General features: G+C 45.9%; 5 protein-coding genes and 1 pseudogene across 23 annotated transcripts in view; 5 read left to right on the top strand and 1 right to left on the bottom strand.

Moving 5' to 3' along the window:
* Window positions 1-15,993, top strand: part of LOC106605342 (SWI/SNF complex subunit SMARCC1) — a 19,960-nt gene extending 3,967 nt beyond the window's left edge. Inside the window, exons 6-26 of one of the 3 annotated variants that reach the window (XM_014200858.2) lie at window positions 464-533; window positions 646-721; window positions 1,530-1,655; window positions 1,937-2,031; window positions 2,180-2,310; window positions 2,826-2,885; window positions 3,018-3,055; window positions 4,153-4,274; window positions 4,380-4,451; window positions 4,635-4,748; window positions 5,033-5,186; window positions 5,479-5,649; window positions 5,750-6,008; window positions 6,233-6,394; window positions 7,858-7,940; window positions 11,357-11,498; window positions 11,602-11,768; window positions 12,164-12,298; window positions 13,706-13,973; window positions 14,170-14,286; window positions 14,387-15,993. In XM_014200858.2, the coding sequence (XP_014056333.1) occupies window positions 464-533; window positions 646-721; window positions 1,530-1,655; window positions 1,937-2,031; window positions 2,180-2,310; window positions 2,826-2,885; window positions 3,018-3,055; window positions 4,153-4,274; window positions 4,380-4,451; window positions 4,635-4,748; window positions 5,033-5,186; window positions 5,479-5,649; window positions 5,750-6,008; window positions 6,233-6,394; window positions 7,858-7,940; window positions 11,357-11,498; window positions 11,602-11,768; window positions 12,164-12,298; window positions 13,706-13,973; window positions 14,170-14,286; window positions 14,387-14,478 (2,654 nt within the window). In that variant the 3' untranslated portion in view covers window positions 14,479-15,993. Of the gene's footprint in view, window positions 1-463; window positions 534-645; window positions 722-1,529; window positions 1,656-1,912; window positions 2,032-2,179; window positions 2,311-2,825; window positions 2,886-3,017; window positions 3,056-4,152; window positions 4,275-4,379; window positions 4,452-4,634; window positions 4,749-5,032; window positions 5,187-5,478; window positions 5,650-5,749; window positions 6,009-6,232; window positions 6,395-7,857; window positions 7,941-11,356; window positions 11,499-11,601; window positions 11,769-12,163; window positions 12,299-13,705; window positions 13,974-14,169; window positions 14,287-14,386 lie in introns of all 3 variants that reach the window. The other 2 variants (XM_014200859.2, XM_014200857.2) reach the window with 2 other exon arrangements.
* Window positions 15,994-25,385: 9,392 nt separating this feature from the next.
* On the top strand, window positions 25,386-56,280 carry LOC106605341 (chondroitin sulfate proteoglycan 5). 10 transcript variants are annotated; one of them, XM_045718457.1, is made up of 7 exons: window positions 25,386-26,011; window positions 34,894-35,875; window positions 46,650-46,838; window positions 50,520-50,676; window positions 52,681-52,737; window positions 54,121-54,222; window positions 55,423-56,280. In XM_045718457.1, the coding sequence occupies exons 1-6, from the start codon at window positions 25,915-25,917 to the stop codon at window positions 54,205-54,207; spliced, it is 1,569 nt and encodes a 522-aa protein (XP_045574413.1). In that variant the 5' UTR covers window positions 25,386-25,914; the 3' UTR covers window positions 54,208-54,222; window positions 55,423-56,280. The 10 variants fall into 10 exon arrangements, with proteins under 10 accessions (XP_045574413.1, XP_045574409.1, XP_045574414.1 ...); XM_045718458.1 differs by having other exon boundaries at window positions 25,391-26,011; window positions 50,520-50,598; XM_045718453.1 differs by lacking the exon at window positions 54,121-54,222 and having other exon boundaries at window positions 25,390-26,011; window positions 50,523-50,676.
* Window positions 56,281-65,116: 8,836 nt separating this feature from the next.
* On the top strand, window positions 65,117-68,622 carry LOC106605252 (elongator complex protein 6-like; annotated as a pseudogene).
* Window positions 68,623-68,795: 173 nt separating this feature from the next.
* Window positions 68,796-103,437, top strand: LOC106605338 (sterol regulatory element-binding protein cleavage-activating protein). 5 transcript variants are annotated; one of them, XM_014200843.2, is made up of 21 exons: window positions 68,796-68,934; window positions 79,149-79,343; window positions 82,650-82,770; window positions 82,999-83,156; window positions 83,267-83,487; window positions 86,288-86,566; window positions 87,665-87,791; window positions 88,623-88,735; window positions 89,598-89,692; window positions 89,834-89,932; window positions 90,231-90,443; window positions 90,916-91,316; window positions 91,538-91,684; window positions 96,622-96,823; window positions 97,016-97,131; window positions 97,424-97,931; window positions 98,185-98,353; window positions 99,142-99,308; window positions 99,470-99,550; window positions 100,133-100,339; window positions 100,559-103,437. In XM_014200843.2, the coding sequence occupies exons 2-21, from the start codon at window positions 79,222-79,224 to the stop codon at window positions 100,802-100,804; spliced, it is 3,792 nt and encodes a 1,263-aa protein (XP_014056318.1). In that variant the 5' UTR covers window positions 68,796-68,934; window positions 79,149-79,221; the 3' UTR covers window positions 100,805-103,437. The 5 variants fall into 5 exon arrangements, with proteins under 5 accessions (XP_014056318.1, XP_014056317.1, XP_014056314.1 ...); XM_014200842.2 differs by lacking the exon at window positions 68,796-68,934 and adding an exon at window positions 68,965-69,320; XM_014200839.2 differs by lacking the exon at window positions 68,796-68,934 and adding an exon at window positions 75,651-76,480.
* A 116-nt stretch (window positions 103,438-103,553) lies between these two features.
* LOC106605337 (tyrosine-protein phosphatase non-receptor type 23) lies at window positions 103,554-133,937 on the bottom strand. The gene is given in 25 exon segments (XM_014200837.2): window positions 103,554-104,804; window positions 105,463-105,579; window positions 105,767-105,905; window positions 106,024-106,128; window positions 106,221-106,405; window positions 106,713-107,366; window positions 107,368-108,139; window positions 108,142-109,143; window positions 109,386-109,537; window positions 109,683-109,837; window positions 109,916-110,236; window positions 110,319-110,464; window positions 110,576-110,756; window positions 110,856-110,935; window positions 111,129-111,187; window positions 111,340-111,396; window positions 111,532-111,579; window positions 111,686-111,817; window positions 112,054-112,134; window positions 112,299-112,430; window positions 112,568-112,617; window positions 112,732-112,808; window positions 118,465-118,592; window positions 118,712-118,786; window positions 133,535-133,937. Coding segments are annotated over 25 exon segments (5,544 nt in total). The 5' UTR covers window positions 133,619-133,937; the 3' UTR covers window positions 103,554-104,192.
* Window positions 133,938-134,046: 109 nt separating this feature from the next.
* LOC106605340 (GA-binding protein subunit beta-1) lies at window positions 134,047-141,110 on the top strand. Of its 4 annotated transcripts, none has more exons than XM_014200844.2 (9): window positions 134,047-134,195; window positions 135,052-135,162; window positions 135,349-135,516; window positions 135,718-135,915; window positions 136,193-136,325; window positions 138,049-138,129; window positions 138,317-138,481; window positions 139,293-139,411; window positions 139,498-141,110. In XM_014200844.2, exons 2-9 carry the CDS (start codon window positions 135,055-135,057, stop codon window positions 139,963-139,965), a joined length of 1,440 nt encoding a protein of 479 aa, XP_014056319.1. In that variant the 5' UTR covers window positions 134,047-134,195; window positions 135,052-135,054; the 3' UTR covers window positions 139,966-141,110. The 4 variants fall into 4 exon arrangements, with proteins under 4 accessions (XP_014056319.1, XP_014056321.1, XP_014056323.1 ...); XM_014200846.2 differs by having other exon boundaries at window positions 134,049-134,195; window positions 135,721-135,915; XM_014200848.2 differs by having other exon boundaries at window positions 134,049-134,195; window positions 136,193-136,298.
* The last annotated feature ends 1,829 nt before the right edge of the window (window positions 141,111-142,939 follow it).

The raw sequence follows: 142,939 nt of genomic DNA, 5'->3' as shown, positions 1-142,939 counted from the left end.
AGGAAGCATAGGAACTGAGAAGTGGTCTGTGGTCTCCACCTGCAGAACCACTCCTTTATTGGTGGTGTCTTGCTTATTGCGTATAATTTCCACCTGTTGTCTATTCCATTTGCACAACAGCATGTGAAATCTATTGTCAATCAGTGTTGCTTTCTAAGTGGACAGTTTGATTTCACAGAAGTGTGATTGACTTGGAGTTACATTGTGTTGTTTAAGTGTTCCCTTTATTTTTTTGAGCAGTATATATATATACACATATACTGGTATGGGTTGGATTGTGCTGTCGTCTTTGAATCTAATTCCTTATGGTCACGTTACTGGGGCTTACTCTACTCTCATATCACGTTTCGAAGAAAGTGAAATGTGTGTATACAGTAATATACTATTATTAATACAGTAGTCGGTATGCATTACTTGAGGATGTGTGTATTCGCTGATAGCAAGGTGTGTGTTTGTCTTGCAGAGGAGTGGCTGCGTCCGGTCATGCGTAAGGACAAGCAGGTGCTGGTGCACTGGGGCATGTACCCAGACAGGTGAGAGACTGGCGCCGTTAGACTTCAGCTTTGCTGGTTCACTCTGCCCTCTTACACGTCCACCCACTGTGACCTGTTACTGACCTTTAACCCCTCTTCTCTGTGCGGTCAGTTATGACACCTGGGTGTCCACCAGCGACGTGGAAGGGGATGTGGAGGACCCACCCATCTCTGAGAAGCCCTGGAAGGTGAGAATCGAGCATCCAGTCATGTTTTATTTTTATATATATACTGCTCAAAAAAATAAAGGGAACACTTAAACAACACAATGTAACTCCAAGTCAATCACACTTCTGTGAAATCAAACTGTCCACTTAGGAAGCAACACTGATTGACAATAAATTTCACATGCTGTTGTGCAAATGGAATAGACAACAGATGGAAATTATAGGCAATTAGCAATTGATGCTATGGACTGGCCCGCCTGTTCCCCAGACCTGAATCCAATTGAGCACATCTGGGACATCATGTCTCGCTCCATCCACCAACGCCACACCACAGACTGTCCAGGAGTTGGCGGATGCTTTAGTCCAGGTCTGGGAGGAGATCCCTCAGGAGACCATCCGCCACCTCATCAGGAGCATGTCCAGGCATTGTAGGGAGGTCATACAGGCACGTGGAGGCCACACACACTACTGAGACTCATTTTGACTTGTTTTAAGGACATTACATCAAAGTTGGATCAGCCTGTAGTGTGGTTTTCCACTTTAATTTTGAGTGTGACTCCAAATCCAGACCTCCATGGGCTGATAAATTGGATTTCCATTTATTATTTTTCTGTGATTGTTGTCAGGACATTCAACTATGTAAAGAAAAAAGTATTTAATAAGATTATTTCTATCATTCAGATCTAGGATGTGTTGTTTAAGTGTTCCCTTTATTTTTTTGAGAGATATATATATATATATATATGCGCCAAATCAACTCCAGCCTGAAAAGTACTAGCAGACAATACCACCCTTGAGTAGTGGATCGACCCCTCTCCTCCTCTCCCAGGTGCATGCCAAGTGGGTCCTGGACACCGACGCCTTCAACGAGTGGATGAATGAGGAAGACTATGAGGTGGACGAGAACAAGAAGACTGTGAGCTTCCGCCAGAGGATCTTCCCGAAGGAGGAGGAGGTAGGCCAAACTCTGGGGTGTGTCTTATGGATTCTTAGGAAGTGTGTGTCTCAGTGAGTTGCTGCACCACAGGGCTCTGCACGGTGGATTGTTGTCTTGTTCTTGTCTGTGTCGTCTCACCCATCCTTTCAAGCTCTCCTCTCCTCACCACCACATCCTCCCTCTTCTCCTCCTCCCCCGCTCCCCTCTGTGTGAGACTGTTCCATCTTCTCATTCTCTCTCTCTCTCATCTGGCCATCCCTCGTGGTTCTGATCAGTCTTCCCGTACACCCGATCGTAAGGAGCGCAAGGCCAACGCCGCCGGGAAGAAGAGGAGGCGCTCGCCATCTCCCCCGACCACCCCAGCCGAGTCCCGCAAGAAAGGCGGCAAGAAGGGGTGAGTCCCCTAATAACTACAGATCTAGGACCAGCTTAACCTTCCCAAATCATAACCTTAGCCATTAGGGAGAAAAACACAAAACTGACCCTGGATCAGTGTCTTTGGCAAACTTCACTGACCTTTTGACCTCTTCTCCTGTCCCCAGGAACCCTGGGTCTCACTGGAAGCGTCGTGGACACCGTGGCGAGGAGGAGGAGGAGGAAGAGGACCTGACCAAGGACATGGAGGACCCCTCGCCTGTTCCCAGCATGGAGGAGGTTACTTTGCCCAAGAACGGTCAGTTGATTGTCCAACTCATCCCTCTCGTTGTCTCCCTCTCCCACATCTGCTCTCCTCCCTCTCGATCCTTCACTCTGTCCTCTTTCTCACCCCTACCTCCCCGTGCCCCCCCCCCTTGACTTGCAGTTTAATCATCTCTGTAGTAACTGCAGTTTGTTCCTCTCTGAATTAGTTATTTTCTAACTGTTACACACGTACACTCTGTCCTTGCCAAGATGGCATGGAATTGCCCGGGGGGGACTTTCTTCCGTGGTGCATTGAATGGAGTGCTATTCGAGCTGAGAGTGCTCTGAGACAAACACACTCAACTAAAAATGGTCTTTTTGGACCTAGTCGCACCTGCAATGTGCCACTTCTGCAACCTCGCCTCCCTGCTCTGTATCTATTTCCGTGGCTGCTTTTGAAAAGAGAGCTTACAAGAGGAGAGAGTCTATAGCTACTGTCAGTGTGTTTCACCCCTACCATACTCTCTGGCTATTCTTCAGCCTTTTTTCCTTCTTCCCTGTCCTCAGTGAACCCTAAGAAAGATAGCGAGAACACCCCAGTGAAGGGAGGGGCAGTGGCTGATTTGGGTAAGTGTGTGTGCAGAACTATTTCAGTGTTTAAGTATCTACTTGTCTCGGTACTAAACTGTCAATCACCGAGATGTATTGAGTCAAGCAATGGATAAAGTGATGTCATAACGTCCCCTCTCGGTCTTCCAGATGATCTGGAGGATGACTCTGTGGTCTCCGGAGGCAAGGTAACACCCGTTTTTCCTTAAAAACCTTTAATGATTGCATCCAAATGCGGTCTCTTCTCCATCTTCATTGTAAACTGTTCCCCATTCATCCACAACCATAGCCGTCATCGATAGATCTAGGATCAGATTATCCTAACCCCCGCTTCTTAGCATATCCAGAAGAGGGCTGGGAAAATATCTGACCTGGTGTCAGTGTTCAGAAGAAATGTCTACCCATTTGTAGATTTGGTCCCGGTTTCCCGATAGCGATGGAACTTAGGCCTGATAAGATTGAAAGGAAGGTAGTGCTTGTCTCGGGTCAGCTTTCTCCATTCAAATCTTTCCTTAAAATGATAATTATTTCACAATACTGATGACGGATCAGCTCCTATTACCACCTACGGCTGCAAATATTGAGTCCGCTTATTATAATGCTTACCCAATGACAATGCACTAAGTCACCAATTTGGCACATCGTTAGGCTACACATCATGAAATATATTGAGGCAAATTAGACAGTAGCCTACGAGTAGCAAAATAGAACTCAGTTGAGTTTTTATATGTCGCTTGTTTGTATCCATTGCGAAGATATTGGCAAGTTTTGTATTTGTGGTCAACGTTGTTCTGAAGTTATCGGCGGTCACATAGACTGATAAACCATGTGGGTCTATGTTTAGCGGAGGTCTAGAAGTGACACGGGAGTGCAAATAAAGCATCTGACGACGCACTTCCCTGTTCTACGATCGGCATGCATTAGATTAGGAGCGTTTTCAAGTGCAACGTTATTAATGATGGTTTTGGGGAAACACCTCTGAGATTTAACGATGCTCCCTATGAAGGTTCTAACGATGATCTTAGCCGTAAGATGTTTTTGGGAAACCAGGTCCTGCTCTGTAAGCAGTAAAGTAGCACCAGACCCAGTCTCATTCTGATTCAGTTCTCCTACATTTGGGTTGGGATTATCCCTGATTAATCTGGAAATCCTTCATTTCTGACATTTATCCTCCATTCATATATATATATATAATAGAAACTGACCTACCCCCTAGCCAAAATTCTGCTCCTTGCTTGCCTATGTTGCCGTGATCTCATCTGTGTGACTCTGTCTCCCCCTGCAGGAGGAGGAGGAGCAGGGCAAGGCCGAGGTCAACCGCCTCATCGACTCCAGCGAGGACAACGTGACCGAGCAGACCCACCACATCATCATCCCCAGCTACGCCGCCTGGTTCGACTACAACTGGTGAGGATGGGCCCACTGTTCTTAGTGTGTGGGTAGTGTCTTGGGTGGGGGTGTTGGGCTGTGTTTTATGTTTGTGTCTGAGTTTCCCCCCTTCCCCCCCTTCAGTATCCATGAGATTGAGAGGCGTGCACTGCCGGAGTTCTTCAACGGCAAGAACAAGTCCAAGTCCCCAGAAATGTGAGTCAGCAAAGAACACTGCCCCACACACAACTCACTCAACCCATCAAAGAACTGCAGACGCACGCTTTCACAAAGAATTGTTCATCGTACACACACACCCATTTCTATCTAACACATTACGTCCTTATTTGTTTCCGACGGTTCGGTGGTTTGTTTGTAAAATGTGTTTGTCCCTGTCAGATACCTGGCCTACCGTAACTTCATGATCGACACGTACCGGCTCAACCCCCAGGAGTACCTGACCTCCACCTCCTGCCGCAGGAACCTGACCGGAGACGTGTGTGCCGTCATGAGGTGAAAGGTCAAGGGGTCAACATGAAATGGATTCCTTAGGGCAGAAGCTAGGACATTGTTCGTCAGGGCACACCGTATGCAAAACGCTTTGTAACATGCGTGTTTTGTTTTTATCGGACTAGTTTAGGTCGTCCCTTACTGTTCCAGTCAGATTCCTTGTTTGGTGCCAAATGAATACGACCCAGGTTTAGTTGGATCGTTTTGTCTTGCTGTAGATCACTGATCAAGAGTGATGATTGTGGAGTATATTCTTTGCATGTATCTAACTGTCATCTCTCTACTAGGGTGCATGCCTTCCTGGAGCAGTGGGGGCTGGTGAACTACCAGGTGGATGCTGAGAGCCGGCCCCTCCCCATGGGCCCCCCGCCCACCCCCCACTTCAACGTGCTGGCTGACACCCCCTCTGGCCTGACGCCGATGCACCACCGGCCCCCACAGGTTAGACAACTACATGGAGCTTTGGTCACATTGCTTTCACCTATCCAGTCCTTTCAGGTCGTTGGATACTGAGGGAGTAGGGGCTAGGGGAAGGGTCTTTAAACCCAAGCCTGTTAGTGCCGATAGCGAATTATATCCAAATACATATACTGGCGTTGTGTGTCTGTAACCATTGATGTTGATGATTTAGTGGGTTACAAATGTTGAGTGATTGTGTGAGAGTATTCACTGCATCCTCTGACCACAGTGTGATTCCTTTCAACCACCTCCCGTCTCTCCTCCGTCCTTCTAGATCCCCTCCGGCCAGCAGATGCTCAACTTCCCAGAGAAGGGCAAAGACAAGCCCTCTGACATGCAGAACTTTGGCCTGCGTAACGACCTCTACTCCAAGAAGAACCCCAAGAGCAAAGGAACCAGCGGCGGCCGGGAGTGGACCGAGCAGGAGACTCTGCTCCTATTGGAGGTACGTCAGTCACAACAGACCAGCTGACCAATCGCAAACATAATCTAAAACCTACCAGCCTATCAGAGCCCTTCTCATTCCTCTATCTCCTCCCTACCAGGCTCTGGAGATGTACAAGGACGACTGGAACAAGGTGTCGGAGCATGTGGGCTCGCGCACCCAGGACGAGTGTATCCTGCACTTCCTGCGTCTGCCCATCGAGGACCCCTACCTGGAGAACTCTGAGTCGTCCCTGGGCCCCCTGGCCTACCAGCCCGTACCCTTCAGCCAGTCAGGCAACCCCGTCATGAGCACCGTGGCCTTCCTGGCCTCCGTGGTGGACCCCCGTGTGGCCTCCGCCGCCGCCAAGGCAGCCCTGGGTACGTGTTGTGGGGACTGGGTGTGTGGGTCATTTGCAAGGGTCTTATATCACAATGTGTTTATTCACAAAATAAAATGTGTTTTCATTTGTATGTAATATCACGCTGCATGTAGTGTGTTGTAATGATACGGTTGTGTGTGTGTGTGTCTAATATCGCTGTGTGTTTGGACTATCACAAGGTGTGAGTCTGTAGCTAACTACAGTGTCTCCCTCTCTCTCCAGAGGAGTTTAGCCGTGTGCGTGAGGAGGTGCCAGCAGAGCTGGTGGAGGCTCATGTGAAGAAGGTGCAGGAGGCGGCCCGCAGCACGGGCAAGGTAGACCCCGCCTATGGCCTGGAGAGCAGCGGCATCGCAGGAACCGCCCCCGAGGAGCCCGAGAAGACCGGTAACACACACACTCGGAACAGAACACACGCATTCAGATACACGTACACACACAGTCGCACATTAGCAAAGGTAGATAAAAAATACTCTCGTGCGTACTCAAACTTTCACAGTTGGTTGTATCTGCACCAAAACTCCAGTATTTTTCCTTCATAGCTCGTTCTCCATCTTTTTAAATAGGGAGCCAATTTGATATCAGCGCTTTTATTTCCATGGCTGATCAAAACGTGTTTTCTCATGGCTGTCTTGTCCCTCTGCAGAAGACATATGGTGAGCGATATGTTTGGAACATAGAATCTCAGTAAAGTCACAGTATCAAATAGCAATACATATAGAATTGTGTAAACACACAGGCCTTCATATAAACATACAAAAACATTCTCATCACATACATCAAACATACTCATGCATGCAATACTCACTCACATAAATACCCACCCAGATACACACCCCCACATTTAGATGGAGTACTGAGTGTTACCAGTGGAGGGCAGCAAATAGCCAAGATACACAGACCACAGCTAAACAGGTTTTATTTATTTTACCTTTATTTAACTAGGCAAGTCGGTTAAGAACAAATTCTTATTTTCAATGATGGCCTAGGAACAGTGGGTTAACTGCCTTGTTCGGGGGCAGAACGGCAGATCCGATCTTGCAACCTTTGGGTTACTAGTCCAACGCTCTAACCACAAGGCTACCTGCCGCCCCGGTTAGGTTAGGGCGAGGCTGCTAGTAGCCAGCTGTCCGCAGGTCACCTAGACCTTATACCTACCTCCTGCATGTGTGTGTTCGCTTGTGTTGGGTAAACCCAGATGTGTATTCTCACCAGAACATTTTGAGGTGCCAGCTGAAATCTAGATGCCAATAGGGGGGATGACGTAGAGGTTTCTTCAGAGTGTGTTATATGTCTATGTGCTGGGCTGTCGTGGCGTCCAGTGGATTAGAACGGCAGATGGGGCGTGGGGGGAGGGGTTGAAACTGGGTCAACACACTATGCCATGCGCCACGGCCTCAATGCCCACTACACACACACAGCAATCGCTCAATCGGCAATTACACATGAATAAATGCATGTTACACATTCACGCATCAACAACCAATAAATGGCCTAAATGCATTCAATACCCTCCCCAAAGCAGTCTACCATCTCTCATACAGGTCAATACCCTCCCCAAAGCAGTCTACCATCTCTCATACAGGTCAATACCCGCATAGTAAAAAACGGACCCACATGCGTACGTGCTTTTTCAAACGCACACCTTCATGGACTCTCACCCCGCGTCGACTCGCTCACGTTCTCCCACATTTGCACATACCCACGCACCTACACACACAAATGCACACTGTCATTCCTAACCACCATAATGTCTGAGTCACGGCGAGCGTCTACTTATGATGCATAATCTGTTTGTGATGATTTTCTCTGAGAAATGTCTTGTTCTTTGTCTATCCCTCTACTCTAAGCCCCTCCCTCTCTCTCTGTCACTGTAGAGCCAGCAGAGACCGAGAAGATGGACACAGACTCCGACTCCCAGCAGCCTGACAAGGTGAGACGGCCCAGGGGTGAGAGGTCTTTAGCATAGTTTAATAATTCCGCCACAAAAAAAAACCATCTCACGTAACTTGAAAAAGCCATATAAACTCAGCAGAAAACACTGTCAACTGTGTTTATTTTCAGCAAACTTAACATGTGGAAATATTTGTATGAACATAACAAGATTCAACAACTGAGACATAAACTGAACAAGTTCCACAGACGTGTGACTAACAGAAATTGAATGTGTCCCTGAACAAAGGGGGGGTCAAAATCAAAAGTAACAGTCAGTATTTGGTGTGGCCACCAGCTGCATTAAGTACTGCAGTGCATCCCCTCCTCATGGACTGCACCAGATTTGCCAGTTCTTGCTGTGAGATGATACCCCACTCTTCCACCAAGGCACCTGCAAGTTCCCGGACATTTCTGGGGGGAATGGCCCTAGCCCTCACCCTCTGATCCAACAGGTCCCAGCCGTGCTCAATGGGATTGAGATCCGGGCTCTTTGCTGGCCATGGCAGAACACTGACATTCCTGCCTTGCAGGAAATAACGCACAGAATCGAGCAGTATGGCTCGTGGCATTGTCAGGATGAGCCTGCAGGAAGGGTACCACATGAGGGAGGAGGATGTCTTCCCTGTAACGCACAGCGTTGAGATTGCCTGCAATGACAACAAGCTCAGTCCGATGATGCTGTGACACACCGCCCCAGACCATGACAAACCCTCCACCTCCAAAATCGATCCCGCTCCAGAGTACAGGCCTCGGTGTAACGCTCATTCCTTCGACGATAAATGTGAATCCGATCATCACCCCTGGTGAGACAAAACCGTGACTTGTCAGTGAAGAGCACTTTATGCCAGTCCTGTCTGGTCCAGCGACGTTGGGTTTGTGCCCATAGGCGACGTTGTTGCCGGTGATGTCTGGTGAGGACCTGCCTTACAACAGGCCTACAAGCCCTCAGTCCAGCCTCTCTCAACCTATTGCGGACAGTCTGAGCACTGATGGAGGGATTGTGCGTTCCTGGTGTAACTCAGGCAGTTGTTGTTGCCATCTTGTACCTGTCCTGCAGGTGTGATGTTTGGATGTACCGATCCTGTGCAGGTGTTGTTACACGTGGTCTGCCACTGCAAGGACGATCAGCTGTCCCTCTTGTCTTAGGAGTCTCACAGTACAGACATTTCAATTTATTGCCCTGGCACATCTGCAGTCCTCATGGCTCCTTGCAGCATCCCTAAGGCACGTTCACTCAGATGAGCAGGGACCCTGGGCATCTTTCTTTTGGTGTAGAAAGGCCTCTTTAGTGTCCTAAGTTTTCATAACTGTGACCTTAATTGCCAACCGTCTGTAAGCTGTTAGTATCTTCACGACTGTTCCACAGGTGTATGTTCATTAATTATTTATGGTTCATTGAACAAGCATGGGAAACAGTGTTTAAACATTTTACAATGAAGATCTGTGAAGTTATTTGGATTTTTCCGAATTATCTTTGAAAGACAGGGTCCTGAAAAATGTACCTTTTTTTGTTGAGTTTATGTACATGAGTAAAATCATGGAGGATAACACACAAAGTCTGGGACTTATTTTCATTGTGGTCCTCTTGAAACAAGATGGCAAGATCGAACGCTTTTGAACACAGTATGACAGCGAGATAGATGTTCTTCTTTGTTTTATCTCATCATTGCAGTTACATTGTAGGATACATTCATATCTGCACAGAAGACGTCAAAACAGTTTTTAACTTTATTTTTAAATCTGGCAGTCGTACAGTCTGCCCCTCCATTTACTACTCTCCTTCCATCTTTCGCTTACTCTATTCTTCTCTCTCTCTCTCGCTCTCTCCATCCATCCACCCTATCTCTGTGTTTAGGAAGACCACGGGGCAAATGTAACACCACAGATAACATTAGCAGGAGTCAGCCATGCATCAGTGACCACTGTAGAGGCTGAAATGTTCATTAACCTTCATTAGCCATCGCCTGTTCACCCTGGTTCTAGTCCTGATGGCTTTACTGCAGGCTTATTGAAATGCAGGGCATTAGCTTTGACCCTTGTTTGGTTTTGTATATTTTTCTCCTTAGTAATTGAGAGCTGTCTGGCTATAGTCTTCGGTTTGGTATTTCTCGGGTCTATATCACCTACATTTTGTGTTTCTCAGTTCTGTGTGACCTGTATATACGGTGCATTTGGAAAGTATTCAGACCTTTTGGACTTTTTCCTCATTTTGTTACGTTACAGCCTTATTCTAAAATTGAACAAAAAAAAAATCTTATCAGTTGACACACAATACCCCATAATGACAAAGCAAAAACAAGTTTTTAGAATTTTTTCCAAAAGTGTTTAAAAAAAGTTCTTTTTATTTTCACATTTACGTAAGTCTTCAGACCCTTTACTCAATACTTCCTGACTAGTCTCCCAGTCCCTGCCGCTGAAAAACATCCCCACAGCATGATGCTGCCACCACCATGCTTCACCGTAGGGATGGTGCCTGGTTTCCTCCAGATGTGACGCTTGGCATTCAAGCCAAAGAGTTCAATCTTGGTTTCATCAGACCAGAGAATCTTGTTTCTCATGGTCTGAGAGTCCTTTAGGTGCCTTTTGTCAAACTCCAAGTGGGCTGTCATGTGCCTTTTACTGAGGAGTGGTTTTGTCTGACCACTCTACCATAAAGGCATGATTGGTGGAGTGCTGCATAGATGGTTGTCTTTCTGGAATGCTATAGCTCTGTCAGAGTGACCATCTGGTTCTTGGTCACCTCCCTGACCAAGGGCCTTCTCCCCCGGTTTCTCAGTTTGGCCGCACGGCCAGCTCTATGAAGAATCTGTGTGGTCCAAACTTCTTCAGTTTAAGAATGATGGAGGCCACTGTGTTCTTGGGGACCTTGAATGCTGCAGAAATGTTTTGGTACCCTTCCCCAGATCTGTGCCTCGACACAGTCCTGTCTCGGAGCTCTACGGACAATTCCTTTGACCTCGTGGCTTGGTTTTTGCTCTGACATGTACTGTCAACTGCGGGACCTTATATAGACAGGTGTGTGTGCCTTTCCAAATCATGTCCAATCAATTGAATAAACCACAGGTGGACTCCAATCAAGTTGTAGAAACATCTGAAGGATGATCAATGGAAACAGGATGCACCTGAGCTCAATTTCAAGTCTCATAGCAAAGGGTCTGAATACCTATATAAATAAGGTATTTCTGTTTTTTATTTTTTTAATACATTTTGCTAACATTTCTAAAAACCTGTTTTCGCTTTGGCATTAGGGGGTATTGTGTGTAGATTGCCGAGGAATTTTATTTATTGAATACATTTTTGAATAAGGCTGTAGCGTACTACAATGTGGAAAAAGTCAAGGGGTCTGAATACTTTCCGAAGGCACTGTAAATATAATCAGCTGTGTAACACCACAGTCTTACTGTCCTGTCTCAGGCTGAGTCTAAGGACGAGGCGGAGAAGCCCAGTGAGTCTGCTGAGAAGCTGGCCGAGGGAGAGAAGGTGAAGAGCGAGGCGGCCGAACCGTCTGAACGGGAGGAGAGAGAGAGTGAGGGAGGAGAGGGCAAGGCTACAGCAGGTAGAGTAGATCAAAGCAGAATATACATTTTGTGTTTGGTTTGTAGAAGTCCTGCATCGACTTGAATGATAATGTTTATTCAATGTTTTCGCAACGTTTTCAGACAAAGACAAGGAGGTGGCCATGGAGACCTCAGAGGAGGACAAAGCGAAGGAGGAGCAGGGAGCGATGGAGGAAGAGGAGAGGAAGAAGCTAGAGCCGGACGGGGGGGATGGGAACATAGCCACTGCAGCCGCCGCTGCCCTCGCCTCAGCTGCCACCAAGGCCAAGGTGAGCTTCTTCCAGAGGGCCAAGGGGATAGCACTTTGTATATCGAACCCCGAAACTACACCGCAAGCATAGCGCTATTTTTCGTTACGCTCTGTTTTTGGCGTTCGAAACCAGAAGTAGCAAACGGAGGCAGATATCAAAAGCGAGAGCCGCCTTTTCAGATGGGGAAGCTTGAACGAAATGCATGAACTAGACCTGAAGCCTTGACAGATGCTTCGGCAGCTCCAGCTTCATTCACTCATGCTGTGCTTGCGCTGCCGGTGTAGCATCTCTCATTGATCGGTGTGTCAGTTTTGCCCACGGCTCAGAAGCTCTTGCGCTACGCTTATACCAGTCTAGTTTGGCCGTAATTTCCGTTACATCTCTTTCCTCTGTATTCCTCGCTTTCCCTGTAGCACCTGGCGGCGGTGGAGGAGAGGAAGATCAAGTCTCTGGTGGCTCTGCTGGTGGAGACTCAGATGAAGAAGCTGGAGATCAAGCTCAGACACTTTGAGGAGCTGGAGACCATCATGGACCGAGAGAAAGAGGCTGTAAGTAGTGGCCCCGAGGTGAATTGTGGTAAATGTAGTTCAATGGGAGACGGCATGCGGGTTGAAGGCGCTTGTAGTTTCAGACCCCTTTGGGATGTGAAAGGATTGGATATGCATCTGGACTGTAGCGGTATCTATATCAGTGTCAGTTGTCACCCATCCAGGCATTTCAGAGATGTGTGAGGGAGAGCCAACGACCGATGGGTAACTTGGCTGAACAAATAGATGGTTTTGGGAGTGGACCTATACCTATATCTACAAAATATACGACATTTGCATTAATAATGGGTGGTAATTTTGAGGGGTAGTTGCGGAGTACACCAGAATAAAGAGCATACAAGCATATGAAGGGAAAGCACTTGGGGAGGGGTCAGGCATCGTTGCTGTGCCCATTTGGATACACATGGTGTAAGAGCAATACAATAAGCTAGTCAACTAACTGCTGGGTAGATAGTGGGCCTCTAGTCCAGTGGAAAGTCAGGCTGTGCGTGTGTCAGGAGTGTAAAGCGTGGAGCTGCTGCGGACCACAGCCTAGTTGAGCAGCCTGATAAATAGTGCGTGAAAAAGCCAGCCAGCCGTTACATAACTCTCTGGAACAGCACCCAGGCTGCCTCCCTCCTACCGCTACCACAGGCTGTAAACACTGGGTAACACACACTCATACACACACTGTGTCCGTCTTAAACACACACACACACGCATATATACAAACACTAAATGAGGGCACGCCTCACTGTCTTTAGTTCTACATACTCTTCCTCCTCTACAAATGTACTTACCAGGGCACACACAGGGAAATGACTTCCTCACCTCCTTCCATCTCTTTTTCCACATCTCTCCATCCCTGTGTCTCTGTAGGGTTTCTGGTAATGGAATTCCCCCCCATTGATTCCGTGTCAGAGAGAGTGTTAGTGGTTTATTGCATGCAAATCAATCCCTTTATCGACATTTCCAGCCATTGCTCCCTCTCTCCTTCCTGCTTCCAGAGTGGTCCTGTTTCACTGCCCCCTCTCTTCCTCCCCACAGTCTCATTCCATCGCTTTTCTTCTCTCCCGCTGTACCGCTCTTCCCCTCTGTCATAATGTCCGCTATCGTGATCAGCTTGTCTTTATGGCTTATATTCTTTTTAATTATTTCCTTTCTCTTCTTATTCCTCTCCTTCGTTCTTTGATTTATAAATCCATGAAAGGAAGCTGTTTCTGTATCGTCACCCTGCTCCATATACCACTGTTGACTTTGTGTATCATCCTCTCTCTAATTAAATGAGCTTTATTGACATGATTAACTTTTCAAAGTGATACTATGAGTAACGATCATCCTTATACTTGTGGACAGTAGGCTTTTGAGAAGCGAAGGGGAATGATAATCTGGATTAATAGTATGATAAAATGATGGGCCCTCCTCCAGTTGGAGTTGCAGAGGCAGCAGCTGCTGACGGAGCGCCAGGCCTTCCACATGGAGCAGCTGAAGTATGCTGAGATGAAGGCCCGCCAGCAGATGGAGCAGCAGCAGGCCAACGCAGCGGCCCAGGGCCCCGCACCCCACCATGGCCCCCCAGGGCCAGGCATGCACCACGGACCCCCCCACCACGGACCCCCTCCCGGCATGCACTCCGGACATGGCCCCCCCGGCCCCGGGTTCCACCCCATGGGTCCCCACCACCCGCAACAGACAGGTAAGGACACACACACACTGGAGCACACCATCTCTCAGCAAAGAATCACACACAGACCCCAAAGTCCTGGAACTATATCCAAGGGAATAACACCAAATATCAGCTAGGAAACATTAGCCTGTTTTCAAAAACATGTTCCAGCACACTGATTCTATGATAGGCCAAGAGTCTCACCAAGCCTCTCCTTCTGTTTTAGGACCAATGGGAGGGCCCGGTCAACCCTTACCAGGTCGCATGATGCCTGGCGGCCCCCCCACTGGCAGCATGCCTCCCATGATGGGTCCCCGCCACCCTGGAGCCCCCAACGGCATGTGTGAGTACGCTATCCGTACCCGCCTTCCAGATCCTACTCAGCCAGAAAGTGTGTGTGTTGGTGTGTCCCATTCTCAAACCAGTGTGTTCTCTGTCCTCAGACCCTGGCCCCTCGCCTGTACAGGCTGATGGTATGCCCCCAGCGTCTGTGGGACCTCAAGCGGCAGCCCCAGCACGAGTTGCTGACAGCTAAGATCCCTGCCCCCAAGCAAACACACACCAACACACACTCACCTCTTATAAAACCTCAGCTCATTGATGGCCTTGCTACTGGCTGGGTGTTCTCAACTCCAAAAACTCCTCCTGGCTTACACACACACACACACACACACACACACCTCCCTCTCTCAGGGCACAGCGTCAAGGGGGCTGTGGCTCTGACCCTCCTAGTAAGAACACTGTTTTCTCCTCAGTCTGCTGTGGGGCAGATCAGATGGGCTCCTCCCAGTCATTTTTAAGAATTTATTGTGTGTGTGTTCTCTATTTTAAAAGAATATGAAGCTGATATTCCTGGAGGAAATCGGAAAACTCCCACTTTTCCCTCTCACCTTTTTAGAATGACACAGTAGTCTCTTCCTCTCCTTCAGCGCAACGCCAACTCCCCCTCTCTTCCTCCCCCTCCCTCACGTCTTCCCCCAACACAACACCAGGGGGAGCTAGTTGGGTTTGAGGGCTAGTTGATCGTTTAGGGACGTGTGTTGTGTACTGTAATGAATGGGATCATGAAGGTTCCTTCGACACACACAGAGGGGGCCAGTAACCCTCCCCTCACACACACACACACACACACACACTCTACTCACTGAGAATCTACCTCTCCACTTTGCTCTTCTGAAGCTAAAACACTGTAGTCCAAAGTGTGTGTTCGTTGTTGGTGTGTCAGAAGAGCAGAATGTGCGTACAGCAGAGACAGGTGTTTGACTGTCTGCTCGGCTGCTCTGCCCCCCCCTCCTATCACATGGGTCAAACCACCGATCGATGGGGGTGTCCAGAGGGCCCATAACTTGTACCCATAGCCCCCACCAGCCAGGCGTAGCACTGTACTACTCACACACTTAGCGGAACCCTGCTCTAGTACACTGGAGGCTGCTCACACACAGGCCTAATATCCCACTGACCTTCAGCCATCCTTTTAGTGAGCTAGGTATGGTGATATAGTTGTAGTTAAAACCATGTGCTCTTCCTCTGTGGTGGAGTGGGCTTCTAGCTGTTCTGGTGCTGATAATGTAGCTGCTAGCGCTACCTAGCGCTACCTCTCTTCATCCATCTCCATTCATTTCAACATCCCTCTCTGCTACCTCTGCCTCCTTTGTCTGTCTGCTACCTCTCTAGAACTGCTCTTGCTCTCTGCTAGCTACCTCTCAGCTCTGCACACCCCTCTAGTACCCCTTTCTCATTCGCTGCCCACGTGACTGCTGCGTTACTGTTACCCCCCCAGGTAGAAGATCACATACACACACCGTCTCTCACGCTCTCACACACTTCCTCATTCAAGGTCTTTTCAGTCTGTTATATCACAAATGATGAGAACCCCCTTACATCGTATATCTTTTTTTGTTTTATGGTCATGTATTTTTAAGAATAAACTTTGTGTAGTTTTGAGTTATCTTTGTTCTTGGAAGTTTGTAGCGTTGTTTTTATTGTTTATTCAGGTCTGTTGGTACTTGGACCTGGACAATGTCTAATAAATTGTTTTTGTATTAAGTGATGGCTGTTTTCAGTAGTTCATTTTATTCTGAACAAAATGTTGGATTTCGTGCTTACACTTGATCGAATGTATAGATTTGTATTATTTCAGGGAGTGACTACAATATCTAGACTAGCGCATGATGAAATGGTCCTTTTATCCTGGGAAATAGGAAGGAAAGAGAATATTCTGAACTATCTTACTCTAAACATATTTCGGGGTAATCATTTTATGCTTGCAAAAAAATAACTAAAGCCATATTTCATATTAAACAGTGTCGGACAGAAAACCACACCTCAAAGCAAAACAATCAGCTTTTGTCTGGTGAGGGGTCTAGGGCAAAGTGCTACAGGGGAGAGATGGTCTTTGTGTGGTTGTTTTGCTGCTTAGGCTCTTATGCAGCAGCTGCAAATGCATATGAGGAAAAATGATAACAGCATCTATTCATCCTGATGTCATTTAAGCCCTAATCCCAGGCAGCCAGCACTGTAATCTGGCGGGAGGGGGGATTTCTCTGCCCATTGAGATTGACCAGGAGGATGTTATTGAGAGGGATGAGGGGCGATTATGTCTTGGGTGGGGAGGGGTGTTTTTTTTGTGCCATCTGAGCAGCTGTAGAGGAGGGAAACAGTGATCGTGCAGTACAGATACAGTAATGACAAAGCATCACCCTTTAGAACAGAGTTAGGCAACCCTGGTCCTGGAGTGCCGCAAGCACTTCATGTTTTTGATTTAACCGACCTGGAAGACCAGGTGTGTTGAATTTAGGCAATCACTGAACTGATCAATCAGCTCAGTTAGGTCAGGTGTGGTGCCTGAAACAGAACAGGGTTGCCTACTACTCTGTAAGATCTACTTCTCTTCACATAAACAGGCTCAATGTTTTGAACAGCTCCTCTCCTCCAGATCTGAAAGAGCATCTACACTGAACAAAATATAAACGCAACATGTAAAGTGTTGGATTCATGAGCCGAAATTAAAAATCCCAGAAATGTTCCATGTGCACACATTTCTCAAATGTTCTGCACACAATTGTTTACTTACCTGTTAGGGAGCATATCTTGGCAATATAGAAAATCTATCCACCTGACAGCTGTGGCATATCAAGAAGCTGATTAAACAGCACGATCATTACACAGGTGCACCTTGTGCTGGGGACACAACACAATGCCACAGGTGTCTCAAGTTTTGAGGGAGTGTGCAGTTGGCATGAGAGCTGTTGCCAGACATTTGAATGTTAATTTCTCTACCATAAGCCGCATCCAACGTGGTTTTAGAGAATTTGGCAGTATGTCCAATCGGCCTCACAACTGCAGACCACGTGTATGGTGTTGTGTGGGCGAGCGGTTTACTGATGTCAACGTTGTGAACAGAGTGCCCCGTGGTGGTGGGGATATGGTATGGGCCTCTACGGACAACAAACACAATTGGATTTTATCGATGGCAATTTCAAAGCACAGAGATAACGTGCTGAAATCCTGAGGCCCATGGTCGTGTCATTTATCAGCCACCATCACCTCATGTTTCAGCATGATATTTGACGGCCCCATGTCACAAGGTTCTGTACACAATTCCTGGAAGCTGAAAATGGCCCAGTTCTTCCATGGCCTGCATACTCACCAGACATGTCACCCATTGAACATGTTTGGGATGCTCTGGATCGATGTGCACGACAGCGTGTTCCGCTAATATCCAGCAACTTCGCACAGCCATTGAAGAGGAGTGGGACAACATTTCACAGGCCACAATCAACAGTCTGATCTATGTGAAGGAGATGTCGCGCTGCATGAGGCAAATGGTGGTCACACCAGATACTGACTGGTTTTCTGATCCACACCCCTATCTTTTTTTATTAATGTATCTGTTACCAACAGATGCATATCTGTATTCCCAGTCGTGAAATCCATAGATTAGGGCCTAATTAATTTATTTCAATTGACTGATTTCCTTATCGGAACTGTAACTCAGTAAAATCTTTGAAATTGTTGTGTGTTGCGTTTACGTTTTGGTTCAGTATAAAAGCATGGCAATATGGTGGACAGGACACCTATCCAGTACTTGTGTTTATCAGTGGTCACAGAGGAAAGAAGACAAGGGGATCAACCTCCCGATCCACACTCCTTCTTTTGTCCCCCATACAATCTCCCTCCTTCCTCCACTCCTCTTCCCCAGCTGAGTGAGTGGTAGAGAGAGACGCAGCGAGAGAGTGTGCTGCTGATGGGCACGGGGATAGAGACTAGCTGCTCCCTGAATGAGTTGAGATGTTTCATAATTGACACAGTGTCTCCCTCTGCCCTCCCACAGCTGTGCCGATTCTGCCGCCACCGATGAGCGTTACTCTTCACAACTGAAGCATAGCTCTACTTCACAGTCCCTTTCTCTCCTCGGATTTCCCCCCCTTTATGTCATTCTCCTCATTTTACCTTCACCTTGATTTTTTACATTTTGTTTTTCCACTCCGCTCTCTTTGTAGTCCCGTCTTCCTTTTCCTCTCTTTGGTTGCTTAGGCAACAGATGAAGTACCCTTAGTAATTGAAGTAGACTAACACGCTGCTATTGTTTCAAACTGTTTTTAGCATCAGCCCAGCTGTCTTGCTTACTAGTAATGTCAATAGTGTGTCAATTTCATCCTTCCCTTTGGACCGACAGTCCAGCTCTATGTGCTTGATTTAGTGGCTGTAAACATAAACAAATTCATAAGTATCATCCATAAACAGATTCATGAATATGAAGTGATTTGTGTTGACAGGCCTTAAACAGGTCTATGAATAGGGTATTGGGAAGAGGAGAAAAGTGTCCTCCCAAACATTTCCTTACCATAATGCATACAAACCTAGGCGTCATTTCCCAGTTTTCTATGTGGACGCAATAGATGCTCTGTGCCATTGAAAACATATTACCAGCGCAATGCAAATGTAGGGACGGATGAAGCAAATAATGCCAGCCTGTGTGAGCAACATCTGTTTTTTTAGCAGCGTGTGTGTGTTTCAAAAGTGTGTGTGTGTGTGTGCGTACGCCTGTGCCTGTATAACAGGTAGGTTCCATCTCTATCTGACGCACAGAGGGTTCTTGCCCTTTGTCGGAGGATGTTGCCATGGCGACATTTTTTCACTGTAGAGCACCAGAGCAAGTAGCGCCATGGGCAGTCTATAACACTGGTTAGTGCTATAATGATAATAATCATGGACTCGCATTGAAACAGAGCTTTCACCATGCATCAAGCACTTCACATTCTGTATGGTTAACTCCATCCACTACCAATACATAGCATCCACTTAGAGTAGGTGGTGCACGGCAGCCATTTTGTGCAAGAGACTTCACCACACATCAGCTTTTGCCCTAATACAAGTGTTGTGCGTGTGTGTGTGTGTGTGTGTGTGTGTGTGTTGTGCTCGTGTCTGACAGGTTGATGTCTCATACTGTAAGCGCTGAGGGGGATGTGAACGAGGGGTTTATTAAAGATGGAGGATGTTAAAGTAGGGCAGCGGTTCACACTGCCAGAGGGGGTGATGGGGAAAGGAGCGACGTAGGCAAACCTCTCCTTATCTCTCCTCTCCTTCACCTACCATCCCTCTCTCTTCACAGACATTCTCATCTCATTGTTGTAATTACTCCAATGCAGGTATCAGACCATATTAACTTATTGTCCAACAATTCTCAGTTATTACTCAATATCTACTGTATTTTTTGGAGGGAAATGGTCAAACAAGCTTTTAAAAAACATGGCCGTCTTTATACTGCAGTCGCCCATCTCTCCCTTCTCCCCTATGAAGTAACCTTTGACCTGTAAATGACACTGCAAAAGGCCAGTGTGAACTACCCTGAAATCACATTTAGATACTATTCAGTTGTACAGATGCAATGTAAACACTGGCAATGGATGACTCATGCATAAAGTAACATTACACACACACACACACACACACACACACACACACACACACACACACACACACAATCAGCCTCACTTACCATGCTTTTAGTTGTACACAGGACTACCAAATGTTCCTTTCAATTGCTCCGATTCTGTTCTTCCGCTCGACTGATTGAGTGAAAGCCATTGCTGAGCAGTACTTAGCTAATTATCCCAGTCATAGGCTGTAAAAGTGCTGTAGACAAGAGGTTTCAGTGCTTTCTAATGGGCAAAGCAACTCTGGCAGCCCCCGCATGGATTCCTGCAGTTCTGTCATCTTTCTGCTGGGTATTTGATGAGAACGCATTAGCTGTGAACACATGAGGGGACAATGACAATAGAGCTCTCTCTCTCTCTCTCTCTATCCACACACACACACACACACACACACACACACACAAGCTATTATTACCTGCGTTCCCACGCTTCATTGCGTCCTGGGCGACGGATACATAAACATTCCATTTCGCTCCATCTCCCTCATTACCTGCATCCATTTTGTCTGCTACTGTCTCAAACTTCAAATTATGCAAGAAGAAATCCTCAGTGGCTCGACAGTAGGCTACAGTGGCTAGGATTGTCCTCTATATCCACGGCCCACTTTGACTATGCGATATAATGAAAGTACAAAAATGCTTGATACTATCAAAGTGTATGTGTGTTGTGTTCGACTTACTTACCTCTCATTGTTCTCTCTGCCCAGACCCCCCACGCCAACGCTTCAGCAGGCCCCACTTTGCTGTTGATGACACTGTCATGCCTTGTTTATTCATGAACCTTGTATTTACTGACTTACTATGTCAACATGGAGTCTGTAGAATTATGAATGGTGAACCATGAGTAGCCAGTCTCTCTCACTCTCATACTGGTCATTGGCCTCGGCTAACTGGTTCATGCAGACATCAGCCTTGTGCCATTTCCATGGGCCTAACATCCACCAGTCTCATTGGAGCCAATGTTGCTAAATTGATCTCAATGGTTTACTGGAATTGACGTACGAGAGGCGATCAAATATTGACATGTGCCAGGCTGTGCTTTATTTTGACACTGGTAAATTTGCAGAGAGGAAAACTGGTCCAGGGAATGTCTGGTTAACAAAGAAAAAAAGAGAAGTCAGTTTGTTAATGTGTGTTGTGTGTTGTGTGTGTGTGTGTGTGTGTGTTGTGTGTGTGTGTGTGTGTGTGTGTTGTGTGTTGTGTGTGTGTGTGTGTGTGTGTGTGTGTGTGTGTGTGTGTGTTGTGTGTGTGTGTTGTGTGTTGTGTGTGTGTGTGTGTGTGTGTGTGTGTGTGTGTGTGTGTTGTGTGTGTGTGTGTGTGTGTGTGTTGTGTGTTGTGTGTGTGTGTGTGTGTGTGTGTGTGTTGTGTGTGTGTGTGTGTGTGTGTGTGTGTGTGTGTGTGTGTGTGTGTGTGTGTGTGTGCGTGTGTGTGTGTGTGTGTGTTTCCATCTGTGTGTTAGACCATTCTTGTATACTCCCATCTTAGTTTCTGGAGCCTGTGAGTGGGTGGTTATCCTTGGCTATGTACATAGTAACAAATGCTCTTGCAAATTATTGAAGCTTTTCTGCCGGAGGGAGGAAGAAAGAGAGAGAGCGTGCGAGAGAGAGAGAGAGAGAGAAGGATGAGGAAAATGTTGCTGCTGGGTGCACTGGGTGCAGAGAGAGGGAGAGGGGGGGGGGGTGATTGGAACGGGTGAGGCTGAAGCTTATGTACAGTACGTATGGAGGAGGGGACGATGGTTTGGATGATGCTACGCTTGGGGTTTAAGCGAAGGGGGAGGGTTTTTTGGGGGGACGGGAGGTTGGTTTAAAAGGGGGTGCACAAACAGTTTAGTTCTGCTCTGGTTAGCAGCACGTCAGCTTGTGTTCCCCAAAGCCCAACCCGCCACTAGGAATAGCAGCACTGCTCAGACGGCGACGGAAAGAAGGAGGAGGTGGGAGGAGGGAGGAGGAGGACAAAGAGGGATGGAGAAAAAGGGAAGACTGTGGCAGTATGCGATTTAACTGGACTGGAAGTGGATTGTAAAATACATCTGGAACATGGATCTGTAAAATACAATCTGTGCGTGTCTGTCCATCCGAATATGCATTGTATGACTCGTATCCATGTCACAACCAGAAGTACCATGCATGTTACTATGCACTCTCATCCAGGAAAAATGTAAGCCGCATGAGAAAAAAAACCACCGAGACTCGTCTCCAATACATTAATAAAGACCTCATGCCACACCACACACACAACTACGAGTAGGTGCACTCTCAGACACACACACAGACACCCCCCGCCCTCCACACAGTCTCTCCCTCTGTCTCAAACTCCCACGTGAGCGTTTTCACTGGGCATGTATAGCTGGAATTCAGAAGAGAAGCAGCCTAAAAGGTCATTGTCTGGCCTCATTAGCACTATCTGCCACACAGCTGTAATAATGAAACCATAATGAGATATTATTAGTAAGTATATACAGTGATGTTGGTCATTGAATGGGGTCATCTGTTAAACTCTTCTCCAATCTTACTTTATCATGTTCATACCTGACACAGGATATGTTAACCACACAGCAAACATCTTGCAGTGTTTCTGAGATAAAGGTTAGGGATAACGGTCTAATCTACAATAGCTTCACAAACATTCTGAGAACATTCCAACAACAGAGCTGAAGGGAGGTGTTGCTAGAACATTGAAGAAAACGGGAATCAGAGGGGAAAATCCATTATGTCCCCGTCTTTCTTTTTCGGTTAGATAGGTAGGTATGACCTTTGAACCTCCCACCTTTCTAGTCTGACCTACGATGACCTCAGTCTTGCCCCAGGGTGTCTGAGAAACTGCCTAATTGTTACATTGTTTGTTTTGTTGTTGTGTGCGTGCCTGCACCCAGTACCCCTGTGTCACCACAACCGGATAATAATTGTTCCCCTGAGGTGGGGGGGTCAGTTATATTTTGGGGGAGAGGAGAGTGAGGATTTTTGTCTAATCCCAATGTTGTTGACGGCCCCGTGTTCAAAATTAAACCGATTGGTAAGACTGTCATAACAACAGCCCTGGCTAGAGCAGACATGAAAGCTGTAAGAGGCATTAACCCCAAAATGAGTATATGACGCCCAGAGACAGATCTGGGGTGAGGTGGTTTAGGGGGGTCTATTTGGGCATTGGGGGAATCCCCTCTTCTAACCAATAAACCTGACTCGCACAAAGCCAAATGGCTGATTCAGCTCAGGGTGGGTGCATTTCTTAAGGGCAAATAAAGGGGGTGATCGTGTGAGTAGAGGGGGTAGTGAAAGTCAAGTCGCTCTGACTTAATCCACCCTATCTAAAAATGTTATATATACACAGTCACTCAGAACATAGAGGATACTAACAACGTCTCTAATGTGTTTAAAAAGCACGGAGACTGCAAACTATGAGAACAGTTGGTGAAGGATAGTTCTGATACATGATTTGAAGATCTCAGCAAAGTCCATTGAGGGGAGAATGAGTGGCCACCAGCCCTTTGTCTGAGGGTACTGTACTGTACTGTCTGTCTGTCTGTCTGTCTGTCTGTCTGTCTGTCTGTCTGTCTGTCTGTCTGTCTGTCTGTCTGTCTGTCTGTCTGTCTGTCTGTCTGTTCCCCCAAAGAGGTGTATTGGTAGGCAGGGGGGCTGCAGACTGCTTGAGGCAATCTGCAGGGCGCAAGCGCGCACATATACACACACAAACACACACAAAGCCCTCACAGGAAAGCAAAGCGATCATCCTCAGGTCAGGTCAGGTCAGGTGTATTGGAGAGGTAGGATGTGTGAGTACCATCCTTAATTTAGCTGAACCCTGCCTATGTGAAAACGTTGAATAGTCTAATTTGAAATAGGACAGTCAATTATTCATTTGTTTCACACTGCATTTCTACTTGACTTACCTTTCACAATGAATTTAACAAATGTAGCATTTTCCAAAACATTTTTTATTTTGTATTAACTTGTAACACACACACACACACACACACACACACACACACACACACAACATAAAAGCCTGCTGCCGGGGCTACTTCCCCTCTTCCTCCATGGTCATCCTCCATGGTCTTCCTCCATGGTCTTCCTCCATGGTCTTCCTCCATGGTCTTGTGGCCAGCCAGGTCACCCGTGATACAAGTCAGTATTCTAAGTCCATCCATGTCTGAGAACGTTGAATGAAGTGTAAAACGCCCACTTGGGGCAACAGTGAGCATGGTTAAGTAGCTTCAGGCATCTGCCTCTGATTCCAAAGGTTGCATGTTGGAATCCAGCAATAGAAAGTTGTTTTTGATATTATTGTTTTAAGCCTATCCCTTCAGAGTTAATGCCTAATTTTAAGAATTTGGATTTAATGCCTAAACTGAACCCTAACCGTAAAAATCCAGTTAATGCCTAAACTGAACCCTAACCTGTCACGCCCTGGCCATAGAGAGTGTTTTGTTCTCTATTTTGGTTAGGCCAGGGTGTGACTGGGGTGGGCGTTCTATGTTCCTTTTTCTATGTTTTTGTATTTCTTTGTTTTGGGCCGAGTAGGGTTCCTAATCAGAGGCAGCTGTCTATCGTTGTCTCTGATTAGGAATCATACTTAGGCAGCCTTTTCCCACCCGTGCTTTGTGGGATCTTGTATTTGTGTAGCTGCCTGTGAGTAGCCCAGAACGTCACGCTTCGTTGTCATTTGTATTGTTTGGTGAGTTTCATATTTATTAAACATGTGGAACTCTAAGCACGCTGCGCCTTGGTCTACTCCTTTAGACGATCGTGACATAACCGTAAAAATCCAGAGTTAATGCCTAAACTGAACCCTAACCGTAAAAATCCAGAGTTAATGCCTAAACTGAACCCTAACCGTAAAAATCCAGAGTTAATGCCTAAACTGAACCCTAACCGTAAAAATCCAGAGTTAATGCCTAAACTGAACCCTAACCGTAAAAATCCAGAGTTAATGCCTAAACTTAAACACCTTGAAATTTCACGCTTGGAAGAACTTCGAAATTTCTCGTTTGACAAACATGGATGAACATGTAACCTAATTCTGACCTGAGACTGTGAGAGCTGGTAGCTTGTGAAACAATGTGTGGGACCCCCACCGCAGTACCCTGGGCCCTCATGCATTCATCACTGCATCCCAATGTCTCTCACACCCCGCCCCCTCTCTGCTGTTTGTTTCTTTATCGGAACAAACAATTAAACAAAACATGTTGTTTCTAAAGCATTAAAACACTACTTTACTCTAAATCTCCCTCTCATCCAACTGTTATGTGGCATGTGGCCCATTACAGAATAGGAGTTTGGACACAGTGCTTAAAACCCATGATTTATATTTAACTTGATTTATTGAAACATTTGGCCCAGGCGTCAATCTCTTCAGGGAAATGCTTGAAACATATGACAGTGGAAAATAAGCATACGCCTGCGCACTCACGCAGAATTATTATAATTTTTATTTTAAGTCTCCGTTGATCAATTGGGTTTAAAATGCTGCTGAAATGCCGAGCTGGTGTGTGCACTGGCAAGATCCAATAGTCTCAGTTGAATAGCAAATTGGTCCAAATTATTGAAAGGAATAAAGCCTTGGGAAGAGGAGGAGTAGGAGACGGGAGGGGGGCAGCAACAATCCTTTCCCCTTCCCATATGGTGAGAGCAGTGCCGATAGCATCACATTCCGCGGAGCGTTGCCAGTCGTCCTATGGTGAACTGCCATCGCTCTAATCAAAAACAAACGGAGCCGCAGCTTTCGCTTGCGCTCAACTCAGCTCCAGTACGGAACGTCCATCCGTGGCTGTGCGAGGTCTCCGTCTGGCCGATATTCGGTGGCGACGGGGCCTTGAACGATTGAACTGTGGTTAATTGAAGAAGCGGGAGAAGTAAATACGAGCACACCACTCAAGACGAAGTTACTATGGGGAAGCGCAGGGAGGCGGGAGTCTAACGTGGATAGGGGGCACAAATCAAATCAAAAGATTTACTATTCGGATTATTTCTATTTTGAACACTTCATTTTCAGAGGGATTTTCATCAGATTTTCTGGCCATTATCCCACGCAGGCATGAACGGAAAGGAAGCGAGGTTTTGCTCGGGATGCTGGAGGCAAATGATGCTGTCAAGCATTCTGGTTCTACACTTGATTCCCCTCTTTGTACATGGTAAGAAATCATATACGTTTTTACTCACATGGGTTGTCTCTTTGTTTTCCCTCGGATGTGTATGATAGGCAGACCACCGTGAAACCAGTGACAAAACACACTTGCACAGAGAGTCAGTCCAACAAAGGGGGCCAGTGAGTCTTCTATTGTAGGCTAGAGCCGACTGGTCTAGCGCTCACTCTCCGAATAGTGTCATTGAGCAGTGCACCATAGGCTATCTTTTCCCAGGACGCAAACCAATATTTTATTTGGGTTATGAGATGACATGATGGTTGGGATATTGTCGGGCAATGGGTCAATTCCGAAGAGAGGCAATTGCATGGAAGTTGTATTGGTTTTTGTAGAGCCGGATGGCACAATTGCCTTTCAGCAATGACCCACTCTCTGTATCGGTGTTACGGGGTAATAGTGGCGAGCCGATGCAGTAAAATTGCTCCCCCGAGGCTGCTGCTGTCACTATGGCAATGATGGAGCCAGGCGACACAAAGGCAGGATTACGGTCGGGGTCCCTGTTGCATTATTCATCAACCAATCTGAACGGACATTCTGATACAGCGCGCCTTGGCTTTTATAGAAAACATGAAAAGACACTGAAAACTCTCCTCATTTGTCTCATGCTGAATCACAGCACTTCTTACATATTAATAATGTTGTTGGCTATGAATAGCCCAGGGATATAATCATCAGTTTGACATCAGGGGGATATAGGCTACCTAATTTAGTCGATTCATTTATTTAAATGTCCTTACTCGGTCGCCATTACCATTAGATTTTATGTTTGGCCACTTCTGCTTGGATGGGACGATGATATCCAGTGGTTGTAGGAATGGGAGCGTGAATTGGTACCCTACATACAGGCAATGTCGTCTGCGGAAGGATGGGATGTTAGGCTGTATTTATTTATCCATATGTCAGTATAAAAAAACGTCTGTGTAGGCCCTGGAGACTGGTCCGGGTTGGTGCGCTATTGTCCAACCGGCAAAAAGAGGAACCGTTCATGCCCATCACCGCCCAGCAACAGGGCACTGAAGACGGTACCAATGCGCCAAGACGTGCTCAAACAATGTCAAAATGCCCTGATTAAATGGGTGAATATTTAATATAACGTCAGCCATGCCAAGTATATACAGTCATAGCTGCGGGGAAGTAGGGGGGCTGAGGGTGCTTCACCCTCTGATTAAAATACAATTTAAAACATTAGTTCCACAAAATGTGTGAACTAGGCTTTTAATACTCCTGTAGGGAGGGTGAGCCCTCCATCCTCCTCATTTCCTTGCTTCACCGGTGGGCTGTGGCAGTGGCACCACCTGCTCCTTCTACTGTGAACACTGTGGTGACCAAAGAATGGTGTCCCTAACAATGACAGTTAATTACATGTCAGGGCTCCTCTTCTTGGTGGCATTTTCAGTCTTCCATAGTGAAGTGAAGAGATGGTTAGGGGGTAGTAGTGAGCGCTGTAGGGGCACCTCCCCTCCCCCACTCAGAATGACGGCTGTGTGAGCGGGTTTGAACGGGTGATGGAGGGGGTAATAGTAGTCAAGGCTCAGCCACATTTCCAGGATTTATGTCCCTGGGGCCAACACGGTGATGGACTCTGGGAATGATGGACCTCCCTGCCTGCCTCTCCCTCCTGCCTGCCTCTCCCTCCTGCCTGCCTCTCCCTCCTTTCCTCTGCTCTCCTCTGGCCTGCTGACACACATCTGCCGTGGACAGATTATGTTTGAAACGCAGTGTGTTAATCTGCAAGCCAAATCCCCCCCCCCAGCCTTTTTTTATAGCAGTTTAGGAAAAAACACACATTTTGATCATAAGTCATTTTAAAATCAATTTAAAGTTAATTGGAGAAATAGTGCACGTCTCTCTCTCTCTCTCTCTCTCTCTCTCTCTCTCTCTCTCTTTTTCTCTCTCTCTCTCTCTCTCTGTGTGTTCTGTATGATGCCACTGTGGTATGTGCTCTGTGGAATGGCAAATGTGACCCAGGTTAGATATGCCACATGCTAAAACAGCCCACCTACATATCCTTCTTACATTGGTCTGCTCATTAGAAAACACCTGCCAATGGGTGTAGTCCTTCCTTTCTCTAGTCCCAGTAGTATACGTTACTCATTTCACATTAGTCATACAATGAGCTTTGTTCACGGCTAGGTTGGACACATCACCCATGGAGAGCTGAAATCATTGGAACCTTGGGTGGATGACCTCAACCCCCAGCACCTCACATGCTGCTTGGTAGAATCTCTGCACTCCACCTTCCTCCATCTCAAACAATGGCTTGCTCAGCGCAAAGACGCCTCTGCATGTGTAACATGAAACCCGCTTTAGGCACACCCTCCTTCCCAAGCAGTTCCTCTCGGTGTTGCGTCAGGGGGATTGTGGGGTGACTTTGCATCTCATCAGAGGAGGAGAAGCATGGGGAGAAGCAGAGAAGAAGACAAAATAGTGTTATCCCGTTCTCTCTGTCCTACCACCTGCACCTCCCTGCTCCAAGGTTCTGCCTCCAGTGGCCAGCAGGGGGACCATTAACATGGGTGTCGGTTGGCTTGACCTGGCCAGCCGTTTAAAAGTGTGTGTGAGCATTCCCATAGGTTGTGATAGTGTTAAGAATAAGTGTGTATCTTTGTGTTCTAGTAGTCTGTGTGCGTGTCAGCGAGTTCATGTCAGTGCACGCGCCTCCTAGTGTGTCAGCGCACATCTAGTCTCCTCCACAAAGCGAACCGTTCGGTGCAATGCGAGTGGAGCGTATTACATCACCGAGACGGCTTCCATCGTTGAGCCCTGTCCTATTAGCAGTCATTCCCCTACCTCCCCCTGTCAAAGAGGTGGTCCTCTGTAGCTCAGTTGGTAGAGCATGGCGCTTGCACCGCCAGAGATGTGGGTTCCCTGGACCACCCATATGTTAAATGCATGACTGTAAGTCACTTTGGATAAAAGCATCTGCCAAATGATAAATGTTATTATATTAATAAAGAAATCCACCACACATTCAGCTGAACCAGTCCAAGGAAGAACAAATGAAAGAGAAAGAAGGGATAATGATCTTACTGATAGTTGGATTCATGTGGTCTGTTATCCCTTGATGCCTTTGAAAGCTGGGAGTTTATCGAATCCCTGATTTTTAATTAGGCTAATCACTTAAATCAGTGGTTCCCCAACCTTTTTCGGTTACTGTATACCACCAACTGAATTTAGCTCTGCCCGGAGGACCCCTGTGGTACCCCCTCATGGGCATTTTATGGTATCATGAGTCTCAAGTACCCCCTATGGATAGGCCAAGTACCCCAGGGGTCCTAGTACCTCTGGTTGGGAACCACTGACTTGAACCAATCAGGGGGAAGCAGGAAGCTAAAGGAGTAGTGTATGAACTCTGGAGGGGCATGCTTAGAGAGGACAGGCTCCCTGTTCTGCATTTTGATAACACACACGGACACACACGACCAGGCACACACACACACACACGACCAGGTACACACACACACACACACACGACCAGGCACACACACACACACACGACCAGGCACACACAAATAGGAAGTGTTCTTTAAACCACACACCTGCACACACACCCTTTGTTCTTACGCTTAATATTTCTGTCTGAAAAGGTGAGTATTAGCGTTTTGTCCTTGTAGTGTGTGCGTGCATGTGTGTGTTTGTGTGGAGATCTGTTAGGTTAGCAACGCTGCATCAACTCTCTCTGCACAGTGAGGGCAAGACTGTTGCCATGGCAACCCATCCCTCCTCCAGCCTGCCACCTGTTGAGCACAGAAATGAAAGGTTTTATGTGATTGAGGGACGAAGGGATAGAGAGAGAAGGAGGGAGAGAGAGAGAGAGAAGGATGGAGAGAGTGGCAGAGTGGTAGGTGGAAATAAATGCAGGGGTATTCAATTAAGGCTGAATGCAGACCCATGTGTATCCACTTTCATAGATATTATTGAGTAGTATTGAATAAAGAGAAAATGTTTAATGCATTATTCATAATGGTTATATTGTGTGTGTGTTATACACGCGCATATGTGTGTATGTGTGTGTCTATATACAGTATGAAGGTCCTCTCTTGAGGATTGTTTAGAGGGAGCTCACTGTAAAATCAATGGAAAGGAGTGATCAGTCAGACTCACTCTCACACACAACCTCATAATCCTTTCCACTTGACTATCATCCTTTGCTGTTCATCTCTCTCTCTCTTATTCGCACCTAACTGCCATTCCGTCTGCCTATCTGTTTCACTACACCATCCTCCTATCTCACACTCTCTTACTCCTGGCATCTCCATACTCTCTCTCGCTTACTCTCCTAGAGTCTCCCTCCGCTCTATCTCTCCATTTCTCTCTCAACTGCTTTCTCTCTTTCCCTCCCTCCCTCCCTCCCTCCCTCCCTCCCTCCCTCCCTCCCTCCCTCCCTCCCTCCCTCCCTCCCTCCCTCCCTCCCTCCCTCCCTCAGAGACATATAAACAGATATATTTATTTGCAGCTATAGCCAGCTGTGCTGTACTTTATCTCACTGCTCTGGCCACCCTTACCTCTGACCCTTCACCCCTATATCCTTCTGTCTGGGTCAGCAGACACTGCCTGGGAGCTAAAATCTATCTGTCACAACCAATCCCCGTCCTCTTTACTGTCTGTCATAGCCAATCACAATCCCCCGTTTCATTTGGAGGTAGGCAACGCATCCCAACTAACCAGGAAACAAAAGATTCGGCAGCTAGCCAACACCAACCCTGTTGTCCCTGGCAATGCCAAATACCTCTCATTACTCCCCCCCTCCCCCATACCCAAACACCTCAGAATACCCTTTAAGGGGTGAGGGGGTTCCTTATGTAACACTGTCTGACTGTCCCGTCTGAAAGGGGAGCACAAAGACCACTTTATCCACCCCCCCCTCCCAGGCCGCCACACACTGCTCTCCAACAGCCCTTGGCCGGGGGTCCGCTGTGGCCCCCGTGAGCCTCATTCCATCTGGGCCAGGGGGACAATCAGCAGTGGAGGCCAGGGACGGTGAGAAGACCAGGTCTAAACAGGGATCTGACCCTACCCTGGCAATCCCCTTTCAGGCCATTGTGGCATCATGCCAGGCTGCCACCCTACTGGACCTGTGGATCTAATGTCCATTTTGTTGGACAGGCTCTGTGTCATAGTGGGCACAGTGTAGCTTGTTGGCTGGGATTGGGTTGGTGTTCAGGATGTATGGTTACTCATACTGAATAGGTAAGTCACCTTCCTCTATCTCACACAAGTCTCCTTTTGACATCAATCCATGATTTACACAAACGTTTAGCATCTGTAGGCCTACCTCAACTTATGCTTTAAATTACACTGCATTTTTAGCTTTGTTTTTAAGATAACACATGCAGGTTTTCTATTCTCTGATCTCCTAAGAGTTTGCTTGATCATAAACAGTCTCAAATGCAATATGAAGTATTTTTAGACTGGTATTAATAGTCTTGCCTTGCAACTGGATAAATCAAATCAGTGTCTTCACATTGTTTAGAGAGAATGAGACTGCTATTTGTCTCCGGTGTATACAAGTCTTTCATTGGAAACCTCAACTCGAGTAACTCCAAGAATGGTGTAAGTGCCTTCATGTGTTCTAGTTTGACTTCAGAAACAGCTGCACATATACGGGCAGGCCCACTCTCCCTGCATGTGAGCAGAAGTCTCTATGACTAAACTTCAGTTCTCTTTATTGAATCAAAAGCCTTTATTTGTGGCTTGGTCAGGTGATGAGGAGATAGCTGTGTACCAGTGGGAGATACGGGTCTTCTGTTCACAGTGGTTCTCTATCGAAGGCTACGGCTGCAAAATTCCGTGAACTTTCAATAAATGCCCTGTTTTTCCCGATATCCCGGTTGGAGGATTCCCGGAATCCGGAAATCTCCAACCAGGATTTCTGGAAAACCAGGGAATGTATTAAAAGTTCACGGAATTTTACAACCCTGCTCCTGGCCGGTGGTGCCCAGCGAAATCAGCGGCCTGTCAAAAGTCTCCTTGTTAATCCAATTAGGCTAACAAGACTATGTGAGGATGCATTTTTAATTGAAACTCACTTCAGAGAATCAGCAAAGCTCTCTGGCAGACAGACACACTGCTGCCTCCGATAGAGCGGCTCTTCAAGAGCACCACTGGTGTCCTCCCTAGAGAGAGAGAGAGAGAGAGAGAGAGAGAGAGAGAGAGAGAGAGAGAGAGAGAGAGACACAGACAGACAGACAGACAGACAGACAGACAGACGGGGTTGAGAGAGAGACTCTACGTAGATAAGTGATTAATAACCTTTCCTGCAGTCAAATAACCAAATCGCCCCCTAGTGGCGTCATGGGTGGGATGTTATTAATATTTTTTGTAATTTCATAATTAATTAACATTATTTTAAAAAACCTGCTGAAAATCCGGTGTTTATGTCAAACGGTTTTGTTATATTTCAGTCTTCTGTGATGTACAGTATATAAAGTGTTATATTGGGATGCAAACTCAAATGTAATACATTTCAACTCTATATCTGACATTGTACAGGTGTCTTCTTTTCTTTAAGCCCATAACCATGTGTGTGAGGTGTATACATTTGTTTCTAAGTAGATTTGTTTAAGACTACCAAGAAACACTCTGTGTGACCCTGATTTAGCCCACTGCAGTAAAATGTTTTAAGTAGCCTTTGAAAATGATTTATTTTTACCTTTAAGTAATCGCTTGAAGATTAACATTTTGGACAGCCTATGATTCTCCATGATATGACATTGCTTATATGGTGACTATATGACCTTTTAGAAGAGAGAACCACATGTATGGAATGTTTTACTCGATGAAAGAGTTGATGCCCAATGTAGTACAACTCCAGTATTCCTGACTTAATAACCCCAACAAACCCGACATCCATGAAATCTAGACATTTATACTGCACACAAATGACAGCCGTGCATCACAAAAATATTTCTATGGCTTTTAGCCCACTACACTGGCCATACTTTGAACGATACTGATATAGATGTTGATGGTGAAAACAACAGGAAACCCAGACTCAGCCAAGGTTACTGTTTGACCATTTTGCCAGAAACAATGAGACAGACCTTGTCTTTGGACCGTTACTTTCTGTCTCTGTTTGTTTTCCAGGCATACAACTATAAAAGATGTAAAGTGACTGAGTGATTGTTAGCGCTGAACAAACACAGAAGTGTGACTAAAGTGTCTCTCTACCGTCGGAGGGAGCTGTCTGTTGAGTAGCCTGCTCAGCTAGCCTGTTCTGTTCCCTGTAAAGTCCATCACTTAATGAGGGTGTGTGTGTGTGTGTGTGTGTGTGTGTGTGTGTGTGTGTGTGTGTGTGTGTGTGTGTGTGTGTGTCCGTGCGTCTCTGTGTGTGTGTGCGTCTCTGTGCGTGTACAGTATATTCCTTTAAAGTATATTCCCTGAATATGTGTGTAAGCGTGGCGGTCCATAGTGGTTTTGGCAGAAGCGACGCTGCTCAGAATGTCAGATGATGTCTTTAACAGCGGTGTGAGTTGCAGAATGAGTGTATCTGGTGGATGGATTAACCCAAAATTCACCCTCATTTCAAAAGCCTCTGTTTCTCTGACTACAGCAGAAATAAGCCCAGGATTCCACCTGGCTGCTACCCATTAGCAACCTTTATCTGCTTAGTAATGTAATACTCTATAGGCCTACTGTATATTTCCTACAAACAATGCTAGTATAACAGCAACTGGTTTTGTTTAAGCTTTGTGAGTTATTTGGTTGTCACGCACCACTTTTAATGAAGAAATTGTTATATTGTTTGATATGAGATATTGGTTTGTGTGGGTGTGAATGTTTTTCTTGGACACCACGCTGAAACCTAGACACCACGTCACAAATGGCATAGCGCTTATTAAATATGATGATGGCATTTCTGTGGAAGAAAACATGTTGGTCTCTCTTGCTGACAAGTAAATCCAACACTCTTTCACTGAACGACATGTGTGTCTGGTTAAAGTAATGTGTCTCCCTGTGTTTCTCTCAGCGCTGCTCTCTGTGAGACTGCAGGGTGAAGATGCCATATGACCGTCTCCCCTCCAGATCACTCCACCTCCCACAGGGAGCCCCCGGAGCCCCTAAACCCCAAACCATAATCCCTAATCCCAGCTCCTTGCCATTCAAGTACATTAGTCAATTATTACACATAATCCATGGGGTTCGCCAAAGCTGCTTTAGGAGAGGAATAAGGAGCTACACTTGGCTGATGTAATTGACCAGTGGATAAGTATATGGCCAGTCCATCTTGGTTTAATTTGTTTTGCATTTTAGCCTCAGGGTAATGCTGGACTGCTGAGCCATCTTGGGAGACAGATATTGCCCAATGACTAGGGACTTGAGTCACGATATGTTCAGTCATTCAATTGACACAACTCGTGTGTGGATTCTTGGCTGAAGCCTCAATGCAAGAAAGTCACTGGCCATCTGATAGTTGGTTCAGTTGGTGTTTGTTTACTACAGATGTAGGATGTTCATTTGATCACTCTTTTGTTGCTGAGAATTTCCCTCACAGCAGGAAATGCAAACTTGTAGTGTATCTGAGGTTTAAAAGGGCTTCTAAGGTTTGTAATTTCCACTTAAAAAATGTCAGACTTGACTTGCCCTGATGAAAAATATATCAACCCCTACAAAAAAATGTTCTAATGTTCCAATGCATATAATAATTCACATTTCCTGTTGCTGCAGGATTATTTTCATGCCGTAGCAAACTGGCTCAAATTAAGATCCTACATCTGTATCTCTGCCGCTTATAGTAGGTCTAGTTGTTGTGTCTGTGTTTTGTATTATGAATGACATTAAGTGGACATTGATAAAAGGATATTCACTCATGGCTGTGTGTGGTTATGAGACCTGACCCCTGACAACATTGTTTTGTTGTATGTTTTCAGGGAACACTCTGGGGGCCAATTTCACTGAGTTGGACACCACAGCCAATGTGACATCCCTGCCCAGTAAGGTCGAGGAAGCGGCCAAAGTGAATGATGTCGTTATCGAGGTGACCGGGGTCAGCGGCTCAGTCAGCCCCGTCGTCACGGTGACCCAGAGGGCCGACCGCATGCCCCGCTCCAAAGAGGAGCAGGGCAGCGGCATGCTGGGAGAAGGGGTGTTGCCAGCCGAGGAGGAGGTGGTGGACCCGCCCAGGATCAGCCCCGACTCAGCAGAGACAGAGCTCCTGCTGCCTAGCAACCCCCGTGGCACGGAGGAGGAAGAGGATGAAGAGGAGCACACCGACCCACCGTGGCTGAACGCCAGAGACAAAGTCTTCGACCTGGACCGCAGCTTCACAGAAGGAGTAGCCAATCTGGCCACCACCACTGCCCCTCCCCCTGCCGCCGCTAACCCCTCTCGCCCAGACGTCCTCACCGTGGACTTCTTCGACCCCGCCTCTCGCGGCCGCGGCCTGGACCTAGCCCCACCCTCTCCCTCCTCTTTGGCCCACGAACTCCAGGGCGGCGACCCCACTTCCTGGGCCATGCCAAACAACTACGACTACCTCACGCCATACGAGGAGGGTGCGTCGCCCACCCCTGATGAGTACTCCTACAGCACCACTACTGAGACCTTGGATGGGGATGACGACTTGAGGCTAACTGCCGGGCCTCCATCCCGCTCCAGGCCCAGGGCTCCCCCAGGTTCCGGCTCCTTCACCCCAGACAAGAGGCTGCCCAGTGGGGGTGCTGCTGCTGCTCCAGAGGGCCCTGCGGCCGTACCTCCAGCGTTACCCGTGGATGGCTCAGACGGGACCGGTGGCTGCCGCCAGGGCTACGTGAAGCAGAATGGAACCTGCCGCTCCCCCTGCGACACACTGCCCAGCTACTGCTTCAACGGAGGCCAGTGCTACCTACTGGACGGAATGGGGGTCTTCTGCAGGTGAGAGATGGAATGAGTGCACACACACACACACACACACACACGCACAAACACTCTGGCACACACAGCCATCACGCCCTCACATCATAGGCAAGGCATCCAGATGGAAGAAATCTAATTTACTAACATATCAGAGATAAACATTGAACCCAATAAAACCCATTATCTCTGTCTACATTACAATAACAGATATCTACACTCTGGACAATGTGTTGAGAAAGTATGAGCTAACCTGATGAGTGAATGAGATGGAAAACAGTTCCCCATCACACACACACACACACACACACACACACACAGAGATAGAGGGAAGAAAGAGGGAGACGGAAAGAGGGGGAGACAGATAGAGGGGAGGGAAGAAAGAGGGAGACAGAGAGAGAGGGGAGGGAAGAAAGAGGGAGACGGCGAGAGAGGGAGACAGAGAGAGAGGGAAAATCCCACGTCCATGTAAATGAAAATTGGGCTCCCATATGAAGCAGCTCAGTGATTTCAGACTAGAGAATAGAACGCAACATATGTTCCTGGATGCTTTACAGAGACGTTTATGAGGAAACTTCCATTGTTTTGCCAGATCAATTTCAACCATCCGGTTGTGGCGTGGTAGTCACGCGACCCACACGTGCACACACACACACACAGACACACACACACACACACACACACACACACACACACACACACACACACACACACACGGAGATGACGATCATACACCTTCCACTTGTATTGTAACCATATATTGCATTTTACAGTATTGTATTGTACATATGTATTGTCGTGGTCCTGTGTGGCTCAGTTACAGTATTAAGAGCATGCCACTATCAACACCAGGGTGGTCGGTTTGATTCCCACTGGGGTCACATACAAAAATGTGTGGACTCACTGTTGTCACCTCCTTCGTAAATGGCATATATTACAGTACTGTATGGGCCAATGTAATTTTAGTAAAGCAAAATACCACAGCAACTTCATTTTGGATATATGTTCACAGTATAGGGGATGCATTACATACAGTATATCTCTGATCTTGTCATTGTCAGATTATTTGAAATGTACTGTGAAGTATACTCGTAATAGTGCAGTACAGTATATATCATACTTCACATGTTTCTACTTAATTAACAAACATACATTTTCATTATGTACTTCTCAAAATCTGCAGTAGACCAACCAATATAAAATCTATAGCTTTACCAAACGGTTAAGTGATTATCAATTAACAGCGGTCGGATTAAGTAATAGTAAAATGTATTTTAACAAATTAGAAGAGAATCATATCAAAAGTAATGTGAGCATTTCATTGTAAAAGGCAATTACTTTATATGAACATGTGTTGCAATGTGCAACATGCATTTCTAGATTAAACACTGATTAAGTTTGCTGAAAAAGTGACTGTATGATTTTGTGTGTTTTACAAGGTTCCCAATCCTGGTGCATTGATACCTGGCCAACAGATCTTTATAGAGGTCATCCTGAGGAGAACGTGTAAGCGCGGTTACATGAGAAGGGAAAACCCCCTCCTCCCCAAACTCATCCAACCCCTCGGATCATTATGCAGAGCTATGCCAAGATATTTATTTCCCTTAATCCTGTATCTCACCGAACGAACCAATCGGCAGGGAGAGATCAGAAATGAGCAAACGTCTGTGTGGATTAGCATGCAAATGTATGCGCGGTAGCAAGTCCCTGGATGGCCATCGCCTCCTGACTGGCGCTGATGGAGATGATGATGGCAATGAGAGCTGGCGCAGATGAATCCAACAGACAGGGTCGCCATGCCAACGTGATTCTGTTCACACAACAGGAGAGCTCACACAAATGTATGTGTGCACATATGCTCAAGTTGAGACACACACACACACATGCAGGTACGCATACACACGGACGCACACACACACACACACACACACATACACACACACACGCTTTGCTTTTACCATGAGCCCAATAGAACCTCTCCCAACTCAAGGCCCTAATCATGACATAATGACCCGCTGTTCTCCTCCCCCTGCAGACACACCGTTTCTCATCACTGTGTGGCTATACAGTTAAACTGTTCAGTGATCTTGACGCTGACCTCTTGACTCTGACAGTTTCCCGTGGCAGGTCAGCAGTAGGTCATCTCCCAGCAGGCCTAATGGCCAGCGATGATGTGTGTGATTGAGATGGCAGATGCCCGATCTTTGCGGAGATTGGTCTTATCCTTTATACTGGTTTGTAATCATTGGAGCAACAGTCCATAGAGTAGGCAAGCCAAGAGAAATATCTCAAATCACTCCCATAAAACTTAACTACGATACTACAGCAATGTGGCTGCAGGTAGTCTAGTGGTTAAGAGCGTTGGGCCAATAAACGAAAGATCGCTGGTTCAAAATCCCTGAGCCGATTAGTTGAAAAGTCTGTTGATGTGCCCTTGAGCAAGTTACTTAACCCTAATTGCTCCTGTAAGTCACTTTGCGGAAGAGAATCTGATAAATGACTCAAATGTAAATGGCTATGACTACATTTGTAGAAGACAAGGTCTTTGGTGGGCTTAAAGAGATGATAGTAAACCATAACCAAACAGTAAACAATGCACTAAGTACATTGATTTTGATGTCTGTGAGAAGTCCATATTAGATGACACTGTCCCACGAGACTGTTGGACTGAGTCAGTGAAGATCTGTGTTACACTGAGGGACAGTCCAAGTTCTGTCTGAGGTTGGGCTAAGAGGCAATATGGGTCAGTGGAGCTCTGGCACAAGTGTGTCTGTGTGTGTCTGTGTGTAATGGTGAACTGAGGCTGATTCATACACCAGCCCAATTGAATTACAGTGGGATGAATGCAAAGGGCTCTGCCCTCTGTTATAACACACTCCTACAAGTAGTTGGTTGTGTCTGCCCTCAATATCTCTTTCTGGGGTTTACCGACAAAAGCCTTGTCCTGCTGTGTATGTGTGTACTGTAAGCGTTTGCATACTACGTGTGTGCGGTGGTTTGGATATGGTTAGTAAGACTAGTTACACTCTAACAGTTATGAAGGGGCTAATTTGAATGTTTGATCTACCTCACGTTATCAATAGTTTGCCTCTCTCTACTATCCTAACTAACATTTGTAATCATTTCCCCCATAGCTGGAGGACAACACTGTAAAATGGAGTGTAGGAGGGAAAGAGAGTGAGATGGATGGAGATAGACATGGCAAAGAAAAAGAGAAAAAAAGAGGGAGTAGGAGGGACCGAGAGAGAAAATGAGTCAGAGCTCGTCCTGCCTGCCAGTATGGAAACAGATCAGGACTAGCCAGGTTGAATTAACTGTGTGTGTGTGTGTGTGTGTGTGTGTGTGTGTGTGTGTGTGTATACAGTCATAGCTGTGTTTGTGTGTATAGTGCGTGTGTGTGTGTGTGTGTGTGTGTGTGTGTGTGTGCATACAGTATACTGTGTGTATACGCACACACACACACACACACAGCAGTTAAATGGAACATGGGGCAGGTGTACTACATATATTTCTAATTAGGGTTCATGGCATTGTTATCACACTATGGGGAGGACAGTATTGGTAACACTTTACTTGACATCTAGCGTCATAACCTGTTATAATATGGTCAAAACACTGTCATGACCCATATATTTACACATGCTATGACATACACTATGTATAAAAAGTATGTGGACACCCCTTCAAATTAGTGGATTTGGCTATTTCTGCCACACCCGTTGCTGACAGGTGTATACAATTCAGCCCACAGCCATGCAATCTTCGTAGACAAACATTGACAGTAGAATGGCCTTACTGAAGAGCTCAGTGACTTTCAACGTGGCACCGTTATAGGATGCCACCTTACCAACAAGTCAGTTCATCAAATTTCTGTCCTGCTAGAGCTGCCCCAGTCAATTGTAAGTGCTGTTATTGTGAAGTGGAAACGTCTAGGAGCGACGACGACTCATACACGAAGTGGTAGGCCACACAAGCACACAGAACGGGACCGCCGAGTGTTGAAGCTCGTAAAAATTGTCTGTCCTCGGTGGTAACACTCACTACCGAGTTCCAAACTGCTTCTGGAGTTAACGTCAGCACAATGACTGTTGGTTGGGAGCTTCATGAAATGGGTTTCCATGGCCGAGCAGCCGCACACGAGCCTAAGATTACAATGCCAAGCATCGGCTGGAGTGGTACAAAGCTCGCTGCCATTGGACTCTGGAGCAGTGGAAACGCGTTCTCTGGAGTGATAAACCATCTGGCAGTCCGACGAAAGAATCTGTGTTTGGCGGATGCCACGAGAACGCTACCTGCCCCAATGCATAGTGCCAACTGTAAAGTTTGGTGGAGGAAGAATAATGGTCTGGGGCTGTTTTGCATGGTTTGGGCTAGGACCCTTAGTTCCAATGAAGGGAAATCTTAACGCTACAGCATACAGTGACATTCTAGACTTTTCTGTGCTTTCAACTTTGTGGCAACAGTTTGGGGAAGGCCCTTCCTGTTTCAGCATGACAGTGCTCCCGTGCACAAAGCAAGGTCCATACAGAAATGGTTAGTCGAGGCCTCCCGAGTAGTGCAGCGGTCTAAGGCACTGCACCGGAGTGCTTGAGGCGTTACTACAGACCCTGGTGACTGGGAGTCCCATAGGGCGGCGCGTAATTGGCCCAGCGTCGTCCAGGTTAGGGGAGGGTTTGGCCCGGGGGGGCTTTACATGGCACATCACGCTCTAGTGACTTCTTGTGGCGGGCCGGGCACCTGCAGGCTGACTTCGGTCGTCAGTTGAACAGTGTTTCCTCCGACGCATTGGTGCAGCTGGCTTACAGTTTAAACGGCAAGTGTTAAGAAGCGCGGTTTGGCCGGTCACGTTTCAGAGGACGCATGACTCGACCTTCGCCTCTCCCGAGCCCGTTGGGGAGTTGCAGCGATGAGACAAGATTGTAATTGGATCGCAGTTGGATAGCACGGAATTCGGGAGAAAAAGGGGGTAAAAAAATGTATTCAAAAAAATAACATTTTGGTTTGTCAAGATCGGTGTGGGAGAACTTGAATGGCCTGCACAGAGCCTTGACCTTAACCCCATCGAACACCTTTGGGATGAATTGGAACACCGACTGCAAGCCAGGCCTAATCGCCCAACATCAGTGCCCGACCTCACTAATGCTCTTGAATGGAAGCAAGTCCCCGCAGCAATGTTCCAACATCTAGTGGAAAGCCTTCCCAGAAGAGTGGAGGCTGTTATAGCAGCAAAGGGGGATCACCTCCATATTAATGCCCATGATTTAGGAATGAGATGTTCGACGATCAGGTGTCCACATACTTTTGGTCATGTAGCGTATATTATGAGTGTCAAAACCCACATTTATTCAAATGTGTTTTTCACTGCCAAGAAGTTTCCTTTCGTTTGAAAGTTGGTTTCTTAAATCCGTTGTTCTTGTAATGATTTCTTTACAGTCATGTTTTTTTTCATCGTATTTTAAAGAACTTGTAGAAAATACATTTTATGACACTGTCAAGAGAAATGATGACCATCCTGCGTCACTTTACTTGGACTAAGAAAATACCCTTTTTGACACTGTCATGAAGCATTATGACTATACTGTGTCACTTTACTTGGACTAAGAATTATAACCATCAGAATCATGTTGCCAGATCGGCCTAACACGTACATTTAAAATATATATATATATATATATATATATTTTTTATTTCACCTTTATTTAACCAGGTAGGCTAGTTGAGAACAAGTTCTCATTTACAACTGCATCCTGGCATGCCCTTATGTCAGTCATCAGTTAAGAGGGTGTCTTGTCCTGCTCCTGAAATCTACTTCTGCATTCATCCCAGTCACCAGCAACAGAGCATTGGTGTAGGTGCGTGTCTTGACATCAATGTGTGCGCAATTACAATTTCTGAAAATGTTATATAACATAAAAATACTGTTGACAAGTTGGCTATGCTGTAATGGAGTGAGTTTTGACACTCTTATGTAGGTGTCATAACCAGCCATAACATAATGCTGTATATGTCACAACAGATCTAAATATATTTGTCATGACAGTGTTATGTCCATATTATGACAAGTTATGTCAGCTGTTATGACATGGTTATGGCCGTGTCATAAGGTGTTATGACGCTAGGTGTCATGTAAAGCGTTACTCAGCAGGGTAATGGGTTTTGTATTACCAGAGGAGGTATATGGGTGATAGTTGGACTGATTTCTTTCCTCTACCGATAACATTTTCCCAATCATGGTGCCACCCACCTAATGACTTCCCACACCTTCATTTGCCTATTAAATGAGTTTCAATTGATTATTTTAGTATCTATTTGGGGGCTGACTAGGCTGGGACTCTAGTTGTAAAACTAGGGGAAACACTGCTCAATGTTGTGACAGTCACGCTGGGCTCTGATTAACGTTGCTGATCCTCCCCTCCATTTACCCTCCATTACCCTTTCATTATCCCTCGTTCTCCTTCCCTTTGTACAGTACCCCCCTTTCCTTCCTATCCCCCGTTTACCCTCATCCCCCTTCGACCTCACAACACTGTGGGAGGCCTCCCAGTATGTATGGGGGTGTCCCGTCTGTGCCCCCCCTCTACCTTCCAACCCACTCTGTGCCCCCCTCCTCTTGGCCAGGTTAGGGTATCTATCCCGGGGGGAATTGGCAGTCGAGCAGCCTTTACAAGCCTAATCAAGTAAATATTGAGGGGATTTGTGAGCGCTTTGTAATGTGGCTCAGGCTCGGGTAATTCCATTGTATCGCTGGGTTAGTGGGCTGTATTTGGTGGCGATTGGAGGTTGTGGTAAACCTTGATTGAGTTGATGATGGGGTAGGGAGGGAAGGCTCTGTGGTTACACTGGGTAACTGGTTAGGGTAAAGCTGTGGGAGTCGTGAGTGTTTAAACAAGGAGCTCAGAGAGAGAACCAAGCCTAGCAAGAACCAAGCCTTTTAAGGTAAAACAAACAAAACAGCCATTTTGGATTGTAGGATTACAGGTTTCAGGGTGGAACACAATGTGGTCGATTTAATTCTAATGAATGTTTCTACTGGCTTTATTTCAGTTGGATTGTTTCGGTTTGATTTTAACACTTGAGAAAACTTGCAACCAAAATCTTCATGTCAAATTGTAGGGTTTTTAGGACTGCTGTTTTAGGACACCATTTAAACTATGTCAAAACCAAAGTCAGTCAGCTAAATGGAAACAAGATTACACTCTCCTGGGGGCAGCTGGCAAAGAGCAGGAGAGCGGAAGGGGAGAGAGAGAGAGAGAGACATAAGAATAGTGGGAGGAAGAGAAGAAGAGGTAGTAAATCAGTGATAAATTAGAGCGATGGAGAAACTCAAGGAGCATCGTGATAGAGGAGGGAGTAAGAGGACATTGAGAATGAGAAATAAAGAGAGATTACTAAGCGAGAGAGAGTCTCAGAGCTCTGTGTGTGTGTGATGGAATGACATGTCGGTACTGTATCTGCTTCTTGTGTGGCTCAGCTGGATCGTCATGGCAACCAGCCATCCTCCTTACCCTCTCCTTAAATGTACTCTCTTTCTCCCTCTCTTCGCTATATAAACTACCTCTTTGTACCAACATACAGTACCTTAGAGGGGGAGAGCGTATTCAAGTCCCCTTGAAAATGGCGTATCAGTAGTCCAGTCACACCTTCTCCTGCTAGAGAATGCCCCCTGGCACGGAGCCAACGCCCCTCGGTTGGCACTTTCGGCACGGGCACAAAGGGGGCAGGATGCAGGAAGCGGTGCTGAAAGGAACCAAGCCCCCCAATACCCGCTTACTGGGCTGAATTGAAACTGTGAATCTGAAAGGCCATACTCACACCTCCATTCATTCTACACATTTACATTCATCTGTGTGAGTCTGTAGGTCTCTTGGCCTGTTTGGGGAACAGGGGAAGGGAGAGGTGCATTTATGTTGCTCTTCACATTCAAATTCTTCCAAGTGAATGTGTGTCCTTCCGTAAGTGGTGATTTCCCCCTAAAATCCACAGTGTGAACTGTGTGAACCTTTGCATTCTTGTACCTATTTTAGCCCGTATGGGCTCTTCTCAGTGAGTGTGTTTCGTTCACATTCACATGCTTTCCCGAGTTACAACTACTTCACACATTCAGTCTCTTTAAACAGTCTGTTTTATTCACAGTAATCACACTTCTACTATTAGAAAAAAGGGTTTCAAAAGAGCTCTTCGGCTGTCCCCATAGGAGAACCCTTTTAGGTTCCATGTAAAACCCTCTGTGTAAAGGGTTCTACATAGAACCCAAAAGGGTTCAACCTGGAACCAAAAAGAGTTCTTCAAAGGGTTCTCCTATGGGAACAACCAAAGAATCCTTTTAGGTTCTAGATAGTAGCAGGAATATACATAGTATTTGGTTACTATGAGACCAGTCATAACCATTTCCCCTTAACTAGTGTGATCGACCCAGTTTATAGAGTCTATTTCGTATTCTACATGCCGTACCATTCATTCTCGTAGCAGTTAAAAGCATTTGATTAGTAAGGTTCCAGTCTTGTTTAGATGCCAGATACTCAGCAGACGAAGCCATCTGCCTCTGTCATTTTTGTCCTCCAGGCGGAAACCGTACACTGGCAAACTGGAGCAAAAAGAGTCTAGGGCTCAGATGGCGACAAGTGTGTGTGTGTGTGTGTGTGGATGGAAAACAGCCTCTGGTTCTTAGTTTTTTTTCTATTTTCTTTTCAGACAGAATGATCACATTATCCCTTCAAATAGAGCCATGTTGAAAGCCTGCTGGTGACACTTCAGTCTGTTTTAGACCAGGAGTTGAAATTTCACTTCCATAAATTATATACACTGCTGTATATGTGGGATGTTGAAGAGCATTTTTTTAGACCCCACACTCAGGGCTGGATTCAATCCGTATCGCAGAAGTATCGTGGAAGATCCGCGTTATAGCTCGATTTAAATTGAAAAACAATGTTCCCGCATTTTCTGAGATTGTCCACGATACTTCCGCGATACGGATAGAATCCAGCCCTGAAAGCTTTCAGACTCACATAATGAAGCACTTGGGGTAATTATAAACAGAAATTCTTGATTTTCTTAAACAGAGCAATCTGGATTGAAATGTGTGCCAACCATTCAAGCTTGAACTATGAATGACACAGTGGTACTGCCCTCACCCTAATCTAAATCATTTAGAGCCTGCACACACACACACAGACAGAGATACACACACAGACAGAGAGACACACACACACACAGAGACACACACCCACAGACAGAGATACACACACCCACAGACAGAGATACACACACCCACAGACAGAGATACACACACACAGACAGAGATACAGACACACAGACAGACAGAGATACACACACACACACACACACACACACACACACACACACACACACACACACACACACACACACACAGACAGACAGAGATACACACACACACACACACACACACACAGAGATATACACAGACAGAGATATACACACACACAGACAGAGATACACACAGACAGAGATACACACAGACAGAGATACACACAGAGATATACACACACACACAGACAGAGATATACACACACACACACAGACAGAGATATACACACACACACAGACAGAGATATACACACACACACACACAGACAGAGATATACACACACACACACAGACAGAGATATACACACACACACACAGACAGAGATACACACACAGACAGAGATATACACACACACAGACAGAGATATACACACACACAGACAGAGATACACACACACACACACACACACACACACACACACAGACAGACAGAGATACACACACACACAGACAGACAGAGATACACACACACAGACAGAGATATACACACACACAGACAGAGATACACACACACACACACAGACACACACAGAGATACACACACACACACAGACAGAGATATACACACACACACACACAGACAGATACACACAGAGATACACACACACAGACAGAGATATACACACACACACAGACAGAGATATACACACACACACAGACAGAGATATATACACACACACACACAGAGACACACACACACACACACACACAGACAGAGATACACACACACAGACAGAGATATACACACACACACACACAGAGATACACACACACACACACACACACACACACACACACACACACACACACACACAGACAGAGATACACACACACACACACACACAGACAGAGATACACACACACACACACACACAGACAGAGATAACACACACACACACACACACACACACACACACACACACAGACAGAGATACACACACACACACACACACACACACACAGACAGAGATACACACACACACACACACACACACACACACACAGACAGAGATACACACACACACACACACACACACACACACACACACAGACAGAGATATATATATATATATAAACATACACACACAGACAGAGACACACACACACACAGACAGAGATATATATATATATATATACACACACACAGACAGAGATACACACACAATTTTGTTGAAGTGTTACGTTTGGTGAATAAACCCTCTTCCATTTCTCACCCGCCCTTTTCTCTCCATCCTTGATTTGTTTCCCTTTATTCTCCACTCTTCCCTTATCTGGCCATTTCATCTGTCACCCATCGATGTTTCCCTGGCTGCTCTTCCATCTCCTCTCCGTATTCCATTACACATGCCTCATTGTTTCCACTACTACTACTTCCCCACTTCATCTTCATCTTCTTTTTCTCTCCTCTCCTTTTCTCTCCTCTCTCTCTCTCCATCCCTCCTCCCTGCAGATGTAATGTCCAGGACTACATCTGGCATAAGGGTTCCCGCTGTGAGTCGGTGGTGACAGAGTTCCAGGTGCTGTGTCTGACCATCGGGGCGTCGGCCCTCATGGTGCTGCTGCTCTTCATGATCATCGTCTGCTTCGCCAAGAAGCTTCACGTGCTCAAGACCGAGAACAGCAAGCTGCGCAAACGCAGGTAAGCTTACAGCGTGGACCTGGGGAAACCTGCACAAATATAGGGGAGTTTATGGACCAGATAAAACCAGTTAGCACAAAGGTGCAAGAAAACCAGGAGAAACCAGGCAGTGCAACCATAGATCATAGAACCCATGGAAAACTGGCTGCGCAAACGCAGGTGAGTTTATGGACTACAAAAACCAGGCAACAGATAGACAGGTTTTTGAGCTCTTGTATTCTCACAGCATATGTATGTGAAATAAGCATTTCTAGCACTAAAATGAACATATTTAGTATTCGATTGGAGTATTACATGAGTATTGGACGTGTGGTCTGTGAGTTCCAACTACATTACAACTACTTCCATTGAAACAAAGCTCCGTTCAGGGTGAAACCTTGGGGCTGGTGGAGAGAGTAGTGGAGGTGAACAAAGGATCAGGATAAAAGGACAGGAGATGGAGGAGGAGGAAGAGAGGTGAAGCTAGAGATACCTGAGAAGGTTGTGGATGACTTAGGAGAGAGAAGAGGCTGAGAGAGGGAAGGGAAGAGGGAGGGAGGCTGGACTGGAAAGAGGAGGATGGGGGGTGGGTGACAAAGAGAAGAGGCGATAGACAGGATAGACAGAGGGGGAGAATTGGATGGATCAGATAAAGAGGGAGGATATTAAATGAGCGAAGGAGACAATGAAGGAATGCGGAGGAGGAGGAGGGGGCGTAAAACACGATGACAAGATAGATGAGAGAGGAAACGCAGAAAGAGAGAAGAGATAAAGCAGAGAGAGAGAGAAAAGGGAGGGATTGAGTTTGCATTGAAAGAGAATGGGATGAGGATAACTAGAACGAGTGCGGTATGAGATGCGGCTGTGCCTTCGCCTGTCGTTTTGCCTAGCAACAGTGAAGTCATGTAGGAGGGTGGATGAGTGTGGATGCTTCCATCAGCAATGCACATTTCTTAGCGGAGGATGATGATGTTAGCATTATGATGATGATGAAGAAGAAAAGTGGAGCAGTCAGTGTGGGGGATAGCGTGCTGATGGCTAGCGCGCGGTGCTAGCTGAAAATAGTGATGTCATTGCTGCTCTTGCTCCAGCTGAAAGTAGGGCAGTCTGATCAGGAGCGTATGAGAGGGGAGGGGAGGGGGAGACAAGGCAGGGGAGGCGAAGTTGACCTACATACAGCTGTGCGACCTGAGGGGGGGTGTGTGTGTGTGAGGAAGGGGGGTGGGCATGGACAGCATGCAGTATGGGAGAGACACCACAGCCTCATCAAGTGGTTAGCCACAAATCAGAGAGGAGGAAGGAGAAACAGAAGTGGAGTAGAAGAGAGCAGAATGAAACGGAGGAAAACGGAGGGGCGGAGGAGTGAAGGGGAGAGAGTGGAAATGTGTAGAGGATGGTGAGCGGAGGGAGGGCAGGAATAGGAAAGAGCTTTTAGCCAGAGGAAAAACTCAGTTGTTGGAAGGACATGTTGTTGGAGGGAGAACGAGTGTGTGCATGTGTGCGCGTGTATAGGGCACTGCTGATGAGGCTCATGTATACATGAGACGCCCACCGCTCTCTCCCTCCATCTGCTGCAGATAATTGCAGTGGGCTGCACAGTGTATGTGCCGCAGTCAAGATGGGGTCTGCTTCCCTGTCAGAGAGGCAGAGAGAAAGATGGAGCGAGAGAGAGAGATGGAGGGAGGGAGGTGCTGGGGGAAGGGGGAGAAAGAGAGGTCATGAATGGGAGGAAGGGGGAGAAAGGGGAAGGAAAAATAGTAGGGATTGAGGGAGGGAAAGAGTGAGTAAGCGAGAGGTGTGACAAGAGTGGCAGTAAGTGAATGGCAGAGGATAGAGAGAGAGAGAGAGAGATGCAGGTAACTATCTTTGCAGAGAGGAGAGTGTGTGTTCTTCCTGAAGTGGCAGATTAAAACTGACACATCCTGACTTTAGTCCGTTTCCCCCTGAACCACGGCTTAGAAACCACACTTCTCATACCACACACACTTTACTCTCTCTCTCAATTATGGACATAAATAACACACACAATCTGTATCCAAGCCCTGCGGTATCCTCCTTTCAATTCAATTAAATTTGCTTTATTGGCATGACGTAACAATGTACATATTGCCAAAGCTTACTTTGGAGATTTACAATACTAACAAATAATTATAATCAATATTGTCAACTTCTTTCTATCTCCCTATTTATTTATTTATTTATTTCTCTACTCCATCTCTCTAGCACACTCTCCCTCATTACTTGAGCTTTGATTGGTCTGTCATATGAACTGATTAAATATAAATGTTGGAGCGGCATCTCAATCAGACAGTAGTAGGAACTGCTGGGGCTGTACTGATGGGTCTAGTTCAGAGGATGTTTAACTATGGATATGATGAGGAGAGGGAGAGAAGGAGATCAAGAAGAGACAGAGAAACGGACAGATTCTTTCCAGCCAGCAGAGGTTTCTGGAATAACACAAAATGACAAATGACTGTTTGGGAAGTCTGTTTTGGATATCAAGTTTCTCCACGTTTTTAATTGGGTACACAAAGTGAATCACAGTGCTTCAATGGAAGGTCAATGGTGAGTCATTGTTGTCTGTTTGGAAAGTAACTTTCATTTTCGTTTTCAGTTGCAAAACATTTGGCTATACAGTGTACCCTATTGAATGCAACCCAGGATTGGGTATCAAAGTGGCCATAGCTGTAGTCTAGTTTTGATTCACAGCTGATTTGTTGCATTACAGGGGGTATCTGTCTGTCTATCATCTGTAAACTGAAGTCTTACACTTGCACTATACTGTAACTAACGCTGCTCTCTCTTGCTTTTTTCTCCCTCCTCCCTCCTCTCTCCACCTCATTTACCCCCCGTTTTCACATACTTTCCCCTCGTCCTTGAATCCTGATTTTTGCCCTCCCTATTCTCCCTTCATTGCTCTTTTTCTCTTCTCTCCACCTCTCGCTGCATCCCTCTTTTTCCATTTCCCCATCGTGACCCCTCCTACTTTCCTCCTCGTTTAATCCTCTTTTACCTGTCCTCCTCCCTTCCTCTCGTCTCTGGTCTCCTCCCTTCCTCTCGTCTCTGGTCTCCTCCCTTCCTCTCGTCTCTGGTCTCCTCCCTTCCTCTCGTCTCTGGTCTCCTCCCTTCCTCTCGTCTCTGGTCTCCTCCCTTCCTCTCGTCTCTGGTCTCCTCCCTTCCTCTCGTCTCTGGTCTCCTCCCTTCCTCTCGTCTCTGGTCTCCTCCCTTCCTCTCGTCTCTGGTCTCCTCCCTTCCTCTCGTCTCTGGTCTCCTCCCTTCCTCTCGTCTCTGGTCTCCTCCCTTCCTCTCGTCTCTGGTCTCCTCCCTTCCTCTCGTCTCTGGTCTCCTCCCTGTCCTCCCTTCCTCTCGTCTCTGGTCCCCTCCCTGTCCTCCCTTCCTCTCGTCTCTGGTCTCCTCCCTGTCCTCCCTTCCTCTCGTCTCTGGTCTCCTCCCTTCCTCTCGTCTCTGGTCTCCTCCCTGTCCTCCCTTCCTCTCGTCTCTGGTCCCCTCCCTGTCCTCCCTTCCTCTCGTCTCTGGTCTCCTCCCTGTCCTCCCTTCCTCTCGTCTCTGGTCTCCTCCCTGTCCTCCCTTCCTCTCGTCTCTGGTCCCCTCCCTGTCCTCCCTTCCTCTCGTCTCTGGGCCCCTCCCTGTCCTCCCTTCCTCTCGTCTCTGGTCCCCTCCCTGTCCTCCTCCTCTTCCCAGCAGTAAGTACCGGCCTCCATCGGAGCAGCACAATGATAATTTCTCCCTGTCCACCATCGCTGAGGGCTCCCACCCAAATGTAAGGAAACTGTGCGACACCCCTCCTAACGTCCCTCATGCCCGTGCTTTGGCTTACTATGATAACATTATCTGTCAGGTAACGTGGTTCTCGTCTCTCTCTCACCCTTTTCTTCCTTCCCTCCTCCGCATGGGCTTGAGTGTCACCTCTCTGGGGTTACAAGGCGGGATGTTACAGTGGGGGCGTTCTCTCTCGTTATGGGACAAGTCTACAACCAGATAGGCAGGCATAGCACTGCACCTGGTTGGTTACTGAGGCAACTCTGTTACCATAGCAACTCCGTGGCTGTAAAGTCTTTTCTGTGTATTGCCTCATTGTCAGTTATTGGTTGAGTTTTTTTGTTAGCTATTGATCGTACTTGGTGACACACACACACACACACTGCAGATCAAATCAAATTGTATTGGTCACATACACATACACACCGTTAGCAGATACTATTGTGAGTGTAGCGAAATGCTTATAAATGTGAAAGATGGAGCAAGGAAATAAGTTGATCTTACCTATACATCTGCCGGACCCATTGGTGTGGTCAGTTCTGTCCGGGCTAAGACTTGACCAAGAGAGAACTCCTATAGCCCTCACTGCAACCCCCTCCACCCCATCTATTCCTGATCTGCTCTCCCTTTAATCACCTGTGCATCGGTATGTCACTGCATGCCTGCTCTATCGCTCACATGGTGCCCCCCCTGGTGGCCATGTCAGCCACTGCAGCAGCCTGTCCGTCGCTCTGCCTCCTGTCCGTCCGTTGCACTCGTTTATCCTGACTTGGGCTGGATAGCTTGGAAAAGTGAAGAAGGTCTCTTGATTGGTCGATAATAGGGCTTTGGGTGGGCGGGGAATCTGGGGGCATGAAATATATTTTGTTTATGGGGATATTATCAGGTTGCTAGAGGATGGTGTGCGAGATGTGTGTAAGGTGGGCGGGGCTATTAAGTCAGGATAAGCATCTGAGATGCAACATCCCCCTGCTGCCTGTAGGTGGCGAGGGAGAGTATAGACCTAGATGCACAACTAACGGAAGCATGGGGTAGCATAGCGCTAACATGGTCATAGCAGCATGAGTAGAAGTAGTGCTACGGCATAAGATGTGGTACCACATTCTAACAACTCATCAACTGGTTCTGGTCATCATACTTGGTAGAACCACAAGCAAATTGCTTCACTTAGATTTCTTTTGCTCGTTTTTTGGTTTGTTTGTAGTTAGTTGATTTTGCATTATTCTTCCTTCTGGGTAATTGCGATAATGTTCCTGTAAATATAATATAGTGACAACTTGGGGGGCATCATATCGCAGTGGTTCATAACATGAGACGGTTAGCACAATCACCTATCAGAACACTACTAACCGTCACCATAACCCAATACCATCCACAACCAAATAAAACACCATATAACATCCTCATCTTCCAGACATCTTCTAATCTCTGAAACAGGATCGCTCTGCTCTTTGAGTCTCAACCTGGGTTCGCCGTTTAGATCCACAGGTCTACAGTCAGTGTGTTAGTACATCTCTCTATCCATACGAGTCGATTTTATTTTAGAGCACCAGTGTAGAGTATCTGGAGAAAAGGTCCATTTAAAATACTATGTAGATTCATCTGCAGAGAACAGCCAACACCATAGAAACATACTTCTCACTAAAAAAGCTCAGAAAACACAAACTAATAATACCAATACCTCAAATCCCTCCGTCTAGTTCATGAGCTAAAACCCTTGTGCTTCTATGTCAACACGGTACCCTCAGAAATATTTCATCCAACATTTACTATGGTAATGTCAAGGCCACAAAGCACCATAGTTACTGAGACAAATCCTTCAGTGTCCTTATATGGGCACAGTCTCTACCTCTCAATGTGAGCTGGGAATATCAGATATCATCCTTAGGAAGTTCCCCTTCGTAGGTCTTCTCTCTCTGCTTTTTCATTCTCTCTCTACCGCCAACTCTCTTGGTTTCTATCCAACTCTGTTTTTCTCTCTCTCTCTCGCTCTCTCTCTCTCTCACTCTGTCTCTCTCTCTCTCTGTTTGAGGATGTTATGTATCTTTGAGGAGTATAACCCTCTCCTCCTGCCCCCCCCCAGAAAACCATGAGCAGATACACCTGGGAGTGTAAGACCAAAGAGGAGCCCGACAGTGAGGTAAGATAAACCCCCTCAGATGGCCCGCCCCCCCTCCCTTAAACGGCTCTCATTGTACTGTGACCCTGTCAGTCACCCTCTCTCAACTCAACGGACCAATCCACAGCCCCAAACTTGACTAGTCAGAACCTAGAGCTGTTACTCCTAAGTGCTGATCTAAAGTCAGTTTATAAGTTAAGTTAGCCATTACCCCTTAATGGATCATTTCCGGATGCGAGTAAATGCTGATTTTAGACATGATCCATATCTTTACATATTGTGGGCTCTTAAAATAACAACTATGAAATAAACATCATTTAAAATATGAAATGTACACTTTTATCTAGGTTAAATGGCACAGAGATAAACGTTGTAGCAGTCCAGTAGCAGCACGCTTTTGTCCTTGTAGTGTCCTTCAGAAAGGGGATATCGACCCTTCCCACATGAGTTCTTAGCAGAAGAGAAAACGCTGCAGTAGACTGAAACCCGAGAAATCTCACTAGACAGATTCTCCCTCTTCAGATAAACACACGGTCAGAAACTGTACACACTCCAACATGCATAAAAACACTATCATATATGCAGAAACACAGATAATACAACTAGAAAGTGAAATATTGTTGTAGGGAGAATAGTTTATTTTCAGCATTATATGGACTGAGTACAGTGGATTGTATCCGTTTACCCGTTTACCCTTAATCTCCTATCAACATTGATACCTGTCCTTTTATGGACCATGCTGGTTTACAGTATATATTTAACTATGGCTTGTGTCAATTCCATTCTAACTCAGTCAATTGACAAAATTGTAATGATGATAAGTAAAAGTCTATATTTAGAGTAATTACTACATGTATATGTTTACGTGCTCTGTATTGATTGAATTAAAATGAAATTGATGAAGTGATTATGATAGGGTTATACTGATACATTGTGACATGTTTTCATAATACTGCCAGTCCTGTGCTGTGGAATAAAGGCCAGGATGTACAGTACCAGTGTCCCTATTGTCCAGTCCTGCCCTGTAGGCTGTGCTTTGCTGTGCTGAGCCATACTGTACTGTGCCATGCCAGTGAAGAGCATTGAGGCTCTCTATCTGTAACAAATCGTTTGACTCAGTCCTGTCCCACCCTCTTCGTGTCCTTCCTCCACTACGCATACACAGATACACATTTTATATCATGCACACAAAGATGCAGATCCAGACACATTCACATAAACTCTGAACACACACACACACACACACACACACACACACACAGCAGGAAGGATACAAAGATCTGTCCATGTTTCATCTTCATCTCAACACCTCGTATATCTCTGTTCCAAAAAGTCCCCGTAAAGTCCCTCTCACCCTCGTTCCCCAATACAATGAAAAACAACAGCAAACAACACATTTTCCAGTTTCACGCTGACGGAAGGAAAGATGGCCCCTATCCTGTAACCATGGAAGTGACGTATCCCCACGTCCTGCCCGAAGTTACTATCTAGGCCATCAGCCAATGGGTAAATGCTCTCGCCATCCCTTTTGTGTGCCATTGAATAACAAGCATTCAGCTCTGTTTCGTAATGGCACAGCCCTCAGGGTCTGCGGTGTGTGCGCGTGCCTGTGTGTGTGCTTGCGTGTGTGTGTGTGTGCGTGCGTGTACATGTGTGTATATGCGCGTGTGTTTGTATGTATGTATGTGTGTATGCATGCGTGTGTCTGTCAGTCAGCTTGAGCACAGACAGACACTTCTACCTCAACACAGCAGGGTCGATGAAGCTATGCAATATTAATGAGGATAACAGGCTGGGAAAAACAGATTCAAATGAATGCCAATCCATTATTTGTCTTGACCTTAATTAAATGCAGCCAAAAGGATGAATTGAAGTGAAACAGAGTTGTCTCCTAATGCATTGTTTTTCCAGCTCCAGCTGTACTGTAGGTATGTATGAAGGTGGTTCCACAGACAATGTGTTTAATGCCAATAACGGCACGGCTCATTGTGTTTTAATTGGGACAGTAGCGAGGTGAAGAGGGCTGGATGAGTGATAGTGGGAGGGGGGATTCTGGATTCTCTGGGGTTCTTGCATGTGGATATGCATGCGCTTCCTGGTTGGCCTGGATGGGGTGCTTGTTGGTGGATTATGAAAGGTGGGAGGGGGGTCGCTCATACAGTTCTCCAATCACCTCTATGTCCCTTCAACCAAAACAAATGTGCGAAGCAAGCATGATGTTGAAACAATTGGGTAGCCGCGGCCACTGTACAATGGGTCTTTTTTTAAACGGTTAGCTTCCTCACTGCTCTCTTCCATTGACGGATAGTCAGGTAGTGTGAGGATAATATGGGGTTTTGGGATATTTATATCCAAATAATATATTAAATGGGATTAAAGAGAGGGATGGAGGGGTGGTAAGAGGTGGAGTTAGAGGGTCTAATATCTTGAGATGTTAGGGGGGTATTTCAAATATTCCCATCTCTTTAAGGGGAATGACAATATGCAATAGCAGTGGTCTGTCTATAAGGGGCTATAAATTGATATTTTCAGAGGTTGAAGGCCATCTATTGGCTGATGCTGTGACGATCCCTATAACAGGACGCAACAAAAGACCACATGGTAGACTAGAGGGAGGGTTTGGTTTATAACCGTTTTGGGCGGTCTGACTGGGTGGGCCTAACCGTGTTTTCTCCGTCCATCTGTCCGTCCGTCCGTCCCTGGCAGGATGATCCTAATGCCCAGAACAAGCTGGAGGACCCCGTGAAGGCCCCGGTGCCCAAGGAGGACGACTCCCTGAACATCCACAACTCCCTGACCCCCAAACACGAGAACCACAAGGTACTGGGCGAGGAGAACTCCTCTGAGGTAAACTCACTGCAGAACAACATGATGTAGAAGCCTGGGTCGGGATGAGAGCTCCAGTCCTGCTCTCTATCTCAGCCACCACGCCTACAACTGCTACCACCAGCCAACCACCGTCTACAACACGGCAACACTGCCACCAAGCGGGCAATGCCGCTGAAAAAAAATTAAAAAACACCACCCCAGGTGAAACTCCTCCCTGACCTGCCAACGCCTATAGCAACCCCTTACGCCCAATCACGCCCCCCTGCCTCGCTGCCCTGCCCCTTCGTTGCTGTCACTCTGCTCCCCCTTACCCCCTGCCCGCACGCACATACACACACCAGAAAACACAGACACACACACCAAAACACACATACACATATATATGTACATACACACACTCACATATACACTCATAATTCCCCTGCCTGCATTGGTGTATTTTGTAAAAAGAAAAGAATCATATGGAGTTTAAAAAAAGAAGTTAAACATTGTAAAAAAATATAAAAGTTACTGAGAGGTTTCGATGTTTGTCTGACTAATTAAGTGAGTATGTATAAATATATGAAAAAAATGCTTGGATTGATATAAAAGAAACAACACATTGTGTCTTCGTTTTCATTGATGTGATTTCTAATCCTTTGATGTACTTGTTTTATTTTGTACTTTTTTGGGAATACAGACTTCAAAACAGAGAACAAAATCTAACAGTTGTTGAAATAAACCTTTTTAACATGACACCTTTGTCCCTGTGTTTTCCTGAACTATACTGTCCCTTTCCCTCTCAAACTCTTGCATGGCTTATTACAGCTTGGTAGCTCCTTAGGTCACACACACACACACACACACACACCTTGCATGGATCCTGTAGTTCGCTTTCTCACAGAACTGCAGCTGAAACACACAAAACAAAAACTCTTCTCTCACCACTCATGCCAGAAAGAGCCTTATTCAGAAGGCCAAACACACACATAACTCTCTTTCTTACACACGCGCACACACACACCCACCCACCCTCTGTTACATTCCCCGTTCACACATCATTTTTCATACCGGCCTGCATTCTCAATGAGTCTCGAAGAAGGCCTCTCCGATGCCATGCCTTTGTTGGAGTGATCATTGAGAGAGTTCTAGACTGATTGGACAGAGTCTGCTATTGTAGGGCCCTTCTTAAGCTGTGGGGCCTTTGGTTGGGTGGATGGGGGATGGAGGACCCCTTTCCCATCAATAGGGACAGAGAAATATTCAAACTACTACAGAGCAAAAGTTTGGCTATGGGAATGAACAGCATGCAAGCGGCTACAACAGCAATTAACACATTTTCTCTCCATCTCTCCTCTAGTCTCTTATGTTGCCGGTATGCAAGACAACGCATAGGTTTTCTCCTTTGAACCATGAGTGCTAACGGCTTTGCACACACACACACACACACACAGAAGAATATGTAAAGCTAAAACATTTGCGTGTCCTTGGGATGGACAGAGAATATAAAATCAATCAGCCTGCATGAGCTATAGCTCAACAACTTGCTCCTCAATTGTGCCTGGGTTCGAGCCTTGGTGTGAGACCAATCAGGAGAAAGTGGTACTTGCTAAGTAACAGCTTGACGTCCGTTACATTAGGGATTGTTCTTTGGCATTTTAGCAGACCCAAGAACTCTCCAATGAATCTGTTATGTTTCTACCCTCATCTCTTTAATTTTCCACTTTATCTCCAATCAACACCAATGACTGGATTGACACTTGAGGACTCAACCAGAAAGCCTCCCTTCCCTGGGGGCCACTCTGGGTTGGACTGTGCGTGTGTTTCTGTGTGAGTGTGTGTTCAGGCTTGTCTCTGGGAAGAGAGAGGACCGTGTCCATCACACCACAGGACAAGAGGTGATGGTGTGGTTGAGAGAGCTGGGCACTGAGATAGATGTCTATCTCTATTCCTCTAAAACCCGCTCGCCCGCTCTAAATATATTTTCATACACCCCCCCACCCCTCCCTCTTTCCGTTTTGCTCCCTTTTGTTCTTTCTATATCTCTTTCTGGCATCAACCTCTCTCCCTCTCTTTCTGGCTTATTACCACTCTCTCTCTAGATTTTTTTTCTCACATCGTTCCACCAGTCCTCTCTCTCTTCTATCTCTCTCCCATCGCTCCTCTCCTCCCTGTTGCTGGAGGGTCTTTACAAATGCAGCCTCAGACAGAGGGGGCGCCGTTGCCATGGAAACCAATTATGTCGCTACGGTCCAAGCTTGAGAGGACCAACTCAATGACCTCACCATTCTCTCTATTCCTTTCTTTCTTACACACACGATTACAACAGCCAGACTGTATCGCGTTGTACTGAGACTCAGAAAATGATGTATAATAGATACATAAAATCAAGAATGCATTATGCAGATTTAATGTCATCTAAGGAAAACATGAAATGTTGACGTTAAATACACTCTGATTCCACATAACCCCCTTACATTACTCCCTCTCTCTTTAGCTGACCTAAATACCACTTTGTGTTCTTATAGCGCTTTTACAACGTTCTGACAATGAATGCACTCCTGCTCACCTTTACCAAATCATTGATCTGGAGAGGAGAGAGGAAGGGCACACTTCAGGTAGGGAGAGAGGGGCAGGGGGTGAAGAGAGGGCACAAATAGGGCGTGTCAAGATTGTTCTCTGCCTCCCAAAGCCTGCTGGGATGTTGGATTCATCCGCACACTGTCATTGGCTGAGGATGTGGTGGAACGATGGTGTGTGAATTCCACAGGGAGCCTCAGGATTGGCCAACGCAAACACATATATACACAGACAAGCATGCACGCCTGCACACGCACTCACGCACGCACGCACACACACTTGCAGAAAAGCTCACAGAGCAGCTTGGGAAGCAGTGTTGAAACGTAAAGGCAGGGTGTGGGTGGGTGAGTTATGTCTGATTGAACCATTTTGCCATTACTCTGGTTTATTAATGAGGACGTCTGGAATGCAGACGATGATCAGAGAAGCCTTTCTGATGGAAATGTGCCCATACGTTACCACGCTGAGGCCAATCCTACTCCCCCTTTTCCCAGAAGAAAGGAGAGAGGGGAAAAAGATAAAGTGATTCACACCACAGAGTTTGGCCTTTCTCTGATGGGTTATCCTGTGTAGGTCAATGTACGGCTGAAATGGAGGTTAGGGGTAAAAGGAAAGGGCTGGACGGTACAGGTAACTGGCAAAATAAAGGAAACACTTCAGTAAATGAGGGATACAAAGTATAATGAAAGCAGGTGCTTCCACACAGGTATGGTTCCTGAGTTAATTAAGCAATTCACATCCAATCATGCTTAGCGTTATATATAAAACCCAATATGGGAGATTCTGTAGCGGCGCCTGAGACAATGTTTTCCACTACCATCAATAAAACACAAAATTATGGAATTTCTTGTGGAAGAATGGTGTCGCATCCTTCTAATAGAGTTTCAGACGTTTGTGGAATCTAAACCAAGGTGCATTGAAGCTGTTCTGGCTCGTGGTGGCCCAATGCCCTATTAAGAAACTTTATGTTGGAGTTTCAATTCTGTAGAAAACCGTTTTAGGTATAAGTAACCACACAGATGTGTGTCTATGAGCTGGTGTGTGTGTGTGTGTATGTGTAGGGTGGGATACATTACTTTCTAAATGTAATCCGTTACAGTTACTAGTTACCTCCTGTCCAAAATTGTAATCAGTAACATAACTTTTGGATTACCCAAACTCAATAACATAAATCGGATTACTTTCAGTTACTTTTGGATTACTTTCCTCTTAAGAGGCATTAGAAGAGACAAAAAGGATCCATCAAACACATTTTAGTGTGTTATCATAGTGGTCTCTGATTTGTGGTCAGACTCGTTCAGGTGGAACAAACTTAAACTTTCACCTTTTTTCAAGGCTTAATTGAATGTCATTGAGTAAACAGAAAGGTGTCATAATGTATTTGTTTTGCATCCTTTCTGAATTTAAAAGCTATCCAAGAAGTAATCATCTAGTTTTTAAAAAGTATCTGTAATCTGAGTGGAATATATTTCTTGTAACGTAACAGATTACAGTTACAGTTTTTATTTAATGAGATTACATGTACTGATTACATATAATCAGTTCCTCCCCAACCCTGTACTGTATGTGTGTGTGTGTCTGTGCGTGTGCTCTTACAGGGCGAGGTGACCATCGAGATGGAGCTCTACCGTCCCAAAAACGCCAAGCCAAGGCCCCCCTGCAGTCCCCTGATCCACTATGATGTGTACCTCTACAAGGTGCCCAAAGCCCTGCGCAAAGCACCTGTTGTCAACCGGATAGGGGCCAGGCCCAGGGGTAAGGTACTGAGGTGGGAGGATGACATGTACCCCCCTTCGCAACCCTGTCCTATGTACAGCCCCCTTAGTACACGGTCCTTACCGACCATCGACCCCAGTGGTTATAGGACACGACCACGGACAGCCAAGGTGTGCACTCCCTAAACCCAGGGTCAAACATCGCCACACCTCTATCTATCACTGTACAGGAGTATACTGACATGCAGTATACATGCTAAAACAGAGTGTGCAATGTACTGGAACTGGAGACTGAAAGAACGTACTGACAAACAATGAAATAATACTCATATGGACAGAGTCATACTGAACTTTTTATCCATCGTCAGTGGGTTTTTGGCGAGTTGCAAAACATAAAAGGTGGATTCTTCCATAACTGTGCAGCTGAAATATTCATCAAAAATCCTGGTCTGTATTTCAATAGTCCAAAATGGCTTTCTTTTCTCTTCTCCTTCATCTATTTTGCTGATCTGGGAGAGTAAGCTATTTCAGACTATTTAGGTTACTGGTCGCCGTGATTTCATACTACCTCACATCATCTGGTGGATACTATAGTTAGTTACGTAACAGTGGCTGTAAATGCGCTACAAACTTGAACACTGGCAAATGAATGTGACACAACTCAAGTGTGTAGTCTCAGACACAATGAGGATACTTGATTTTAAAACAAACAGTCGCTCGAGCAGCTACCATTGAACATTCTAAAAGGACAAAAATCTTATTTCACCATGGATATATTGAACACATACAGTGCATTCGGAAAGTATTCAGACAGGTTTTTAGAAATGTTTGCCAATTTCTTAATTATAAATAAACGGAAATACCTTATTTACATAAGAATTCAGACCCTTTGCTATGAGACTCTAAATAAATTGAGCTCAGGTGCATCCTGTTTCCATTGATCATCCAAAAACCGAGCCATGAGGTCGAAGGAATTGTCCGTAGAGCTCCGGGACAGGATTGTGTCGAGGCACAGATCTGGGGAAGGGTACCAAAAAAATGTCTGCAGCATTAAAGGTCCCCAAGAACACAGTGGCCTCCATCATTCTTAAATGGAAGAAGTTTGGAACCACCAAGACTCTTCCTAGATCTGTCCGCCCGTCCTAACTGAGCAATCGGGGGAGAAGGACCTTGGTTAGGGAGGTGAACAAGAACCCGATGGTCACTCTGACAGAGCTCCAGAGTTCCTCTGTGGAGAAGGGAGAATCTTCCAGAAGGACAACCATCTCACCAGCACTCCACCAATCAGGCCTTTATTGGAGAGTGGCCAAAAGTCCCCTAAAGGACTCTCTGGTCTGATGAAACCAAGATTGAACTATTTGGCCTGAATGCCAAGTGTCACATCTGGAGGAAATCTGGCACCATCCCTACGGTGAAGCATGGCGGAGGCAGCAACATGCTGGGGATGTTTTTCAGTGACAGGGACTGGGAGAATAGTCAGGATCGAGGGAAAGATGAACGGAGCAAAGTACAGAGAAATTCTTGGTGAAAACCTGCTCCAGAGCGCTCAGGACCTCAGACTGGGGCAAAGGTTTACCTTCCAACAGGACACAGCCAAGACAATCTTGGGGTGGTTCCGGGACATGTCTCTGAATGTCCTTGAGTGGCCCAGACAGAGCCCTGACTTGAACCCGATTGAATATCTCTGGAGAGACCTAAAAATAGCTGTGCAGCGACGCTCCCCATCCAACCTGACAGAACATGAGAGGATCTGCAGAAAAGAAATGGGACAAACTCCCCAAATACAGGTGCGCCATGCTTGTAGCGTCATACCCAAGAAGATTCAAGGCTGTAATCGCTGCTAAAGGTGCTTCAACAAAGTACTGAGTAAAGGGTCTGAATACTAATGTAAATGTATATTTCAGTTTTAAACATTTTATAAATGTCCAAAAATTTATAAAAAACAGTTTGCTTTGTCATTGTGTGTAGATTGATAAGGAACGTTTAAAAAAAATCCATTTTAGAATAAGGCTATAACGTAACAAAATGTGGAAAAAGTAAAGGGGTCTGAATACTTTTCGAATGCACTGTAATAACTGAAATTATACTCAATGCTTATATTTTTATGATATAAACAAAATAATTGTGTCTATACAATAAAGTAAAACAATTTCTCTGTTAACATGAACTGTTTCTTGTGGGTTTCTGTGTGGCTATCTAAAGATTACTTTTCTATTCATAACCACAGGACCACAGAATGAACACATACAGCATGGGAAGCATATGGAGCAGGGGATCACAGTTTCCCTGCTTCTTTCAGTTCATACAGTCTGTACTTGTGTCATCAAGCCCCAGTGGCCTAATGGATAAGGCACTTTCTTTCTAAGCCATGGATTGCTGGTTTGGGTCAATCTGAGTGGTTTGTAGCAGAATGGCGCAGAGGAAGCACACTGGGCCTATAACCCAGAGGTTGATGGATCGAAACCTTCCTCAGTTGTCTTGTAGACAAAAAAAAAACAATTTCATGGGCGGATCTTCCATGCTGATGTTCCCACAAGCTTCTTACGTCTGTGAGTTCAAATAATAGGTTTTGTACGATCAAGATTTACAGAACTCAGCCTCCCCTGGCTCAGAGGGGTATACAACAAAGCAAGATCAGTTAGTCAGCTACTGTATCTTGCATAAATATTCTGAACTAACTTTATATTTTTGAAATTGGCATGATATAGTTGACTCCACAATCCAAAAACCCATATCTAAGTTTACTTTTCTTAATGAATAAGAAAATGTGTGGTTATTTCTGGTTGTTTATCTTTAGCTAGCTGGCTAACTCATTGATGCTGATTTGTAGTATACCACTCAGGTGACCCCCCCCTGCCAAACACACAACCAGACATTGATTGATTGGAGACAGCTTGTGTCAATTACTGAACATTTCCTAGAATTTTCTACATGCAGTGACATATGTGGCAATATGTGTAGAATTGCAGGAGATTAGCTTTAAAACAGCAACATTTTCTCTCAGCCTCATGGAAAAATGTTAGAATAGCATGAGATTATTTATAAAACTGCACGCAACTGGAGATAATCATCAGTTTTTAGAGATTTTTTTTTGCATTCATGTAATCTAAACAAGCACATAAAGGCTTCATAATTCATAAAGGTCATGTTAACAGACATATATATACACATACATACATACATACATACATACATACATACATACATACATACATACATACATACATACATACATACATACATACATACATACATACATACATACATACATACATACATACATATATATATATATATATATATATATATATAAGATCTCCTAAACCTGTGTTAACCTCAGACCTTATTTTCAGCGTTTATCCCAAAACCCCATTCTTTACTCATTCATTTACCCCATAGGAATGGCTGAACGAACCGTAAGAGGTATGGCTTGTTAGCGGTTGTTAGAATAACAAGCACCATGAGCGCTTTAGTCCCGAACCTATTACGGTGTTTTAGGTGCCAAGTTTACGGTCATATTGTAGCAGTGTGTAGGAAGGAGATTCCTAGATGTGAGAAGTGTACAGGAGGGCATGAGACAAAGCAATGTGTAGTTGCAGCCTGGTTTCATAGACTAGACATAACATAGTAACTGAAAATATGCAACACTCAAATGAGTATGATATGTTACGTTTTGTAGGTTTCATAAGACATATGGTTACTTTAGGCAAAAACTAAAGTAGGGTGATTGGTAGGGGAGGATGGGTAGGTGTATAACGCGAACGTCTAGCAACCCAAAGGTTGCGAGTTTGAATCTTATCACGGACAACTTTAGCATTTTAGCAACTTACTACTTTTTAGCGACTTTGCAACTTCTTAGCATGTTAGTTAACCCTTCCCCAAACCCTAACCATGTTAGCTAACCCTTCCTTTAAAGAAGAATGGTAAAAAGTGTGAGTAGAGTGAGCTGAAGACTGGAGGAGAAATGGAAGTGAATGAGGTCGAAGTATCGGAGCTGGTAGGTGTGGTAAAGTTCTCGGAGCCCGAGCCATGCACCGAGGGTCAGGATAAAGATGAGTCTGTGACAGTAGTAGTGAAGTTTTTGGAAAAAGTAGACCCTTGCCTTTTGGCTGATCCATTTGTGGTTTCAAGGTGGGTGAAAACAGAGTTGGGTGCTGTTGAATCGGTGAGGGTAACCAGAAGTGGTCTTGTGATAATTGTTTGTATTTCTGTTGGTTAGAGGAAGAAGGCGCTCCGCGTTTAACAAAATGGGGGCAAGAAATGTGAATTGTTTTGCTCTCAAAAAAAGGACGTCATTGAAAAGAGTGATTACTGGGGTAGCAGTAAATGTAAAAGTTGACCAACTGAAGGGGAAGATTGACGGTGTTTGTGATGCTCGTCATTTGGTACGACGCAGACAGGGTGGCGTGAGTGGTGAAACAGAAGTGTCATTGTCTGTTCTTTTGAGTTTTGATGTTGAGTCTTTGCCCGACAAAGTGATGTTAGGATATATAAATTATCCTGTAGGAGCTTTTGTGCCGAATACATTATGTTGTTACAGGTGTCAAGCTTATGGGTATGTGGCAGCAGTGTGTAGGAGAGAGGTTCCTAGGTGTGAGAAGTGTGCAGAAGGGCATGAGACAAAGGAATGTGTAGCATTGGGGAAAGTAGTGGTATGTGTTAATTGTAGGGGTACCCGTGGGTCTGGGGATCAGAAATGTCCCGTGCGTGAGAGGCAGGTTGAGGTTTCCAGGGTTAGAGTAGTGCAGAAGTTGTCATATGCTGAGGCAGTAAAGAAAGGAGAGGAAAATGGGTCAAGGGGGAGGGATCCTGAGAGGAGTGGCGTGAGTAGTAGAGTACCAGTACAGAGGGATAGGCCAACAAATGATATATGTTTCTGTAAGATTGGATTTTTAGCATTTATAGCAATGGTTATAAACTGTACTGCAGGGATGGAACGTAAGTCGCAGAAAATTGAGGTTGTGGTGGCAGCTGCAGAGAGGTATTTGGGTGTGCGAGACTTGACATCAGAAGAGTTACAGGGTGTGTTAAGTGGTGGTGTCCCATCCTTTCAGGTTGTTGGCCTGAGGTAGGACTAAATAGATTTAAATAGTGGAGTAGAGGGATTTTTTTGTGAGTGTAGTGTTAGATGGTAAGGTATTTGTTTATTTTTTCAAAGTATAAGGTAGTTGTACTCCAGTCTAGTAGGTGGCGGTAATGCAACATTTATTGGATGCCAACCGCCGTTAAACCTCATCAAGGAAGAACTCGAAACGCTTTTCACATGCTCAGATTGTCCCTGTCTTCGTGCAGTAGAAACTACGGTCATGCACCCATGCTACTTTTTCCACAACAAACATTCAGAAAATGAAATAGCTATGAATGTGGAATTGTTTTAAACAATGTGGTTATTATTGACTAAAAAAAAATACTCTGAGCTGTTGGGATTTGTCCTGGATAACGCTAAAATTCGTGTCAACAATCTAGCCAACTTCATAGCCTCTCTCGGCAGTCTGCGCTAGCTAAATGTATTTTCCTGGGAGTGTTAAGCGTTCATATATAGAGTCATTGGTTAAGATTTCTAGCTAGTTATTAATAAAGTAATTTATATCAATCGATGTTAGTATTTATCTAGCTAACTAGGTAAGATAGCAACTCACCAGAAGACATCCCAAAGATTCGTATGAGAAGTCTTCATCCCTTCTCAAGATGTTTGCAGAGCTCAGCAGTATTCTCAATACTAGTCCCGACAACTTCAAGCCGGTAACCCTAACCTCACCCCTAAACGTTACCAATTTAAAGCCCTATGCCTAATCCTAACATTTGTGGATTTATGTCTGTTCACTGCAGGGAGAGTTTATCTTGGTGTCTGACAAACAGACAGACGCGTCCTTCCTCATTCACAATTTCCTCTCTTTTTATTTACGAGGTGAGGATTTATGTGAGTGGGCTGATGTCTAGTTGACTGAAACTTGTGCGTAACACCGTGCCCTCTATTATTGCTGTTGATTGTAGTGTTATGTGAAAAACAATGACAGTCAGTAATAGAAGGAACATATGGGGCCAAGTTGTGTACTACTTTGATGCACTCTCATAAGTGATCAAAAATTAAATCTGGTGAGGCCAGACGTGCTCAAAAATGTTTGTGTGATTTACAGCAGGCTGTAAGGTGTGTTTCCTGGGTCTTGTGCAGTCCTTCAGTCACTACAGTGCAATCAGTCAACGGTTGGTGAGTATACTTATCCTCCAAAACGCTGGGTTAAACTTTCCCCCAGCCACTCTTATACATACTGTGCAAGTAAATGTGTCTTTACAGTTGTGTATGGTTTGCTGTTGCCTGGTGAAGATGTATTAACTACATGTTGTATGGGTTCTTTCACTGTGCTCCATGTTAATCAGGGTGTGAGTTTGGCCCAGGCAAGGGAGAAAGGGCAGCTGGTGTTCATAGAGGGACTAAAGGAATGCTTGGGGGTACTGCTTCAGGGGGAGTCCAGCAAAGGAACCCGGGCAGTGGACTTCCTCAGGTACCTGTCTGTAGCGTTGACTCTGATCAAGCCTACTCCTGGACTAAAAAGCATTTTCATTCAGTGCAGAAGCTCCATTGAAAGTGCATTTTGGTCCTAGAATATCATAGACTTTATCTGGTTCCGGGAATCCGGCCTGTATTGTTTGACACACTCATACACCTTTTTTTCTGATGTAATCAAAGCAGTTAATGATAATATGAATCTGAAAATATCTCTTCCCCCTTAATTTATCTCCTCCTCTATGTCCCCTTTCTTTCTTTGTCTCTCATCCCTCGCCCCTCAATCTTTCTCCATCTCTCTGTTCCCCTCCACCTCCACAGAGATCCCAGTTCTGGCCTGCGGGGTCTATATGACTGCGGGACAATGTAAGGTCGGCAGTAGGTGGAGGTGAGGAGTGGGGTCCCCCTGTGCTCCTGGTGGATGACCTCAGTGTGGTCCTGAGTCTGGGGGTCAGTGTTGGGGCAGCACTGGACTTCAGTCATTACTGCAGAGCCACTGTCTGCTCCGAGCTGCAGGCCAGATAATACAGTCTATCACATTTTACAGTTACATTTGAGTCATTTAGCAGACGCTCTTATCCAGAGCAACTTAGTTAGTGCATTCATCTTAAGATAGCTAGGTGGGACAACCACATTACAGTCATGGTAAGTACATTTTTCCTCAAATTAGGAAGGGCGGTGGGGGCTGTGGGATGATTTAAGATGCTCTTTGAAGAGGTAGGGTTTTAGATGTTTTAAGATACTCTTTGAAGAGGTAGGGTTTTAGATGTTTTAAGATACTCTTTGAAGAGGTAGGGTTTTAGATGTTTTAAGATGCTCTTTGAAGAGGTAGGGTTTTAGATGTTTTAAGATGCTCTTTGAAGAGGTAGGGTTTTAGATGTTTTCGGAAGATGGGAAGGGTCTCTGCTGTCCTAGCTTCAGGGGGAAGCTGGTTCCACCATTGGGGTACCAGGACAGAGAAGAGCTTGGACTGGGATGAGCGGGAGTTGCTGTGGCGTAGGGGTGGGAGGGCCAAGAGACCAGAGGAAGCTGAACAGAGTGCCCTGTTTTTTTAAATTTTATTTTTATTTCACCTTTATTTAACCAGGTATGCTAGTTGAGAACAAGGTCTCATTTTCAATTGTAACCTGGCCAAGATAAAGCAAAGCAGTTCGACACATACAACAACAGAGTTACACATGGAATTAACAAACATACAATCAATAATACAGTAGAAAAATCTATATACAGCATGTGCAAATGAGGTAGGATAAGAGAGGCAAGGCAATAAATAGGCCATGGTGGCAAAGTCATTTCAATATCAATTAAACACTGGAATGGTAGGATGTGCAGAAGATGAATGTGCAAGTTGAGATACTGGGGTGCAAAGGAGCAAGATAAATAAATAAATACAGTATGGGGATGATGTAGATTGGATGGGCTATTTACAGGGTTGGGGAGTAGGGTTTGAGCATAGCCTGAAGGTAGAGATGGGCAGTTCCTTTTGCTGCTCCGTAGGCAAGTACCATGATTTTGTAGTGGATGCGAGCTTCGGCTGGAAGCTAGTGGAGTGTGCGGATGAGTGGTGTGACATGGGAGGCGCACGGTATCACAAGCTCACTGTCTCTTTTGTCTGTCTCCGTTAAAATAATCACACACATCCCTCTATCTACTATCCCTTTTCTCTTTGATCTGCAGGGCAACATGGTGATGTTGGTGCGATGTGAGGCAGAAGAAGAAGAGTGATGATGAACGCTCAGAGAGGCTGCTGAGGGGCCTTATACACCAGTCCATCCTCATTCTCCAAGTACAGGGTCTCCCCACCGGCTACTGCAGGGACATCCACGGACAAGTCAGATGGATTACATTCTTTGTGTGTGAGAGTGGAAAAAAAGAGAACTGTTAAACGCATTAAGCTGAACCGTACTGTGTGTGTTTCAGGTGGAAGTGTGCTGGCGAGGACAATGTGACAGGCAGCAGACCCAGAAGAAACTCTTCCAGTACAAGGTCCACGACAAGGGGGCTTCCTTTTTTTGCCAGGGGGACATCCAGTGTACTCCTTTAAGCCCTCGATGGCTCCTTTCTGCTTCCCTTCCCAGTGTCGATCTCCAGTCCCTCACCTCTGTCACATGGCTCTCTGAGCTCAAACAGAGAATGATAGAGGCCTCTAGTGGCCAAAAGGCTGTATTAGCATGGGCAGCTATTGGGCCATTGGGCTTCCAACATTTTAAAGTAGTCAACCTCATGGAACTTCCAACTTCATTGGCTGATCCCTCCTGGTGACTTTGTTGGAATCATGTCCAACCGGGTCATCAGGAGGGATCAGCCAATCTCGAAGAAGAAAATGGACTACATCAAAATGGAGATTGCCTCAATGGAGCTGCCAATGCTGTTATAGACGTTGTAATGGCACAACTAGAAAGATGAGTCATCTATCTATCTCTATGGGCTCAACACACAGGCGGGGAGGTTTGCAATTTAGGAGAACCAAGGTGCTGGATTATGGTCATGAAACAGGTTGGGATCAGTTTTGAACTGGAGATGTGGTATTGAATTGAACATTGGATTTCTGCATTAGAACCAACCGGACACATGTATTGCAAAGCTGACATAGGAAGCCTGGGTGAATAGGTAATTTCTCAAGCGACATGGGAACTGACCTAACTAGGTTGGACTTGTGTTATACAACAACAAAAACATCACATTTAAGACAAACACCAGTGTGGGCGTTGTTGGTCATGAAGGTAAAATACTGTGTGGTTTACAGTAATATATCCAGCGCGTGTCGCTATATCCTCATGCTTTCCTGTCTTGGATGAAGTAAAGGGTGAGAGGTCGACAATTCACGCTGCTGCTGAAACAAAGTAGTGACATGGTTCTGTTGATGTAGTCAGTTTTTCCAGTTAAATTAGCTAAATCCAAGATACTAGAATAACGAGGTTAAGACGGTACACGACTAGCTCCTCGATAGCAGGACCAGCACTATCGACGAAGACACGAGAAAGTTATTCAGCCAGGCAAGTGTAACGTAGTAGCTAGCTAGTCAACTAGCTAACGTTAGCTTTGGTGTGTTCATTTAGGTAGCTAATTTACTCGATTAGTTAGCAAAGCGACCATCTAAGCTAACTAACGAAGTCGGACGCGTAGAACCAAGGTTGAAGATATTTGTTCGACCTAGGGTAGAACTCTGGGTTTGGCGGGGGGGTATGAACGCGGGACTCGCGGTTAGGTGTTTTTGGTAGTAGAAGCTAGCCAGCCAAGTTCGCTTAACTAATAGCTATTGACAGACGATGTCACTGGCATTACTCGGCAACGCTAATGTGATTATCTAATTCCTAGCTGCCCGCCCTACTATCACCGTAAGGTCAACAACCCTGCCTTGCTGTCATGGATACCTTGCTGGTGTTGGTTGGCATCGTTCAGCAATGTGTTAGCAAGCATTTACCATATCTGCTAACAGTAGAAGCTAGCTAACGACGTTAAGCTTGATTCAAACGTTGAAGCTGATTTTACAACGTTCCATGTTGCAGAATTATGGATTAACATCGTTTTTGGTCGTTTCGGGTGTAAATGGTAATACGAAAGTAAATGGCGACTAGCTGGTGGCTAGGTAGTGGAATTCAAGTGAAGTTGCCCTGTGTTCGTTAATGTTAACTCGCTAAGTAACGTTAGCACCTGTTAAAGCTAACGCTACTGGTGACTCGTTTGACAGCCGACAGCGCGCCCTCGGCAGGCCTGTAAAGTTTGTTCGCGTGGGTGAATAAATTGTTTTCTGCCATCTAATTAATTATTAATCTAAGCATTGGGCAAACTTTGAAACAATTGATTTGATTGAGATCACGTGTAGGGATATTTACGGCGTTGCATCACCATCCTTACCTACTGTGCACAGACGAGGGTGACTGTGTTTCTGAATTATGTATTAGTACTACTGCTATCTCTAATTGATACCAAATTAAAATAAACTTTTCTGTCTGGGGATTTATATTGTTACAGAGCTGCGCCACACCAGTTGGTTAACGTTGACCAAATGCAATTTGATTGGTCAACACCTACACATTAAGTAACTGTATTTGGGATTTCTCTGCCCATTGAGATTGACCAGGAGGATTTAATTGAGAGGGTTGAGGGGCGATTATGTCTTGGGTGGGTTTTTTTTTTGTCCCACTTTGTGCCATCTGAGCAGCTGTAGAGGAGGGAAACAGTGATCGTGCAGTACAGATACAGTAATGACAAAGCATCACCCTTTAGAACAGAGTTAGGCAACCCTGGTCCTGGAGTGCCGCAAGCACTTCATGTTTTTGATTTAACCGACCTGGAAGACCAGGTGTGTTGAATTTAGGCAATCACTGAACTGATCAATCAGGTCAGGTGTGGTGCCTGAAACAGAACAGGGTTGCCTACTACTCTGTAAGATCTACTTCTCTTCACATAAACAGGCTCAATGTCTGAAAGAGCATCTACGCTGAACAAAAATATAAATGCAACATGTAAAGTGTTGGTTTCATGAGCTGAAATTAAAAATCCCATAAATGTTCCATATGCACACATTTCTCAAATGTTCTGCACACAATTTGTTCGCTTACTTGTTAGGAGCTTTTCTACTTTGCCAAGATAATCTATCCACCAGACAGGTGTGGCATATCAATAAGATGATTAAACAGCATGATCATTACACAGGTGCACATTGTGCTGGGGACCAAAGGTCACTCTAAAATGTGCAGGTTTTGTCACACAACACAATGCCAAAGATGTCTCAAGTTTTGAGGAAGTGTGTAATTGGCATCATGACAGCAGGAATGTCCACCAGATCTGTTACCAGAGAATTTAATGTTAATTTCTCTGCCATAAGCAGAGAGATTCTGTTTTAGAGAATTTGGCAGTACGTCCAACCGGCCTCAACCGCAGGCCACATGTATGGTGTCGTGTGGGCGAGTGGTTTGCTGATGTCAACGTGAACAGAGTGCCCCATGGTGGTGATGGGGTTATGGTATGGGCAGGCATAAGTTACAGACAACGAGCACAATTACATTTTATTGATGGCAATTTGAATGCACAGAGATACTGTGACGAGATCCTGAGGCCCATTGTCGTGCCATTCATCCGCTGCCATCACCTCATGTTTCAGCTTAATAATACACGGCCCCATGTCGCAAGGATCTGTAATCAATTCCTGGAAGCTGAAAATGGCTTGCATACTCACCAGACATGTCACCCTATTGAGCATGTTTGGGATTCTCTGTATCAAGGCGTACGACAGCGTGTTCCAGTTCCCACCAATATCCAGCAACTTTGCACAGCCATTGAAGAGGAGTGGGACAACATTCCACAGGCCACAATCAACAGCCTGATCAACTTTATGCGAAGGAGATGTTGTGCTGCATGAGGCAAATGGTGGTTACACCAGATACTGACCAGTTTTCTGATCCACACCCTAACTTTTTTTTAAAATGTACGCTATATATACACAGAAGTATGTGGCCACCCCTTAAAATCACTGGATTTGGCTATTTCAGCCACACCCATTTGGTGAAGGAGGAATAATGGTCTGGGGCTGTTTTTCATGGTTCGGGCTAGGCTCCTTAGTTCCAGTGAAGGGAAATGTTAACACTACAGCATTCAATGACATTCTAAACGATTATGTGCTAGTAACTGTGTGGTAACAGTTCGGGGCCGGCCCATTCCTGTTTCAGCATGACAATGCCTCCGTGCACGAAGCTAGGTCCATAAAGAAATGGTTTGTTGAGATCGGTGTGGAAGAACTTGACTGGCCTGCACAGAGCCCTGACCTCAGCCCCATCGAACACGTTTGAGATGAATTGGAATGTAGACTGCGAGCCAGACCTAATCGCCCAACATCAATACCCGACATTACTAATGCTCTTGTGGCTGAATGGAAGCAAGTCCCCAGCTCCCCCCAGGAATGTTCCAACATCTAGTGGAAAGCCTTCTCAGAAGAGTGGAGGGTGTTGTAGAAGCAAAGGGGGAACCAACTCCATATTAATGCCCATGATATTGGAATGAGATGTTTGACGAGCAGGTGTCCACATACTTTGGTCATGTAGTGTATCTGTGACCAACAGATGCATATCCGTATTCCCAGTCATGTGAAATTCATAGATTAGGGTCTAATCATTTTATTTAAATGAACTGTTTTCCTTATGAACTGTAACTTGGTAAAGTCTTTGAAATGGTTGCATGTAGTGTTGATATTTTTGTTCAGTATGTGTTTTGTGCATATACAGTTGAAGTCGGAAGTTTACATACACCTTAGCCAAATGCATTTAAACTCAGTTTTTCACAATTCCTGACATTTAATCCTAGTAAAAATTCCCTGTTTTAGGTCAGTTAGGATCACCACTTTATGTTAAGATGTGAAATGTCAGAATAATAGTAGAGAGAGTGATTGATTTATTTCAGTTTTTATTTCTTTCATCACCTTCCCAGTGGGTCAGAAGTTTACATACACTGAATTAGTATTTGCTAGCATTGCCTTTAAATTGTTTAACTTGGGTCAAATGTTTCGGGTAGCCTTCCGCAAGCTTCCCACAATAAGTTGGGTGAATCTTGGCCCATTTCTCCTGACAGAGCTGGTGTAACTGAGTCAGGTTTGTAGGCCTCCTTGCTCGCACACACTTTTTCAGTTCTGCCCACAAGTTTTCTATGGGATTGAGGTCAGGGCTTTGTGATGGCCACTCCAATACCTTCACTTTGTTGTCCTTAAGCCATTTTGCCACAACTTTGGAAGTATGCTTGGGGTCATTGTCCATTTGGAAGACCCATTTGCGACCAAGCTTTAACTTCCTGACTGATGTCTTGAAATGTTGCTTCAATATATCCACATAATTTTCCTCCCTCATGATGCCATCTATTTTGTGAAGTGCACCAGTCCCCCTGCAGCAAAGCACCCCCACAACATGATGCTGCCACCCCCATGCTTCACGGTTGGGATGGTGTTCTTCGGCTTGCAAGCATCCCCCTTTTTCCTCCAAACATAACGATGGTCATTATGGCCAAACAGTTCTATTTTTGTTTCATCAGACCAGAGGACATTTCTCCAAAAAGTACGATCTTTGTTCCCATGTGCAGTTGCAAACCGTAGTCTGGCTTTTTTTATGGCGGTTTTGGAGCAGTGGCTTCTTCCTTGCTGAGCGGCCATTCAGGTTATGTCGATATAGGACTCGTTTTACTGTGGATATTGATACTTTTGTACCTGTTTCCTCCAGCATCTTCATAAGGTCCTTTGCTGCTGTTCTGGGATTGATTTGCACTTTTCGCACCAAAGTACGTTCATCTCTAGGAGACAGAACGTGTCTCCTTCCTGAGCAGTATGACTGCTGCGTGGTCCCATGGTGTTTATACTTGCGTACTATTGTTTGTAACGGGGGAACGTGGTACCTTCAGGCGTTTGGAAATTGTTCCCAAGGATGAACCAGACTTGTGGAGGTCTACAATTTTATTTCTGAGGTCTTGGCTGATTTCTTATGATTTTCACATGATGTCAAGCAAAGAGGCACTGAGTTTGAAGGTAGGCCTTGAAATACATCAACAGGTACACCTCCAATTGACTCAAATGATGCCATGACGTAATATTCTGGAATTTTCCAAGTTGTTTAAAGGCACAGTCAACTTAGTGTATGTAAACTTCTGACCCACTGGAATTGTGATACAGTGAGTTTTATAAGTGAAATAATCTGTAAACAATTGTTGGAAAAATGACTTGTGTCATGCACAAAGTAGATGTCCTAACCGACTTGCCAAAACTAGTTTGTTAACAAGAAATTTGTAGAGTGGTTGAAAAATGAGATTTAATGACTTCTGACTTCAACTGTGTGTGTGTGTGTACACAGTACTAGTAACAAGTTTGGAGTGGACACCTCATTCAAGGGGTTTTCTTTATTTTTACTGTTTTCTACATTGTATAATAATAGTGAAGACATCCAAACTATCAAAAAACGCATTGAATCAAGAAGTAACCAAAAAAGTGTTGAACAAATCAAAATATTTGTTATATTTCAGATTCTCCAAATTGGCCACCCTTTGCCTTTGACAGCTTTGCACACTCTTGGCATTCTCTCAACCAGCTTCCTGAGGTAGTCACCTGGAATGGAATGCATTTAAATTAACAGGTGTGCCTTGTTAAAAGTTCATTTGTGGAATTTCTTAACTTCTTAATGCCTTTGAGCCAATCTGTTGTCTCTTGACAAGGTATGGTATACAGAAGATAGCCCTATTTGGTAAAAGACCAAGGCCATATAATGGCAAGAACAGCTCAAATAAGCAAAGAGAAACAACAGTCCATCATTACTTTAAGTCATGAAGGTCAGTCAATATGGAAAATGTTAAAAACTTTGAAAGTGCAGTCGCAAAGACAATGAAGCGCTATGATGAAACTGGCTCTTTTTTCAGGAAAGGAAGACCCAGAGTTACCTCTGCTGCAGAGGATAAGTTCATTAGAGTTACCAGCCTCAGAAATTGCAGCCCAAATAAATGCTTCACAGAGTTCAAGTAACAGACACATCTCAACATCAACTGTTCAGAGGTGACTGCGTGAATCAGGCCTTCATGGTTGAATTGCTGCAAAGATACCACTACTAATAATACCAATAAGAAGAAGAGACTTGCACGAGCAATGGACATTAGACCGGTGGAAATCTTTCCTTTGGTCTGATGAGTCCAAATTTGAGATGTTTGGTTCCAACTTTCGTGTCTTTGTGAGACGCAGAGTAGGTGAATGGATGATCTCCGCATGTGTGGTTCCCACCGTGAAGCATGGAGGAGGTGGTGTGGGGTGCTTTGCTGGTGACACTGCGAGTGATTTATTTATAATTCAAGGCACACTTAACCGGCATGGCTACCACAGCATTCTACAGTGATACGCCATCCCATCTGGTTTGCACTTAGTGGGACTATGATTTGTTTTTCAACAGGACAATGACCCAACACACCTCCAGGCTGTGTAAGGGCTATTTGACAAAGGAGAGTGATGGAGTGCTGAATCAGATGACCTGGCCTCCACAATCACCCGACCTCAACCCATGGTTTGGGATGAGTTGGACCGCAGAGTGAAGGAAAAGCAGCCAACAGGTGCTCAGCATATGTGGGAACTCTTTCAAGGCTATTGGAAAAGCGTTCCAGGTGAAGCTGGTTGAGAGAGTGCCAAGAGTGTTCAAATATGTCATCAAGGCAAAGGGTGGCTACTTTGAAGAATCTCAAATGTAAAATATATTTTGATTTGTTAAACACTTTTTTTTTGGTTACTACATGATTCCATGTGTTATTACATGGTTTTGATGTCTTCATTATTATTCTACAATGTAGAAAATTGTAAAAAATAAAGAAAAACCCTTGAATGAGTAGTTGTCCAAACTTTTGACTGGTACTGTGTGTGTGTGTGTGTGTGTTTAATGTATTCTTTTGCTTAAAACTTGATGGTTGAAGTAAAACCATCTGCCGTCCAAATTCGAAACTCAGTCAAATATAGACTTATTGACATTCTGTGCACTTTCACATTTTTACACTTCTCACATTCATTCACCTACTGTATGTTTCATGCATGTTTAAACCACACACGCCCACACATTCACGTTACATACAATTTTCTTTAAAAAAAAGCTGATATTTTATTCAACTCAGTATGTGAATCTTAAGGAGTTTTTTGTTGTTGTTGCACAATACACATAGGCCCACTGATTTTCCATTTAAATGTTCATTGTGTCTCATCACTAAAGCCTTTGTGACGGGTCACTCAACGTTTTCATTGTAGTTTTTGGACCGGGTTTTTGCCATTTTCGATGACATAATAGTGGTTACTGATTGACTGGGCCAATTTGCTCCCTGTGTGTTTGTAAATGGTTGGCTGTAAATGAGCTGTCGCAATAAAGCCTTCAGGCATTAGTCCCAGCTGACATTGACTCAAGAATGGTCTGTACAGTTATGGTGCATTAGAGCTGAGGAGCAAGTGCTCAGTTCACTATGGGAGAAGGGAGCTGAAATACAATCTTGCTGCTTCTCAATGCAGCCTAAAATCCCTGCTTTTATGGTGCTACTTGCGAGGAGTCTTAGCTTTTTTACTTTGGGTTTTAAGACCCCTTACACAGGTGTGGATCATGGCAATGGACTGTATAGGATCCAACGATGCCTTCAAACTGGGGATTTTAGGAAGCGTCGTTAGGAGGTAAGCATTTATTTGGTTTACTTCAGGCACACTCTTCTTCAGAGCAGCATATGATGAAATCTTAAGCCTAGTCTTGTGTAACTCTGTTACCAATTCCTCCATGAGCTAGCAAACATGTTTCTGAGAGAAGCGTGTCTGCACATTTGTTGGAAAATGTAGCCTACCTGTACGCACCATTTAAATTATAATCTTATTTTCATTTCCTGGGAACTTGCAACTAGAAAAACATGTCTACAGTGCGCACACGGGCTACTATGTAAAAAGAGGTTTATGGTTTTGGGAGGCATTTTCGTCCCTGATGTTCTTGCACAAGTGCTTTTGGAACATAATGACATGCTCTGTTTTGTCAGAAGCTGTGTTGTTTTCTGTATGAGTGGTTAGGCAGGTAGGCCTACTGAAGGTAAACTGCAGCTCCCTCCCTGAGCTGGGCTACTGGACTCCATAGTGGCACATGTCTCAAGATTTGGCATCATAAAGTCTCTGTTGTATTGCTGGCTGGGTCAGTCATTTTCTTTGTCTTAAAAAGCCTCATAGTCTGAGGTATGCGCTGATGACTGGGGCGGCAGGTTGCCTAGTGGTTAGAGCATTGGACTAGTAATCGGAAGGTTGCTGGATCGAATCGCCGAGCTGACAAGGTAAAAATCTGTCGTTCTGCCCCTGAACAAGGCAGTTAACCCACTGTTCCTAGGCCGTCATTGAAAAGAAGAATTTGTTCTTAACTGACTTGCCTAGTTAAATAAAGGTATAAAATTAAAATTAAAAACTCACTGTCATGTGCAGACTGACTTGACTGCCTGCCTGATGTGTGTACAGTGTTACCAGTTATGTCTGCCTCACCCGTGTAGCTGCAGGATGGAGAGACTAGGGAAAAAGAGGTAGAGAGGGTGGGGGCGTAGACCTGTGAGCCTCATTGTGGAGTTTCCTATCCCGGATTAACTCACTGACGGAGATGTTGTTGAGCACCTGCCAACTCAGGCCTCGCTTTCCTGCACCACAACACCAGGGAAGGACTGAGGAGATGGACGAACAGGGCATATTGGGACCTACAGGCTAGATATCAGGTCAATATGTAGAGCAAAGTAGAAATGGGGTGAGTCACGGCACTCGAGGCCTCTGATTAAATTCAACCGTCGGTTTACCCTCTAGCCATTGTGTTGGTATGTGTGTGTGTTGTGCTGCCTGCTGTGTTTACTGTACATAGAGTATTTATAGTGGAAGATCAAGCCGCTCCAGAGGTAGGCTAAATTCCCCTAGGAATGTTTCCAGAGTTCTCAGGGGGTAGAGCTGAGCCAGTCGGTCACACTTTGGCTGTGGTGCCTGAAATAGGGCTCTGTTCTTTAAAGCCATGGGTCTCCGCGAAACCTTTAAAATCCGGTGCTTTTGGAGGACTTAGGCCAAACAGGCACGAGAGAGCGTGAGAGGCAGCCAACCTCCCCCTGAACAGGTACTGGGACAGAAAGGCACCTTTTCCGATTAAAGAAATGCAACTGGGACAGGGCTGAGTTTGTCTGGGATAGTAACTAGACTAGCTAGATAGATGCTGTGGCAGGGCTGAGTTTGTCTGGGATAGTAACTAGACTAGCTAGATAGATAGATGCTGTGGCAGGGCTGAGTTTGTCTGGGATAGTAACTAGACTAGCTAGATAGATGCTGTGGCAGGGCTGAGTTTGTCTGGGATAGTAACTAGACTAGCTAGATAGATGCTGTGGCAGGGCTGAGTTTGTCTGGGATAGTAACTAGACTAGCTAGATAGATGCTGTGGCAGGGCTGAGTTTGTCTGGGATAGTAACTAGACTAGCTAGTAGATAGATGCTGTGGCAGGGCTGAGTTTGTCTGGGATAGTAACTAGACTAGCTAGATAGATAGATGCTGTGGCAGGGCTGAGTTTGTCTGGGATAGTAACTAGACTAGCTAGATAGATAGATGCTGTGGCAGGGCTGAGTTTGTCTGGGATAGTAACTAGACTAGCTAGATAGATGCTGTGGCAGGGCTGAGTTTGTCTGGGATAGTAACTAGACTAGCTAGATAGATAGATGCTGTGGCAGGGCTGAGTTTGTCTGGGATAGTAACTAGACTAGCTAGATCGATGCTGTGGCAGGGCTGCGTTTGTCTGGGGTTAGAAGGTACTGTGATGTAGCCTAGCCAATCTGGTAAGGTTGTCTCTAAATGAAGGTTGTACTTGGGACGGACGGGTAGGACCAAATATCTTGTGGTGGTGTTAGGGATGGGAAATGTAGACGTGATATCTCTGGTGTTTCTGATAGGACAGGGAGTTAGTGAGGGCTTTTCTTTGGTTTCTGCAGTGTGTGACCATATATGGGTTTGAGGTGTTTTGTGTAATAAATTGGTAATAAGGCAGACTCGTCCAAAGCAACATGAACACAGGCTACATTCATCAGCAGCTGATTCTGTGGTGAGTGACGAGTATCCTCCAGGGTTGAGGTCAATTCAAAATGAAGGCAGTCAATTCAGGAAGTAAACTGAAATTCCAATTCAATAATTTAAAAAAGGCCACCTATGTCCAATGCTTTAATTCAAAGCTTTTTCCATTTGTTAATTTTCAATTCAAATCACTTCCTGAATTGACTGCATTCCATTTGAATTGACCCCAACCATGGTATCTCTGAGTTTGTATTAACCCACACCTCTCGTCTCTGTGGTTCCCTAGGTCCCTGGATGCCCCACGGCACTCCGTCCTCGCCCGCCCCCCCGATGGCCGGCAGCTGACCCCGCCCCCCAGGATGACGGTGAGAGAGCGGCTGCGAGAGAAGATCTCGGCGGCGTTTTACCGCCATGGGCTGCTTTGCGCTTCCTATCCGGTGCCCATCATCCTCTTCACATCCGCCAGTATTCTCGCCTGCTGGTACGTCTGAGGAAGGGGAGTGTCTATGAGGGAAGGGGGTTCTGGGGATGGGCGTGTGCATCTTCAAGAGATTATATGTGAGAGTTCTTGTACTGGTTTCTCTGAACACGTTTATGGCAGGTTTTGAAAGGATTGTATGTATTTTTTTGATCCACATGGGCAGAGGTGAGATGGTAGGTCAGTAGAAGAGAAGCGGATGGATGAAAATTAAAAACATAGGTAAACAACAGAGCTGGGAGAAAAAGGAGCAGGACCTGCAAACCCAGTCAACTAAATGAAACGGCCATAGCCATACACATAAATCGGCACTCGGAACAGAACACACCCTTTTCCACCTCAGAGTTCCACATTAGAGGTCAACCCCGTCACAGTTGAAAGGTCACAGATGAGAAGTCAGGACAGGATGGAACGAATTCGGTACAGCATGGAACCGTGGAAGCAGCAGTGCCAAAAGCACGGCTGGCTGACAGCTGCACTGAGTGCAGGGAATTAAAGGGGTGGAAGCAGAGTTAAAAAGAGAGACACAGCAGAGGGCTGTGAGAAAGTGACCCCTGGAGAGTAGGCCTATCTGTGTGTTCCTGGCCCTCCATCTGCCTCCCAGGAGGTGGGGGCTCCTGCTGCAAAACAAAAGCCCTTTGTGGCAGTACAGTGACCTTAGAGAGGGAGAGCGAGCGGGAGAGAGGGTGTAGTGTCCTCAAAGAGAAATCTGTATCCCGTGGCCCCAGGCCTGACAGGCTGCCAAAGAAGCAGGATGAAAGAGTGTTTAAGCACTTAGATACTGAGCAACACTGTCTGTCACATCACTATTAAAAAAACACAAGCATTTCGCTACACCCGCAATAACATCTGCTAAATATGTGTATGTGACCAAAAATATTTGATTTCTTGTACTATACTTTGGAACTATGCAAACTGCACATATTGATGTGTTGCAGGTCAGGATACTGAGTCAGTTTTGACAGTGTTTAGTGTGTAGAACACCCAGAAACGTGTCAGTGTGTTCAGTCCTCACCTGAAAATCTATTTCCCAGTGACCTGTTGGAATCTTCAGTTAATTATTCAAGAGGTTTGAAATGCTTTTGCTCGTCTATGGAAGTGGGCTTCAACTTTATAGATTTCCACTCACAAGGTCCGGATTTTTATAGAACTAGGTGGCACAGAGATTTTAACTGGTTATGGTTGGCGTCCTCCAAATTTGTACCTACATTCATCCCTTTGCTACAGTATTGCCAGGCTGTCGTCATCATTTCCAGTCGTGGTAAAGTGTACCCAATGGCCTGACAGACAGACAAATGCAGCACTGTCACTCTGGCTGTTTGTCTTTGCCTCAGTAGCCTCGTAGCTTTCCATGAATTTTGGAGGCGACCTTGAACTTAATGCACTTTTTGGTTTTCTTTGTTTTTTTCCTCATTTAAAATGAGTTTGTTCGCAGGGCAAATGGGCCCTAGAAAGTGGTCCTTTCTAGGAGAATGGTTGAGTGAAGACGATGACAACCTGGGATGAAAGGTTGTAGTTACTTACTCTTGCATTAGGGTGGAATTAGTGGGCATTAGTAGACTCATGTTTTACAAACACACATTCATGAGTGGATATGGTATCGACATGCATATTAAGCGCTAAACCCCTTCAATCCTTTTCTCATTAAGTATGTGTGTGTGTTTGTTCCTGTGTCTGTGTGTGGGGCGTGCAATTGTGCACGTGCGAGTGTATCGGTCTACTAAATCTTGTAAATCTCAGTGTGTTTGGTAAGAGCCAACCTCTTCCCAGGGAAGCAGGGGTGTCGGTCTCTAGTTAATGCTAAATCTGCCAACAAAGGACAGGGGAGGCAGTGGCACCGACTTCTTTTTTTCTCTCTTACACAGACATTCACACACTTGCACACTCAGGGATGCTTATATACACATGTATTATTATACTGAACAACAATATAAACACAACATGTAAAGTGTTGGTTTCATGTGCTAAAATAAAAGATCCCTGAAATTCTCTCAAATTTGGTGCACACATTTCTTTACGTCTGTGTTAGTGAGCATTTTGCCTTTGCCAAGATAATCCATCCACCTAACAGGTGTGGTATATCAAGAAGCTAATTAACCACATGATCATTACACAGGTGCACCTTGTGCTGGGGACTATAAAAAGCCACTCTAAAATGTGCAGGTTTGTCACACAGCAAAATACCACAGATGTCTCAAGTTTTGAGGGAGCGTGCAATTGGCCTACACCTGTGGGATCGTCTGAGACCAGCCACCCAGACAGCTGATGAAACTGTGGGTTTGCACAACTGAAGAATTTCTGCACAAACTGTCAGAAACCGTTTCTGGAAAGCTCATATGCGTGCTCGTCGTCCTCACCAAGGTCTTGACCTGACTGCAGTTCAGCATCGCAACCAACTTCAGTGGGCAAATGCTCACATTAGATGGCCACTGGCACGCTGGAGAAGTGTGCTCTTCACGGATGAATCCTGGTTTCAACTGTACCAGCAGATGGAGTTGTGTGGGCGAGTGGTTTGCTATTGTGAACAGAATTCCCCATGGTGGCAGTGGGGTTAGGGTGTAGGCAGGCATAAGTTACAGACTACGAACGCAATCGCATTTTAGCGATGGCGATTTGAATGCACAGATATACCGTGATGAGATCCTGAGGCCCATTGTCGTGCCATTCATCCGACGCAATCACCTCATTTTTCAGTATGATAATGCACAGCCCCATGTTGCAAGGATCTGTACACAATTCCTGGAAGCTGAAAATGTCCCAGTTCTTCCATGGCCTGCATACTGTCCAGATATGTCGCCCATTGAGCATGTTTGGGATGCTCTGGAACGATGTGTACGACAGCTTGTACCAGTTCCCGCCAATATCCAGCAACTTTGCAACAGCTTGATCAACTCTATGCTAAATAGATGTCTTGCTACATGAGGCAAATAATGGTCACCAGATACTGACTGGTTTTCTGATCCACGCCCCTACCGTTTCTTTTAAGGTATCTGTGACCAACAGATGCATATCTGTATTCCCAGTCATGTGAAATCCATAGATTAGGGCCTAATGAATTTTTTTTAATTGACTGATTTCCTTATTTGAACTGAAACTCAGTAAAATCTTTGAAATTGTTGCATGTTGCGTTTATCTTTGTTCAGTGTACATTTAACTGTAAGGAAATTATCATTTTGGTAGAGGGTGTGTATTTTATTGCTGGGATAATAATTCACAATACTCAGGCCTGTAACTAATATTCGGACCCCACTGTCACTTATTCTCCACTCCCATGTTCTCCCATGTCATCGCTCTCTCCCCCTCTCTCAGTTACCCCCTGCTGCGGCTGCCTCTCCCGGGGACCGGGCCGGTGGAGTTCACCACACGGGTCCGAGATTACACCGTCCCTTCCCATGAGCCCCAGGGAGACCTCGGCGAGCGGCCTGACTGGGTAAGACTCATGGTCAAAAGATCACCCCGCTTACAGTACCTACATGGCTTGACTGTTTACATGGTACATTTGTAGTATCATGATCTGTAAAACCAACACCACTAAGTACCATTTGGTACCAGGTAGTTAGTTCTTTGAAATACCAGCTGAAAAAGGGACTGTAAAATAAGTAACTCATCTGTTTCTCTGCCATGTTTTTCAAAACCCTCTATGGCTCTGTTCCTCCAGTATCGGGGTCCTCCGGTGGCCTACATTCAGCAGGTCCTGGTGAAGGCAGCAGTGTCTCCCTGGGACAGTACGCTGGTCCCTGTGGACGTGTTCCGCTCCCCACTGGGCCGCGTATTCAGCCTGCTGGAGGAGATCCGCAACCATGTACACAACGACGGGTATGGGAAACTACACACGCACATCCACTGTCTCTCCCCCACCTCTAGCTTTCTCTACCTTTTTAAAATGCACCTTGACTTGACCGGACTTACCTTTCGTCTCTTTGCAGTTCTGGGGTCAAGAGCTTGGAGGCGCTCTGCCTGCAGGTGACGGACCTGTTGCCGGGGTTACGGCGTATGCAGACAGTGCTGCCAGAGCACGGTTGTCTGCTGGTCTCCCCCGGCAACTACTGGCAGAACCAGCGGGAGCTGTTTGACTCTGACCCCGACCTGCTGAAGACCGTCCACCAGCACGAACCCAAAGGACTGCACACCTCGGCCACACTGAGAGGTAGAGAGGGCAGGAAGGGAAGGGAGGGGTGAGGTAAATGGAGGGCAGAGCAAAGGAAGCATCCTTTTGTATCCCTTTGGCTAATGCTCATTGAGCCCCAACCAGAGCGTGTGAGCAAGCCGCTCGTCGCTAATGGAGTGGTGCTTACCCTCCATGTCCTTTCCACTAAAAACCCGCGGCAAATTCGCTCCATTCATTAAAATCACAATTTAACCAACACCCGTCTATTTTTGTGACTACTTGGATCTACTAATCAAATCAAATTGTATTTGTCACATGCGCCGAATACAACAGATGTAGACCTTACAGTGAAATGCTTTCTTACAAGCCCTTAACCAACAATGCAGTTATAAGAAAAATAAGTGTTAAAGTATTTGCTAGTGAAAAATAACAATTAAAGAGCAACAATAAAATAACAGTAGCGAGGCAATATTTACTTATTTGTATTTTATTGAACCTTTTATTTAACTAGGCAAGTCAGTTAAGAACAAATTCTTATTTACAGTGACGGCCTATATACAGGGGGTACCGGTACAGAGTCAATGTGCAGGGGCACAGGTTAGTCAAGGTAATTGGGGTAATATGTACATGTAGGTAGAGGTAAAGTGACTATGCATAGATAATAAACAGAGAGTAGCAGCAGCATAAAGGTGGAGGCGGGGGGTTCAATGCAAATAGTCTGGGCAGCCATTTGACTTGGGGGTAGCAGCTGTTAAGAAGCCTTTTGGACCAAGACGTGGCGCTCTGGTACTGCTTGAGGTAGCAGAGAGAACAGTCTATGACTAGGGTGGCTGGAGTATTTGGCAATTTTTAGGGCCTTCCTCTGACACCGCCTGGTATAGAGGTCCTGGATGGCAGGAAGCTTGGCCCCAGTGATGTACTGGGCCATATGCACTACCCTCTGTGGTGCCTTGCGGTCAGAGGCCGAGCAGTTGCCATACCAGGCGGTGATGCAACCAGTCAGAATGCTCTCGATGGTGCAGCTGTATAACTTTTTGAGGATCTGAGGACCCATGACAGATCTTTTCAGTCTCCGAGGGGGAATAGGGGTTGAAGCTCTCAACCTGCTCCACTACAGCCCTGTCGATGAAAATGGGGACGCGCTCCGCCCTCCTTTTCCTGTAGTCCACAATCATCTCCTTTGTCTTGATCACGTTGAGGGAGAGGTTGTTGTCCTGGCACCACACTGCCAGGTCTCTGACCTCCTCCCTATAGGCTGTCTCATCGTTGTCGGTGATCAGGCCTACCACTGTCGTCTGCAAACTTATTGATGGTGTTGGAGTCGTGCCTGGCCATGCAGTCATGGGTGAACAGGGAATACAGGAGGGGACTGAGCACGCACCCCTGAGGGGCCCTCGTGTTGAGGATCATCGTGGATCAGATGTGTTGTTACCTACCCTTACCACCTGGGGGCGGCCCGTCAGGAAGTCCAGGATCCAGTTGCGGAGGGAGGTGTTTAGTCCCAGGCTCGTTAGCTTAGTGATGAGCTTTGAAGGCACTGTACCAATTGTTTTTTAAGTATTGAAACCAAACCATATGGATTTGAATGAAAGGTGTTTGAATAAACATGAGAAGGTGAATGTAAGAAGTGAACATCATTCCAAATAGGCTACATGTCATATTAAACCGTATATAAACACTCTAAATAGGTCAGGAGCCAGACAGGGAGACTAAGAAGGAACAAATTATTTAGGCTGTATTATTTCAATTATTTCAAGGCTGTAGCCTACAAAGAAATACATTGTGAAGCATTTGTGAATACAACACCAGGCTGATAGGGACATACAACATTTAGTTGTATTAAATCATTATAGTCTATCAATTTGGCATTTAGGCTGTGACTTACTTAGAATTAAATACAAACAAAATGAAAAATGCCTTATTAGTCTGTCTACAGTGCCTTTTAATAAATGTTTTGAATACACGCCAGTCTGTGGGTTCAGACTCATGCGATGGTGCCTGGAGAGCAGGCCAGCAGCTGAGAATATCCTCTCTACACCTGCAGAGCCACTGGGGATGATAAACACCCTTTTGGCCACTCTTGCCAGGCTGAGCTGAGATGTAGAGTTGTTTTAAAAATGTTCTATAGATAGGCCTAAAGGTTTTTAGGCAAAATAACCCAATGAAAACGGAAAGCTCCTTGAAAGTGGGAATGTACCAGGCCTATTGGGACAAAATATTTATGGCCTAATTTATCTCTATTAAGGGAACAGATTTTTTGGTTTATAAATACTTTGCTACAATGACACAGTTAGTTATCTACAAACCTCGTTCCTTTCTTTTAGCATGTGGATGTAGTAAGCATACTGTCATGCTTTCGGGATACGTGTCTTTTCAGATTCCACAATGATTCTCTAGTTGTAGACATTACATCAACAAACTCCTTCTCTTGCTCCTGGTCCTCATCTTTGTAAGTCGCCATGATTTTGCACCTGTGTGTTTTATCAGTTTCTTTATAAAAAATCTTTAGTGAACTCCATGGCTGTCGCTAAAGCATGGGGCTATAGCAGCACACAAGTAGACTACAAATGCATGGTGGGCTGGACATGCCCTGAGCTCCTGAAGTGAGCGCTACTTTTTTGGAGCGGAATTAGAGCGGGCAAGATGGCCGACGCTCCAGCCTTTTGGGAATCTCGCTCCGTGCTCCAGTCAAATTGGGCACGCTCCTCACTGCTCACATACTCATACCCAACTAGTGTCAGGCAGACTGGTAATTGTGTGTGTGTGTGTGTGTGTGTGTGTGTGTGTGTGTGTGTGTGTGTGTGTGTGTGTGTGTGTGTGTGTGTGTGATATCTGTTAGACCTGCTGTTTGGCGTCCCGGTGAAACACACAGGGGTGAGTCTGTACAGCAGGAAGAGGGTGGTCACCTACACCATCACCATGGTCCTGGGCAGCTACGACGCCAGGTTCCTGTCTAGCCTGCGGGCGCGTCTCCTCCAGCTGCACCCCTCGGTGAACTGCAGCCTGCGCGAGGACCACATGGTGCACGTGCACTTCAAGGAGGAGATAGGCATGGCCGAGCTCATCCCGCTGGTCACCACCTACATCATACTGTTCGCCTACATCTACTTCTCCACACGTAAGTCTCTGACTGGAGTCTGGGCGCCACGGGGGCATCTCAATAGTCTAAAGAGCTTCCCTTCATCTGCGCTGATCTGAAAGAGTTGGCTTAGTTTCATTTAGTTAAAGATGCATCCTTCTTCCCATCCCTTCGTCATTGAGGTAATGTATCCCATTACTAAGGCCGGTGGGGGGAAATTGGTTTCAAATGAAATGCTGAAGTCGAATGTCTTGCTTTGGGGGCCTCTCGTTTTCTCTCGGATATTGTGCCCAGTCAAGGCCACAGAGCCAAGGTCCAGATTAGTGTGTGTGTGTGTGTGTGTGTGTGTGTGTGTGTGTGTGTGTGTGTGTGTGTGTGTGTGTGTGTGTGTGTGTGTGTGTGTGTGTGTGTGTGTGTGTGTGTGTGTGTGTGTGTGTGTGTGTGTTTGAGTCCTAGCCAAGGCTGTTCCTGTCTAGTCCAGGGATAATCTCCTACACAGGAACACTGTAGTCCACCATAATAATCTACCATGATAAGACTCACCAATGTGTGCCAACACCAACAATATGCTGGCACACACATGCAATATGTTCTGTGCACAAACCTCATTTCAACTAAAAGCTGCATAAACTCTCATGCTCAGAGACATTCTTCTTTGTAGTGTGGGTGTTAGACAGAGTCCTATGTTAACTCTTTCCTCCCAGTGTGTGTAGACTCTGTCTATGTTAACTCTTTCCTCCCAGTGTGTGTAAACTTTGTCTATGTTAACTCTTTCCTCCCAGTGTGTGTAGACTTTGTCTATGTTAACTCTTTCCTCCCAGTGTGTGTAAACTTTGTCTATGTAAACTCTTTCCTCCCAGTGTGTGTAAACTTTGTCTATGTAAACTCTTTCCTCCCAGTGTGTGTAAACTTTGTCTATGTTAACTCTTTCCTCCCAGTGTGTGTAGCCTCTGTCTATGTAAACTCTTTCCTCCCAGTGTGTGTAAACTTTGTCTATGTTAACTCTTTCCTCCCAGTGTGTGTAAACTCTGTCTATGTTAACTCTTTCCTCCCAGTGTGTGTAGACTCTGTCTATGTTAACTCTTTCCTCCCAGTGTGTGTAGACTCTGTGCTAACTCTACTTCTTCCTCTCTCCAGGTAAGATTGACATGGTGAAGTCAAAATGGGGCTTGGCGCTGGCTGCCGTGGTAACGGTGCTCAGCTCTCTGCTTATGTCTGTGGGGCTCTGCACCCTGTTCGGCCTGACGCCCACACTCAATGGAGGGTAAGAAAACACACACACACACACACACACACACACACACACACACACACACACACACACACACACACACACATTCTCAACCTAAAAGCCCCTGACCCTCTCCTGCTCATTGATCTGTATGGATTACTGTGGGACTGCAGACGTTAATGTACAGTGAGTGACAGGGGACTGTGTTACCAAGGGCAACAGATGTGGACTCAAAGGGGAGGAGGGATTCTTAAGAGGGCGGGGATAGATATTGATGTGGCGTACCTGGCCAATCACACCCAGCTTATTGGAATGTAGAGGATGGCGTGACCATCTCACACCATCCAAATCTCACCAACCATCAATCAAGATTCCAGGGTCCACACGCACATAGACCTACATACCCACTGTCGTGCATATTGACACAATGGCCACACAATAAAGCCTGTTGAAGTAATAACACGTGTGTTTGGTCTTTATCTTCTGCGGGGTAGTTTTGTTGCGTACTGACCTCCAACCCTTATCTTCACGTGTAATGATAGCATATCTCTGGTTTACTGTCTGTCAAACCTGGTCTGTCTTCAATCGGCCCTCCTCTCTTTCATCATCCCTACTCTTGTCTGCTAAATGTCCCGTTTTCTATTTTTAACCTGTTTTTTTATTTGTGCGACAATTTGACGACAATCAAATGAATCAAATTGAAAAACCTGACCTCTCTCCCACCCTAACATCCAAACTTGCATCTATCATCTTATCCACGAATAAGCACTCTGAGAGCACTGGTTACTCAAATGAGATTATGAAGTATTATTCACAACAGCTTTGTAATCATGTTGTCTCTGCTTGTGTCTCTCTCTCTGTCAGTGAGATCTTCCCCTATCTGGTGGTGGTGATAGGGCTGGAGAACGTCCTGGTTCTCACCAAGTCTGTGGTGTCCACCCCTGTTGACCTGGAGGTCAAACTACGCATCGCTCAGGGTAAGAGTGTGTGTGGGTTGGTTCTTCTATCCTTGTGGGGACCTACAATCCCCAAAAGTCCCCACGAGGATAGTGAAGCAAGGAAAATTCTCCCTCGTAGGGACATTTCCCATGTCCCCATGAGGACAAGTGCTATTTTAAGGTTACTTTGACATTTTAGTCATTTAGCTGACGCTCTTATCCAGAGCGACTTACAGTAGTGAATTAGTAGTTAGAATTAGTGTAAGGGGGCCTCCTGAGTGGCACAGCGGTTTAAGGCACTGCAGCGTGCTTGAGGCGTCACTACAGACCCGGGTTCGATCCCGGGCTGTTTCGCAGCCGTCTGCAACCGGGAGACCCATTGGCCCACAATTGGCCCAGCGTCGTCCGGGTTAGAGGAAGGTTTTGCCGGGCCGGGACGTCCTTGTCCCATTGCGCTCTAGCGACTCCTTGTGACGGGCCAGGCGCATGCACGCTGACTTCGGTCGCCAGCTGGACGGTGTGTCCTCCGACGCATTGGTGCGGCTGGCTTCCTGGTTAAGCGAACAGTGTGTCAAGAAGCAGTGCGGATTGGCAGGGTCGTGTTTCGGAGGACGCATGGCTCTCGACCTTCGCCTTTCCCGAGTCCGTACGGGAGTTGCAGCGATGAGAGAAGACTTTAACTACCAATTGGATATCACAAAATTGGGGGTAAAAAGTACCATGAAAAAATAATTAGTGTAAGGGGTCAGAGTTACGGGTTAGGGTTATGGTAAGTTTTAGAGATAGGGAAAATAGGATTTGGAATGGGAATTCATTTTAGGTCCCCACGAGGATAGAAGAACAAAACGTGTGTGTGAAATCCAAACATTTGTTAATGTGGTCTTGTGTTGTCCCTCTCCAGGCCTTAGTAATGAGAGCTGGTCTATCATGAAGAACATGGCCACAGAGCTGTGCATCGTCCTCATAGGATATTTCACCCTGGTGCCCGCTATCCAGGTAACACACACACACCGATCTATCACACACACTTTCATTCACATAGAGTAGATCATACTGCCACTCAACATGCACACACACACACACACACTACTACTGTGCGTGTTATGAGCGGCCTGCTGTTTATTTCTGTGTTTCCAGGAGTTCTGTCTGTTTGCTGTGGTGGGTCTGGTGTCTGACTTCTTCCTTCAGATGTTTTTCTTCACCACAGTTCTTTCCATTGACATCCGACGCATGGAGGTGAACACACACACACACACTGTCAACAGTGCTTTCCTTAGTAATTTACAGCATGGAGGTGAGGTCATAGACACACACACATTTGCCATGTGAAGGTGAGGTCTCTTGATACCTGAGTGATTTCCTCAGTCTACAGTGCTCAGTATAATATTGACAGTCTCTCTTTATCCACCTTGTTCCTCTGTTACAGTCGTAGATGCATGCATACTCTAACACTGATCCATGCACTTGTACTTGCATACATGTTACACACTCCCACATGCCCGCGCACCCTAAAACTGTCCTCTCACACACACAGTTGGCCGATCTGAACCGGCGTCTTCCAGCCGAGGCAGGGATGCCCCCTCCCAAACCGGGCCCCCTGCGCCCTCGGGAGGCGCCTCCTCCCCCACGGCCCTCGCCCTACACCATCACCCTGCAGACGCCCGCCTTCAGGAACCTGCGTCTGCCCAAGAGGCTCCGTGTGGTCTACTTCCTGGCCCGCACGCGTCTGGCCCAGCGCTTCATCATGGTGAGACTGGCTGGAGGCACTTCCTGAAAAGACCGTTTAAGTTAGGGTTGCACGATTATTTTGCTAAATGCACAGGCTTTTCAGAAATGAGGATCGGAAGATTCCTGATTTTTCCTGCTTATTCCCGTCTGATTCCGGGAATCTTCCTAACTGGATTTTCTGGGAATTTGGGGAAAGTTACCGGAATCTTCCGACCCCAGTTTCACTTAGTCCAGTGTTAACAAATGCTTGTGTGAAAGGAGAGTGAGTTGGCACTGGGCTAAGAACATGCAGTGTGAAGAAGCCTTGAGGGTGACTGTCTCAAGGCCTTTTCACAGAGAGTCTGCCTGTTGGGCCGTCGTGTCTGCGTGTGTTACCGTCTGTCTCGCCTGTCAGTATTTGTCTGTCTCTATATGTCTGAACGTTTACAGTACTTCCTTGAAGTAGTTCTCTGCATGCGTTGACATGTCCCTCTATCCCTGTATTGTTGTAGGTGGGTACAGTGATCTGGATTGGCATCCTGGCCTACACGGACCCCGCTGGCCTCCGTACCTACCTGGCAGCCCAGGTGTCTGAACAGAGCCCCCTGGGGGAGGGTGGGGCCGGGGGTCTGCCCCCCCACCTGGGAGTAGCCCCGGTCTTCCCTGGACCAGGAGGGGACCCCGCCAGCACCCTCAGTGTCCTCCCTGCCCCCGCTGAACCCACCCCGCTTCCAGAGAACCAGTCCCAGGGCCACCACGGGGCCCCCAGGGAAGGAGTACCCCACCAGGCCCAGGCCCCACCCCTGGTGCCCCAGATCAGCTGGGGGGCGGAGGATGAGGAGGGCTGGAGGAGGCTGTCTTTCAGACACTGGCCCTCGCTCTTCAGCTACTATAATATTACTCTGGCCAAGAGGTAGGTCAGGGGAGTTGGAATGAGTTATTGTGTGTGTGTGTGTGTGTGTGTGTGTGTGTGTGTGTGTGTGTGTGTGTGTGTGTGTGTGTGTGTGCGCGTATGTGCATAGTGTGTGCCACTGTTGACCCTACTTACCATGCTTTTGGGTTATGGAAGGGAAGAAAGGTCGAATTCATTGTTTAATGTAGGAAAAGTCATTTTGTTACCTTTCTGTCCCACAGATACATCAGCATCCTGCCTGTCATTCCTGTCACGCTTCACCTGAGCCCCCGGGAGGCCATCGAGACGCGTCACCCCCAGGACACACGCCACCCCCCGCCGCCCAGCCTCAAAACTAACGAGCTGCCCGCAGACCTCACGCTCTACAAGTCAGTACCGACACACTCTCACACACACCAACCTCCATTTCCAACGCCTTCAAACTACAGATTGACTAATATTCCCCCTACTACAATCCATGCACTTCATGTTTTTCAAATACACACACACACACACACACACACACACACACACACACACACACACACACACACACACACACACACACACACACACCCATGCACAGTGCACACCACTTCAAAGTCCATGCTAATGTCCTTGTGCAGGCGAAAGATCAATGTTATAGTAAACGATTATGGCGTCAAGGCCAAGAGATTCAGTGATAATCCACATAGTCCAAACCCACATCTCATACAGTATAGGTTTGCATTTGTCCCACGTAGAGGTTGCAAAATTCCGGAAACTTTCAATAAATTCCATGGTTTTCCCCAAATCCTGGTTGGAGGATTCCCGGAATCAGGAAGGAATAAGCAGGAAATCCGGAACCGTCCAACCAGGATTTGCAACGCTAGTCCCACACCTCTCTTTTCTTCCTCTTTCTAACCTTGTCAACGAAACACGGCCAAACAGTCCGTCACCGTGTCGATGGTTATCTCAAAAACGGTAGGAAGAAAGAGAAAGCCGTTTTTCTCTTATCTCTATAGCTGAGTTGACTGGATATTGGGCGAGGTTGGTTTTGCATCGGTGCCCCCACCCACCCGGGGCACAGGGCCATGCAAAATGAACTCCCTCACTGACTCACAGACTTTGGTCCTGTCTACCGGCTCATCTGATTGGCTGTCAGGTTACTCGTAAGATGTCCGTGGGTTGACGATGTCATGGTGGAGTGGGTTTATGTTTGGTGTGGTTTTGGGACTGAGTGAAACGGTCTCTCAACTGTGTTTTCCCTAGTTCTATTTTGTTGGTAGTAGGGGTCAAAGGTTCCTCAAAGCAACAGGCAGTACGTCCAACGTCAATGTTTTTATTAGAATAAACAGAATTGGGCAGAGGGGGTGCTGTGTTGCTTGAGACCACCAGTGTTTTTCCTGCGGTATACTACGTCCTTGACCAATAATAGCATATTAAAATGGATCTGGAACTGTGTCCACTGTGATGTGTAACGCCAGAGAGGTGTTTCATTGGAAGTGGAAGGTTTGAATCGTATTCATCAGGTCATGGTCGTCTCTGGAACCCAGATCAGTGTTCACGGTACATATCTGAGAGAAAGGCCACAGTGGTGAAGGTCATCTGTGAAACCCAGATCAGTGTTCACGGTTCATATCTGAGAGAAAGGCCACAGTGGTGAAGGTCATCTGTGAAACCCAGATCAGTGTTCACGGTACATATCTGAGAGAAAGGCCACAGTGGTGAAGGTCATCTGTGGAACCCAGATCAGGCACAGACGGAGATTGATCTATTACAATCTTTGGGTCAGGTCAAGGAGGAGGGGCCTGGATGATTCTCCCAGAATATCTCTATGGTTGTCCAATCAAGGACAGAATCCTTTGAAACTCTCGCTTTTATTTAATTTTATTTAACCTTTATTTAACTAGGCAAGTCAGTTAAGAACAAATTCTTATTACAATGACAGCCTACTAAAAGGCCTCCTGCGGGGACGGGGACCTGGGATTAAAAATATAAATATAGGACAAAACACACATCACAACAAGAGAGAAACAACACTACATAAAGAGAGAGCTAAGACAACAACATAACAGCAAAACATGACAACACAGCATGGTAGCAACACAGCATGACAACAACGTGGTAGAAACACAACATGGTAGCAGAACAAATACATGGTACAAGCATTATTGGGCAAAGTCAACAGCACGAAGGTCAAGAAGGTAGAGACAACAATACATCATACAAAGCCGCCACAACTGTCAGTAAGAGTGTCCATGATTGAGTCTTTGAATGAAGAGATTGAGATAAAACTGTCCAGTTTGAGTGTTTGTTGCAGCTCGTTCCAGTCGCTAGCTGCAGCGAACTGAAAAGAGGAGCGACCCAGGGATGTGTGTGCTTTGGGGACCTTCAACAGAATGTGACTGGCAGAACAGGTGTTGTATGTGGAGGATGAGGGCCGCAGTAGATATCTCAGATAGGGGGGAGTGAGGTCTGAGGGTTTTATAAATAAGCATCAACCAGTGGGTCTTGCGACAGGTATACAGAGATGACCAATTTACAGAGGAGTATAGAGTGCAGTAATGTGTCCTATAAGGTGCATTGATGGCAAATCTGATGGCTGAATGGTAAAGAACATCTAGCCACTCGAGAGCACCCTTACCTGCTGATCTATAAATTATGTCTCCGTAATCTAGCATGGGTAGGATGAATGAATCAACTGAATCAAGGTTAGTTTGGCAGCTGGGGTAAAAAAGGAGCGATTATGATAGAGGAAACCAAGTCTAGATTTAACTTTAGCCTGCAGCTTTGATATGTGCTGAGAGAAAGACAGTGAACCGTCTAGCCATACTCCCAAGTACTTGTATGTGGTGACTACCTCAAACTCTAAACCCTCAGAGGTAGTAATCACACCTGTGGGGAGAAGGACAGTCTCCCCACAGACCCCCCCCCCCCTGTGGGTAGAGAAAGCTTGTTGGACACTAACAAAGCTTTGTTGTAGAGCATTTAACACAACATCCAGGGAGGGGCCAGCTGAGTATAAGACTGTATCATCTGCATGTAAATGGATGAGAGAGCTTCCTACTGCCTGAGCTAAGTTGTTGATGTAAATTGAGAATAGTGTGGGCCCTAGGATTGAGCCTTGGGGTACTCCCTTGGTGACAGGCAGTGGCTGAGATGTTCTGACTTTATACACTGCACTCTTTGAGAGAGGTAGTTAGCAAACCAGGCCAAAGAACCCTCAGAGACACCAATACTCCTTAGCCGGCCCACAAGAATGGAATGGTCTACCGTATCAAAAGCTTTGACCAAGTCAATAAAAATAACAGTGGCGATTAAAGAGCTCAGCCATGTGCTTCTTGTCAGTAACAACCACATCATCAACATTAAGGGACATGGGCAGCTGTGAGGAGGAGGGTTTATTCTCCAGGTCTTTAACCGTTTTCCAGAACTTCTTGGGGTTAAACCCACAGAGAGAGAACTGCTCCTTAAAGTAACTAACTTTGGCCTTCCGGATAGCCTGAGTGCACTTATTTCTCATTTGCCTGAACGATAGCCAGTCAGCCTGAGTATGTGTGTGCCGAGCCTTTTGCCAAATGCAATTCTTTTCGTGTAGAATGAGTCACTGTGTGTGACCAGCTCCACGTGCAATACCAGTCCTGAAACCACGGCAGAGTCTGATTGGTCCAGCGCACGTCCTCTCTCACACATGCTCATGCATGGAGTCGGCGTGTACATACTGACTTGATTGTCCCCTTAGGGAAAGGTTATACCCATGTGGTGTTTATTCTCCAGGTCTTTAACCGTTACTCCACCTCAAGAATTGCATTTGGCAAAAGGCTCGGCACACGCAAGATCACGGTCGAACCAAGATCACGGTCGAATCCTTTATGGGGGCGGGTTTGTTAACAATACCACTGAAAATATCAAAAAATAAGTTCCAAGTGTCTTCGATCAAGCTGATTCTTTACCATTTTACAGAGGCCAGTTCATGAAGGAGGGCTTGCTCATTAATGTTTTTTAGCAAGTGTCTATGACAAATCAGGACAGGTCGTTTCACTGAGCAGCCATTACGAACACAGGCTGTAAAACAGTGATCACTACGGTCAATACAGAAAACACCAGAATGATACCGATCAGGATTATTTGTGAGGATTACAAAGAGGAGAGTAGCCTTTTCTGGGTGTTTGGAGTCATCCCTTGTGGGATTGGTGATAATCCGAGAAAGATTTAGGGAGTCCCATTGCTTTAGGACTTGGTCAGGTGGTTTAAGCATGTCCCAGTTTAGGTCACCTAGCAGAACAAATTCAGACTTGGTGTAAGGGACCAGGAGAGAGCTTAGGGCAGGTAGGGTACAGGCCGGTGCTGATAGAGGACGATAGCACCCAGCAACAGTCAACAAAGAGCTATTTGAAAGTTTAATGCTTAAAACCAGCAAATCAAATTGTTTGGGGACAGACTTGGTAGAGACAACCATCAGAGAATCTCCCTCAGCCTGTTTACAATAATCATAAACAAATAAACTGGTTGCCAATCAATGTTAGACACTATTTTATTATGTTAGGCCTGTGGCGGTGATGGAATTACATTAGTATGATCGTTTTGTAACATTTCAAGCCTCAAATAGAAAGGCTGCTTTCTGTTGTAGTGTGAGTGGAAGTGCAACCATAAGGTGAGGGAAAACAACCATTTTGTCCCCGGCTCTTAACGGTCAACATTTGCATACTTCAACTGAAGTGGTGTGATTGGCTTGAACATGTGCTATGTGCAGCCAGTTTGTGCACACCACATGGGTATAACCTTTCCCTAAGGGGACAATCAAGTCAGTATGTACACGCCGACTCCATGCATGAGCATGTGTGAGAGAGGACGTGCGCTGGACCAATCAGACTCTGCCGTGGTTTCAGGACTGGTATTGCACGTGGAGCTGGTCACACACAGTGACTCATTCTACACGACAGGTGCGGCTTCTGCCTTTACAACCGTCTCCACTAGAGGGACACACTGGACCCATTACACACGGCTCTGCTTTCCAGGCTTTCCTCATGGGGGGACAATGAACAGATATGTTATGGAATGTCATTCTGACGAGCTGAGGATTTATGTCGGTACGCCATTGCGTCAAGTTCACACTTCTCTCAAGGTTCAAGTCTTGCTATTGTAAGATGCTCTGTGGTGGCCACGAGATGACTTGGTCTCCCCGTCATTGGTACTCTCTCTGTCTCTAATGTGCTCTCTCTTCACACATTTAACTCGCTCTCTCTCGATACAATCCAAACCAGCTTTATTGGCGCGTATAGAGAAGGCAGCAAACAGGTTATTAACCCTGTCTGTCTGTCTGTCTGTCTCTCTCTCTCTCTAGGGTAGCAGCTCTGGGCCTGGCGGCAGGGGTTCTGCTGGTGCTGCTGCTCTTCTGTCTCTACCGGGTCCTCTGTCCCCGCAACTACGGCCAGAACGGCGTGGTCCACGGCCGCCGGCGCCGTGGTGACCTGCCCTGCGACGACTACGGCTACTCGCCACCCATCAGCGAGATCTCCCCCCTGCTGCTGCGTGGACACAGCATGGTGAGAGACTGGGCACACACACACACACACACACACACACACACACACACACACACACACACACACACACACACACACTGTGACACATACCGTTGTTCATTAGCATGAATATTTACAAGTATCTCTCCTCTGCATTCTCTCTCTTCCTTCCTCTCTCTCTCTCTTTCTCTCTCTTTCTTTCTCCCCCCCCAGGATATAGAGTGTCTGGCGAGTGACGGCATGCTGTTGGCCAGTTGTTGTCTGGCAGGACAGATCCGTGTGTGGGACGCTCAGACTGGAGACTGCCTCACTGTCATTCCTAAACATGGGTAACACACACGTACCATATCCACAAGGTCACCTTGGCCAATACAGGCTTACATACACACACACCTATGGACAGTTCATGCTTGTATTCATGCATAATGTTTCTATTTTTTGGCCTGGCACCATACACCTATTCGGAGTACAACTTGTATTATTTTAATAATAACTTTTTGTCTGTGTTCACCGTTCTTCCCATTCCCATGTCCTTTATTTCTTCCAACATAGTCTTTCCTCCTGTTCTCCTGTATGCATATCCAGCCTCCTACCCTGAACACTAAACTGTCTCTCTGTCAGGCTGCGGCGGAGTAGCAGCAGTGGCTGCTGGGAGCAGCGGGATGGCTGGGACGCCGTGGGTGTGGCCGAACCTGAGAATCTGGGAGGCGGGACAGAATCAGAGGGCGGGGTTTTTGATGAGGATGAGGGCTACCCCCTCAGGCGGCGGACCACCCCACGTCCTGCCCTCTTTGAGGACCAACCCGACCTCACCCCCCTCATCGACACCAACTTCGACTCCCAGCCCCCCTCCCACCTCCTTCTCACCCCGCCCAGGGATGGCTTTGACTTCGGGGGGCTGGTGGAGAAGGCCTACCTGGAGCACGAGCCTCCCTCGCCGGGCCTCACTGCCTCCTACCCCTCCCCCTCACCCCCGTCGGGACCCCCTCCCCAGAGGAGACGCAGCCTGGGGTACATCCAGCCCCCTGCTCCACAGGGCCAGGGGACCCCGGACTGGGAGAGCGCCGTGTGGGCCATGGAGCTCCGGGGGAACCTCATCGCTGCTGGGAGGAGCAGCGGCAAACTGGAGGTGAGACCCAATCCCAAATCGACCCCCCCCAGCCGCTTCCCTGTCACTAGACACTTTAGGATGCTCCCTTGGAGACAGAAAGAAAGAATGGGATGGGTGCAGAGGGAGTGGATGAGAAGGGGAAAGAGAGGTAGTCATAATTAGAAAGCAGGAAACAATATTTGCAAGAGGAGAGAGAGTCAGAGTAGGAGAAATTGGCACAGCGAAAGCGATAAAAAGCCAGGGCAAGTGCACTAACGTGTTATGTGGTTAGCTGTGGGACGCAGTGGAGGGCTCGTTACGCTGCAGTAATGAAGACGGCGTCTCTGGGATCACGGCCCTGGCCTTCCTCAACAACAGGATCGTGGCGGCCAGACTCGACGGCTCGCTAGACTTCTTCACTGTCGACATCAACAAGCCTCTGGGCCTACTGCAGTACAGAGGTGAGCTTCACACACACTGTTAAACGACCCAATATACGCCGAGTGCACAAAACATTAGGAACCTGCTTTTTCCTTGACATAGACTGACCAGGTGAAAGCTATGATCCCTTATTGATGTCACTTGTTAAATCCACTTCAATCAGTGTAGATGAAGGGGAGGAGACCGGTTAAAGAAGGATTTTTAAGCCTTGAAACAATTGAGACATGGATTGTGTGTGTGCCATTCAGAGGGTGAATGGGCAAGACAAAATATTTAAGTGCCTTTTGAACAGGGTATGGTAGTAGGTGCCAGGCACACCGGTTTGAGTGTGTCAAAAACTGCAACGCTGCTGGGTTTTTCACGCTTAACAGTTTCCTGTGTGTATCAAGAATGGTCCACCACCCAAAGGACATCCAGCCAACATGACACAACTGTGGGAAGCATTAGACGAGTTGTGGGAAGCATGATGAGTTGAGGCTGTTCTGAGGGCAACAGGGGCTGCAACTCAATATTAGGAAGGTGTTCCTAATGTTTTGTACACTCAGTGTATGTCTAATACGCTTGGAAAGTCGATGGGTAAAATGTCAACAACTGGAGTCACCTGGTCATTCTTGGAGACATGTTATTGACCGGGAAGTACTACGGTAGCTATCAATAGTGTAGTTAACTAATTACCAAGTAAGGTGTCTTCAGACATGTTTACTTTTGACGTTTGTGACGTCCTGACTTTGGGAGCGTTTTACCTGGAAACATCTGTAATGAGTGTGTTATCCATGTTGGGTGTGTGTGTGTGTGTGTGTGGTGCCAGGTCCCCCCGGGCGTAGTAACATGCTGCCCTCGCCCTGCTACAGCAGTGAGGATGTGATCTCATGCCAGCTGACGCGCTCGGTGCAGTGTGCCCACCAGAAACCCATCACGGTGCTGCGAGCCGCGGCCGGCAGAGTGGTCACGGGCAGCCAGGACCACACCGTCAGGGTGAGTGAGAACACACACAGGAACACACACACACACAGAAACACACACGTGTACACTTGTGTATATCATTCACCAACCTTTTACATGCTAAAACAGAATAAAATCTACACTCACTCACTCACTCACACACACTAAAACCCTACTGTGTCCCTGTGTGTCAGGTGTATCGTCTGGAGGACTCATGCTGTCTCTTCACGCTCCAGGGCCACTCTGGGGGAATCACTGCCATCTACATAGACCAGGTTGGTCAATGGTACAGTCTGTATCCCCCCTCCCCCCCGGGCAGTCCGATGGTACAGCCATGTCCCCCAAAACTGTGTTCCAATGGCTAAACTCTTGTCTGGCTGCATTCCAACCCAAAACCTGCTCCCTTGAATCATTTCCCCCAGAAGGATAGTTGTGCAATGTAGCAATGGGTTCACCTTGCTCCTAAAATTCCACCTTTTCCGAACCTTGTGTACCAGTCTTGCTGGGTGTGCATGACTCACCAAGGCACAGGCAGCCCAATTCTGATCTTTTTTACACTAATTGGTCTTTTGACCAATCACATCAAATCTTTTCAAATCAGATCTTTTTCAGAGCTGGTCTCATTGGTTAAAAGTCTGCCTGTGTAAACGCGGCCTAAGGTGCTCCTTTCTGATCAAAATCCATTCGAGTGTAAGCCCCCCCTTACTAGGGCACTTCGCAGCAAAACATTTTGCAACGGAAAATGTGGATTTCTTATGAACAACTCCAGGTAGTCCCTTCCCAGAGCAGTCCACTTTTTTCTGTTTGTACTTAATGAATATGACCAATGTGAAGTATCAGTCATTGTCGTGTTGTAGACCATGGTTCTGGCCAGTGGGGGGCAGGACGGAGCAATCTGCCTGTGGGATGTGCTGACGGGCAGCCGGGTCAGCCACGTGTACGGTCACCGCGGCGACGTGACCTCGCTGGTGTGCACCACATCGTGCGTGATTAGCAGCGGCCTCGACGACCTCATCTGCATCTGGGACCGCAGTACGGGCATCAAGCTCTACTCCATACAGCAGGTGGTTCTCTCTCTCTCTCTGTGTGTGTGTGTGTGTGTGTGTGTGTGTGTGTGTGTGTGTGTGTGTGGATAATATGGGAGAAATCAGGTAAACTAGCCTCCTGTTTTTCAACGATAGTTTATGCTTTATGCCTCTTCGCCTGCTCCTATCCCAATTTTCCATTCCTTCTCTAAACCTAACCTGTTCTTTCTTTCTTTTCCTCTTCCCCCCCTCCCCTAGGAGGTGGGCTGTGGTGCTAGTCTGGGGGTGATCTCTGAGTCTCTCCTGGTGACAGGGGGCCAGGGCTGTGTGTCCTTCTGGGACCTGAACTTCGGAGACCTCCTCCAGACGGTCTACCTGGGCCAGAGCAGCGACGGCCAGGGGGTTCGCCAGCTCGTGGTGCTGAACAACGCCGCCATCGTCTGCGACTTTGGCTCCGAGCTCAGCCTGGTCTACGTACCTTCGGTGCTGGAGAAGCTGGACTGAGTAGTAGCAGAACTAGGACAGGCGCCACACAGTGGCCTGGAGGAGTAGATGAAATGGTCAGTACTGACAATGGGGATACATGCAAACGCAACTCATTTTGGCCCTACACTACGCTGCAGTTGGACAATCTTCTTGGAAAGAGTTGACGTGATTGGCTAATTTAGATCGTTAGCGCTTCACCTGATTAGGTGGGAGGGCATTTCTATAGCAATACATAAAATTTTTTTAGAAAGCTAATGTCTGGTTGGAGAGACAGATGTCAGACAGACAGACAGACTTACAAGTGGTCAACCAACCACAGGGTGAGGTCTGTCTGACCAGAAAGATGACCCTTGACCTTGTTAGTAGCTCAGGGGGTTTGTATCCATGCATTGGATGGTTTGGGGTACACACACCCCAAGGGGTTCCCATCCAACAATCAGACAGTCTGTCACTCTATGCTGCTGTCATTGGCGGAGTGTTTGATACCACACCAGCCAATCAGTGTAGCGAAGCTGTGGCAGGCTCATGTCATGAGGTCTGAGGGCCAAGCCGTTACTAGCATGTGTGTGTTTCTTTCCCAGGACACAAAACAGTCTCTTTTTATGGTGAAAACACTGCTGACAAAAATCCTTCATTATTGTGTGTGTGTGTGTGTGAGATAACTGGATACGATTACTGTAATGAAATGCACCTTGAGAGGGGGTTGTTTTTATGTTTAAATCTATTTATTAGTGATACATTTTAAAGTACCAATTTGAGATGTGCATAATATAATGTGGAGATGTCGAGTTAGATTTTTTATTTTTTTTAAACATTGGTTATGATGAATATTTGTAATATGAATATTTTGGAACTGAAAAGGCTTACATGTTTTCTTGTAGTTGGGGATTGAGGGGGAGAGGTCCCTTGCCTTACCAAGCCTCAGGCTCTGATTTTAGGGCTACTGTTGCTGCAGGAGGACCCATCTGGCCCCTAAGAGCCCTTTTAGCTGTAGGAGGCTCTATACCTCTACACTTTCTGCTTGAATTTGAGATGTGAAGTTGTGGTAGCTCTACATTGGCTGCTCTCTTCCCATGTTGACTGGGCCCAGGAGAAATGTCAGATCATTTGAGATTGTGAATATATTCAATTGCACTGTTTTACGTTAGTACCATTGTACGTCTTGTTCTCTGACTAAAGGTTCCATTGAGGAAATCACGTTACTTTTTAAATGCCTAAAATGGCTTCCTCTTGAAAAACATCTTACAACTGGGTTTCTCTGTCCACTATATTTTTCCCAATACGATGAAACGGTCTCTTTACTTTCCCTTCTTTTTTATCTCTGTAATTATCTGCTTGTGAGTTTGAGAACCCCTATCAGGCATAAAGGAGAGGATGGGTAGTGTACCAGTAATGTGGTGATAACTCCACCTTGGCCCAGCCAGTCTTTTCAAGTGAGCAAAGGAGTCCGCGAGGGCCTCAGACTAGGAATATGAGGAGTTTGATGGTACCCTCTACGTTGGACCCCCTCTACTAACTCAACCTTTCTTCCAGCCCCTTCGCTCTGAGTGACCGTAGCGCTAGCCTGCAGACACACGCAATGCAGAGAGCCTAGTGGGCTTGACCTTAGACGTTAGCCTACTTGGTTACTTACACCCATAGCTGAATGTAGATCTGTGACGCTTGATATTGAAAAGCAAATCCACTCAACTTCTACATACACAGATATAACACACTAACTCTTAACCCTCTGAAATGCACATGCTCACACACACTCTAGGCACTTTGAAACATAATGTATAGAAAGACACACGTCAGACTTGTGAATGCAGGGGTGGACAGCTTTAGTCCTCAAGTGTTGCAGTGTCTGCTGGTTTATCAATAACATGAATTGAAGACAAAGGAAAACCCAGACACGCGCCTCCCAGAAGGACTGGAGTTGTGCACCCATGTTCTATTGTAACATTTCTAATTTATTTTGTGTTTTTTCATGTAAATAATAGGTGAGTGTGTAGATTCACTTATAATTTGAAGATTATTTTTTACTTCCTGACCAAATGGTCTCTTTCTGGCAGTGTGGGGGGGGTGAGTGATGACGACTTGGGTCTCTAAGGAATGAATGTTGAAGGATATAAACTGCTGCCTGAGTTGGGCAGTAAAATATGGTTGTGTTCCAAGTCCTTTTAAGCTGCCTTTCCTTATCTCCTTGCTTGCAAATAATGACACGATAGTTATTTGACACCCATCCATTGCAACAGTTCACACACATTCAGTCACAATATGTGGCCTATGCAGGAATTAAACCGCACAACTCTGGTGTTGGGGGCACTATGCTCCTTACATATGTTTCCCAGCGTTCTGCCACTGTACTATCAGTAGTGATGAAAGGAGATGAGAAGGGAAGCATTTAAGATAATTGGAACATAGCCCATGTCCCCTTGATCTGTTCCTTTTGGTCCTACAAAATAGTTGACGGAGGGAGGGGCAGAGAGAAACCGCTGTAAATATTGTTTTTGTGGAATCATAGGCCTGCTCTGCCCCCCTCCTCCCGGTCCTTCTTCGGTTGGCTAGGGTACACAGACTGTAGTGGCGGTAGCAAATGTTCTGGACTATTTTTAACACGGGAGCAAAACTTTGTACTAATTTCCAAATAAAGAGGCTTTGACACCTTGTCATGTGGTCTGTAGTCTGTGATTTTTGTAGAGAAATAAACCATACATAAATTCAAACATTCCATAAGCTGTGGGTGTGTATTTTAAATACCGTAGTCAAAACCATGACAACGTAATAACATGAGGGTAGTCTACATTTATTCAAGATATATTTACAGTGTTAATGAAAGACAAGAAAAAAACTTAAGACGTGCTGATTCATGTATGCGGTTACCATAACGACACCTTCGTCTGCAAGCTCCTCCCCCACCCTCTGGCCTCTGTCTGCGTCACCTTAGTGCCACCATATCAGTCACTACCATCATCTTAGTCCACATGAAGACCCCAAGCTAACCCTGTGCCTGGAGCGACCAGCTGTACGAGGGCGTGCTGGGATTGTAGTGGCCAGCTCTGAAACAAGGCGTGAAGAACAGACCCATCTGGTACAGGTAGAAACACAGGACAAAGAGAAGGAAAGAAAAGACGAGTGCACCATGATTTGGTCCCAGAAGCACAGCCAGGCCACCAGTGATCGGAGGCAGAATGTATGACCCCTGCAGTGTCCCTAAAGCGACAGAAAGGCCCAGGTTCAAACCAACCCCTAGCCCCTACCACTAAGCACTTCTAGTTGTGATTCTTGGAGTTTCCACCATTCTAATCATGTTGGTTCATTAACTGAGAATCAGAGACTCAAGAAGAACTAGTTCTAAAGGCTACAGGTCAGTTTGACACGGCTATGAAGGGAGAGAGAAAGAGGGCATCGTGGCTCCTGTGTTTCAGTTCTTGTTGAGGCTCCAGAGGGGGTCTAGGCAGCTCAGGGGGTCGTCTCCCCCATCCTCGTGGGGCCCCTGGTTGAGACCCTGGCCCTCGGCAGGCTGCAGGAAGCTCTGCTTAGTGACACGGTACTTCCCCTTGCACCCACCACCCTCCATGGAGAAGGCCTCGGGAGTCAGAGAGGCCAGCAGCTCCAGGGAGTTTGGGGCCGGGCCAGAGGGAGGGGCCGGATCAGGGGTCACCTCTGGGACCGCATGGTTATTGGCTGTGGGGGGAGAGGAAGGGGCGGTGGCATCCACACCATTGGGTGGTGGGGACTGAACCTTCTCTGGGGAGGAGCGTGGGGGACTGAGGGAGGAGCGTTGGGTCTCGCTGGGAGAGGGGTCCCGGGCGGGGGCGGCGGCTGGCTCTCTGTCCAAGGGCAGGTCGGTGGCGGGGATGAAGGGTTGGTCCTCCAGACCAGAGGGGGCACCAATCTCGATGACAGGGTCCATGGCTGGGTCAGTGGCACTGGGAGGCCGGATGCTGAGTTTGGCGATGGTGGCCTGAATGGAGCTGATGGTCATGTCACCTCCCAGAACGATGTCCTGTTGGGACTCCTGGCGAGAGTAAGGCTACAGGGAAAAGACAACCAGACAATATTTAGACAGGAGTGAGCAGTAGTGTAGCATAGACGGGTTGGTTGTCAAGCAACAACAGCGAAACGTGCGCAACTATGGGGCAAAACAGGGTTGGCTTAGATTGACAACATGTCAACTATATTTTGTCTCCAATTTTTATTGAAAACATAAATGTGCACAATGAGCACTTGTCTCTAAAATACATCATTACAGTTGTTGGTTAGCTAGCCAGTGAATTTTTTGCCATATTAACATTGACATGAAATCAGTCAAAACACCTCAAAACAAGACAAGATGAAGATTAAACTAGCTGAAACGAGTCACTTCCGATTCCCCACATGGCAGTTTCTTGACATTGTTGGTAGCTATCTGGCCATCCAGAATCACAACAACTCATATACTTCTGCCCCATTGAAGCGTGCACATAGTTTGTGACGTTGTCAGCTAACCCATCTATAGGGCCTCTCAATTTTAGCTTACATCGAGTACCACCAAAATCGAAGCAAATAAAATAGTTTTTCCAACTACATTTTCAATAGGAGCATATTTACGACTTCAATCACCACTACTCACTATCCATTCAGGTGTCTGAGACCCTAAAGCCTGAATGCCAAAAGGATCAAAAACTGGCTCAGTGAGAGACTGGGCTCACCTTGGTGGCAGCAGTGCTGGGTGTCTTGCTGCAGGGGGCGGTAGGGAGGTAGCCGTGTCTCTGGAGGACCTGCTCAGCGTGTTTCAGCACCGCCTCGTAACAGAACTTCAGGTGCAGCTGTGGACAGACACCAGAGAGAGGAGACACCTTGAAGAGCCATCACACCAACAAACAACACTGACTCAATGCACTGAGAAAGTGACATGTGCTTTTACTAGAGAACTTGGCTATGTGATGTCACTCTTACGAGACTGCACATTTAACCCCTTGTAAAGCATGAGCTTGTTGTGTGTGTGTTTCTAACCTTCTCCTGCAACATGTTCTTCCTCTGCTGCCTCATCTTCTTGACCAGTAGAGGTAGGTCAGGGATGCTGTTCCCTGCCTCCAGCTCCTGTACCGCTGCATACAGCAGACAGAGGGCGCCGGTACGCCCCACGCCAGAGCTGAGGTCATGGAGAGAGACGGGGTTAGTGGCAACACACACACACACACACACACACTTGGTTTTGATTCATCATCATGATGTTTGGTGATCTTAATAAAATAGCATGTGTGTGTTACCTGCAGTGCACGACAATAGGTGTGTGTAAGGGCCTCTGGTGCAGGTAGTATCCATGAACCTCCTGGATGAAGCAGATTAGATTGCTCTTGCTCTCAGGAAGACCCCTGGGGGGAAGAAGAAGTGAAATGGTATTCGTTAGCCAGATATTAATTTCCATGCATACAGTGGTTAATCAGTTGTTACTGTGTGGACTCACAGCTCAGGCCAGGAGGTGAACTGCAGGTGTATGACGGTGCGTTTGAGGCTCTGGTCACGGTATTGCAGGCCAATCATTCGCTCCACGTGGGTGGGCGTGGTCTTCTGCGTAGTCAGGGTGACTGTGATTGGTCCCTGAGCAAGCTGCTGGCCGCGTTCTGTCGGGAAATAGCGCAAAACCTTTCCCTGCGGAAACACAGTAAAGAAACCGACTAAGAGTTGGGGTTCTTTCAATAAATAACAATGTGTCAATCAAAATATGGACTGATAACTTCCAATGAAATAATAAATGTGTTTTCACAAATGTTTAAGTCAATAGTCTGGAAGTAAATAAACCATCTAATCAAAGTTCTGCCTTATCCAATTCCTGACCTACCTTTTATCCCTTCTTGGGTAAAAACCAAACAGGTGGTACATCGTCCACCCACGGTAGTAAACCTTTATGAGCGACCCCTAGAATGACCCATTCCTTCTCCCCTGAGTGTGTTCATACCTTATCTAACTCCTGCTCTGAGACCAGCATGACCACCAGCGAAACCTTCTGCTCCCACACCATGAGCCAGAAGTCGGCGGCCGTGCCCGACAGCGGCGCCTGCGTGGCGATGAGGCGCGGGCAGTAGGGCGACAGCTCCTCCACAAAGCTGCCGTTGATGTAGTCGTCCTTGCCCGAGCGCAGCAGCACGCGGTTACAGTCGTAGGGCATCACGTCCTGGTGGCGGTTCTTCATGGTGTAACAGCGAGCGATGGCGATGGACAGCTGCCTGGCGTCCCTCTCCTGCCCCTCCTGGAGCTCCTTCCAGCGGGCATCCAGCGGCGACAGACCACCTTCGTCCGCCGACGGGCGCTCCAGAGACTCCACGGCCGAACGGAAGCGTTCGAGTTCGCTGCAGAGGCGGGCTACGCGTTCGGGGGCTTGGTACGGGTCGCCCTGGATCAGCCGGACGCCCTGGGAGCTCTTCTTGCGGCGCTCCCCGTCCTGAGGGTCAGCCTTGGTGGGTTGGAGGACGTTGGCGGGGGCCTTGGGGCCACCGGGCTGGCTCTCTGGGCTGGAGGAGAGCAGGTCGTCTGTGATGGAGTTCTGGCGCGGGAAGAGGGAGGTGGAGGGGGATGAGGAGGAAGGGAGAGAGGGTGGACCGCCAGGGGTGGGGGGCTGGGGAGGGCCTCTGGGGGGCCAGGCCTAGGGAAGAGGGGCCTGGGGAGGGAGAAGGGGAAGGTGAGGGCGAGGGAAGGATGGCGTTAGGTGGGAGGGCCACTGGAGGAGCTCCAGCAGTTGGTGGAATCATGTGCTGGGGAGGGGGCCGAGGTTGTCCCATAGAGGTGGGCTGTGGTGGGGCTCCGGGAGAGCCGTTCACACCTGGAGGAGTGGGGTACATGGTGGGGGTCATGGGGGCTACAGGCTGGGGAGCCTGGGACTGTTGGGGGGCTGAATGAGGCATTATAGGAGGCTGGTAGCCCTGTGGTAACTGGGGCTGGTAGACATGTTGGGGGGGTTGACCAGGGTGGGGCATCTGGGGCCCCTGAGGTGGGAGGGGGCCCCTGGGCAGGTAAGCCTGAGGGAGGTGGACATGATGGGGCTGGGAAGCAGGGGGCATCTGCTGGTGAGGGCCAGGGTGCATTTGTGGATGAGGATGCATTTGCTGGGCGTTGGGATGCAATTGTTGTTGTTGGGAAGGTAGCATCTGCTGATGAGGGTGTGGGGGCATCTGTTGGTTGGCAGGTTGCATGTATGGTTGGGAGACAGGGGGCATGGGCTGGGAAGTGGGTGGCATCTGTGTGTGAGGGCCCTTTGGGATCATGTGTGAGGGCTGTTGTGGCAGGTAGCCCTGCTGAGGGTGTTGAGGCTGATAGCCCTGTGGTAACTGGGGCTGGTAGCCATGCTGGGGTTGTGGCTGGGGCTGACCAGGATATGGCTGCTGATACTGGGGGGGCATGGGCGGCCGGGGCTGGTGCTGGGGGGCATGTACTGTGGGTAACCCTGCTGGGCCTGGGGAGGGGGTCGGGGCCCGGGCATAGCCCTGGGGGCAGACTGGTAGCCTGGGGGCAGCTGCCCAGGAGGGTGTTGGTACTGCTGCTGTGGATGTTGGTGTGGCACCTGGCTGGGCGCTTGCATGGGCACCCCAGGCTGGGTCATGTACTGTGGGTACACACCCATCTGTGGGGGAACAGCGTAGCCTGCAGAGACAGTAGGTGGTACAGGGTGGCGTGGGGCTGAGTTATAACTGGGGATGGGGGTCTGGATACTATCTACTGTAGTAGTGGAGGGACGGAAAGGGGCACGGGCAGGCCCGACTCCCCCAGTTTGGGGGGCTTGCGGCTGGGGAAGGCCATAGCCAGAAACAGGGGTCTGCTGGGGGGGTAGCTGAGTGAAGGGTCCGCGGGGGAAACCCTGGGCGGGGAGTGAGCCAGGGAAATGGTGCGGGCGAAGGTTTGGGGGGAACTGAGGGGTATAGAGCGGTGTCCCAGGTGCCCCTGGCCAGGGTAACGAAGCATTGCCACCCAGATTGGCACCAGGAAGGAAAGCCTCAGGTCCCGGGCGAAGGGCAGAGTGCAGGGAGGGGTGGTCGGGGGGTAGACTACGGAGCTCGTCAGGCAGGTCTCCTCCCAGGCTCAGTATAGCAGCGTTGATCTGGGCTAGCTCAGCATCCTCCAGACTAGAACAGGCAGAGTCCACGTCTGAGCCCCCCTTGGACCCCAGGGACGGTTTGGCTGCAGTGGGCCGAGAAGGGGGATTCTTCTGGGTCTCCCTGTCCAGCACGGCCTTCCTCTCCTCCTCCCTGCCCTGACACAGAGTCTTAGCTCTCTCCAGCAGGCGGGAGGACTTGGTCTCCAGGTCCTCGTAGAAGTCCTTCCCCTCCTGGGACTTCTTCATCAGGTCCTCGTAAGCCTCGTAGGACGCCACCAGGGTCTGCACCGTGCCGTTCCACCTGAGAGTTGGAGCGAGAGAAAGGAAGGAGGAGAAGAGGAAGGGTGAGATATCTTCTTCAGTAACAATGACATGAGGCTAGTGCTTATGTACCTAGTGTTTCCATTTGTCTGCTCCGATTTGCTTGTGTGTTCTGATTCTCTTTATTGGCCCCTTCCCTATGGCCTTGGACTGGAACAGCGTCAAAGTCCTTTGACCAATAGTGCTGGTGTCCCACTAAAACCCTTCCAAGCCCTTGCTCACTTGTGTTCCGTCTCGGCGAGGCCCTTGCGGACCGAGGCGTATTGCACGTTGGCTTCCGTCAGCGCCTTGAGGATGTTCTCCTGGGCAGACAGATTCTGGTCGATGTACACCTTCACCTGCTCATACTTCTTCAACTGCTCCTCAAACAACCTCTATAGGGAGGGAGGGAGAGAGGTGGCGAGGAGGGAGATAGAGGGAAGGGGGAGACAGGCAGGCAAATGTTACATATAGTGTGTTAAGAGGCATGCATTAGTCTAGAATTTCCTGAAGATCAAACCCATACACAATGTCCTGTACCTTCATGTCAGTGCGCTCGGTAGTGACAAGGGAGGAAGTGATGTCGTCCTGCTGGATGAGGTCACGCAGCTGTTTTTCCAGGGTGCTCCTCTGGTCCCTCATCTCCTGCACCTTACCCAGGATCCTCTTCATGCACTGCAGCCCCGCCACCTCCTCTGTAGGAACACACACACACACACTTAGGAACACACTCCAAATGACACCATAACTCTTTTCCACTTTCCAATACCCACCCTGGTTGAGTTGGGGCCTTGGCAGGGCATCTCTCAGGGCATCCAGTGGTCCCCCCAGCAGCCTCAGGTTACTGATGTGCAGGTTCATGGCTCTGTGCAGCTCTGTGTTGGTGAAGCTGGCCTTCTCATGGGCCTCCATGTACTTCTCCAGGTCCCTGCGGATCTCAGCCAGGGTCTGGGCATGTGCCTGGGTGTGCAGCTCCGCCGCGGGGCCTCCTCCCACCGCCTCTTGCAGCGCCCGCACCCCGGCCTCGTCCTCCTCCAGCACGTCCCGGATCTCCCTCAGAGACGCCTCCACGTCCGTGAACACACCAGACAGGACTGAGGGAGAGAGACATAGGGATAGTAACAAAGGCTGTGTGAGTATATGTGTGTATGTGTGTGTCCCAGGCCAACCACTCACCCTGCATGGACTGAATGAGGCTCTTGACGGTGTCTGGTCTGACACTGAGTGCAGCACACTTCTCCATCAGTACAGGGGGGATGTGACTGTACATGTCCAGGTTATCTACTGAGTCTGGCTCCAGACCCAGAGAGTCCATAAACTGCCTGTAAACCCAGAGCTAGATCAGTAACCACACAAAGTCACTATATTAAATCGTAGAAGGCGTACCTAGACGACACAAACACACACACAGCCGCTCCGACTCTCCTACTCACTCTAGAGTCTCATTCCTGCTGTCTATCTTGGCCATGATGTCCCGTAGCAACTTTGCCTTCTCTTCACTGTAGAGAGAGGAGGCCTCGTGGGCAGCCATGGGCACCAGCTTGGCAAACAGGTCTGGTCCTGTGACACTGGGATCAGTTGGGTTCACGGGCAAGGCCTTCACCAGGGGGGCACCTAGAGAGGACATGATGACAATGAAAATCCAAATATAGTATATGAAATGCAGGAGAGGTTGTGTGTGAGGATAGGTCATAGGTCAGGGTTCAATGTGACCTTTGACGGACGCAAGAGTCTCCAACGAGGGCACAGTCTCATGGTAGATGAAGTCATTGTCTTTCTTGGCAGAGTTGAACCTACAAGGGACGGGGGGGGTAAGGAATAGCAAGATAAAAGGAGAGGACGGATCAGAGAGAACCCCTTCAGCCAGAGCGCCACTGTTTGAGTGACAGTGTGTGTGTGACTGTCTACCTATCTCAAAGGTTAAAGATTGTACCAACCTACCCTACAATCATAAGTCAATATACAGTAGGGAATATAGCTGCTTACTTTCCCCCTATCACGTCCATGGTGAACTTCAAGGCCTCCTGCACACTGTCCGGCTGACCCTGATCAAACGAGAGAGAATGAGAGAAGAGGGGATTGAGGGGAAGGAGCATAAAGACAGTTCCTTTGTTATTGTAAGTTTGATAACAGACACAAAAGAATCCATTTCAGAACGCCAAATGAAAAAGGTTACACAGAGTCAAGGTGACTGTACCTTGGCCAACTTGATGGCTTCACTGAGTTTGTCTAAGGAGCTCTGCAGGTAAGCCAGCTGTTAAAAACACAAAAACACACAGCTTTAGATAAATAGGTGTATAAGGAGAGACATTGGATTGCATGTAGAGGAATGGAGGTATGCAGAGGAAGATACACGGGGGGAGTAGGGATAGTCAAGAAGGTGACATACCCGCTCTCCATATTTCTGTTGCTCCTCTGCCTGCTTCCCCATATGCAGCTGAAAAGAAATATAATGTTATTCAATAAAAGAGCATCCGTAAACCAAATCGAGAACACATTCGCAACACACTCCCTCACAACACACTGTCCTGTCTCAAACTCACATGGGCGATGGAAGCAAAGTAGTAGATCTTCATTTGCACCAGTTTCTTCCAGTCCTTCTGGATCTTACCCAGCATGGAGGCTGTGTCAGAGTTCTCCAGAGCCCTGCACGCCTCCTTATAGTAGTCCACCACCTGCACCAGGCCAACAACAGAACAGTCGCACACCTGGGTCGTACTCATTAGGGCACACCGTAGCGAAATGTTTTTGCAACAGAAAATAATTATCATTTTCTTATTGGATAAGTTCAGTTAGTCCCTCCCAGTTTGATGCCTAATGAGAACGACACTGCTCTACGGCAACTGAGGTCTAGAGGGTGTTATCGTGCCCTGCTGCTACGTCTTGTGTTGTTGAGAGGAGAGAGATTTACCTGAGCACTGATGCGGGCTACAAGGAAACTCTTCCTGTTGTCCAGCATGGACTTCTCCAGAAGACACTCCTGAGCCTGACCCTGAATGGAGACAAATAACCATGAAGTGTGTGTGTGTGTGTGTGTGTGTGTGTGTGTGTGTGTGTGTGTTCATGCTTGTGAGAACACATGCATGTGCGCACGTGTGTGTGTGTGTGTGTGTGTGTGTGTGTGTGTGTGTGTGTGTGTGTGTGCGCGATAGTTACCAGCATGAGGTTGATGTTGAGGTTAAGGATCTGGTGACTCATGTCCACGCTGAAGTTGTGGCTGAAGTGGTCCCTCAGGTAGGAGAAGGCCCCCGCGGAGCACTGGAAGTGTGTACATGACACCTTCATCCCCTAGAGGGAGAGAGAGAGGGGAGGGAGACAGAAGGGAGTGAGGATGGAAGCGATAGAAAGAGGAGGGCAACACAATGGATGTCAGTGTGAGATGTCATGGAGAGAGCGAGAGAGGTTAACGTGTTGCTTCTGCTCACCTCTTCAGACACCCTGTTATCCATGGCTCCCAACATGGAGTGGAGAGCACCTACAGAGAAGACAACATCATGGCAATCAGGACATAGCTGTTTGACGGCTGGTTGGGCCCTCAGTGCTGATCTAAGGTCAGTTTTACACTTCACCACTCAATGGTTCAACTCACCCAGGTTGTAGAGGATGCAGGCTTGCTCATAGCTGATGTCATCATGAGTGACTGTTTTTCCAGAAAATATTTCTGTCCTGATAAGAGAGAATGAAATTGTTGACACACTGTTTTGCATACATGAGGGTGTGGTCTGTGTCTACATGTTTGGGCCTGTCTGTATTTGTATGTATTATGGATCCCCATTAGTTCCTGCCAAGGCAGCAGCTTCTCTTCCTGGGGTCCAGCTAAAATTAAGGCAATTATATACAATTTTAAAAACATTACAATACATTTCACAACAGATTTTTACGACACATTAAGTGTGTTCCCTCAGGCCACTACTCTACAATCACATATCTACAACACAAAATACATGTGTATGTGTGTCTGTCTGTGCCTGTGTGTGTGTCTCTTCACATTCCCGGCTGTTCCATAAGGTGTATTTTTATCAGTTTTTTTAAAATCAGATTTTAATGCTTGCATGAGTTACTTGATGTGGAATAGAGTTCAATGTAGCCATGGCTCTATGTAGTACTGTGTGCCTCCCATAGTCTGTTCTGGACTTGGGGACTGTGAAGAGACCTCTGGTGGCATGTCTTGTGAGGTATGCATGGGTGTCTGAGCTGTGTGCTAATAGTTTAAACAGACAGCTTGGTGCATTCAACATGTCAATGCTTCTCGCAAATACAAGTTGTGATGAAGTCAATCTGACCTCTACTTTGAGCCAGGTGAGACTGACAATGTTAACTCTCTGTGTACATTTAAGAGCCAGCCGTGCTGCCCTGTTCTGGGCCAATTGTAATTTTCCTAGGTCCCTCTTTGTGGCACCTAACCACACGACTGGACTGTAGTCTAGGGCCTGTAGGACCTGCCTTGATGATTGCATTGTTAAGAAGGCTGAGCAGCGCTTTATTATGGACAGACTTCTCCCCATCTTAGTTGCTGTTGGGTCAATATGTTTTGACCATGACAGTTTACAATCCAGGGTTACACCAAGCAGTTTAGTCTCCTCAACCTTCTCAATTTCCAAATGTTTCATTAGTTGAGGTTTAGGGTTTAGTGAATGATTTGTCCCGAATACAATGCTTTTAGTTATTGAAATATTTAGGACCAACTGCCTTCTTGCCACCCATTCTGAAACTGACTGCAGCTCTGTGTAAAGCGCTGCAGTGATTTCACTTGCTGTCATTGCTGACGTGTATAGTGTTGAGTCATCAGCATACATAGACAAACAGGCTTAACTCAGAGGCAGGTCATTAGTAAAGATTGAATAGTAAGGGGCCTGTGTTCTGTTATACAGGTAACTCTCAAACCACAATATAGCAGGGGATGTAAAGCCATAACACCAATGCTCCCTCTATGCTGCGCACGTAGCCCCGGGACTGCCACGCTGAAATATCAGCCAACAGAGAGAAGCACGAGATTGAACCACTCAACTTTCTAGAGCAGCGATCACCAACCGGTCGATCTCCAAGACATTCCTAGTCGATTGCCAAATAATTCTGTAAAAAACCCAACGATAAAGCCTATTTTTTGTATTAGTCTTGAGCTGTTGGCGGTAGGTGCACCCAATTCAGCTGCCCTGCGCGCCGGGGTAGGCGAGCTGTTGCCATTTTGAACCATTTTTATTTCACCTTTATTTAACCAGGTAGGCCAGTTGAGAACAAGTTCTCATTTACAACTGTGACCTGGCCAAGATAAAGCAAAGCAGTGCGACACAAACAACAACACAGAGTTACACATGGAATAAACAAACGTACAGTCAATAACACAATAGAAAAGTGTATATTCAGTGTGTGCAAATGAAGTAAGATTAGGAAGTTAAGGCAATAAATAGGCCGTAGTGGCGAAATAATTACAATTTCGCAAATAAACACTGGAGTGATAGATGTGCAGAAGATGAATGTGCAAGTAGAGATACTTGGGTGCAAAGGAGAAAGAAAAAAAAATTATATATAGAAATAAAATAAATAACAATATGGGGATGAGGTAGTTGGATGGGCTATTTACAGATGGACTATGTACAGGTGCAATGATCTGTAAGCTGCTCTGATAGCTGATGCTTAAAGTTAGTGAGAGAGATATGAGTCACCAGCTTCAGTGATTTTTGCAATTCGTTCCAGACATTGGCAGCAGAGAACCGGAAGGAAAGGCGGCCAAATTAAGAATTGGCTTTGGGGGTGACAAGTGAAATATATCTGCTGGAGCGCGTGCTACGGGTGGGTGCTGCTATGGTGACCAGTGAGCTGAGATAAGGCGGGGCTTTACCTAGCAAGGACTTATAGATGACCTGGAGCCAGTGGGTTTGGCAACGAATATGAAGCGAGGGCCAGCCAACGAGAGCATACAGGTCGCAGTGGTGGGTAGTATATGGGGCTTTGGTGACGAAACGGATGGCACTGTGATAGACTACATCCAATTTGCTGAATAGAGTGTTGGAGGCTATTTTGTAAATGACAATCGCCGAAATCAAGGATTGGTAGGATAGTCAATGTGTCTCAAGGTACAAACTCTGCCTTCCCTGCGGGCCCAGAGAGCAAATTAAGTGCACTATAGGTCTACCACTGGCCAATCAGATGGCTCAGATGACTGTGTCTGCAGTAATGTAGTGTGGCATAAAAGAAAGCTGCAGAAAGTTGATACTGTGAGATTTCTAAACGTTTAAAACCATGACTAGAGAGACTGTCAACGAATACAGCAAAGAGATGCTGTTAATATGACCAGGTTTATGTTTAAATTCTTACTCAGCACTGTCAACACTTTGTATTCAACACTTTTATAAGCCATAAAATGCGCGTTGTTCCTATATCCTCTCAGCGCTACAACAAGCACTGCAGCAGTAATGAATGAGTAGGAAAGTGTCTCTATAGGCTTGCGTTGTTGTTAGTGGCTTGGGTCTTTTTTAACATCGAGGAATATTTCACTTTCTCTGTTCAACATGACTTTGTGCATGAGGCAGAAATAATGTGGTGCGTGTCGAGTTTCACCAGCTGGGAGATGGTGTCCCTTTTTGGTCAGTGTTAGTGGAGGAAAGGGAGAGCGGAGGGATGTTGAGAGGCAGATCCTCAGTCTGCTGCTCTCTCCCGCCGCTGAGACGGACCATCAGATGCACGCACCATCGCGCCCCCCCCCCAAAAAGGAAATTATTTAAATGTATGGTCATTCAGCTGTGCTTCACAAGTAATACAACAACCGATCTATTACCGGCGTGATCATTTAGCCTACCTCAAATGTTAAAATGTAATAACATTTTTAAAAATGCCAGAACAACAATGCATTGGCAGGGCAATTAATGCAAAGCCAATATGCAGTGATAATGTATTGGACCTATAACTTACTGCACAAACCTCACTGCTACAGTACTATTTTTATTTGATTGTTGCGTAGGCTTGGAGCGGTAGATCTCGGCTTGCATTTTGACTCAGTGATCTTGACTCAGAAAAGGTTGGTGACCACTGTTCTAGAGTTTTCCCTGTTAACACTATCAACGTTTCCATTTACCGTGGCAATTGTGATCGAATCAATGCAATATTACCGAAACAAAACTAACTATGCAAGAGATTTTGTTGTAGGCAGAACGCATCAGAGTAGGATTCTATTGCATTGACATGCACTACTCAGCCCGGTGCGGTTTAAACAATCAGAGCTGCAGTAGGCCTATATGCAAATAGCTCATTGCCATATATGGATATGTGCCATTTACTTTGACCTGGACTGTGTTTGCAGCATGAGCGGTCGTGAGTAGAGGCGCTTAATTTGAAGTCAAAGTAAGAGCTGCTGCAGCCACGTGTGCACATTTTGTTCATTTCCTTTGCTAGTTAGTGAGTTATTAGCCCAGTTATAGATCATTTGTAGTCAGCAATAGCGGAGTGATTGCTTCCTACAAGAGCACAAAACATATACATCTCTAGACGTCTTTGAAAAGCGAGTCAGGTAAAGAGCTTTTTTTATGTCTTAAAGGGGCAGTGTTGTATTTTGAGACAGGCTTGAATAAGCTAAGTAGCCAATAGGCAGAGGGTAGAATAATTTGTCTGACTCTCTGTAATAATGGTATGGAAATAATAATGCATTTTATTTAGTAAAGTGGTTTCTTGCATCAAACATCACATTTTCAGTCACCTCCTTGTCTGAAGGACAAGTGGATAAACAGGTTAATGTCAAGCCCTACACTTTTTCAAAAGTCTCATGGAATGTAGGCCTACATTGAACACCACACATTGGCTGCTACATTAGGCTGAATGATAGAACAGCCGTTTCCACGTTAAAATGTTATGGGATGCATTTTCTCAATTGTTTTGATGTTAGGCCACTCTGGTAGGCCTACGTTATGATCAAATAGCCACAGTAGCCTACATGGCCACCTCTAAAACTGTAACTTAAAGCGGGTACAGCCTCCGGGTTCACAGTAAACACGCGCTGGAAGTTGCACAGAATTTTCACAATGTTACGTTAATTAAGCAGACCTGAAATTTGCTCAGTGCTCAATAGAGGGAACATTACACATACGACTTTCCAGCAGCAGATTATTATAGATAATGTCAAAAGTTGCACTGAAGACCAACAAAACAGGTCCCACAATCTTTTTATTTATTCATTATTATTTTGTTTGCCAATCATCTGTTATTTGTGTAAGTGGTGTACATGTTGAATGCCCATCCCTATAAGCATTTTGAAAATCTGCTGTTCATTTGTTTACCGTGAAATAGCATTGTATCTGGTCAAACACTAATTTTTTCCAAACGTTTGCTAAGGGTTGATAACAGGCTGATTGGTCGGCTGTTTGAGCCAGTAAAGGGTGCTTTGCTATTCTTGGGGAGCAGAATGACTTTTGCTTCCCTCCAGGCCTGAGGGCACACACAGTTTCCTGTAGGCATAGATTGAAAAAATGGTAAACAGGAGTGGCAATATCATCCACTATCATCCTCAGTAATTTTCCATCCAAGTTGTCAGAACCAGGTGGTTTGTCATTGTTGATAGACAACAATATTTGTTTCACCGCTTCCACACTCACTTTACAGAATTACAATGCTTGTCGTTCATAATTTGGTCAGTTATGCATGGCTGTGTAGGTTCAGAATTTGTTGTTGGCATATCATGCCAAAGTTTGCTAATCTTGCCAATGAAAAAATGATTAAAGTAGTTGGCAATATGACTGGGTTTTATGATGAATGAGCCATCTGATTCAATGAATGATGGAACCGAGTTTGCCCAAAATTCTATTTAAGGTGATCCAAACCTTTTTACGATCATTCATCTTTGTTTCATAGTAACTGTTTTTCCAGAAAATATTTCTGTCCTGGTAAGAGAGAATGAAATTGGCGACACACTGTATTGCATACCTGAGGGTGTGGTCTGTGTCTACGCGTATGGTAGGGAGAGCTTATGAAAGTGTGTGTGTGTGTTCGCTCACACTTTATTTGGATAGTTCAGATTGTCCATCTGTAGAGATATCTGTTGATAAGCAACGGCGTGCTAAGGTTCCAGTTAGGGAGGGTTTAGAATAAGGGTTAGGGTAAGAGTTAAGGTTGGGGCTTGGGTTAAGATGAGGGTTAGTAGATAGTTGAAATGTTACTGATAGTCTGTCGAGCATCTACAGATGGAATATCCAAATAAAGTGTTACCTTGTGTTCTTCCGGTCTTTCCGTAGCGGTCTGTGGTAGAGTTTATGAAAGCAAGTGTGTGTGTGTGATATGGATCTCATGGATAAGTGTGTAAATATAGGGCTCCTATGTGTACTTCATTGCCTCATACCATGAGATGGGTACTGCTGCTTCCTGCCCAGGCCCCAGAGGCACACGGCTCTGAAGGTAGTGCAGCTGCCCAAAGTACTTCCTCAAAATGCTGCAGCCCTCAAAGTCCCGCGTCACATTCACCGCACCCTGCCACAAACACTTACTTATTATATGATAGAAAGACAATACAGTATATGACCTACATAACAAATAAATCACAACGTATGACATTTGCATAGCACAAGTCGCTCAGTCCCAGTTCATACCTGTCTCAGTGTCTCCAGCTTCTTCAGCTGTTCATTATAGCTGTCTGGATTCTCCCCATAGTTCTTCAGGATGAACTGAAAGGACAGAGGGAAAGCAGATAAGAGGGGCCATTGGGAACTCAGCAAATAACCTTTATTTAACCAATAAGGTCTATTCATTCAATCAGAAATAGATTTACAGTATCAGTCCAAAGTTTGGACACAACTACTCATTCAAGGGTTTTTCTTTATTTTTACTACTTTCTACATTGTAGAATAATAGTGAAGACATCAACACTATGAAATAACACATATGGAATCATGTAGTAACCAAAAAAGTGTTTAACAAATCAAAATATATTTTATATTTGAAATTCTTCAAAGTAGCCCCCCTTTGCCTTGATGACAGCTTTGCACATGCTTGGACTTCTCTCAACCAGCTTCATGAGGTAGTCACCTGGAATGCATTTCAATTAACAGGTGTGCCTTGTTAAAAGTTCATTTGTGGAATTTCTTTCCTTCTTAATACGTCTGAGCCAATCAGTTTTGTTGTGACAAGGTAGGGGTGGTTTACAGAAGATAGCCCTATTAGACCGGTGGATCTGTCCTCTGGTCTGATGAGTCCAAATGTGACATTTTTGGTTCCAACCGCTGTGTCTTTGTGAGACGCAGAGTAGGTGAACGGATGATCTCCGCATTTGTGGCTCCCACCGTGAAGCATGGAGAAAGTGGTGTTATGGTGTGGGGGTGCTTTGCTGGTGACACGGTCTGTGATTTATTTAGAATTCAAGGCACCATTAACCAGCATGGCTACCACAGCATTCTGGAGCTATACGCCATCCTAAGTAAGTTCAATATGCTGCCCTGCATCCCCACCATCTCATTGTTCCAGCAGGATCCAGCATAAATTTAGTACTGACATTCATAATTAATCCATAATCCAATCCAATTAATCCATGTAATAAAAAATGACTAGATCTGCACCTATTGTGTGGACAAAGGAAATTAATCAATCTCCCAGACAGTGTTTTATAAAAATGTTTGGTCTTTGTTAGCCTAAAGCTGGGATTCATTCCAATCCATGTTAGGTCCATGTTAGATCTACGTTATAGCCACAGAAGGCTGGTGGGAGGAGATATAGGAGGATGGGCTCATTGTAAATGGCTGAAATGGAATAGTGGAACGGAGTCTAATATGTGGTTTCCATATATTTTATGTGTTTGATACCGTTCCATTTAATCCATTACAGACATTACAATGAGCCTGGCCTAATATAGCTCCTCCCACCAGCCTCCTCTGGTTATAGCGCGGATGACTGTTAAAGGAATTCCTGCTTGAGTGTAAATGATTAAATAATTCTACCCTGAATTTAGGGATAGGGTCTATATAGCCTGTAGCATAAGTAACTAAAGCGTTGAGCAGAAGTCTCATGAGATTGGGTTGAGCAGAAGTCTCATGAAAGGAATGGAGGTCTGTGTGTTTAAGTAAACATCAAGAACTGTTAAACTGTGGTTGACCTGACCTAGCTTGAACCCTCCAGGTTTCCCTAATATCAGAGTACTAAAATGTCGGCAGGATCAGAATTTACGGTTTTCAGAGTTCTGGGGAAGAGGACAATTAATCCTTAGTGTTAGTGTGTAATGTGTGTGCGTAAATGAGGAGCCTGGTATATAATAGATGTTTTGTGTATGAACTGCAGAACGTTCTCTGAATAAACTGTACAGACCTTTTGCAGAAAGCTGAGTCCTTGCCTAATTATTATTAACCCAGTGTCTAACAAACCTTGGGGATTAGTCAAGGCTTATTGATTGGTAATTATTAGCATTGGGATTCGAAAATTCCCATAACAATGACATACAAAAGGTTATTCCCGATTGAGCCAACATGCACAGCTTTTACAGTGAATGAGATCGTCTGGGAAAATGCCTTTAAAAGCCGCATCGTCAGCTTCCCGTCTCGTCAAGAGACCCCACTTTATTCTCCTGTAGATGTTGAGAAGAAGAGCAGCAGTGCCGTCTGGATCCGAGCATGAATATTCTGACAGCGGAGAGATGAGAGACTCCCATTCAACCCCACAAACTGACCAGGATGTGGAGGTTCCCACAATCATGGAGATATCTGGAGATGGTTGTTTGGGGTCGGTGGACCAAATGGATTAAGACGATTGGAAAGCCCATATGGCTTGATTTTCCCTGCCTGATTGTTCATTGCATCACTGATAAAATTCCTGTCAATGTTTTGATTATGACAGGGATGATGAGGATCTTTGTAACAATCATGATGATGGTTGTTGTTGTTATCAATGTTGTGTTATCATCCTACAGATCAGGTGGCTGACCTGCACCAAACCAGGAGTCAGTTAGGGAAAGTCTGTTTGATCATCCTGTGTCTGAGTGTCACACTAGGGCCATTGGTGACTTTCAGGACCAACTCGACTCAAGCTTGCTCCATTCCTCCCCCTTTCCACTCTAGCTGCCCTGTTCACACTGCCAAATACACTATAACACCAGTCAATGTTTCAACGCATCTAATGGTGTCTGCATACAAGGACCACAGGGGAAGGGGAGCCATGCAAATCATCGCCATGGTCGACCCACGCCTCTGTACTGTGTTCTGCTGCTCTGGATAGGCCCCCCAGGTCGCTCCAGCCGATGTCGTAATGCACAGCGTCCACTATGGATACCTGTATGCGGCCGAAGACATGCCCGGCCTTGAAGGACCAGGATGCAACGCCACATGTCACTCTCACCACACACCTCGAGAGCCAGGATGCACTCAACCAGACATTTCTGACTATCCAGAACAGGGAGAGATGGGAGGACTTCCCCTTTTACCTCACCGTGTGCATGTCCATGTTTGGAGACTACAACAACGTCAAGCAGTTTGTCCAGACCATGGAGTTTTACAAGCTCCTGGGGGTACAGAAGGTGTTCTTCCACCTCACCAGCTGTGGGCCTGACCTGGACAAGGTCCATCAGTACTACGCAGAAGAGGGCACTCTGGAGGTGATCGACTGGCCCATCAACCACTTCCTCCTACTGGGTAGGAGGCCCAGGAGCTGGAAGGGGACATCCACCTCAATGGCCAGCTGACCACCATGAACGAGTGCATCTACAGGAATATGTACAGGTCGCGGTTCGTGCTGCTGGCTGACGTTGATCAGCTCCTGGTCCCGGCCTCAAACATCTCTCTGCGACCCAACATGGAGGACCTACAGGGGCAGCCACCAGACGCAGCAGTGTTCCTGATGGAGACACACCACTTCCCTGTCACGGCTGGTACCACTACTCCAGACCATTCCACACGGAGGAGGGCGCCGGAGGTGGATCTCCTCGACTATGTCTACAGAGAACCTGTTCAGGAGGACGCCATCCACTCCTACAAGATGGTGGTCAACCCCTGGCTGGTGCTGCAGACAGACATGTTTGAGGTGACACAGAGCTATGTTGACACTGTTAGGGTTCTGTCCGATGTGTGTAAGATCATGCAAGTGAAAGAAGCTCAGAAAGGGAGCTGGTCCAACGAGCAGCTGGTCCTCAATAGAGGTCTCTGGGAATTCTGAGATTATCTCATGTCCATTATTGATTAAATTTGACAGAAATTAGGAATACATAAAACTCCTTGGGAGCATTTACTCAGTTAAAAGTTGGATATTGAGAATCAAAATGCAAGATTTCTGGGACTACAGGGTAAATCCATTTGAATACTATTTGACAGCACCCCTTTTGATTTGAAACCTTCCAAACATACAATGCATTAGGAAAGTACTCAGACCCCTTCACTTTTCCACATTTTGTGACGTTACGGCCTTATTCTAAAATGGAATATATATTTTTAAAAAAGTTTATCATCAATCTACACACAACACAGCACTATGACAAAGCAAAAAAGGATTTTTAGAAATTGTAGCAAAATCTGAAATATCATGTTTACATATGTATTCAGACCCTTTACTCAGTACTTTGTTGAAGCACTTTTGGCAGTGATTACAGCCTCGGGTATGACGCTACAATCTTGGCACACCTGTATTTGGGGAGTTGCTCCCATTCTTCTCTGCAGAGCCTCTCAAGCTCTGTCAGGTTGGATGGGGAGCGTCCCTGCACAGCTATTTTCAGGTCTCTCCAGAGATGTTTGATCGGGTTCAAGTCCAGGCTCTGGCTGGGCCACTCAAGGACATTCAGAAACGTGTCTCAAAGCCACTCCTGTGTTGTCTTGGCTGTATGCTTAGGGTTGTTGTCCTGTTGGAAGGTGAACCTTCGCCCTAGCCTGAAGTCCTGAGCGCTTTGGAGCAGGTTTTCATCAAGGTACTCTGTACTTTGCCCCGTTCATCTTTTCCTCGATTCTGACTAGTCTCCCAGTCCCTGCCGCTGAAAAACATCCCCACAGCATGATGCTGCTACCACCATGTTTCACCGTAGGGATGGTGACAGGTTTCCTCCAGACGTGACACTTGGCATTCAGGCCAAAGTGTTCCATCTTGGTTTCATCAGACCAGAGAACCTTGTTGGGCTGTCATGTGTCTTTTACTGAGGAGTGGCTTCCGTCTGGCCACTCTACCATAAAGGCCTGATTGGTTGGGTGCTGCAGAGATGGTTGTCTTCTGGAAGGTTCTCCCAACTCCACAGAAGAACTCTGGAGCTCTGTCAGAGTGACCATTGGGTTCTTGGTCACCTCCCTGACCAAGGCCTTTCTCCCCCGATTGCTCAGTTGGCAGGGTGGCCAGCTCTAGGAAGAGTCTTGGTGGTTCCAAACTTCTTCAATTTAAGAATGATGGAGGCCACTGTGTTCTTGGGGACCTTCAATGTTGCAGAAAGGTTTTGGTACCCTTCCCCAGATCTGTGCCTCAACACAATCCTGTCTCGGAGCTCTACGGAGAATTCCTTCGACCTCATGGCTTGGTTTTTGCTCTGACATGCACTGTCAACTGTGGGACCTTATATAGACAGATGTGCGCCTTTCCAAATCATGTCCAATCAATTGAATTTACCACAGGTGCACTCCAATCAAGTTGTAGAAACATCTCAAGGATGATCAATGGAAACAGGATGCACCTGAGCTCAATTTCAAGTCTCATAGCAAAGGGTCTGAATACTTATGTAAATAAGGTATTTCTGTATTTTGCTAAATTGTCTAAAAACCTGTTTTCACTTTGTCGTTATGGGCTATTGTGTGTAGATTGAGGACATTTTTTAATTGAATCCATTTTGAAATAAGGTTGTAACTTAACAAAATGTGGAAAAGGTCAAGGGGTCTGAATACTTTCCAAATGCACGGTATGTTAGCGAATGTTGTATACAACAATACATTTAAAACTTACACACAATGTAGGCTACAAACTGGCTTTTTCTATCCTTTGGTGGGCACATTTCACAATTGAATTTACTCAACACATTCACGAATGGTGGCTTTGATCAGTTTCGAGGTTTAGGAGCACACGCACATTGTTGTGTAAATCTCTCTTCACCCACCATCAACAATCTCTGCAATCCTCCTCCATGCCATGTACCTTATGATTTTGTCTCTGTATTCTAGCATAGCAAAATCATATAGAATTGGAAAACCAGACGCAGCGATGATTGGCTTTCCTCCGTCTTTTTTTGGTTGCGCTTGCTCGGAACTAATGACAGGCTGAACTACGTGCCACGAATGAAAGATTATCAAATATCTGCTCGTCACTTGATTGGTTAGCGGCAGCGATGGCCGCGTGCAATTTGCATAAAGTAGAGCAGAGCTGAACTTTTTATATCGCTCCGCTAGCAGAGTTCGCGCCGCTCACCTTCCCACAATCCCCTGCGCATTTCTCTGCGTGTTCCCATTGAAAATGAATGGGGCGGGACTTCGCCTGGCGAATTTGGAAGTGATGGAATCCCTACGATAGAAGTACCTGGCCTGCTTCTCGCTAATGTCAAATGTAGGAGAGTGCCCAGCTGGGCTTCTCAGTAATATTTTCTTCACCTCACACAGTAAGTCAACAAATTCATTTTTTTTAACCATTCAAATGAATGTGACATTATGCGAATACTTCGTTTGAATGGTTTTGTGCGTCGAAATAGGAAATAAAATGTAGCTATATGCAGAAAAGTCAACAGACAAGGACAAAATAGGCATATCAGTGGAGGCTGGTGGGAGAAGGATATAGGAGGGCAGGCTCATTGTAATGTCTGGAATGGTATGAATGGAAGTGTCTGACATATGAAACCTTATTTGACTCTGTTCCAAAAATTCAATTCCAGCTATTAGAATGAGCCCGTCCTCCTATAGCTCCTCCCACCATCCTCCTCTGGCCTATCTCTGTTAATGTTGTGCCAACCTGGCATTTCCTAATTTGTTGATTAATATAAGTAATAATCGGAATAACAATAATGAAATGCCATGATAATAACAAAGTGTAATTACTTGTTTCAAAATGGTTTTATTAAAAAGCATAGCAATGTTAAAAAGTGTGCAAACAGAGTTGTGAACAGTTATGTCGGTGACCGTGTACATTGGTCTGGACAATTACAAGACATTGACATTTAAGTAGGACTGTGACTTATCTAAAAACGCTTAAATTGTTCTAACTTAGACCCTATTTTACATGATCTGAGGTTTTTGTGTTGTGCCCACCATCGGTTGAGACACAACATGCTCTTGAATACAGGATGGGTGTCATGTTTGGCTGATAATTGTACTAACATTTTCATCAAATTTTTACTTTCAAATGGTACCACAAAGATGTTTGGAGGTTCAAATATGAGATATTGTCTTAAATAACACTGTCAATCCTCCAATGGAAACCTATTGAAATCAAATTTTATTTGTCACATGCGCTAAATACAACAGGTGTAGTAGACCTTACAGTGAAATGCTTACTTACAAGCCCTTAACCAACAATGCAGTTAAGAAAAAACACAATAAATAAATAAGAAATAAAAGTTACAAATAATTAAAGAGCAGCAGTAAAATAACAATAGCGAGGCTATATACAGGGGGTACGGGTACAGAGTCAATGTGCGGAGTAATTGATGCAGAGCAGTTGCCATAACCAGGCAGTGATGCAACCAGTCAGGATGCTCTCGATGGTGCAGCTGTAGAACTTTGAGGATCTGAGGACCCATGCCAAATCTTTTAAGTCTCCTGAGGGGGAATAGGTTTTGTCGTGCCTTCTTCACGACTGTCTTGGTGTGCTTGGACCGTGATAGTTTGTTGGTGATGTGGACACCAAGGAACTTGAAGCTCGATGCTGTTCATCGATTACAGCTCAGCATTTAACACCATAGCACCCTCCAAACTCGTCATTAAGCTCGAGACTTCCTGACGGGCCGCCCCCAGGTGGTGAGGGTAGGTAACAACATCTCCACCCCGCTGATACTCAACACTGGGTCCCCACAAGGGTGCGTTCTCAGCCCTCATCTGTACTCCCTGTTCACCCACGACTGCGTGGCCATGCACGCATCCAACTCAATCATCAAGTTTGCAGACGACACTACAGTGGTAGGCTTGATTACCAACAACGACGAGACGGCCTACAGGGAGGAAGTGAGGGCCCTCGGAGTGTGGTGTCAGGAAAATAACCTCGCACTCAATGTCAACAAAACAAAGGAGATGATCGTGGACTTAAGGAAACAGCAGAGGGAGCAGCCCTCTATCTACATTGACGGGACAGTAGTGGAGAGGGTGGAGAGTTAAGTTCCTCGGCGTACACATCATGGACAAACTGAAATGGTCCACCCACACAGACAGCGTGGTGAAGAAGGCGCAGCAGCGCCTCTTCAACCTCAGGAGGCTGAAGAAATTCGGCTTGTCACCAAAAACACTCACTAACTTTTACAGATGCACAATCGAGAGCATCCTGTCGGGCTGTATCACCGCCTGGTACGGCAGCTGCTCCGCCCATAACCGGAAGGCTCTCCAGAGGGTAGTGAGGTCTGCACAACGCATCACCGGGGGCAAACTACCTGCCCTCCAGGACACCTACACCACCCGATGTCACAGGAAGGCCAAAAAGATCATCAAGGACAACAACCACCCGAGCCACTGCCTGTTCACCCCGCTAACATCCAGAAGGCGAGGTCAGTACAGGTGCATCAAAGCTGGAACCGAGAGACTGAAAAACAGCTTCTATCTCAAGGCCATCAGACTGTTAAACAGCCATCACTAACATTGAGTGGCTGCTGCCAACATACTGACTCAACTCAAGCCACTTTAATAATGGGAAAATTGATGTAATCAATTTATCACTTGCCACTTTATATTATTTATATTAGATAATGTTTACATAACCTACATTATTCATCTCATATGTATCTACTATACGCCATACCATCTACTGCATCTTGCCATCTTGATGTAATTAGATGTATCACTAGCCACTTTAAACAATGCCACTTTTTATATAATGTTGTCATAACCTACATTACTCATCTCATATGAATATACTGTACTCTATACCATCTACTGCATCTTGCCATCCTTATGTAATATATCACTAGCCACCTTAAACAATGCTGCTTCATATGTATATACTGTACTCCATACCATCTATTACATCTTGCCTATGCCGTTCGGCCATCACTCATTTATATATTTTTACGTACATATTCGTATTCATTCCTTTACACTTGTGTGTACAAGGTAGTTGTTGTGGAATTGGTAGATTACTTGTTAGATATTACTACTACATGGTCGGAACTACGGTGGGCCAGCACAGAAAAAAAAATGTATGAAATGTATGCATTCACTACTGTAAGTCGCTCTGGATAAGAGCGTCTGCTAAATGACTAAAATGTAAATGTAAATGTAACTAGAAGCACAAGCATTTCGCTACACTTGCATTAACACCTGCTAACTATGTGTATGTGACAAATACATTTGATTTGATTTGAACCTGCTCCACTACAGCCCCGTCGATGAGAATGGGGGTGTGCTCGGTCCTCCTCTTCCTGTAGTCCTCAATCATGTCCTTTATCTTGATCACGTTGAGGAAGAGGTTGTTGTCCTGGCACCACACGGCCAGGTCTCTGACCTCCTCCCTATAGGCGGTCTCATCGTTGTCGGTGATCAGGCCTACCACTGTTGTGTCATCGGCAAACCTCATGATGGTGTTGGAGTCGTGCCTGGCCGTGCAGTCATGAGTGAACAGGGAGTACAGCAGGGGACTGAGCACGCACCCCAGAGGGGCCCCCCGTGTTGAGGATCAGCGTGGCGGATGTGTTGTTACCTACCCTTAACACCTGGGGGCGGCCCATCAGGAAGTCCAGGATCCAGTTGCAGAGGGAGGTGTTTAGTCCCAGGGTCCTTAGCTTAGTGATGAGCTTTGAGGGCACTATGGTGTTGAACGCTGAGCTGCAGTCAATTAATAGCATTCTCACATAGGTGTTCCTTTTGTCCAGGTGTGAAAGGGCAGTGTGGAGTGCAATAGAGATTGCATCATCTGTGGATCATTTGGGGCGGTATGCAAATTGGAGTGGGTCTAGGGTTTCTGGGAGAATGGTGTTGATGTGAGCCATGACCGGCCTTTCAAAGCACTTCATGGCTACAGATGTGAGTGCTACGGGTTGGCAATCATTTAGGCAGGTTACCTTAGTGTTCTTGAGCACAGGGACTATGGTGGTCTGCTTGAAACATGTTGGTATTACAGATTATCAAAATAAAGAAAGTTGCACACTCCATGTATAAACTCCCAGCAATGTAATGGGTATTTACCAACATTTCGGCATCACTGTGCCTTGTGTATTACCTCACTGTGCCACTGTGTATTACAGACTTAGGCAGGGAGAGGTTGAAAATGTCAGTGAAGACACTTGCCAGTTGGTCAGCACATGCTCCGAGTGCATGTCCTGGTAATCCGTCTGGCACTTTGTCCCTGTTTAAAGGTCTTATTCACACCGGCTGCGGAGAGCGTGATCACACAGTCGTCCGGAACAGCTGATGCTCTCATGCATGCTTCAGTGTTACTTGCCTCGAAGTGAGCATAGAAGTAATTTAGCTTGTCTGGTAGGCTCGTGTACTGGGCAGCTCATAGCTGTGCTTCCCTTTGTAGTCTGTAATAGTTTGCAAGCCCTGCCACATCCGACGAGCGTCGGAGCCGACGGTGTAGTACGATTCAATCTTAGTCCTGTATTGACTCTTTGCCTCTTTGTTAGTTCGTCGGAGGGCATAGCGGGATTTCTTATAACCTTCTGGGTGTGAGTCCCGCTCCTTGAAAGCGGCAGCTCAACCCTTTAACTCAGTGCGGATGTTGCCTGTAATCCATGGCTTCTGGTTGGGGGCATGTAAGTGCGGTCACTGTGGGGACGACGTCATCAACACACTTATTGATGAAGCCAGTGACTGATGTGGTGTACTCCTCAATGCCATTGGAAGAATCCCAGAACATATTCCAGTCTGTGCTAGCAAAACAGTCCTGTAACTTAGCATCTGCTTCATCTGACCACTTTCTTATTGCCCGAGTCACTGGTGCTTCCTGTTTTAGGAAAGTATAGATAATAGAATAAACATGACCATTTAAGTTGAGATTCAATGGTGGGTGGACCGGAGGCCATCTTTGTGGTAGTAATTAGAAGTTCAAATTTGTATTCATTTCAATTGTGTACCCACTGTTCCAGATAAATTGCAGTGGTCTGAAGGGATAGGTCCATTCTATGAATTGTATTTCTATGATTCAAATGACACTCACCCTGTACTTAAGAGCATGTTGTGTCAACTGATGGCAGGCACAACACAAAAACCTCAGATGATGTAAAGTAGGGTCTAAGTTACAACATATGTGAATATGAAGAAAAAAATACCTGAGTTTAAGCATTTAGATAATTGACGTTAAAGGTTCAAATCTGTTTTTATATCTAGAAATTATGAAATAATTTGACAGCCCTGTTTGTAAGCTTTTAAATTATATCAAACTCAACAGTTTATATTTTCCAGTGATGAAGACAATGGGTAAACTTTGAGCAGTTTTATCTTTATCTTTTATGTTTTGGCATTCGGGTAAAAAAAAACAACTTTCTGACCACCTGGGCATGGGCAAACATGTATGGAAAGTTTGGTTTAAACCAAAAGGGATGCTGTCAAAAAGTGATTGAATTTAAAATGCATTTACCCTACTGTGTTTCTATTTGCATTGAGGTCAAAGGTGACCAACGCCATGATACATACACAGCAGTACTGTAGATAAATATTTTTGAAAAAAATACATGTTTAATAATCAATGATGTGTAGTTTTGGAAGGATGTCATCAATTTTGAGATTTTGTCAGACGGATTATTAAACACTTATTGAAATCTAGTTTGTGGTGGACAAAATATTAATAGTATTGACTTATGTACGCTACATGACCAAATGTACGTGGAAATCTGCTCGTCAAACATCTCATTCCAAAATCAAGGGCATTAATATGGAGTTGGTCCCCCCTTTGCTGCTGTAACAGCCTCCACTCTTCTGGGAAGGCTTTCCACTAGATGTTGGAACATTGCTGCGGGGACTTGCTTCCATTCAGCCACAAGAGCATTAGTTTGCTGACTTTGCTTACAGAGGCAGTTTGGAACTCGGTAGTGAGTGATGCAACTGAGGACAGATGATTTTACGCACTTCAGCGGTCCTGTTCTGTGAGCTTGTGTGGCCTAGCACCTCGCAACTGAGCCATTGTTGCTCTTTGACATTTTCCCTTCACAATAACAGCAATTACAGTTGACCAGGGCAGCTCTAGCAGGGGAGAAATTTGACAAAATGACTTGTTGGAAAGGTGGCATCCTATGACGGTGCTACGTTGAAAGTCACTGAGCTCTTCAGTAAAGCCATTCTATTGCCAATGTTTGTCTATGGAGATTGCATGGTGGTGTGCACGATTTTATACACCTGTTTGTGTCTGAAATAGTCAAATCCACTAATTTGAAGGGGTGTCCACATACTTTTGTATATATACAGTGCATTCGGAAAGTGTCAGACCCCTTAAATTTTTCCACATTTTATTACATTACAACCTTATTCTAAAATACAATAAAATAAAATAACACACTTTCCTCACCAATCTACACACAATACCCCACAATGACAAAGCGAAAACAGGTTTTTAGAATTTTTTGCAAATGTATAAAATAAAAACAGATACCTTATGTAAATAAGTATTCAAACCCTTTGCTATGAGACTTGAAATTGAGCTCAGGTGCATCCTGTTTCCATTGATCATCCTTCAGATGTTTCTACAACTTGATTGGAGTCCACCTGTGGTAAATTCAATTAATTGGACATGATTTGGAAAGGCACACACCTGTCTATATAAGGTCCCACAGTTGACAGTGCACTTTAGAGCAAAAACCAAGCCATGAGGTCGAAGGAATGGTAAGGAGAGCTCTGAGACAAGATTGTGTCGAGGCACAGATCTGGGGAAGGGTACCAAAACCTTTCTGCAGCCTTGAAGGTCCCCAAGAACACAGTTGTTTCCTTCATTCTTAAATGGAAGAAGTTTGAAACCACCGAGACTCTTCCTAATGCTGTCCGTCCGGCCAAACTGAGAAATCAGGGGAGAAGGGCCTTGGTCAGGGAGGTGACCAAGAACCCGATGGTCACTCTGACAGAGCTCTAGAGTTCCTCTGTGGAGATGGGAGAACCTTCCAGAAGGACAACCATCTCTGCAGCACTCCAACAATCTGGCCTTTATGGTAGAGTGGCCAGACAGAAGCCACTCCTCAGTAAAAGACACATGACAGCCCACTTGGAGTTTGCCAAAAGGCATCTAAAGGACTCTCAGACCATGAGAAACAAGGTTCTCTAGTTTGATGAAACCTAGACTGAACTTTTTGCCCTGAATGCCAAGCGTCACGTCTGGAGGAAACCTGGCACCGTCCTTACGGTTTAGCATGGTGGTTGCAGAATCATGCTGTGGGGATGTTTTTCAGTGGCAGGGACTGGGAGACTAGTCAGGATCGAGGGAAAGATGAACTGAGCAAAGTACAGAGAGATCCTTGATGAAAACCTGCTCCAGCATACAGCCAAGACAACGCAGGAGTGGCTTTGAGACAAGTTTCTGAATGTACTTGAGTGGCCCAGCCAGAACCCGGACTTGAACCCGATCAAACATCTCTGGAGAGACCTGAAAATACTTGTGCAGGGATGCTCCCCATCCAACCTGACAGAGCTTGAGAGGATCTGCAGAGAAGAATGGGAGAAACTCCCCAAATACATGTGTGCCAAGCTTGTAGTGTCATACCCAAAAAGACTCGAGGCTGTAATCGCTGCCAAAGGTTCTTCAACAAAGTACTGAGTAAAGGGTCTGAATACCTATGTAAATGTGATATTTCAGTTTTTTCATAAATTTGCAAAAATGTCAACCTGTTTTTGCTTTGTAATTTTGGGGTATTGTGTGTAGATTGAGTGAAAAAAAATATTTGCTCCATTTTAGAATAAGGCTGTAACTTAACAAAATGTGGAAAAAGTCAAAGGGTCTGAATACGTTCCGAATGCAGTGTACCTGCATCACATGTAATCTGCTAAATTTGAACCTGGATGACAAATACATGATCAAGCTGTCTTAACATTGAATCCCGAATCTTATCAACATTCCCTTGTCATGGTTGTCTATGACCCTTTTGGCTGGACTGGGAGTAGTTGGCCTCCAAATGGCTCTGGAGCAATCCCATCATGCCCTGCTGTGGTAAATATTCTCTGGTCAGTGATGAGCCTCTCTAATAAGCAGCTACTTATAGTCAGACTCACTGGAGCCACAGTCTGGAGGTAAACAAGACCATTATTTGTCCTTATTACAAGCCACACACACCTCCAACATAATATCCGTCTTAAACAAAATATATTTATGTCAGCCGTAGCCAAATAAATCACACGGTTGTCTATATGTATTGTGCTTCAACAGGACAGAGATTGTCCTGTTACAAAACTCCAGCTGCACTGCTAGCCTAAACAAAGAAACTCTATTATTCTCTCTCCATTCCTCTCCCAGCTCTCTTTCTCCTCCTTTCCATTACTTTTACATGGACTGTTAGCCTTCATTTCCTTTCCAGATAAACAATCTGTCACTGCTATAATAAAAATCGTAACCTTCATTGAATGTCATTGACAAACGTTGCTAGAAAATTGATCTGGGACTAAGGCAGCAAAAAAGAAGAACCAGACAGGGCAAAGGTCCTCTAGTAATATCTGGAGCATGAGGAGGAAGAAACGAGATTGGATAGTAAGGCATAAGATGTAATTGTAGTGGGTGTGTGGGAGAATTTCCTCAGACATATGTTATGATGATTATGGCAGAGTTTTCCCTGGCCGGATCACATGACCAGAAAAAAAATCCTGGCTCTACTATGACCCTTAACCTAACGTTACTCTGCTGTTCTCTAATTTTAACTCATTCCAGCACTAATTTCTGAATGTCTTGGCTATTTTTGACCATGTTTTTTCCCCCTTAATGACCACTGACAGAGGTGTGAACATACAGGATTCCAACCTGTCAGACTTCTACATCAAAGCAAACTAATCCAGGGTGCATGTGACAATGACATCATTATTTTATAGACTAACTAGCTAGACTCAGGCCTGCACAGAAACCAAGACAGCTAGTTCGTTAGCTACTATAGCTTATTTATTTGTGGTGACTGGGGTATCTGACACATTAACTACATGTTGACATCAATTGCTAACTAATTATCAACTTAGCTAGCTAACTGTAAACAAAGGCGATTGTCATGGCTGACACAGCTAACCAGATACGAGCTAGTTAACTACCTTTACTTGATTCGTCAGGCTAATAACTGTCTAGATGTGCTCGATACTTATGATTATCTTCCGTAATCCTTGTCTGCTTGACTTCCAATCTCAACCGCCCGGCAGTGCCCTGTTGCTCCACTCCCCTACCCATCTCACCTGCCTCACCGACGGGCTGAACTCGAACTCCCCTGCCTCTTTCAAATCCAGCCAGATCATTGGCATACGGGGGACCGCCTCCATCGCGGCCAGCGACTGCACCGAGCCTGAGTTCAAGTGACTTCAATTTAAATATCACTTCAGCAGTTTTTAATTCAGTGGATTTCTAACTATATATTGTTTTTTATAATCCCAAAACAACTGTGTCATGTCTCCATTTACACTTCAACAGGAAACGATGGACACTAAGGGACGTGACGCCAGAAGGAACATTCCAGTGCGCAAATGTTTATGGGAGATGTAGTTCACTATATTAGATCAGACTAGTTGTTTCACTAGATGGTTTGAATTTGAAACATCTAGCTATATTCAGTGTCTTTAGTTAGACAATAACTACATGACATAATAGTATATCTTATGTAAAGTGATACTAATGTATTGTATCATCATGTTTGAGCGTGGGAACATTTGTGGAACATTTTTTCTGCACACTATATACTATTACCACTTCCGGTGTGCCTGGCCGCCATATTTGATTCTGCAAAAAATATAAATATTATGATATTTGTTTAGCTGTCTAGCAAAGTTACGAAAGTGTAATAAACACACATTCGGCGGCAGAAATTAGAAGAGTTGCACGTTTAGCGAACGACTATCTAAGGTAAGCAACACTTGAAAATCGAATCCATAGTTAGCTGTAGCTAAATAACAAACCGTGTAAAAAAGCTCTGCAACTTAGCTAGTTATCTAACGTTAAGCTAACGAGCTAGCTACTTGTAAAACTAAGTGATTGACATTGTTAGCTATCTAGCTAGCTATCTTGCAATGTAGCTAAATACCCCAAACGCCAACGCGAAATACTATTAAGATGTTATTGATTATGTGTCGGGGATATGCTCCTTTTGAAGTCTTGTGAAAGTCAAAGCCATCTTCAGTTCTGAATGCTAGTAACTAGCTAGCTAGCAATAATAGTGCGGATGTGGAAGTAGCCAGATTCGGTGTCCACTTCTTTGACATCCGTAGTTTCATATTCGACTTCCACCGGAACATAACACCAACCAAGTATCAAAGCATGTAGTGTTGATTATTACTTTATTCGATGTATTACTAGCTAACGAGAAAAGTTCAAGCCCAGATAAATGAACTGTGCGATCATTCAGTCAGTGTTTCTTCAGCTAGCCTGTGACTTGACACTGTATTTTAGTAAAATAAATAATTTCACTTTTGCCAAGTTGGTTCTTATTGCTGCCACAATTGCACATGGGTTCTGACTACGATTGCTTCACATTTACAAAAACGGAATATTTCCTAGTACTGCAATTTTTCCTTCAATACAACCATCAACATTACACCAATAAAACATATTGATGCAACATGTTTCACAGAGCATAAACAATACTATTTTGGCAGCAAAAAAACATTCTCTAGACTTTTTAGCAATGCCTGGCTTATATTCACTCAAGAGGTTTGTCTTATTGCTTTGACACTTACGCAAAAGCACTCTTTCTGTCTCCCAGTAGATGTCACTGGTTGACCTGGGGAAGCGGCTGCTGGAGGCTGCGCGGGCAGGGCTGGATGATGATGTCAGGACCCTCATGGTCAATGGAGCTCCCTTCACCACTGATTGGGTAAGGTTCTCACTGTAGGGATACTCACATCCACTCACCTCATGTAGCCTAACACAGAGATATTGTTCCTCAGATCTCTTGCGGTACATCACAAATCTACCTATGTTGCCGTGCTGGCTTCTTTCACACAATCCAGACACAGTGTTGTAGGGACTGGGTCCTCATAAACCAAACTGTGTGTTCTAGCTGGGGACATCCCCGCTCCATCTAGCGGCTCAGTACGGACACCACTCCACTGCTGAGGTGCTTCTTCGAGCAGGCGTTAGCAGGGATGCCCGGACCAAAGTGGACAGGACCCCACTCCACATGGCGGCCACGGAGGGCCACTCCAATATAGTGGAGCTGCTAGTCAGTGTAAGGGCAACCAAATGTAAAGCTGACCGTATTCAGCTGTTTATATGAAAAACATAACAGTTCTATTTTTAATAAAGTGACTAAAAAACAAATGTTATTTTATTCATGTTGAATGTTCAACACCCTCATTTTGGAATCTAGGCTACCCGTCTCACTTTCCTATCTATTTTCCACCACTGGGGGGCGTGCTGTACTCCCTAGCAGAGTGGAGCTGACATCAACGCTAAGGACATGCTGAAGATGACAGCCCTGCACTGGGCGGCCCAGCACGGTCACAGAGATGTGGCAGAGTTGCTGCTCAAATATGGAGCAGACGTCCACTCCCTCAGCAAGTTTGACAAGACGCCCTTTGACATCGCCATGGACACCAGCAATACTGAGCTCATGATACTGTTACAGGTGAAGGGACTGTGGGTGTGTGTGTGTGTGTGTGTGTTTTGTATTTATATGGCTCTGATGTTCATTTGTTTTCACGAAAATGCCCTTATGTCTGTATAAGAAGGGAGGTGAACACGAGGGAAAATCATCTAAACACATGCAAGTATGTGTTCTTATCGCTGGTTTATGTAACACGTGTTGAGACCCTGAAGGTTGAACTGTTTCCCAGTATGTGGGAGGAACTGTGTCTGTTCTTGTTAGATAACATCTTCAAGGTGTGTTTTGTGTATGTACACAGGATGGCATGCAAAACCAAGTGAACATGAACCCAGAGCCCCAGTTCATCATCTCCTCTGCTGGGGTCGTGAACCTCTCTGACCTCGTCAACACCACCGCCAAGTCAGGTATGGGCAACTGGAGCACAGGTTACAGTAAGTTAGGTACAACTTTAAGTAGAGGTATAGCAAATATAACTCACTGACATTTATACACTGCTCAAAAAAATAAAGGGAACACTTAAACAACACAATGTAACTCCAAGTCAATCACACTTCTGTGAAATCAAACTGTCCACTTAGGAAGCAACACTGATTGACAATAAATTTCACATGCTGTTGTGCAAATGGATTAGACAACAGGTGGAAATTATAGGCAATTAGCAAGACACCCCCAATAAAGGAGTGGTTCTGCAGGTGGTGACCACAGACCACTTCTCAGTTCCTATGCTTCCTGGCTGATGTTTTGGTCACTTTTGAATGCTGGCGGTGCTTTCACTCTAGTGGTAGCATGAGACGGAGTCTACAACCCACACAAGTGGCTCAGGTAGTGCAGCTCATCCAGGATGGCACATCAATGCGAGCTGTGGCAAGAAGGTTTGCTGTGTCTGTCAGCGTAGTGTCCAGAGCATGGAGGCGCTACCAGGAGACAGGCCAGTACATCAGGAGACGTGGAGGAGGCCGTAGGAGGGCAACAACCCAGCAGCAGGACCGCTACCTCCGCCTTTGTGCAAGGAGGAGCAGGAAGAGCACTGCCAGAGCCCTGCAAAATGACCTCCAGCAGGCCACAAATGTGCATGTGTCTGCTCAAACGGTCAAGAAACAGACTCCATGAGGGCCCGACGTCCACAGGTGGGGGTTGTGCTTACAGCCCAACACCGTGCAGGACGTTTGGCATTTACCAGAGAACACCAAGATTGGCAAATTCGCCACTGGCGCCCTGTTCTCTTCACAGATGAAAGCAGGTTCACACTGAGCACGTGACAGACGTGACAGAGTCTGGAGACGCCGTGGAGAACATTCTGCTGCCTGCAACATCCTCCAACATGACCGGTTTGGCGGTGGGTCAGTCATGGTGTGGGGTGGCATTTCTTTGGAGGGCCGCACAGCCCTCCATGTGCTCGCCAGAGGTAGCCTGACTGCCATTAGGTACCGAGATGAGATCCTCAGCCCCTTTGTGAGACCATATGCTGGTGTGGTTGGCCCTGGGTTCCTCCTAATGCAAGACAATGCTAGACCTCATGTGGCTGGAGTGTGTCAGCAGTTCCTGCAAGAGGAAGGCATTGATGCTATGGACTGGCCCGCACGTTCCCCAGACCTGAATCCAATTGAGCACATCTGGAACATCATGTCTCGCTCCAACGCCACGTTGCACCACAGACTGTCCAGGAGTTGGCGAATGCTTTAGTCCAGATCTGGGAGGAGATCCCTCAGGAGACCATCCGCCACCTCATCAGGAGCATGCCCAGGCGTTGTAGGGAGGTCATACAGGCACGTGGAGGCCACACACACTACTGAGCCTCATTTTGACTTGTTTTAAGGACATTACATCAAAGTTGGATCAGCCTGTAGTGTGGTTTTCCACTTAAACTTTGAGTGTGACTCCAAATCCAGACCTCCGTGGGTTGATAAATTTGGATTTCCATTGATTATTTTTGTGTGATTTTGTTGTCAGCACATTCGACTATGTAAAGAAAAAAGTATTTAATAAGATTATTTCATTCATTCAGATCTAGGATGTGTTATTTTAGTGTTCCCTTTATTTTTTTGAGCAGTGTATTTGATATAAATGGGGAACCTTAGTTACCACCTGACCTCACCCAAGACACTTCTAAATGTGATGACTTGATTGAGGTTTTGCATTGTCTTATTATTCCAGGAGAATCTGTCTCTACCACCTCAGTCCTGGCAACACTGGCAGCCCTGGCAGAAGCCTCCGGTCCCATGGGTAACAATGCAGGTAAGTGATGTCTATGCATAACCATGAGGATAACACTACAAATTACTCTGAGCTGCTCATGTTACAATTAATAGTACTTCGATCTATATCATTCTATAAAATTATGATAACTCTCTGTGCGTTAGGGCTAACACGATCTGTATTATATTTCTTAGACTGCAATGGTAAGTAACTATCTTTCCCACAGGCAAATCTGAGGATGCGATCGCTGCAGATTCTGTGGACTCGGCCATTCAGCATGTAGTGGGCGATGGAGGTCAGAGGGTCATCACCATAGTGACGGACCAACACGGCAACCTGCAGCCAGCAGGACTTGGACAGCAGTTCTTTGTCACTATGCAGGGGCAGCAAAGTAAGTAGGAAACCACAGCCATATATAGCCATTTATACACTCAGTGGCCAGTTTATTAGGCACACCACCCATTCACAAATGGTTCGCTCCTACAGACAGTGAGCCACGTGGCCGTGGCTTGCTATAAAAGCAGATAGACAGGCATCAGGGCATTCAGTTACTGTATGATTGACTGTTAGAATGGGCAAAATGAGTGACCTATGCTACTTTGAGCATGGTATGATTGTCGGTGCCAGGCTCACCGGTTCCAGTATTTCAGAAATGGCATTTCCTGGGCTTTTCACGCACGACAGTATCTAGGGTTTACAGAGAATAGTGCGACAAACAAAAAAACATCCAGTCAGTGGCAGTCCTGTGGGCAAAAAACTTGTTGATGAGAGAGGTCGAAGGAGAATGGCAAGAATCATGCAAGCTAACAGGCAGGCCTCAAACAGGCAAATAACGGCACAGTACAACAATGGTGTGCAGAACGGCATCTCGGAACGCACAAATTGTCGATCCTTGTTACGGATGGGCTATTGCAGCAGACGACCACACCAGGTTCCACTCCTATCAGATAAAAACAAGAAAAGGCCTCTTGATAGGTCCCTTGATACCAATTGAGCAACATTTGAATGCTACAACTTATAGAATCCGTGCCCTGAATAATTCAGACTGTTCTGGATGCAAAGGGGTGTCCGACCCGGTACTTGATGGGTGTACCCAATAAACTGGCCACTGAGTGTATATTTTAGTTTACATTGTGCTCATGTCAGCCTTTTTCAAGACATTACAATGAATGCATTCATGAGTTTGTGTTTTGTTTCTGTAGTGGTGGCTGTCCCGGCTGGTCAGATCACAGAGGAGGTGGTGGAACAGGAGCCTTATCCCTCTCCGGCACGCAAGAGGAGAATAGAGCCTGCAGCCATCCTAACCAGACCCAAAGAAAAGGTCAGCAATGGTCCCCATGTTTGTTGCTTGGCATAATATTCTGAAATCGTTTCTCTCTTCTTACTGTATGTGCCCAATGTTCTCAGAAAGCGAAGTCAGGGGACAGCAGTCGGGAGCAGCTCCAGAAGCAGTTGCAGGAGGCCAACCGGAAGGCCCAGGAGTACCGCACACAGCTCCTACAGAAGGAGCAGGAAGCTGAGCAGTACCGCCTCCGACTAGAGGAGGCCATTGAGCAACAACAGAGCAACAATACCAGCATTGCTACTGGTTCTATCAGCACAGGTGTCCAGGAGGTAGAGGAGGAGGTGGTCCAAATAGAAAAACAATGTGAGACAGAGGAGAGAGTTGTAGAGGAAGACAAAGTGGAAGGGGAGGAGGACATCCCATTTCCGGAAGACACCATTCTGGTTAAAGTGGAGGAGGAGCTGGATTCAGGGGAGGGTGAACAGATAACGGTGGATGAGACCGAGGAAACGGAGAAGGCTTCAACTAAGGTCACAACAACCCCCAAACGGGGGAGAGGGAGGGGACGAGGACGTGGAAGGAGGCGGTAGTCAAGTCTCCCTCTGTTCTCTTGGTGTTCTCTCATGATATGTCTTGTTTTATGCTTTTATATTAATATTAACGGTTATTACTTGTTTGTTATTAGAGAACAATAACGTTGTACTTGTATTTGTAACTAGGTTTTAAGATTATTTTATTTACTTGCAATACTTTTGATGAAGAAGCCATTGGCGAGCACTTGTAAGCTAACGCTGAGCCATATGTGGGAGGAGTTAAGGATGCAGATGGCTCCACAGTGTACAAACTATTCTGTGAATTTAGAGAAAGTAAGAAAAGGCATGTTTGCATAGGAGTGTAAATACTGCAATGTGGGTTTGATTGCACTGTGCATTAATTCTCCTAAGAATAAGGTTTGCAACACATTCGAAATAGGATATTCAATCCACAGCATTTCTGGTTCCTGTCATCAGCGTCATGTTTAAAATGGTAGAATCAAGTTAGCTCAAGTGTATAGTACTAACTGAGCAAATGTATCTGATTCTTCCGAAAAGGTTGTCCAAGGCTGGCTAAGTTGTAGTTATTTGCGTACCTCAATGTGTGAGTGTTTGGGCATGCGTGGGTGAGGTCGAGGTGTGGGATATCGGTGTTTCTTTGCTAGTCGGCCAGCTTTCTTAAATCTCAGTCTTAAATATCCTCTTCTAGTACTATTTTAGTTGCAGACCACTCAGACACTAAAATTACTGTAGGTTTTCATTTTTTGTTCCAAGTAATGTTAGATTTTAGAGTTAATGTGTAAGTTAATGTTATTCTTAAGCTCTTATTTTTGTTCCTTTTGTAATTTTAAAGCATTACACTCTGTATAGACCAGCGTCTGTCAATAGACATTGATCTGTCATCGCAGTCCAGTTTAAACTAATACTCTCAGAAAAATATTGTTTACATATGCTCTCTTTGATGGCTAGTTAGTTTTGCACTATGTCCTTCTATGTGTTTTTATAATGTTCATAAAGAAACACTATTAGTGGTTATCTTCCATTTGGTTAGGATAAAAAAAAATTAAAAAAAACATTTTGCTACAAAATAATGTTAGTGAGTCAATATGGGAAAATGTTGAATTGTTTTTTTATGTGGAATACCCCTTTTCTTAACAAATTTATTTTTAGAATTCAATAAATAAGCACTTATTGTTATTCTATCCATGCATGTTACTTGTCCTTTTTGATTATTTATTATATGACTATTGCTCATCGACAAACAATGCATCTACATACACTGAGTGTACAAAACATTAGGAACACTTGCTCTTTCCATGACAGACTGACCAGGTGAACCCAGGTGAAAGCTATGATCCCTTATTGATGCCACTTCTTAAATCCACTTCAATCAGTGTAGATAAACGGGAGGAAACAGGTTAAATAATGTTTTTTATGCCTTGAGACATGGATTGTGTATGTGTCCCATTCAGAGGGTGAATGGTCAAGACAAAATATTTAAGTGCCTTTGAACGGGGCATGGTAGTAGGTTTCCCATGTGTATCAAGAATGGCCCACCACCCAAAGGACATCCAGCCAACTTGACAAAAATGTAGGAAATATTGTGGTCAACATGGGCCAGCATCCCTGTGGAACGCTTTTGACACCTTGTACAGTCCATGCCCCAATAGGGGGTTGCAACGCAATATTAAGGTGTTCCTAATGTTTTGTACACTCCGTGTATACCTGCAGGCATATAAAACAATCCAAATCTTATGTTTTGAATTAGCCCTGACTGACTAGTTTTAATGAATTTTTTGGTTGTATAAGGTTCACCATATAGCTTCTGTAAGTAATTATTACAATGGAGCATTTCTTTTTTGCCTCGTTGAGCCTGAGAGGTTTTTTTTAATTTCATATTTTCTCTTGAGGACTGCTGATTAAGTTCATCTAACTTTACTTCTATTTATAGCATTAATTTCACAATGATGTCCCTGGTGACCAATCAGGAAAATTACAAGCAATTTTTTTTAAGTGCTTAGCTGTACATGTACAGTGTCTCTTCTGTTCTTTATACAGCTGTGATGGTTTCAGCAATGTACCATAGTACATCGGTGTCTCTATGTGGTCATGGCAGAGCTGTGCACCATGTTTCAACCCAAGAAGCTTAGAAGAAAGAAGTAATATAAAGTGCATGTACCTTAAAGGCCCAGGAGTCTTCAAAGGATATTGGTTAGATTCATTTTCCCTTTTTACCTACTGGACATATATCCTGTAGCTAGTTTTCTCCACACCCATTTCTTCCTATTGTCAGTAAATGGAGGTATGATAAATGTTGCACCCCAACAGAGGAATCATTCCCCTGCACTGCAAAATCGATTGTGCAATTCCAATATTCTCTTTAAGTCCTACTCATGGCCATTCCCACTCACAGGGGAACATTCCCAAGAAAACTGTTTACAGACCATTAAATAAACTTGAATAGACTACAGCAGAAAAACTAAAACAGCCCCTTTGGGAATGAAATGAAGTCAGTGCATATACAGTTGAAGTGGGAAGTTTACATACACCTTAGCTAAATACATTTAAACTCAGTTTTTCACAATTCCTGACATTTAATCCTAGTAAAAATTCCCTGTATTAGGTCAGTTAGGATCACCACTTTATTTTTAGAATGTGAAATGTCAGAATAATAGTAGAGAGAATGATTTATTTCAGCTTTTATTTCTCTCATCACATTCCCAGTGGGTCAGAAGTTTACATACACTCAATTAGTATTTGCTAGCTTTGCCTTTAAATTGCTTAACTTGGGTCTAATGTTTAGTGGTAGCCCACAAGCTTCCCACAATAAGTTGGGTGAATTTTGACCCATTCCTCCTAACAGAGCTGGTGTAACTTAGTCAGGTTTGTAGGCCTCCTTGCTCGCACACGCTTTTTCAGTTCTGCCCACAAATTCTCTATGGGATTGAGGTCAGGGCTTTGTGATTGCCACTCCAATACCTTGACTTTGTTGTCTGTAAGCGATTTTGCCACAACTTTGGAAGTATGCTTG

The sequence above is a fragment of the Salmo salar genome, chromosome ssa05 (assembly GCF_905237065.1).
Source record: "Salmo salar chromosome ssa05, Ssal_v3.1, whole genome shotgun sequence".
NCBI lineage: Eukaryota > Metazoa > Chordata > Actinopteri > Salmoniformes > Salmonidae > Salmo > Salmo salar.
This window is presented reverse-complemented; position numbering and strand designations above follow the sequence as displayed.

Bases quoted from the DNA above. Each gene is read 5' to 3' on its own strand.
- LOC106605341 (XM_045718452.1), top strand. From the start codon at position 25,915: ATGAACGGAAAGGAAGCGAGGTTTTGCTCGGGATGCTGGAGGCAAATG. The intron at 46,839-50,519 runs GTAAGCTTACAG...TCCTCTTCCCAG, and splicing joins AGCAAGCTGCGCAAACGCAG to CAGTAAGTACCGGCCTCCAT. The intron at 52,738-55,422 runs GTAAGATAAACC...CGTCCCTGGCAG, and splicing joins AAGAGGAGCCCGACAGTGAG to GATGATCCTAATGCCCAGAA.
- LOC106605338 (XM_014200839.2), top strand. From the start codon at position 76,413: ATGGCAATGGACTGTATAGGATCCAACGATGCCTTCAAACTGGGGATT. The intron at 83,157-83,266 runs GTATGGGAAACT...GTCTCTTTGCAG, and splicing joins AACCATGTACACAACGACGG to TTCTGGGGTCAAGAGCTTGG. The intron at 97,132-97,423 runs GTAACACACACG...TCTCTCTGTCAG, and splicing joins ACTGTCATTCCTAAACATGG to GCTGCGGCGGAGTAGCAGCA.
- LOC106605340 (XM_014200844.2), top strand. From the start codon at position 135,055: ATGTCACTGGTTGACCTGGGGAAGCGGCTGCTGGAGGCTGCGCGGGCA. The intron at 135,517-135,717 runs GTAAGGGCAACC...TGTACTCCCTAG, and splicing joins TAGTGGAGCTGCTAGTCAGT to CAGAGTGGAGCTGACATCAA. The intron at 139,412-139,497 runs GTCAGCAATGGT...CAATGTTCTCAG, and splicing joins TAACCAGACCCAAAGAAAAG to AAAGCGAAGTCAGGGGACAG.